We start from the raw sequence: 144179 nt of genomic DNA, 5'->3' as shown, positions 1-144179 counted from the left end.
TTCTCACAAAGACACATCCCAAAAGTTCCACTTACATCTCATTGGTCAAAATTCAGTCAAATGACCACCTGGATACAAAGAAAACTTTAAAAATAATTTTCATTCTAGTCCAGCCTTGGGCAAACTACGGCCCGCGGGCCGGATCCAGCTGTTCTATCCGGTTCTCTTGCTCTCCCCTCCGCTCCTTTACTTTGAATTTATATTAGTTCACACAAACACTCCATCCATGCTTTTGTTCCGGCCCTCCGGTCCAGTTTAAGAACCCATTGTGGCCCTCAAGTCAAAAAGTTTGCCCACCCCTGTCCAATCAAAATTTGGCAATTCCATTTCTGAGAAAGAAGGGGAAATCTAGGGTGACCATGAAGCTTATCTTCCAAACTGAAGCCCAAATGAGTTGCAAAAGGACACCATTAATAATTTTACCAGGATAGGACACAATAACAAGGACATCCCTAGGGTGATCAGATCTTGGGGAACAGCCAATAGTCTCTGTTATTGTAAATAATACTGGCTAGAATTTTTGAAGACCAAAATATGTATCAGACATGTAGTAGTCACTTAGCTTTTTACTTATTTATTAAATGTTTACATTGATATCGTATTAATCCTCAGCAATCCTAAGAAGTCAATAATGTTGCCCCTGTTTTGAGCCCAATGCTCAAAGTTAGTTAACTTGCCTATAGCTACATAGATAGCAAGTGTCAAATCTAGGAATTAACTTTCTGAGTCCAGAGCCCCTGTTCTTGCACAGCACTAGTCCCAGCTGCTACTGGTTTGTGTAAAAATTAGAGGCCTGATGCACGAAATTTGTGCAAGGGGTTCAGCCCTCGAAGCTGAGATGGCTTGCCTCAGCCCTCGCAGCCCCAGCTTTATCTGGAAGGTCATCTGGAAGGACGTCTGGAAGGTTGTTTGGCTGTCCAGTCTAATTAGCATACTATGCTTTTATTATTATAGATAGGTTCTCTGATCTCAAATGCATTATGCAAAGTTAAAGAAGCCCAACATTAAAGAATTTATATAACATGATTCTATTTATAGTTCTTAAAAAAGGCAAAACTAGAGTGACTGAATACAAATCACTGATTGTGGGGGAAGAGATTAGGGAGGGGATTATCTTCAAAGAAGGAGGTGGATAGTTTGGGGGATAATGGAAATGAATGGCTGGTAGTTGGTTGAGTTCATTTATTAAAACTTATTGAACTGTATACCTAATATTGATCACTTTATTGTATATAAATCATACTTTAATAAAACTGACAATAAATAGAGATGTTAGATAAGAAATAGGTCATTAAAAGATGATAGACAAATGATAGATATATGACAGATAGATAGATAGATGACAGATGATAGATAGATAGATAGGTAGATAGATGATAGATAGATAGATAGATAGATAGATAGATAGATGATAGATAGATAGATAGATAGATAGATAGATAGATAGATAGATAGATGATAGATAGATCCATCTTTGGCATGGCCAAAAAAAAATGATAGTCAAATCTATCAGCGGTATGGGGCATAACTTTGCACTTCTCTACTTACAAGCCAATATTCCCATCTGTATTACTAGAAGTGGAGACTGAACAGAATATCCTCCATTTCTCTAGCCCTTTGTGTGTTTCTGTGGCCTTTCAAATTAGCTAGAATTCTTGACTTGGACCTCTAAGAACCCCAAGAGACCTCCTCTCTAATAATATGATTCTTCTTCTGAGGTCACACTTGCTTCCACCTTACCTGATCACATGGTTATATTCTTCAGGTTTTTTTCTTCCTCAGCCAATTTATTTGGTTATCTATATGCCTATGATTACTGAATGATCAAAATGAGAGATCCTCTAGGAGCAAAGGAGAAGGACCCCAAGTAACTGTAAGACGTCCCAGGAAAGGAACACCGGGACTTCTGAAAACAGAGTTACTATGGTCTTGTGAAGCATTTTGCATGCTGGACAGGAGAGTTTTTACTCAGTTCAGTGGCCAAATAAGAGCCATTTGAAGAGATTTCCATAGATTTTGTGCAGGAGAGTGATGCAATGAAAACCATGCTTCAGTAAGATGAATCTGGCAAAGTTGTATAGGGTGGGTTAGAGGAGACAGAAACTGTAGAAGGTGAAATTAATTAGGAAGTCTTCACGATGGTTTAAGTAAGCACAAATGAGGGACTGAACAAAGTGAGACAGTGGGCGCAGACAGGCAAGGATAAAATGAGAGGCAGCTGAGAGCTGTGGAGGAGGGTGAAAATCGACTATTCTGCCTCCACCCACTGCCCTCCAGCCCAGAAGTGCAATGGGGAGGAAAATCGCTGCAGTCTGACAAATAAAGGTGTGGGAGGCCCAGAACAACCTATTGAGACACTGAAATTGTGATTCTCTCCCTATAATTTATATGTTTTCATCCTACTCACAGCATTTAGGTATTTGGTTTTGGAGGGAGGTGGTGTATAATTACATACATTTTTTAGCAGTGAGGGAACATTGACATTAAATGCTTTGCAAATTCTTCTTTGTTAGATTAGGTTATAATGCAATTGGCTACCACCAATCAGGTTATTAGTATCCTGTTGTCCTCAAACAGTAATTCCTTCTCTCCCTTTAATTTTTCTGGTTATTTTACATGTGCCTTTTCCATTGCCTATACAGTTGACATGTATTTTTTTTCTTTTTCTTTATTTTTATTTTTATTGATCATATTTTATAACAGGTTTATAAAATTTAACACCCACTATAACTCAGATGTAAAGAAAAAGTAAATGTTCTTTATATGTAGCTCTCTACTTAATCTTTCTGTTTTAACCTTCCCCCCCGCCCCCATCGGTTATCCAGAAAAGAAACTGAGTAAACTAAAACCTAATTTCATCCAATAGTGCTGGCTTCTCCTACAGAAATATTCAGTTAAAAACAAACAAACAAACAAACAAACAAACATAAAACACTTCGTCCCTGAGCTACTTCCACTCTCTGCACTTCTTAGGATGGCTGAGCTAGCCTTGCGTCCTGCATGACATATAATACATGATGGTGGGTGTGGGAATTAAGGATCTGGAGTCCTCTGGGAAAAGTACAGAGTCAGAGTCTTCAGTGCCATGTACTTTGCTTCCCTGGGTCTCCATGGCAACACCCCTGGCTCCTGGGTGCTGTTTTCCCTGCTGCTATGCAACACAGTTTCACTCTGTGTCAGTGGGATTCTGGTTCCGTTCTCCTGGCTTTGTCAGCACCTAGTACTATATGCTGGTAATTCTGTCTCCTCCCCCTCCTCCCCCTGGCCACAGATCTCTGCCTGATAGCCATAGTCTCCTTCTAGTCTTTGGCCTGATATATACCACCCCTCACTCCACAAGCAGAATCACCTGGGGGACCCACTGGCGCTCAGTTTAGCTTCTCACTATACATCCCTGAAGGCAGCTCAAGAAGGCCATTCTGTGAGATCTCCTTCTGTCCACACTGTGTAGCTGCATTTCTATGGCCATTCCTGATGAGGCTCAGAGGTGATTTCCTAGTCCTGATAGGTAGCAGGGAGCAAAGCTGCCTACCCTCTTTGCTCCCACATTATCCTGCCTACGCATCTCCTTTGGAGCTGGTTTGGAGGCCAGACAGCTCAGTGCTGCACTGTTATATAGTTATAACAGAGACTAATGCATAGGAAGTACTCAACACGATAACACTTTTCCATCTCACAAATGTCTTGGGAAAGAAAAGGAGGGAGGTTTTTAGTTCCTTCTTTAGTGATACCCTCTTCTGGACTTCAGCCAACACACCTCTTCAATGCCGCAAGAGAGCTTCACACTTGGAAGTGGATATGCTGGCGGAGGAGATAAAGAAAACTGGAAAAGTCTCTCTCAAGGCAAAAGGCTAGCCCTTGATTCTGCAGCAGCATCTTATGATGGAATAATGGAGGATAAGCCTGTTCTTGCTCTCTTTCGGCATTCTTTCCCTAACAAAGTAAAATCTCTGCCCGCTTCTCCTCTCCCATTCTCTACATAGTTAAACGCCCAGGCAAATTAGGTCAGAGGTCTTGGGAAAGAAAAGAAAGCAGCACATTAGAAACTTAAAATGTTACTCTCTCTCATTTATATTTCTAGTCTTTCCCTCTGAACCTTAAGAGTTGACCAAATAATTAAGATTATGTTCAAATGTTTCTGTTCTACCCAGTTTAACATTTGCATAACATACCTTCCAGTTTAAAATTCAATAAATGCAACTTCATCTGTTTCCAAATGTCAAAATATGCATATTTTATAAACTATCTCTTACTTTTTCCCCCAAGATATTGTCTCTGTATGATTAAATAAGTTTCATTAACAGTTATCTATTCTGGACAAATTATCAAAGAATAGCAAAAGATCTTAATAAATATTACATAATATGACTAATTTTTGCTAAAAGTAGTAAGGCTAATTACTTGTGATATTAAATAGAAGGAAAGCAGTAAACGAAATCCTCCAAACCTTAACATATCTCAAAACTCAAGAGTAAAATAGCACTGGGTGGACAACGTGACCACATATCGACCACCACGATAATTCACAGTGTTATGGTTGACCATATGTAACAACCGCTCCCTGAATTATGCTCATTTAGAGCACCAGAGGTTGAACAGTAGCTTGTGAGTGCTAAATGTGAAATTATTACCGAGTGCTCATTATTGCAGTAAAGCATGGCCAGCATCTCTTATGGAAGATACAGGCCATAAAGCGCAGTTGGCCTACTTAGGTGCAGCTTAACCACCCATGAACCCTCAGGGCGCATTAAGCTACATCGTAACAGCTTGTGCCTGCCCCTGCATCGGTCCCATGTTCCATTTATTCAGAGTGAGTAGGCCCAATCAGAATAGTGTAACATATGGTGACAGTAACTGTCACTAAGGAGCGAATTTGGATTTATTTATGTGACACTGCAGCATAGAAATAAGAGGTGTAATACAGAGTTTGGGAAGGAATAAGATTTAGTAACAGCTTGAATTTTATGAAAGGTTGGGAAAATAAGGATTTATAAAGAGATGTTATTCCATTTGAAGAAAAGAGCCCTGAGGTGATATTTATCAGCTATAATTTTCAGAGTAATTCTAAGCTTGAGCTTTGGAACCATAAAAACCTGAAATTATATTCTGGTACCTCTGCTTACCAGCTCCATGGGTTTGGATAAAGTAAATAAAGTTGATGAGCCTCAACTTTCTCATCTATAAAATGGAAATACCTATCTCAATGGAGAAAAATAAAATAATGTAGGTGTAACAGTACCATCCATCCCCCATTATCCCAACTCGGGGAGCTCCTTCCAGCCCCCAGCGAGGCATACTTGGGGGCTCTGTGGTGATTGACATCATGGCATAGCTGGTGGTGAAGCAACGAAGGTTAATGGCACTGACCAGGTAGGTGCAGCTCCCTCTTCCAGGGAGTTAGGTGCAAAGGGCTCTTAGTCACTAGGGGAATGAAACTAAAACCACAATGAGATACCACTTCATACCCACTAGATCGGTAAAAATTAAACTGACAGTACCAAGTGATACCAAGAATGCCGAGCAACTGGAATTCTCAACTTACTCTTACTGTATGATGCACAAATTCTGTTTATTGGTATTTTAATAGTATTACATAAAATATATGTCAACACATGACCTGTGTGCTAATGTTTACAGCAGCTTTATTCATAATAGCCCATCAATAGCCCATCAATCGGAGGAAGTATAAAAATATTTTGGTGTATCCATACAAGGCAATACCATTCAGCAATATAAAATAATGGATAAATCTTGAAAGCATTATGATAAATGAAGGAGGCCATAGACAAAAAGCTATGTACTGTATGACATTCGGAAAAGTGCAAAGTCATGAGGACAGAAGTCAAGTAAGAGCTGACACAGTCTGAAGGATTGGGGAAGGGATTGACTACAGTGAGGCACAAGGCATCTGTTGAGTATGGTGGAAATGCTCTATATCTTAATTGTGGTATTTGCATGAGTATATTCATTTGTCAAAAAACACCAAACTCTACATTTAAATTGTATGGTTTTGTACATACAACTTATGTCTCTATAAACCTGACTTTTAAAAAAATCTCATACCAAAAGAAGGCATGTAAAAGAAGTATGAGAGATAAGAAATTAAGTAGTGGATTGAAACCCAAATTTTTGTAAAAAAAAAAAAATCTTAGTTATGAAAGACATAGCTAAAAACATAATCTTATAGGAGCTTAAAAAGTAAAAGGATGGAAATATGTATATATCATGTAAACACTGAAAAGATCACAAATTTAAAAATAAAATAAAATAGGTTAGTATAGCCCAGTGGTCGGCAAACTGCGGCTCGCGAGCCACATGCGGCTCACAAGCCGCGGTTTGCTGCTCTGTTGACTAATGAGTTTGCCAACCACTGGTATAGCCGATAACTGATTCTTGGAAAAGGAGCATAAAACTCATTAACTTCTTATGAGGCTTATCAAGGAAAAATGAAAGAAGGCACAAACAACTAGTGTCAGAAATGAAAAAGTAGTTATTGCTACAGTTCTTGTAATCCATATCCAAAGAGGATGTTATAAATAGCTTTAGGCTCATAAACTTAAATATGCAGATAGAAAGGTCAAGTCTCTTGAAAAGTAGAGCTTACCAAAGCTGGCAAAAACAATTTAAAAATGTACTATTCCTTTAACTATTTTAAAGTTGAATTCACAAATCTTCTCACAAAAAAAATTTTTAAATTAAATTCTCACCCTGACCGGTTTGGCTCAGAGGACAGACCGTCGGCCTGCTGACTGAAAGGTCCCAGTTTCAATTCCAGTCAAGAGCATGTACCTTGGTTGCGGGCACATCCCCAGTAGGAGGTGTGCAGGAGGCAGCTGATCGATGTTTCTCTCTCATCGATGTTTCTAACTATCCCTCTCTCTTCCTCTCTGTAAAAAATCAATAAAATATATTTTTTAAAAAAATTAAATTCTCTTGATCCAGGTAACTTGAAATATATAGCACAAATCTTACACAAAGTTTTCCAGAGAATAGAGAAGTGTGCTGTGTTAGGAGGCTTCTGAAATGACTCTGAACTAGCACTGCCTTCTGGTATCAGGGCCTTAGGTAATCTCCTCCCCTGCAGTGTGGACTGGACCAAGTGACTTGCTTCTAATGAATAAAATACAGTAAAATGATGGGATATCGCTTCCGAGATTAGCTTACCAAAGACTGAACTTCTGTCTTGCTAGCAAGTTTTCTCTTGCTGGCACTCTCTCTCTCCTTACCTGCTCTGATGAAGCCAGCCGTCTTGTTGTGAACTGGCTTATGGAGAGGCTCACATAGCAAGGAACTGAGAGTGGCCTTGGGCCAACAGCTATGAGAAACTGAAGATTTCGCCCAACAACCAGCAAGGAATTGAACCTGCTAACAACCTTGTGTGTGAGACTGCAATGGACCTTTCCCAGTCGTGGCTTGAGATGGCAGCAGACTTGTGAAAGCCTCTCGTGATCCACAGAACCTGTGAGATAATAAATGGCGTTGTTTTAAAACACTATGTTTGGGGGCTTACTTGGTACATAGTAATAGGTGACTAATACAGAGAGAAACATCGGCAATTTTATTTGGGGGCCTACCAGGCTTTCAATCCCTTACACTAAGCAATCAGAATGAAGGTTGCCTCTGGAAGAGGGAGTGACCTTAGGCCAGTCAGCTGTCTTCAGCTGAGGGCAAGTTCCAGGGAGACTCAGCTAAGCACTGCCAACTGTGAACCCTCCCTGCACCAGCATCGAAGGAAGCAAAGTGCTCTGGTCCCAGGAAGGAGGAGCTGGATGGTGTACCATGGTACCCACCACAGATAATGTGTGCATTAACATCATAAATCTACAAAACTTATGAGAGCTCTCAATACAGAAAACTATAAAAGGTTATTGAAAAAAATCAAAAAAGGGCTCAATATCTGGGAAAAGCTATCATGGATATAAATTAAAGGCTCAAGATCATTAAGATGTCAAATCTCCCCAATTTTATCTATAGATTTAATACAATCCCAATAAAAACCCCAGTGTTTTGTGTGTGTGTGTGTGTGTGTGTGTGTGTGTGTGTGTTTCTGTGTAACAAGCCAGTATTAAAATATATATGGGAATATAAAAATATAAAGGGCTAAGTTTAGCCAAGACATTCTTAAGAAGAAGAAAAGGGTGGGAGGATTTGAATATTAAATATTAGGTGTTACTATAAAGGTATAGTAATTAAGATAGTAGGTATTGGCATAAAAATATGAACAGTAGCTCAAAAAATAATAGAAATTCTAGAAGCCAATTCATGCACAAATGAGCATATTATTTATTGCAAATAAGGCACTGAAGAAGAGTGGAGAAAGAATAGTTTTCTACAAAAATGGTGCTAGAACAATGAGATAGCTATATGGATAAATATAGGTACAAAAATGAAACTAGACCCTTACCTGATGTCAAACACAAAAGTCAATTACAGGTAGATTTTATAGCTAAATTTGAAAGACAAGACAGTCAAATCTGTAAAAAAATAATAAGAGAGAATATCTTTATGACCTTAAAATAGAAAAAGATTCCTTAAACAGGTCACAAACAGGCAAGACTAAACTGCAGTGTGTCAAAATGCATGCGTAGGTGGTAAAGCATAAATAAAAGCAAGGACGTGATAACCATAATCATCAGGAAAGTTTTTAACTTTGGAGCAGAGAGAACAAGTAGTAAGTAGGAGGGAGCACAGAGGGGATTCTCTGAATTTTTGTGGTTTTTGATCTAAGTGGTGGTCCCACACATGCTGGTTTGGGATTCATTTAATCTCTATTCCACGGTGTGTTCACTTTTATTTAACTACGTTATATTTTACAAGAAAAGACTTTAATGTACATAGCCATCCCATCTGCACCTACATGGTCTGCCTTCCCACCCCTTACTTCAGATGGAATGGCCCTGCTTTGGCTAAAGGCAATCCCGCTTGCGCCCGAGATCCCATTGTCTCACGCCATCAGTTCAGCAATTCCTCTATTTCTCTTTCTTCTGTCTCAGTTTTTTACTTTTCACTGTGGCATTCCCATTAGTGTACAAACAAAACTGTAATTTCTACCATCTAAAAACCATGAACAAAATCTTTCTTTGATTTCATATCCCCCTCCAGTTGTTCCCCATGCATGTGCTCCTCTTTATTACAAGGTTCTTTTAAAATATTACTATACCTGCTACCTCCACTTTATTCCCATTTTTCTTGAGCCCACTATAATGTAATAAGGCTTTTACCCTCTACCACCACTCCACTCAAAGTTCCTCTTATCAAAGACACCAAAAACTCCTTTTAACTAAATCATTTGTCTAGTCCTGGACCAATCAGCTCCGTTGGAAAACTATCCTTTGTTTTCTAGAATAAAACACTCTCCTGATTTCCCTCCAACTTCACTGGCCACTCCTTATCTTTCCCAGTGTATGCACACTCCTTAAATCTAAACATTGGAGTCAGGATTCTATATTTATCTATGCTCACTTTATAGGTTATATATATTTCTGGCTCCCAAACCTATATTAATAACCAAGATCTCGCTTCAGAACTCCAGAATCATATAGTATAATTGCCTACTGGACAGATCCACATGAATGTCCAATAGACTTAAACTTAACAGATTCGAACAGAACTTCCTTTTAACCTGCCTCTCCCACTGCCTGCCCCATTTCAGTGAAGAGCACCTGCATACTTCCAGTTACTCAAACAAAAATCCTGGATTCATCCCAAAGTTCTCTCTTTTTCTTAAAATCTCTGCAGTTGTATAAGTATCTAGCCAAGAAATAAGATTCCCTCTCCTACTTCTTAGAACCTCCAATCTCAAAAATACATTCTCTTAGAGACTCATTACTGGGCTTGAGGTAAGTGCCAGAATCCCACTTCCTTGGGAGGAGAGAGAAAATGTCATAATCCTCTTAATTAATTCAGTGATACACCTATTTTCATTACTCTTTCTTCAATCACTCTTTGAAGTTCCTGTTTTTCTCTAATAGTAATTGGTAGTTGGATTGATAGTTTCTAGAGAGGTTTTGCTATCTTTTAGTAATTAAGTTATGGATGTGTTTCATATCTCTCTTTAAAATATGAGTGTACTTATCTTACTCAGGTTTACAACCTCAGTTGAAATTCTAAAACAGAAAGTGTCCTAGTCAACATTCTATGTCACCTATTTCACCATTGCAGAGTCTGTCATTACGCCTTAAAGTCCAAGGTATTGTGAGGGTTGCCAGTGGGGAGAGGGGTTGAGGGATGAGTGAAAAAGATGAAGGGATTAATAAACTGGTTGTTACAGAATAGTCATGGGGATGTAAAGTACAGCATAGGGAATATAGTCAATAATATTCTAATAACTCTGTAGGATGTCAAATGGGTGTGAGATTTATTGGGATGATCACTTAGTAAGTTATGTGATATCCAACCACTGGGATGCATACTTGATACTAATATGATAATGTATGTCAACTGTAATTGAAAATTATTTAAAATGGAAAAAAAATAAACCATTTCACTTCGTGACCATTCACTGAGTTCCTCATATCAAACATTTCTTGGTAGGAATTTACTTATTATATGAATTCATGGCCCCACACCACCACCCACACCCAAGCACATGCAAGAAATTTAATAAATAAGTATGATCTCCTTGACCCTCACTCTCAACATACTCCCACTGGGCCTATGGACAAGTCTGACAAAAGGTATAACTCTAGTATAATTATAGTGCTCAGACCACTCCTCTTCTGTGACCCTAGTTGATTTTCTCTTTTCCTCCTGCATTGCCCACTCATTCTGACTTCCTACCAGAAAGATACTAGATCGTCTTTTTTTATATACCTCTGTAGTCAGTTAAATTAGGTACTCAGCATTCCAATGTTATAAAATATAAATTCCCAGTGTTACAAGCTCTTAAAGAATAATAAAATTTGCCTGGCCAGTGTATGGATTCATGCACCAGTGGGGTTCCTCAGCCTGGCTTGTGGGGATAGGGCCGAAACCTGCTCTCCGACATCCCCTGAGGGGTCCCTCCCTCCTCCCCTCTTTCCTCTGAGATTCATCAGTCTGTTCCATGTTTCCATGCCTGTGGTTTCCGCTCCTGCATTGAGCATCTGCCCCCTGGTGGTCAGTGCATGTCATAGTTACTGGCCAATTGGCCAGTCGCTTAGGCTTTCATATATAAAGATTAGTTTCAGGTGTTCAGCATAGTGGTTAAAGGATCATATATTTTACAAAGTGTTTCCCAGATATTTCCAGTACCCACCTGGCATTGTACATAGTTATGACTCTATTATTTTTTATTGATTTTAGAAAAAGAGGGAGAGAAAGAGAGAAAGAAACATCGATATGAGAGTGAAACATTAGTCACCTCCCTCACACACCCCATCAGGGATCAAACCAGAAATCTGGTTATGTGCCCCAACTGAATTAAATCGATGACCTTTCTGTGCACAGGACTATGTTCAGCCAAATGAGCTACACTGGCCAGGGCTTATTACACTATTATTGACTATATTTCCTATGCTGTATTTTACATCACCATAACTATTTTTTATTGATTTCTAGAGAGAGAGGAAAGGAGAAGGAGAGACTAACATTGATGTTAAAGAGAAACATCGATGGGCTGCCTTCTGCCTCTTACTGGGGATGGAGCCCACAACCTGGGGAATGTACCCTGACCCGGGAATCAAACTGGTGACCCTCTGGTGCATGAGACAATGCTCAACCATCTGAGCCCCACCGGCCAGGGTTCCATGACTATTTTTCAACTACTAATCTGTACTTCTCAATCCCTTCACCCTTTCACCCAGTCCCCTAGCCCCCTCCCATCTGACAACCATCAGTCTGTTCTGACTTGTCTGATTCTAGGGAAATAGTAGAACATAACAGAGTGTCCAGTACCCAATTTTCCCAGAGTTTGAAGATAAAATAGGACTATCACTGCCTTCTCTACTCTCTCAAATGCAATAATCTCTGACAACCACAGTGTTTCCTGTACATATTGAAAAGTCTATCTCCATGATCATTTTTAAAGATCCATGATTTTATTCAACAGCCTTAAAGCTGTACATACAATAACAACAATGCACAATCATAAAGAGAGTGGAGATAGGTTTATGCTCTCCTTTTTCAACATATAATGGAAAACCATGCCTGAAAAATGTACCCATGACAATAATTTGTGAAAAGGTCTGGCAGCTACCCTAGCTTTTGCAGAGAATTGCAAAATTGAATCAAGAGAAATGGTAAGGGCAAGAGAAAATTTAAATTTCAAGACAGTATGATCTGATTTGACATCTTTTAACATAAACTTTTGGGAGAACCTGCCTCAGCAGACCATAACACCAGCAAAGCTTCCTGAATAATTAAAAGGGGGTACTCAATGTGAGCATTGACTAATAGATTAGTTTTCTACTGTAAACAAATCTAGTTTGTTCAGGAAGCAGGGTCCTTTCATAACATTTATATCCTGCATTAGAAATATATTCTTAATTCAATTTCACTGTTCTTTTCTTCATTCTGCATTTTATAGAAAATGTTGATGTTGGAAGCCAGTTTTATTCTACTTACCACAGTTACAGATTTAAGGACGACTACAGTTGCTAAAGAGCATCAAAGTACCAGGAAGTACCAAGGTACCAGAAAGATACTCTGAGTTAGGACACATCTATGTACTACTACTATTTTACAAACGTGTGTAACGGTTTTATTTCCAGACATGCTGATCATCACCTCCACTGCCCCATTCTGAAAAGATTTTATCTCTTGGCTCATATTCTCTTTCTCTATCATTATTTTTATCCACATCTATCAGTGGTTTCTTAAATTGCATGAGGAACTTTTAAAAAGCGTGAATGCATAGGTCCCACTCCCAGAAATTCTCATTTAATTGTGCTGAGATGGAGTGCAGACTTTCCTATTTTTTAAAGCTCTCCAGGCGATTTTAATGTGCACTGAGGACTGATAATTGCTAAAGTAGACAATCCTTTCTACACTGGAGTCTCTATTCTTAATCTGCCCTCTTCCAAATATCATGTCCCCCACCTCACTTCACCCTCCCATTCCCATGGTTATTCAATAGAATTTATCAGTATCTTCAGTCCTCCATAATGTTAAGCATGCTACTCTCTTTACTATTTCTTTTTTCAAATATTCTCTGAGCCCACTTTGAACTTCACTCTATCAGCCACATTTAAACTGAAACTCGTCCATTTGTTTATTTTTTTAATTTCCCTACATCAAATTAAAAAGCTTCTGCACAGCAAAACAACCCATCAACAAAATGAAAAAGGAATCCACTGTATGGGAGAACATATTCACCAATGATACGTCAGATAAAGGGTTAATCTCCAAAAATATAAAGAACTTATACAACTCAACATCAGGAAGACAAACAATCCAATTTAAAAATGGTCCAACGACCTGAATAGACACTTCTCCAAAGAGGGCATACAGATGGTCGGTAGGCATATGAAAAAAATATCCAACATCACTAATCATCAGAGAGATGTGAATTAAAACCACAATGAGATGTCATCTCACACCTGTCAGAATGGCTACCATCAATAAATCAATAAACAAGTGCTGGGGAGGATGTGGATAAAAGGGAACCTTAGTGCACTGTTGTTGGGAATGCAGACTGGTGCAGCCACTGTGGAGAATAGTATGGAGTTTCCTTAAATAATGAAAAGTGGAACTGCCATTTGACCCAGCAATCTCACTTTTGGGAATATACCTTAATAATCCCGAAACACCAGTTCAAAAGAAGATATGCACCCCTATGTTCATAGCAGCATCATTTACAATAGCAAAGACTTGGAAGTAGCTCAACTGCCCACCAGTATATTAGTAGATAAAAAACTATGGTTCATTTACACAATGGAATACTACACGGCCATAAAAAAGGAGAAAATCTTCCCTTTTGCGACAGCATGGATGGACCTGAAAATTATTATGCTAAGTGAAATAAGCCAGTCAGAGAAAGACAAATACTATATGATCTCACTTATATGTGGAATCTAATGAAATAAACTGATGAACAAAAGAGAAACAGAGGCATGGATACCTGGAAAAGAATGACAACTATCAGGGGGAGGGGCGGGGACTGAATGAAATAAGGTGAAGGGATTATCCAAAGAACATATAGGCATAACCCATAGACACAGACAACAGTGTGGTGATGGTCAGAAGGAAGGGTGGAGGGAGGGGAAGGCTGGGTGCAGGTGGGCAAAGAGTGGGGGGAAATGGGGACATTTCAACAATAAAAAAAAAGAATTAGGTAGAATTTATATCAAAAAAATAAATAAATAAACTGAAACTCACCTCCTCATATCCTCACTAAGTTCCATTCCCATCTTAAATTTCATGGCCCATCATTATAATCACTCTTCTGTATAAGCCACACTCTCTTGTCCTCTCACATTTCTTCGTTTATGCCTGACAAAACCCCAACACTGGATAAATCCAATCCTGAATGCCTTATACCTTATTTGTATGGCTGTCAACAGCATTATATTTTATAACAAGCTCATAAGGTATCCAAGTTAGTAACAGGAGCACAAATTCAAAATAACATTATTTGCATTTTTGTTCGTTCCTAGCAATTAAAATCTCTAAGCTCTTAAACATCAATATTACATAATACACTTATTCAAAACAAACTTTGGAGTAAGTTTTGGACTTCAGAACTTACTCTTCCAGGTAAAAATACTGTGATTACTCTGCCAAAGTCTTAGTCATCTATTTCTGATTATCAGAGTTTCATCTCACCACACAATTTCAATATTGGTAAAAAATTTAGCAATCCAATAATCTTTGGAACTCTGGAGATTAATGGAGGTCACTTCCCTCAAAATGTCTTATTCTTTATTTAGAGTAGATAATCTGCTTAAACCTCTATTTAAAATTTGCATTGCTAAAATTTGATCCCCTTATTTCAATGATATTGGCCAACATTATTTGAGGGTACTAATTTAATTCTTTCAACAATCTTATAAGGCATGTGTTATTACTATTATTATTCCCATGTTATACCTAAGGAAACTGAAAAGCAGGGAAGCTATAATATGTCCAAGGTTACACAACCAGTAATTGGTGAGCCTGCAGATAGACTCAGATAATTTAGCTCCAGAGATAACACACTTAAATGTTTATATCGACCCCAGCGTCAACTACAGGAGTGATGTGTGCCAGAGACCAATTAAAAATTGCCCCTTTGGTACTTTAAGGATGGGTTGAGAGACTCTTTTAGAAATGCTACCTGCCACTTTACTCAGGTATCTAGGAAATTATTGTCACCTATTTTATGAAGATGTGAAATCTGTCTGAGCACTTGCTTTGTTTTTTATTCCAAGTAGGTCTCCAAAGATGCTCTTGAGTTAGAAAATTAGATCCCAAATGAAAAGGAAATATTGCAACCTGTGCTGCGTAAGCAGGATAGCACTGGGATACATACACTTAAGAGCAGAGATCATAATTCCTGCTTTCACGTGGGCCCAGCAGACCTATATTGCTTAATGTCTAGAGAATCCTAAATGGAGAAATAGTAATTAATGTGCCTAAAAAGAGTTATTTTTTGCTTTTTCTTACAATTGTCCTTTCAAATTCATCTTCCTATATATCAGGACCATCTGTACTTAAGTTTTATTTGTTTATTGTTGTTTATGATCCTAAAAGTTTTCTTAGCATCCTATTTCAGAGGGCTGGAGACATCTTCTTTCCCTGCTATGATGGATCTTTTTGTGAAAAAATAGTTTAGCAACATCATTGGGGACAAACAGTGCATTCTTATCAATTATTTTGAGAAACATTAGGGTTGATATGGAAAGTTCCAGTGTTTGAGCTTCCAAAGCAATTCTTTTTAAATATTTGTTTAAGACAACACCATACAGAAAGCTATGTAAAAAATAGCTAAAGAATAATTTTTGCTAGAATATTTATCTCAAACAAACATCCCCAGAAGGATGCAGTAAGGGGGAAGAAATTAATCAGAACCAGCAGCTAGAAATACAAACGTATTTAGTGGTAAAGTAACACTCAAGATACAGTTTAATGTAAGATCATCAAATTAATTGAAGCAAGAAGTTTGACATACTAGTAATCTCCAGCTGGGCTGCAAATTTCACCTTTCTCCTTTATCCTCCTGGGACATTAAATTAATAATGAAATCTAAAGCAGTCTTCTCTGTAATTAAAAATTATTTCAGTGTATTAAATTTAGCCAAATGCTATTACATACTCTGATCAGGAAGTATCCATATATTAAGGAGGTGTATAAAGGAGTACATAAAATATTGTGGGTTGATGCTGGCCTGCTGACATAATCAGGATCTAGTACTCTAAGTTTCTTATTCAAACCACTAGACATAAAGGTTAACATAGCTGAAGTAAGCATAACATAAATCCAAACATATCAGCATCTACCTTGACCAGAAACATATCCAGGGCATTTCTGAATTTGTGTAGTACAGGTGCAGCAAAGCAGTGGAAATTTTGCAGCTCCCCTGGATAAACATTCTTAGATAGCGGACAACATTGTGAAGAACCAGGGTGATGACCAATCTCAGTCAGTACTCTTTAGAATGGCTTTTGTTTCACCAGCTCCAAAAAACAGCATGTGCCCTCTGTATGACTTTACATTTTATCAATCACATACATTTTTGGAAGTAGGTGCGTTTTGTTACTGCAAATTAATAATTATTCTCCAATCATGTAGTGCCCATTGTGTGTTCTCATCCTTTCTTATGTGATTTTTAATCATAGAAACAGGGAAGTTTTCAGTTCCTGCCCTCTGAAGCAAAACTACATTATATTCAGGAGTATGTAACCTAATGACAAAACGTTAAGTAGAACAGAATCAAGCTCGTAGAAGAAATCGACCAGTACTTTCAATAAGCAGTCATGTAATAAAGGACTCATTGAATTATATAGTTTCTCTGTCATAATGAACTAGTCAACTTTTATGCAAAAGATGTGAGACTGTAAATTTCACACATTTTAATCATGCTTGTAAAATTTGATTCTCAGCAAGTTAATCAAAATTGCATTTCCAAAACTATGATATTTAGTTTTGTTTCATTAAGTTCTGTTCTGAGTAAGGAAAAAAATTTTCCATGTAAAAGACTCCTGAAAATTGTCTTAAGAGGTTTTTGGTTTGTTTCTTTTGTTTGTTTGTTTTTGGGTTTTTTTTCTTATCACTAAATCAGATTAAGACCTTATTACGCAGTCACTGTTGGAACAGACCCTTAATTGGAAGATAGAACCTTAGGTTGCCTATCTTTGACATCAGGATCTGAGATATTGCTTGGATTCTGAATAATTAATTCAATACAGGAAAAAAAAAAGTAGTAGGTATCACTTGACAACTATCATGTAGTGTCTACATTGCCATGGACATACAGACATTGGGTTTTCTTGCCTAACAATTGCCATTTTAAAATATAATCTGAGCATCTATGTCTTTTGGAGCAATCAGTGTATGCATTTATATTTATTACTAGAGGCCCGATGCACGAAATTCGTGCAAGAGTAGGCCTTCCTTCCCCCAACTGCTGGCACCGACTTCCCTCTGGCACCCGGGACCCAGGCTTCCCTCCAGCCCCAGCTTTGTTTGAAGGACATCCGGAATGACATCCAGAATGACGTCCAGTCTAATTAGCATATTACTCTTTTATTATTATAGATAATTGCTGTTACATTTGGATTTATTTCTGGCAGACAACTTTACATTTCTATTCATCATGTTTTCTTATATCCCCTCCTCTTCTATTTTCCATTGAATGGATAGACTAATCTGCTGGTCTATTTCTATACTTCTGGTAGTTACTACTAATTTTTTTGATAGCACACAGGTGTTTGCTTCCCCAATCATTTTAAGCCTGTCCATAGATAGCTAAATTTTTTCCTCTGAAAACATCAGCTTCTAGCTCAGAGAGAAAATGTTTGTGAATTAGAGAAAGGCAACGTTTCCTCCACAAGAAAATCATTTTAAATTAGTCTGGGTGTTTTTCCAGAGCCCTGGCAGGCAGTAGCCCTACCCAGCTATATGCCCACATGTGCTCTCCCTTCAAAAGCCCAGGCATCAAATTGGGGCAGCACACACAACTTCAGGCCTCACCTCTACCTCACCCTTTACAAGTAAGGCAATGATGTAAAGGTCAGAACTCAGGATCTAATTATCTCTCTAAGTTGTTCTATAATGTGAATGATACCTCGTTAGATATGACATCTTTAGTCAGGGCAAACCTGAAGACCCCTATGCCACAGGGCTGCCTGAAAAGCCAAATACTTTAGCATAAACTTATCTCCAAATGACCCTTCTCTGACTCGTGTGGTCATCACTTAGAACACTTCAGTTCTGGGTTGCATTGGATATATTTTAGCTTGTTTTTGTCCTTTATTATTTAAACAGTAAACCTTACCAAGGTAGTTACTCATCCTCACTTCCCTAATCTCCAAGTACCCCCAATTTGTTTTTCTTCTTGCTTGAGTGCTTTGTCCTAGAGCAGGAGTTGGCAAACTTTTTCTGTGAGGGACCTAACAGCAAATATTTTATGTTTGTGTACCAAACAGTCTCTGTCACAACTATCCAACTCTGCCATTATAGCAGGAAAGGTCATAGACAATAAGCAAATGACTGGAACTGTGTTCTAATAAGACATTATTTACAAAAATGTATGATAAGTGGTTTTGGCACAGAGCCCATAGATTTCTGACTTTTGTCATGGGGTGTTTTCAAAAAGGATCATTGTGTGGGAAATCTTCAGGAGCATTGTACATGTGGCAATTTTTTTCATGCATGTAAATAATGATCCAGCTGGGAAACATTCTAGATTCAAATATCTTTTTATTCAAAACTCTAAAAATTATATTCTGCTTTCCACCATTGCTATTGCAATCTAATAGCAAGAAAATTCTTGTTCAATTAAGATTTGCTTTTAATCCCTGGAAGCTATTGGAATTTTTCTCCTAGACTTAGATCTTCCTACATTTCATCATACCTAAGTATAAGTATCATTGAACTGTTCTGTTATATACTGCATAAAATATGTCAATTAATTGCATAAATATCTTTCCTTAGTTTGAGGGAAATTTACTCATTATTTTTTTCAGTTATTTCCCTCTCTCTCTGTTTATCTTTCCATCTGAAATATCTCTTATTTAGATACTAGAGGCCCAGTGCACGAAATTCATGCATGGAGGGGGGTTCCGTCAGCCCAGCCTGCACCCACTCCAATCAGGAACCTCTCGGGGGATGTCCAACTGTCAGACACCCCTCTCACAATCTGGGACCACTGGCTCCTAACCACTCACCTGCCTGCCTGCCTGATTGCCCCTAACCTCTCTGCCTGTCTGCCTGATCTTGCCCCTAACTGCTCTCCCCTGCCTGCCTGATCGCCCCTAACTGCCTCTGCCTGCCTGATCACCCCTAACTGCCCTCCCCTGCCAGCCAATTTGGTTCTGATTGGTGAGTTTCTATGCCAGTCTGCATCAAAAGCTCCGCCTCCTAGGCAGCCATTGGCTCCTTACATTCACCCATATTTGGTTCTGATTGGTCAGTTTCTATGCCAGTCAGTGTCTCTGGGCTTATCAATGGGGCCTGATCAGAAAGGCGGGGCTGATCAGCAGCCCCAGTGGAGGCCTGGAGAGAAATGAGGAGGGTGCCGCAGGCCTGGTGGGACTGATGGAAGTGGCGGGGGGTGGCATGGAGGTGGTACCTGCACTTCTGATCACTTGCAAAATGTGTTTTATACCACAGCATGTGGCAGCAGCTGTGAAGGGTGCCAGGGCAACCCAGCGCTGACTTCCGGTTGGTCAGCCTTCCGTCGTGTTTGGTCTTTACAACCCTGGGTTTTTATTATTAGGATTAATGCTATATTTTATAACTCATAATCTGTGTTATATGATCCTCCTCTTAATCTCTTTCCAATGCCTTCTTAGAAAGGATCTGGACTTCATCTTTCACCTTTATAATTTAGCTTCCATTGTATCCATTTAGCTACTTAGCCCCTCTATTGAGTTCTTTATTTAACCTATCACATTTTTCATACTAAGTATTTCTCGTTGAATTGTTTAAATGGCTGTTTTCTGCTTCATATATCCAACTTCCTATCTGCATCAGTTAGGAACTACTTATACTCATGAGTAACAGAAAATCTGATTAAGTAGTGGCTTAAACAAATTAAGCTCTTCACTTTTCACAAATAAGAGGTTTGGTTGTAAAAGGATGCTGGCAGTTTCAAGTGTTAGAGTCAAGGTTTCTCTTTCCCATGGTCTTACCTTCTATCCATATTGCAGCAGGTGCAAGAAGAAATGAGAACAAGGAGAAGAAAGAAGAGAAGAAGCCATACCTTTATCAGGCAAACAAAGACTTTCCCAAAAATCCTCAGCAGACTTCTTTTACCTCATTGTCTTCATGTAAGTATTATCTTCATGATTCAAAAATAGTAAGATGAAATAAATTATATTCAGTAGTAAGCATAAAAGGAAAGCAAACAAGAAAAACCACATAAATACTGCATAATCTAGAGTGCAATAGCCATCTTTTGATTTTTGTTTTCTTAGACCTTTCACTTTGGTTTTACTATATACATGTGATTTTAGAATTATTCATATTTTATTTAAAAGTATCACATCATGAGGCAAAAAGAAATTTTATATTATATCTTAAATACTTAGTAACATATATATATATAATTTTTTTTAAAAAAACTCTACTTTTCTTCTAAAAAATATGGAGTTTTTCTAAAATATTACAAAATAGACATACTTTATTAGTATTTACTATATTTGTCTGAGTCCAAGTTTTATTCAATTGTTAAAATATTTTATACATGTAAAAGTGAGCAGACTATAAAAGAAAAAAATCTGATGAATTTTCATTTTTAATACATGAAACAGAAAACTACAAACAAAGCAAAGAACTAATATCCAATATTTTTTAAGAATAAGATAGAGTAAAAAATTAATCAGAGCCCTAACTGGTTTGGCTCAGTGGATAGAGCATTGGCCTGTGGACTGAAAGGTCCCAGGTTCGATTCCCATCAAGGGCATGTACCTTGGTTCTGGGCATGTACCAGTGGGAGGTGTGCAGGAGGCAGCTGATCGATGTTTCTCTCCCATCGATGTTTCTGACTCTCTATCCCTCTCCCTTCCTCTCTGTAAAAAATCAATAAAATATATTAAATAAATAAATAATAATAATAAATTAATCAGAAAGGGAAACCTCATTATAAGGGAAGAGGGAAGGTATCAACTTTACCTAGAAGGAACAGAATAAGGTAAGTTAGCAAAGTCAGGGGAGCCACTCTGGCCAGCCATAATTTGGACTGGGAGGGAATCACAATGGAGAGAGAACCTGTAGAACTGTGCAAGGGTTTGTATGTCCGTGTTCATTTAACACTGAGAATGAGAAAAGACAAGAACACAGGAGGAGTCTGACCAAGTGCAGTTGATGGTCTCAGTCAGTACCGCATTCTACAGACTCCACTTCTACTTGTTTAACAACTGGAAACTCAAACTTCTTACAATGGCATTATGATGAGAAAAGCCACAAGAAAATATAGCAAGCAATACTAAATATTATGGTCTACTTAGTGACAAATCTGGGGAAGAAGTAGAGGGTTTGTGACCCAGGCATGGAATGACATTATAAAGAGAAACAAGGTGATTCGTTTGTAAGGATGGTGTATTCTGGTTTGCCTGGGATGGTTTAAGCCTATTGTTTTGGCTTAATCATTAATAGTTCATTAATAGTTTTCTCCGTTAGAAGTCAAAACCAAAAAAAAAGGTCATATTCAAGCTAAAGGAAGTATTTAAACTCATTTCAACAAATATCTATAGTACACTTATGTGTAAGACTCCAGGCATCACTAGGAGTAAAAATATGTGTGATGGATGACATTGCTTCCAGAAATCCTTGTGTGAGATAAATAAGTCAGGTATAAAAACTCCATTGAATATGCAAAATGTTGACAAAATATTATGAGTATAAGAAAGAAAAAAAATTTCTTTTGAGATCTATAAAAGATTCTTGGAATTGGTAGTATTGAAAATGAATCTTAAAGGATAAGCCAAACTTTAGCAGTCTATTGTGTGACTCCTGACATCCAAATAAAACACAGGTCTGACACACAGAGGTTACAAAAAGTAGTAAGCCTAAGACACATTGGTGTTTCCAAGCATAAGCTGATACAGGCAGGATTATTTTTCTCTCAACTAGCCCAATACTATACATAAATATGAACTTAAGATATTACTTTGAGGATAATCATTTTCTATCATTTTGATTAAATAATCCCACTTCCTAACTTAAACTTTCAAGTAGTGGGTCGGAAAAATGGTAAATATTTAAAGTATGAATCCCAAGGATGAAGTCATCTTGTCTAATGACTAAATCCATAGGATTTGGAGTTAAAATTGAGTTCAAATCCTTCCCATAGCACCAGCTATCTGACCTTAGGAAGATGACTAATTAGCACGTCTGTCCTAATTTTCTCTTCTATTAAAAAAAAAGGGAAAATATCTGCTTCAAAGCCTTGTTGTAAATATAAAAGAAATAATATGTGCAATAATTTCATCCTACTAAATGATTAAAAATTTGCTACACTTCTCCAAGAACAATTTTAACTTAGTTACCTGTGTTTATGTCTTTATACTGATAATATTTGCCATTTCCCTTTTAGCTTATAGTTTCCTAACATAAGAAAATTATACATACGACATTCTGCAGAACGTAGTAAAGGGCATTCCTGGGAGATGGGTCATGAAAAAGGGAAACCAATCAAGAGCTGCTTTTATAAGAAGTTCATTTGTGCAACAGAAGTAAAAATTAAAACCAGACCCTACACAGTGGACAAAGAACGCAGTGGTGGCCTTCAACCTCATGAAGAGGCGCAAGGAAGTGGTGGGACTGCCTGGCCTCAGTGACTCCACAGAAATCTGCAGGTGATGGGTAAAACCCCCACACAAAGCCAGGCCCTGTGCTTGTCTCCTTTCCCATAGCCCCACCATAGCCCCGGTCCTCCCACCTCAATCACAAACTCCTCAGCCTTCTCCCTACTGTCTTCCCCACAAAAGAGATAGTTTGGTGTGTGAGATTTTAACAGGGGAATGACACCCGAATTTGAGATGAGGTGTCCTAGGCATCCAGTCTGAAAACCTCGACTATTACAAAGCTCCTTGGCCAGCCAGTACCCCTGTTCTCTTTTGTTTGGCTTCAGGCAGAGCTTCTGTTACAGTTCATTTGTTCTCCAAGGACATTTTGCAATCTCTTTCATCGGAGCTGAGAGGGGTTAAGAGACTATCATCAGTGATTGCTACCTCCAGAGAGAAACTTTGATTGGGGAATAAAGGAAGAATTCATAAGTTTGCTTTTCTTTGCTCTTCTAGGTATCTCCAGCTAACACTCTGAGTCTGAGTATTTCTTATGCAGCATAGGTGATTGAGGTGATGGAGGGAAGAGGTGTCATAGGTTGTTACAGACTCCAAAACCCATGGTCTCCTCTTCTCCCTAGACATGCAGACTAGATTCCCCACCGTCTCCCAGTTAGGTGAGACCACTGAATGTGAATGCATGTGATTCAAGCCTGGCCAAGCAAAACCAGCCAGGTCTTTCTCTGCTCTTCTCTTCTGGCTCAATGAAGCAAAGACACCCTCGGAGTGAACTTGAAAGCTACTCCTTAAAGGAGGTAGAGCCTTCCAGCAGTCAAACTGGTTTCTGAATTTACTAAGCACAGAAACTCAGCAAGACCACAGCAAGCCAGGGAGCTTCTGGTGCCACTAACATTATGTTTACTTGCTCCTAAACATTCTGAACACACCAAAACCAAGCAAACAACAACAGTAACAATCACAACTCTAGGGTAGTGGGTGTTGCAAGTCATCATACATCTAATCACTTGTGTTCAACACTTTCATTAATTGGGGAAACACAAAGGGCTTACAACATAATTTTACAACTTTTGTCTTTACTGAAGGTATAAGCTAGTTAATGAAGCAAGATTCTCATGCATGAAATAGTACAAAAAATGGTTAAGCACCATAAGGGTTATTCTGAAAATAAATTGTGTGGGGATCCAAAAAAGATAGATATATGTAGGTATATGTTAACTTCAGAAATGTTACATGGAAGAAAAAGAATTTGAAGTTTAGGTAAGGTCAAATAAGGAGGACAGGACAAGCCTGAGCTCCCAATGACACCATCAGGATTTCTGGCAGGTTCCAGAGAAATTGACACCCAAGTCATTTATTCTCCTCCAGCATGTCTCTAGGACCTGAGTTTGCTGACCACTGGATAGGGGCTTAATCATAAGGAACAACAACAGCCTGTAATTATTGGAATCGAGAGTCTAGGTCAGTGGTTGGCAAACTCATTAGTCAACAGAGCGGCAAACCGCGGCTCGCAAGCCGCATGTGGCTCGCAAGCCACAGTTTGCCGATCACTGCTCTAGGCCATGCCTTAGCAGAAAGGTAAAAGTTGCAAAAACAAGAGTTCAGGATCCCCATTTTAATTGTTATTTGTATGACCCTGACCAAATGTGCCTGCTCCTTAATGTTCTTCTCTGTGATACTAGGATAGTAAGATCAAAGCTGCCTGTCTTACAGGATTCAAGTGAATGAATGAACATAAAGTCCCTTAGAAATGTGGGAAGAGCTATACACATGTTAAGTCATTATTATTGCCACTTCCACTGTCTTTCCTGCTATTCATAACAGCAGATGAGGGAGCTGCAGTATAAATGATTTCTATCATCTTCAGTGTTGTATAGCTTTGTGTACAAAATAAGCTTTTTTTACCCTTACCTAGATGTTGGGTTACACAGTGGGCACAGAGCACCAGCTGTGGTTATACAGTTCACTTATTCAGCCAGATGGCCTTTGGGGGCAATTTGAAGACTTCTTGGATGAACATCTATCTCCTCACTGATTGGTTCCACCTCCTGTTTCCATGGCAACTCTAGATCCATTCCACACTCACCCACTTTCTGTTCCCATTCACTGTAACATCTCTTTAACAGCAAGAGACAGAAAGTCTAATAATGTAGAAGCATTTTAATAAATGGAGGTATAATTTAAATAGAAGCTTTTGACATTTTTTGAGTCCTCATAGTTCTCTATATGTTGCAATAGACTCATAATTATTTCCTCTAAAGTGTACGGAGAAAAGCAGACACTGTTTATAAAATTCCTTGCAAGCATATTCAGAAAACATTGCCCCACAAATCCTCTGCTATATTTTATGAACAGAGATCTTTAACCAGCATGTAGTTTACCTTATTCTTGCAGGAGAAAAAAATGCAGGTTCTGAGTTCTCATTTGACACATATACATTTTCATGACTATCTCACACTCCTCTGGCTATGGTGGGGAGGGGGCAGAGATCACAGCCACATCAAACTGATATGTCAGGGTTTTGAGTAAATTCACAACAATCCTGGAAGGCAGAAGTATTTTTCCCATTTTTTTTTCTTTGAGGTTATTGAGGCTCAGAATGTTTGATTAGCGGGCAGAGTTGTAATAAGTGTTGTATGTAAGTATACTGTATGAGTGAGAGAGCCAGGATCCAAACACACAGGGCAAGTGTGTCTTGATCAAACCTTGGTTATTGTTCTTTCAGCGCAGTATAAATATCACAGTTTTGAATGTTGATCAATGACTCTGGCTCTTAGTTTGGATTCCCCCAGAAATCAGGACCTTAGAAAAAGACTTGGGTGCAGGCGATTTACTTAGGAACTGATCCCAGGAAGCAGGAACAAGTAAGTGGGGAGAAGAAAAGAAGAGAGAGAGGAAAAACCACTGTAAGTTGTCTTTCTGGTGGGTCATAGATGGATTCTTCTAGGATAGATTCTTAATTCTACCAGAACCTCTGAGAAGAATAAAGAATGCCTTCTAGAACCATCCAGCTGACAATGGGAGTTTGAATATGTATGCACTAGTTCCCTACTCCCACCCCCATTGGCTGAGAGTTTCCATATGCATGTTAACTCCCCCTCACTTCCTGGCTGCTTTTATGCATGGAATAAGGAGCACCCAGGGCATCAGAAAAGACCTGAGGTAAAGCATAGAAAGACCCATACAGGCTCCAAGTGGGGTTGGCTGTGTTAGCTAAGACTGAACTATCAGAGAACTGCCTACTACGGGTGCTACTGAAATTGGAGCTTGACCCTGTGTTGTGAGCACCAGGGCTGTCAGCTGCCCCCAAATTCTAAGATATTTTACAACTTGCTGAAGTAACTATTAATTCAGCCTATGATTTGCACATTTCACATTCGGCATCGACGTCACCTTAATTGTGGTTATAGGATAGCACTGTCGCAACGCCCACAGTGGAGTCAGCAGTAGCTTCTCTAGAGGGTGATCATAGTCCAAGTGCGGGCTGTGGATGGCCAGCTCTACTCCTAGTTTTGTCACTAGAAGTCTGGATGCACAAGTCACTTAAACTCAATGTGTTTCTGTTTGCTCACTGGTAAAATGGGCATGCTAGAATCTACCTCATAGTTTGATGTGGGGCTAAATGAAAAAATGCATGTAAAGTACTTAGCAGGGTGCCTGGATATAGTAAGTACTCAAAGGAGTGGCTAGGATTTTATCAAATAATTTGCAATTACCAACCTATCAATTTCCTTCTCTCCTAGCAGGAGGCAAGTGCATTAAAAGCACTCCAGGTCTTCCCACTCGTGTTTATAATATGCTAATCAAAAGCTTTAAACAAAATAACTACTATTCCAGAAACCAAACACCATGGTGACAGGAAATTTCACCACCCCAAACCCAACATTTTCTTGGCACTTTGTCTCAGAATAATAAAAAGTGTTTCATGGCATTCCTCCCTCACAGAAGCTAGAGCTAAAGAGAAAGGTTTCAAAAGCTCCTATTTCCACTTGGTAGAAATCCTCTACTCTGATGGAATAGCAGTTGGTTAGAGCAGGGGAGAAAACCTGCCCAGGAGCTGAGTAGCTTCTGGTCTCCATGGCAACCGTGTGTCATATTCTGACCTCTTTAATCACTTGATCCCCTTAAGATCAAGCAGGGAGCAAGAAGACAAAGATCCTAAAACAAACCAACAAAAATATCCATTTGGGGAGGGACTGGTGATAAATCCACAAACATGGCCCTGAGGAGATTATAACCACCTACAGTTATGTGACATTTTCTTAGAATTATTTTTTGAGGAAGGATACGTTAATATTGATCAACCAGAGTTTAATTGACATTACTGGTTCCCCCCCCACCCCCCTCCCCAGCTGTAAGCCACAGCACACATGCAAGATGGCTCCCTGGGAAGAGGAGACAATTTGCAGCCAGACCACAATGGGTAGCCATATAATTGGTCTCCACAGGAATGAAATGTATGATACTTTTCTTCTTACCATAAGCTTTTTTTGCTTGATTTCTAGGGAAAATACTGAACATATTTTGAATGATCAGAGCAACATATCTCAAAGACAGGTCGTGGAGCTCCTATAGCAGAATCCTGGGGGCCTCATTAAAGCACAGATTCCCAGGTGGACCATGGGACATCCCGCAGAGCAGCCTGGAGGGGAGCCAGGGCAGGTGTACTGAACAAGCAGTTCCAGAGGGTTCTTCTGCACCCTACCATTTGAAACCACTCATTTAGAGCCTGTGATTTACTAAAAAGTCTAACTTTAGTTAACTTTCTTCTCTGTTTGTGTTGGCATTCAAAAGATCATTTTATATAAATATGACTGATCTCGATTTTCTACAGATGACCTACAGAGATAATCCATTTTTGAATCAAAAAACATGGGGAAACATTCAAAACCACTTATGTGAAAAGGAATAATTTATTTTTTGAAAAATAGCTGTAAATTAATAATAAAAAGTGAAATCTAGGCTTGACTAATTGCACGTAATTCCCTATATTGTCTCTCTAGTTCTGATAATGTCCATCTAATTAGCATAAAGCACACCCTTTACTTTTTCTAAGATAGCAATTTTATGTTAAAAGGGAGAAACCTAATGTAATAAATCACTAATGTATTTCATACCTCCTAAAAGTTGTACAAGTTGCATTTAGATGCCTATCTGATTTTATTCAGACATTCACATATTCAAATGTTTACAAAGGGCCTATTCACTGTAAGGCAATGCTCTATATGCTGGAGTTATGAAGTCAAAAACCCCTAAAAAGTGTTACAGAAAAATATAAAGCAAGGAGTGAGGTGTTCGTAGTTTTTAATAACTGATATGAAAAGGCCTTAAGAATGAAGATGACATTTGAGTAAAAACCCAAACATGATGAGGGAACAAGTCTTACAAATAGTGGGGGGAAGAATGTTCAAGGCAAGTTCAAAAACCCTGAGACAGAAGCATACTTGGCCTGTCAGAGGAACATCCCCAGAGTGTAGCTGGAAGGTTGTGATTGGGGGAAGCTGAGGTGAGACATAATATTTTCGGCACAGGAGGCCTTGACTTCTATTCCAAATGCATCTTGAAGAAGCCATAGGAATGTCTTGAACAGATAAATTATATCAATTGACATGTTTGAATAGATCATCCTGGCATTTGAATAGAGAATAGACTGTAGGAGGGACAAAGACAGAAAAAAAGAGACAAGGAGAAGGTATTCCAGCACTTCGGGGGTAACAAAATGTTGAATAAGATTAGACTGGAAGTTGTGATGGTAGTAAAGATTGATAAGCTTCTGGAAAAAAAAAAATTTAATGAAAACAGAGCCAAAAGGATTTATGGAAGAATCAGATGTAATTCAAGAAAGAGAAGAGTCATGTATATATATTTTATCTGAGGAATTGAAAAAAACGGAGCTGCCTTTACTAGATGTGCAAGATTGGGAGAAGGAGGTTTTGGGACATGTTAATATTAAGTCATCTATTAGACATCCAGGTAGCAATGGCAAGTAGACACTTGGATTAAAAAGTCTGAAGTTTAGAAGAGATCATTTTGACTGGAGGTATCAATGTGTAAATAACCAGCCTGAGTGATATTTCTAAGGAAGTGAGCGTAAATAGAAAAGACAAGTTCAATGTCAAAATACCGAGACACTTCAACATTTAAAGATCAGAGAGATGAGTAGAAACCATCAAAAGAACTGAGAAAGAATGACTAGTGAGCTAGTAGAAAAGGACAGAAAAGTGGAGTATCCTTGAAGCCAACAGATGAACACATTTCAAAGAGGCAGGAATGATCAAAGATGTCTAATGCTTGGAGGTCAGTAACAGAGGTCTAGGAATGACCATTAGATTTACCAACTCAGAGGTGAATTTTGATCTTCACTAGTGTGTTAGATATACTAGTACTTCTGTGGTGCAAATCCTGATTTTATTAAATTCAAGAGAAATGGGAAAGAACCAGTATAAAAATTTTATTTCAAGACCTTAGCTCTAGAGAGGAGGTGAGAAATGTGAGGTCAAAAGAACCAACTTTTTCTTTTTTTCCCATTCTTTCTTTTAAAAAATCCACATAAATATTTAAAGAATATTTCTCATCTAAAAGAATATTCAAGTAGAAAAGGCCAATTTAATTACAAAGGACAGAAGGAAAGAATTGTTGAGCAATGTCCTTGAATAGATGAGAGAGGATAAAATCTAGTAGGCAAATGGAGTTGTTTTTTTCTTTAGTAACAAATTGTTCATCTACTAGTATAATATCAACAGAGAAAGCAGATACATATGGCCATGTGGAAGTGTTTGTGCCAACTTATGGAAGTCCTCTGCTATTTGCTTTTTTTTTTCTAGGTGAAACAGGAAACAAGTTCATCTCTAAGAAGGGGAGATAAAAAGTTTTGGAGGTTTGAGGAGAAAGGTAAGGATGAAAACTATGCTGGGCTTCAGGAGACTGGGAACAAATGACTTGGGAAATGTGGTATGACTCAGCAGTATAAAGGATCATCTTGATGAATGTAAAGTGAGACTAGTCAGCCATTGTAATCTAAATGTCTAGCGTCAAATAGAAAAATTTGAATTAACGATCATAACAAGTTTTCCATAAAGTTTAAAAAATGTCTCCTTTTGATCAACCAATGAACTTGTATGCATATATTGCATATATGCATAACTCGTGGACACAGACAAATAAGGTGGTGAGGGCCTTGGGGCAGGGTGGGGGAGAGGGATGGGAGTGGGTTGGAAGAGGTTAATGGGGAAAGAGGGTGACCTATGTAATACTTTCAACAATAATGATTAAATATATACATATTGGATCGTGTCAAATATTAAATTTGAGTATTTCTCATTATTCCTTAGAAGTGCTGTGTCATGGTTATTACCCCTGCCTGCTAGAGATAAATTTTGGAAGTTTAGTTGTTGAATCATTTGGTCTTTCAATTTATAAGAAAGTGAAGTATATTTTTTAAATATCCCACTCGTTCCAATCCCCACCTTTTACGCTATGGCTCATAACTTTCTATGCCATGATTCAGTCTGACATAATTTCTAAGTTTATTCCTACCAATACTATGCTAAATGCAACTCAAAGGAAATCACTCTCAATCTGAGCTTTTGAAGTCTTAGATTATTTATACCAAAAGATAATACAAAATTCCTCAACACTATATGGCATACTAATATAATTTACTAATTTCAAGAGAGGTAATGCTCAATTTAACAACAAAAAAGGGTGGAGATTTTGCAGCTCAAAATTTTAGTATATTTTATATAAATGACAGAATTTCTACAGTCAGTCCTGCTTCTGAGTTATTCGAAAATCATGAGTTTTCACTCACTGCTACTAATTAACATGCTGCTTCATGTCTTGCTATATCCATTGGTTTCTGGGTAGTAAGTTGTGTAAGAGAGGTATAACTGGCTTTTAGGAAAAACAATCGGGACTTACAGCTGCATTGTGATTTCATTAACACCACCTGCTCTCACCAGGGATGACTGATTCTCCCTCATCTTTTTCATGGTTACACATCAGAGTCCTGTTATCACTTTTTTGAAACTTCAGAATGCCTTAAAGTAGTTAAGAGAGGGGATGCCCATTTTATGGTACTTGGATATTTTTTTTTCATTTTAAGATATCTTACAAGTTTATATTCAAGCAAATACGCCTCTGTTTGTGGCACATTTTGGTCACATGTGTGAGTTATTTGATAATGGGTAGTTGTTGTTAGAGCCTAATTATAGCATGTTCCTATGGAAAAGTAGAATTCGAATTCACCTTGCCACTCGTAATATGATGCCTGTGTCTCTTTTGCTGATTCTTTTATTGACTGATTAAAAGACTGGTCTATGCATTATAATGGTAAATAAACATTTTCAAGCATATCCTAGTTTCATAAGAAATATTATTTCATATTTGCTTTTTAAAAATCTCTTCAAAGTTCCATTCACCAATTAACATATTAAATTTACATTTCTTCTCTACTATGGATGCTCTGTGTCATTTTTGACCTAATCTTTATAGTCATAAGTCTTTCCTTCGGATGAGCCATTCAGAATAGAAAGTAGTTTAGATGATGGATCACAGAATATGCTTTAGAGTCAGATAATCCAAACTTCATGCAGATTCCAGCATTTGGTTCCAGTGTGACCTTGGGAAATTGATTTAATTTGTAAGCCTTATCTGTAATATGGAATAATCCTATCTAATAAAGAGGGAATATGCTAATTGACCCTCACACTGTCACAAAGATGGCGGCTCCCAAAGCCAATAAGGAGGGAATATACTAATTGACTGCCACACCCTCAAAGATGGTGGAGCCCACAGCCACAAGATGGCGGTGCCCAGTCCCCTCAGCCCCGCTGGGGCAGCAAGCATGCAGCTCGGCCAGACCTGCCAACCAGGTCGGTCCTGCCGCTCCACACGCCTGCCTCCAGAATCCCCCCAGTCCCTTCAGCCCCCCACCCTCCCAGGGCCAACCCAAGGCACAGGCAACCCCTCAGATGGCGGATGCCCAGCCACCCAGGGCTGGCCTGAGGCACAAGTAAGCCTCAGATGGTGGTTGCCCAGCCACCTGAGGCTCAGGTAACCAGGGCCAGTCAAGGCTTGCGCTGCTGGCAGTGGCAACAGCAGAGGTGTGATGGGGCGTCACCTTCCCCTGATTGCCAGTTGCCTCCCACCCCTGAGGGCTCCCGGACTGTGAGAGGGGGCAGGCCGGGCTGAGGGACCCCCACTCCAGTGCATGAATTTTCATGCACCGGGCCTCTAGTAATAGTATATTTGTCATAATATCATGGTGAGGATTAAACATCCTAATTCATGTAGCATGCTTAACACACAAAGCCTGGCAGAATTCAACAAGGTTAGTTTGTACTAAATTTATAATGTATTTTAAATGTACTTTATCCAGGCTGTGTAGTATATAGGATGTATTTAGAGTGGGTTGAATCCCAATTCTTTCAGTTATAAGTTATTTAAACTCTCTGAGACTCAATTTCTTAATTGTTTAAATGGGATAGTTCTAAACCTCAAGTGGGTGTTCATATAGGACTCCTAATATCGTCCCTAACACTTAGTAGATATTCATTAAAAGGTAGAACTACAGTCAATAATATTGCAATAACTGTTTGGTGTCAGATGGGTACTAGGTCATCAGAGTGATCACTCCGTAAGTTATATAAATGTCTAATCACTATGCTGTACACCTGAAACTAATATAATAATATATGTCAATTGTTGATTAAAAAAATTTTTTTAACTTTTAAGGTGGAATTAACTTCTGTCTATATTAGTTTGCTGGGCATCCGTAACAAAATACCACAGACTGGGTGGCTTACACGAGAGAAATTTATTTTCTCACAGTTCTGTAAGTTAGAAGTCCAAGATCAAGATGTCAGCAGGTTTGCTTTCTTCTGAGGCCTCTCTCCTTGGCTTGCAGATGGCTGATGGCTGCCTTCTCACTGTGCCTCACATGGCCTTTCCTCCGTGCATTGCTGTCCCTGGTGTCCCTTATTGTGTTCTAATCTCTTCTGATAAACACACTAGTTAGGTGGGATAAGGACCCACCTCAATGGCCTCATTTTAACTTAATTACCTCTTTAAAGGCTCTATCTCCAAATACAGCCCCACTCTGAAGTACTAGGGGTTAGGGCTTCAATACATGAATTAGGGATGAGGGGTACAATTCAGGTATAACATGATCCCCTCAGCTTTCTCATCCCTGTTCTCCTCACATAACCTAACTACCTTGATAGACACACTGAAAGAAATAGGGATTTCAATGTTCCAGACACCACAGTCTGAAGAAATAGAGAAGTTTGTATATAATAACTTTATTTTCCTTTCATTTAACTGCAAACATTTTCCTCTTCCCCTGCTTCATTTCTAGGTCTTGAAATTTTAGGTAGTAATTCTAAAAATGCATCCACTTTAATAAAATGTATTACAACAAAACATTGTATTTGAGTCATTTATTTTTTAAAAAACATTTTTCTTGTATCTGTAAACAATGACTGATAAGAAAATTGATAATGTGAAAAAGCAGAATACTGTGAAGTGAGAAAAATTTTTAACAGATATAAGCGGAAAAACTTTTTTTAAAAACAGAATTGACAACATTAAACTGATAAAAACAACTTTGGCAAACACCACAAGGTGCCTACCCAATAGTCATTCGCTCTCTTTGTGCCAATTGAAACCAAATTGTGTCCATTCTTTTCAAGAAGCCATTGCCACAGGGGAAGCAGAACTCTCCAGACCCCTGGGATGAACCATGATTGGCCTACAAGCCAATCAGTCATTCCTCCATTTGCAGGGATTGGCCTACCTTAAGCCAATCAACCTGAGAGGAGTCTGCAAAGAGCTCTGGAAAATGGACTATAGGAAAGGAGTACATCCAGAGACATAGAAGCATGGAACAGACCATCAAACCTCAGAGGGAAGAGCGGGGGAGGGGTAAGAGATCAACCAAAAGACTTGTATTCATGCATATGAGCATACTCAATGGACACAGACAGTAGGGGGCTGAGGGCATGTGCTGGGGGGTGGGAGCGGCCGGGGAGAGGTCAATGGGGGAAAAAGGAGACATATGCAATACCTTAAACAATAAAGAATTTAAATTTTTTTTAAAAGTAAGTTATGTGAAGATATATTTTTTTGGAGCTTCTGCAGCCCTCTTGTTCTCCAGAATAATTTTTTTTTTCTGTTTCCTCTGACACCATGCACAAAATAAGATAACAAAGTCTCTGAAATAAAAGATTAATTGTTCTTAATACAAAAATTAATCTAAAAGAACTGCTAAGAGGCAAACAAAATGGGTCACTTTGACACTCAGCTAGAAAAAGATCAAGAACAAATTACTAGGGAAAATTTATAATTCCAGGCCAGGAATTATAAGTTTTAAAAAGTGGTTTTTAAAAGAAATGTTATTAGTGGGAAAGGTAACAAAGATAAAAAAATTGGGAAAAAAATGTTCTTAATTTTTAATTTTAAAAGCATTATCTTTGAAAAGTATTCTTCTGTTTAATGCTATTTTATAATAAAATAAATACACTGAATTTTTAAAATTCTCTGCTTAAACAAAGAGAACTCAAGTAGAAAGCCACTATCTATGATCCCTGGCAAAACCAGCAGAAAGGGTAGCCCTCTGCTGTCAACAACACCTGCCATCATTTAGTACCACTTCTTAGAACTAAAACTCCAGTTCAAAAATATTATAAAAAGGCAACAATTTCCAGAGTGGTCTTACCCCTCTGGTTTGAACACTGGAATATTTTTAAATATGAGTCAATCTAAATTCTATACAGCTAGGAAACTCTTTCCACTGCCCTCTCCCTTTCATTTGCAAGGTCCCCATTTTATGTGTCTGTGTAGGTGCGGGGTGGGAGAGTGATATATCCTCATGATTTATTAAAGATTCTAAGTCATATGAGCTACAAGATACTTAGCATCCATCTGGGAAATTCTCAGTTCTCTGAAAACAGAGAATGGGTTTGTCCCTCTAAGTTCCGTGTCTTCATTGGTTAGAGAGCTCAATAAATACTTGTTAAATGAATGGATGATTGAATTGGAAATCAAAGGCTATCAGAGCCACCATATACTAGTATCCTTTATCCCCACCTCATTCCCAATTACTATACTTAACTATTTATTAGCCTTTACTGCACAACCTGACTTTTGTCTACTCCAAAATGATTTAGTCAGTGATGATCATTAAATTCCCAATTCAATACCAGATTTATACTTAAAATCACTTTTAACTTAACAGTGCTTCATGATTTTTCATGTGACTCCCGTAACATCTTTACATGACCCTACCTGTGTATCTGTGATCTGGTATCATTTCACAAACGGCCATTTTAACTGCATTCAGTAAATAAAACTATGGTTCTTCACAGTTCCTAAGAAAGATAAATTTGCCCATCATTCTGTTTTCAAGAAATTGGGAACAAAAGATGTGACTCAACAGTTAGGAAAAAAATTGACCAGGTTCACCGAGCTCTGTAACCCAGTAATCACACAAACCAAAGGGGGAAGATGATCACAGACCTTTGGTGACAGTTCTGATTGCCTTAAAGAACAATTTAGCAGGAAAGAAGACTTCATCTTGTTCCGTGAATGGAACATGTCAGAGTTCAATAGCCATCATTTTTACAGCATCTGTATCCTAACATACAGGGAAAAAGTCATGAAGTCTGAATCCAGGTGATCATTTATTTCTGGTAGACACATTATTAAGTAAACAATAAGATTTTAATTTGAATAAGTTAACTCTCCTTTCCTGGACTAATACTATCCCTATTTACTTTTGAGAGAATTTGGTAAGGAAAAGGGGTATAGTGAGGAAGTGAGAGGAAGTTTCTTGATTACCAGTTGACAACTACTCATTTCTTGCACTGATTCTAAAAAGCTCTTAAAATCAGATAGTCTCTCAGAACAAAGGAATTTACCTTAAAAATATGGAAGATTTTTCTTAATCTTTGAGAAAAATATTTCTTGGCTAGGTAATAGACTTACAGGCCCCCATTCTTTGCAGTAGACTAGAGTCATGACTTCTGCCCTTCCAAGTTTTCATGGAAGACCCCTGGGCCAGTAGAAGGGACAGGCAGATGGGAGTCCCCAGAATCAGCAGTAATGGAACAAAAAATAGTTAAACTTCCTAAATGGCAATTCAGTGTTTCTAATGTAATTATACCAAATAATTTCATTTTCAACTTTCTTAAAATATCCACTAATACAGCAGAGCAAGATTAGAATTGCAAATTAGCATAAAGAAAACAATAGAGTCAGTATGGAATGTGGGATGGCAATACAAAATCTGGAATCATAGACTTTTGAGTATAAATTTCAGCCCCCACCCCCATTTCTAGCTGCATCAACTGGGGAAGCTATTGTACTTATATAAGCCTCCATGTCATCAGATATTAGAGGAGATAAGCATGCTTATTTCATAGCATTGATTTAAAGATTACATAAGATTATGTACGTAAAGCATTTCCCAGAGTGCCTGTAGCTGCTCAGCACTCAAGACATTGTACTTAGTGTCATGCTGCTACTAATAATGAATGGTCCATCTTTTGTTTCACATATAAGCACTGCTAACACTTTAGCATGTAGTCTTTCATTTTGTTTTCTATATGTATGCTTCACATTTTTTGTACAATAATGGGATCATAATGTCTGTATGCATAATGTCTGTAGCTTGCTTTATTAAATAAATCTTTCCATGTCAAGAAAGTTCACAATATAATTTGCAACGGCTGTACAATAACCTTTTTTATCTCTACAATAATTTATTTCACTGATCCCCTTATGGCTAAGCACTTGGGAGATGATTCCAAATTTTCACTGTGATAAACAATGCTGTGATAAATTACCTTGTACCTAAATATTTCCTCCCGGGGTTAAATTCCTAGCAGTGAAGTCACTGGGTCAAACAAAGTGCATGTGCACTTTTTTAGGTTTTCGGCATATTTTGACAAAGTCCCTTCTAGATAAGGCTCCCACTGAGAATATGTGAGATTCTCTTTTTCTGAAACTATCCACAACACTGGGATGTGTCATTTCACCTTCAAAAGAGAAAAACATTGCCAATATAATAGCAGTGAGGGGTGTTTTGTTGCTGTCACTACAAAATAAAAGCACTTTAATGGCTAATTGAAATTTCCTGATTGCTATCTTCCAGTTGAAGTTTATTCTAGAGGAGTCTATGGCCCACACACCAAATCTCACCTGCTGTCTATTTTGGTACATCCCACAAGCTAAGAATTGTTTTTAGAGATGAACATTTGCAATCACTTTGTTAATAGGGAACAGTGACTTGAACTCCAATTAAGCAAAATAGTTTTTTTAATTCAATTCTTCTCATTAGTCAACCAATATTACAAAAAAAACACACTCTATCTTTATTATTATATTTTGAATTTTGTCATAAGTTTTGTAGAAATGTGCTTTCTCTCCTGTTATGTAAGTATCTACATAATATCCTCACTTTTGCATCTTGGCCCACATTGCCTAAAAGATTCACTATCTGGCTGTTTATAGAAAAAGTCTGTCAACCCCTCTTCCAGAGTGTCCATTAAAAATATAAAAGTTTAAATATATTTTTAAGTATTTCACCTAACATAATAGAGTGACAAATTTAACAGGGATATTGGTTTATTCTGCACATCAGTGATTTTCAAACTTGGAGTTCTCAAGTTTCCCAGAGATAACCTTAGGAGAGAAATAAGGACAAAGAAAAGCCAGCAAGTCTTCATACTTCAACCATTTTTATTGCCTCTTATTTCATATATGGGTCCCAAATAAGATTCCACATAAACAATTTCACCATAAAAATGTGTCTAAAAACTGCTTCCTAATATGGAACAGGGCTTCCTTCAAGCCAGAGGCTTTTGTTCTACCTTCTTCCGGTGACTGTTGACAGTGGACAGTTATTCCCATGGGGCCCCAGGCCACCTGCTTTCAAATCCAACTGGCTCCCTTCTTAAAAGGTTATGACTCTAATTGATTAAAATGGCCAATACAAATAAATCTGAATTGGTATTTGTAACTTTTTCTCTTTTGGAGAGGAAACTAATCTTAATGCATGCAAACTATTTCACATTTACAACGGTGGAGCCACTCTTTGCACAGTAAGGGAGGCAAGAGAGAATGTAAGAGGAAAAAATAGGCATAGAACAGAAAACGCAGGCCTACCTTTTCTTTATTTTTCTGAGCCATTTATTTAGGCAGTGAGAGTAAACTTACACTGAAGCTATGACTTCACTTTGTGGCAAACTGTAAAGAAATGGTTAGGAGCGGAAAAAAACAACAACACAGGAATAAATCTGGGTTGTTTTTCCATTAACTGTGACTTTCTTGATGACTGTGCATTTCCAGCAGGTTTAACTAAGTGCCTCTTCTCCCTTCCTGAAGCTTGTTTAGATACATCCTGACACATTCCCACACATACAGCTCTTCTACCCTTGGGTTTAGTTTGGCAGGGAAATTCTTTCAAATAAGCAAGAAAGAAAATAGTCTGTTTTTTTACAGGGCATATGCTATTAAAAATCAACAACAAAATAAATATCAATTCTATAACAGGAGCAATGGGCACTAGCACTAAAATTTCTATAGAGTTTATATCAGAGTTATCTCCATTCTGGAATCACATAAGTCAAGACCATGAGAACATAGTCAACAGAATTATCAGAAGAGTAACAATAACAATGGCAATAATACCCAACATTTGGGTGCTTTCTGTGTAGCAGCCATGATCAGGTCACAAGAACCAGATTCAATTGACTTTCAAGGTACTAGCAAACACTCACTTATGATGACCAGGCCTGTCCTTATGTGTATTAACTGCTTCAAGGCGATGGCACTAGTGAGGCAGGCACCGTTATTGCCACCATGTTACACCTGTGGTTCGGCAGGACTGCCTGCTCACAGAGCTGGCACACACTGGGCCTGGAATTGGAGCCCAAGCCTCTTGGTCCCAGAGCTACTCATGAAGGTGCTCACCCATGACATCCTGCTGCCTCTCCAATCCGCCTGCTGATGGAAGGTGAGGAGATTATAGTAGGATAAGCTCTAGACTAAACCGCCACTGAAATATTGAATAGAACAGTTCTGTTCTCTTTTGAAAGGATTATAAACTGCTGAGAATGAACAAGGAGGGAACTATTACAAATCTTCATTTAACCCCGATTATCTTCAAAACTTTCAGCCCTAACTGGTTTGGCTCAGTGGATAGAGCATTGGCCTGTGGGCTGAAAGGTCCCAGGTTCAATTCTGGTTAAGGGTATGTACCTTGGTTGTGGGTACATCCCCAGTAGGAGGTGTGCAGGAGGCAGCTGATTGATGTTTTTCTCTCATTGATGTTTCTAACTCTCTATCCTTCTCCCTCCCTCTCTGTAAAAAAAAAAATCAATAAAATATATATTTTTTTAAACTTTCAAAATAAAGACCAGAAAAAATGAGCTCCACACCAATCACAATCCATTAGACCATTTTAGACTGACAAAGGCCTGGGCCTCAAATCTTGCCCAGATGAAAGTGATACCACAAGAAGGGCAAACATGTGGGGACCCAATAAATGCTGATGCAATCACAACATTTTTGATGGGTACCAGACTAAGTGGTAGTTGTTATAGGAATCACAAAAATTGAATGAGAGTAGAATAGTCACCATTTCCTGAAGGAATTAAGAAGTACAAATTGTTAGTCACAAAACACATATGGGGAATATAGCCAATAATAACCATGTACAGTGCTAGGTGGTTATTCTGGAAATATTGAGGGGAACACTTTGTAAAGTATATGATTGTCTAACCACTATGCTATATATCTGAAACTAGCACAAAATAATACTGAAGTAAACTGCAATTAAAAAATAAAAATTTAAAAATAAACCTCCCTCTATCCTCACCCTAGCCCCACACCCCTGAAAAAAAAAGTAGCCACCATTTCCAAAAGTGTATTCTAGGTAATGCTGATAAGAATTATCTATACTAATGAAAGGGTAATATGCTAATTAGACCAGACCTTTTGGGAGACCTTCAGACATCCTTCCGGACAAAGCCTTGGTGGCGGGGCTGAGGCAGAGGTGGTTATGGGCAATCAGGCCAGGAGGAAAGGGCAGCTGGGGGTGATCAGGCTGGTGGGGGGGGGGGGGAAGGCAGTTGGGGGCAAGCAGGCCTGCAGTGGGGGGCAGTTGGGAGCGAGCAGGTCGGCAGTGGAGGGCAGTTGGGGGCAAGCAGGCCGGCAGTGGGGGGCAGTTGGGGGTGAGCAGGCCAGCAAGAGGGGGCAGTTGGGGGTGAGCAGGCCAGCAAGAGGGGGCAGTTGGGGGCAATTAGGCCAGCAAAGGGAGGGCAGTTGGGGGCAATTAGGCCAGCAAAGGGGGGGACAGTTGGGGGCGAGAAGGCTGGCAGGGGGGCAGTTGGGGGCGAGCAGGCTGGCAGGCAGAGTGGTTAGGGGCAATCAGGCAGGCAGGCAGGTGAGCAGTTAGGAGCCAGCGGTCCCCGATTGTCAGAGGGATGTCCCAGATTAGAGAGGGTGCAGGCCAGGCTGAGGGACACCCCCCCCCCCGTGCACAAATTTCGTGCACTGGGCCACTAGTTCTCTATAATAAAACCTTAATATGCAAATCAACCAAACGGCAGAATGACCAATCGCTATGACACACACTGACCACCAGGGGGCAGATGCTCAATACAGGAGTTGACCCTTGGTGGTCAGTGTGCTCCCACAGGAGGAGCACCACTCAGCCAGAAGTCAGGCTCATGGCTGGCAAGCGCAGTGGCGGTGGCGGGGAGCAGGTCTAAGCCAGAAGGCAGACATCCCTTGAGGGGTCCCAGAGTGCGAGAGGGTGCAGGTCAGGCTGAGGGACTCCCCCCCAGTGCACAAATGTCGTGCACCAGGCCTCTAGTCCAAATATAAAGAAAAATGCTATGTGGTTTGATAATATGAGGAGAAAATCTAGGTGACACATGTTTCTTTACTGCAAGACTTAGAATCTTGCTAAACTAATGTGAATCTCCATGAACCAACTCTAATATGCCACATTTCCTAAGCTTTTTTGAACACAGCATTTTTTTTCTTGGAAAAAGATGTTAACATTTTGTAGATTACCCACTTTCCATGAAACACGGTTTGAATGAATTAATCAACCTTTATTCTTTCCTTGTGATAAAAATGTCAGAGTGCATTGCTAGGGGAGAAATTTGTGCTGTGTGTCTCAGGTGTTCTCATCCATATACACTTACATGTAAAATAGTCTCATAAATCAGCAAAAACAGGTTGCTCTATCAGGTTCATTTCCATGTGACTCAAACGCAGGACTATTAAAAGCAGAGGTCCACTTGCCTTGGCCAGGTGGCTCGGGAAGTTGGAGCGTTATCCTGTAAACCAAAGGGTTGCAGGTTCAATTCCCAATCAGAGCACATACCTAGGTTACAGGTTCAATGCCCAGTTGGGGCATATACAAAAGGCAACCAACTGATGTTTCTCTCACGTTGCTGTTTCCCTCTCTTTCTCCCTTCCTCTCTCGGTTAAGTCAATAAAAATATATCCTTGGGTGAGGATTAAAAAATAAAGTGGAGTCGGAGAGGGGAGAGGAACTGCAGAAATGTGTGAATGCATGATTATTACTGCTGTATACAGAGAGAGGCACCATTACGTTAATCAGAGATTAAAAGAATCCAAGACCCAAAAGAGTTTAAGAACCAATTGTACTCTACACAGTAAAAATAACCTTTACAAAGTTATATTAACACTGAATTCCAGATCATCCTTAAAATGTCAGACAAATCAGTTTCTTTGGGGTTTAGTTTCCCTAAGTGCTATGCAGAGAATAAAGGGACTTACAAAATAAAATGAATTGAGTGTCTACCACTTACCAGACATGTTTTAGGCATGGTCACATTTTGACCTGGAAGATAGAAATTATTACCCCTGATTTATTGATAAGGAAACTGAGGTCCAGAGAGATGTACCCAAATTCACATAGCAAGTAGATGTCACAGGTAGGATTAAAGTCTGGTCTCTGATTCCAAAATTCTTTCCCTTCAAATACAACTGTTGTTTCTATAATAAAAAAATATATAAAAAAACACTAAATAATGAAAAGTTAACCAACTAAAAACAACTGCAGAGAAATGTTTTTGGTGATAAGAGTTCATACATAAAATTTTAGGTACCTGAAATAAGCTTATACAGTAAAATTTTAATCAGAAAATACTTCTAGAGTTATCCCAGAAACTTATTTTTATAATTACTTATATAGGAGACATTTCAAAAGAAACATTACTTGTAACAGAAGTAATCCTTAGCAAGTGGCAGTGTAAGTGGTAAATGGAAGAAATAACATAGCATAATTAAAAATAGGAGAAGTATTTAATGGTTAATACTTATTGATTGATTGACAATAGACCAGCACTAAAAAAATACAAGTGTTATATTTAATAAAATGTTCCCTGCTCAATATTTCCTATTTTTATACTGATCTTGAAATAGCAATGGCAAGTTCTGTATTTTAAAACCAGGTTGAAGGATGATCTAGTTTCTTTGCACCCTCTGAGCCCTTTTTAAGAAAGTTTCTTACCTTCACAATTTCTGTGAGGACACCTCACAAAACATTCATTTTAGCTCTGATAAACAGGGCATTCAAGGAAGACACTTCCCATTCTTCATTCATCAACAACAAAAATCATCTTCAAAAACACCTTTCCCTGAATATCCATCCATTCACCACTAATCCTTCAATAAACAACGACATAAAATGAGAGCCCATACCAGCATCCCTGCATAGAAAGCCCACAGTTTTCTCAGATCACTCAAGCCATGACCCACAATACAAATGGAAGCAAAGACAGCCCATTAGTAATTCCACCTGGAAGTCAGGGGCTAAGTTCCAGGATAAAGGATAAAGAACCATCCTTTCCCTCCAAATCTCCACCCCATTCCCCTGTGAAACTGTTAGTGTAGCAGCTTAAAGACACGGGGAGGCCAGTAGAAGATGAGGAGGTGGTAGGAATCTTAACCCTGTCAGCCAAGGGCAGAGGGTGTGCAGTGTCTCGCCCTGCAGCCTTTGTGCCTGCGCAGGGACAGCCAGCACTGGCTACTGGTGCACAGGAGCAGGGAGTGCCACAGGGCCAGCGTCCAGCCGCACTGCCCCCCCTCCACGCCTGGGACATCACCCTCTGTGCTTTCCCAGGCCTACTGTCCTCAAGCATCTTTCTCTTGGAGATCACATCAAACTTCCCGACCACCCCGAAGCGTCTTTCCACCGAAGCAGGGAGTATGGGAATGACAACCTTTCCTGGGTCCTAGAGATTCCAAGCTCAAAAGCCAACCCTCAAAGGTGAGGAGTCAGAGCCTAGGCCTGAAACTGCTTCTTTTCCTTCTACCCTGCAATGGCCAACCGCTCCATAAAGCACAGGTAAGCAAAGAATGCAGACTAACGGAAACGTAACAGAAAAGTCTGTTGGGGCTCATCTCAGAAAACGTGGTTCTCTAAATGCTCTAACGGGCCCTGGCTGGGCTTACCTCGCAGTGGTGATGAGTTAGTGCCTTCCTCTGGTTTTCACAGAAGCAGGGAATCTTTGGAGGGGTGGGGGGCGGGAATTTATCTTCTTTGCCTCTTGGGTTGTGATTTTTTTTTTTAATTTTTTTTGTTGTGGTAAGAACAGTTACCGTGAGATCTACCCTCTAAACTATTTTAGTGCACGATGTGTGCAGCAGATCTCTAAAGCGTATCTTGCTTAATTGAAACTTTATGCTCATGGATTAGCAACTTCCATTCTCCCCCTCTCCTACTCCCCCCCACCTCCCTGCCAACTGCCATTTCACTGTCTTGATATGATTGTGACTACTTTACATACTTCTAAATAAGATCGTTTTAGAAGAATGGCATCATGCAGAAACAAAAGACCTGCGGGGAGAGAATGTGGAGAAATTTGGATCCCGGGTCCCTGTTGGTGGGAAGGCAAATGGTGCAGCCACTATGAATAAAAGTACGGCACGTCCTCAAGAAATTCTAAATAGAACTACTAGATGGCCCAGCAGCAATTCTTTTTGGTAAACACTTTTAGGTGTTTACCAAAAAGAATTGAAATCAGGATTTTTTAAAAATATTAGCATTCTCATGTTCATAGCAGCGTTTATTCATAGTAGCATCTATTCAATAGCCAAGACATGAAAAAAAAAGTAAATGTCCACTGATGGTTGAATGGATAAAGAAAATGTGCTACATACATACAATGGAATATTATTCAGAGTTTGAAAATGAAGGAAATCCTGAAATATGTGGCAACATGGATGAACCTGGAGGACATTATACTAAGTGAAATAATTCAGTCACTGAAAGACAAATACTGTGTGATTTCTCTTGAGTTTAGACATATAGAGAAACTTCTGGGAGACGAGTGGGTGAGGTGGCCAGGTGGGCCGAGTTGGACACCAGAATTTGGGTTACATAAGAGAACAGGGAGGAAGGCTGAATCAGTTTGCTTTAATTTCTGGCCATCTAAAGCAATTCAAAAGGGTTTTCACAACTAAGAAAAGTGGTTATTACACGCATCAAGAAGTCCCAAGGAATTGGGACTCTAAGGAGAAGTCTTGTTAACTCCGCTGCTAAGGATAGCAAGTGGGAGCTCATTTCCACTTTCTACTTTGCATTCTCAGCACATTATCTATGTTCTCGTGTTAGCTCCTCTCCATGTACTATTTTAATTTGCTTGGGCTGCCATAACAAAGTACCAATGGCTAGGGACTGGGAGCTTTAAAAAAAAAAAAACACACAGAAAAATGTATTGTCTCACAGTTCTTGAGGCTAGAAGTCCAATAACAAGTTGTGCTTATGGTGAAATAGAATCTGCTCCGTGCCTCTCTCCTAACTTCTGGTAGTTTGCTGGTAATCTTTGGCATCCCTTGGCTTATAGAAGCATCCCCCCAATCTCTGCCTTTAACTTTTCATGGCATTCCTCCTGGGTGTATATCTGTGCCCAAATTTCTCCTTTTTACAAGAACACCAATTATACTGGAAAATGAACCCACTCCACTCCAGGATAGCCTCATTTTAACTGATTATGTAACTGCAATGATCTTATTCCAAATAAGGTCACAGTTTGAGGTACTAGGGCTTAGGACTCCAACATATCCTTTGGGGGTGGGGTACAATTTGACCCAGAGGAGTAGCAAACAGCTGCTGCAGACATCACATCTAGATACAATGGCTCCAGGAAGTAGGGGTATCTCTTCCTCACTCCTGCTAAGAAATTTCTTGGCACACAGACTGTCTTGTCTTAGTGGTCAGAACTGTGTCATATGCCTACTCCTAACCAAATAAAACATATTTCCATCTGTATATATTACACACATACATCTAGAGGCAATATCATTAACAAAATAATTAGGGAAAGATGTTTAGCATGTTTCAAAGATTTAAAACAGTAACAGGACACTTTACAAAAAGTTGTGTGGGAAATAAAGTTTTTAAACTGTACATAGGAATGTAACATTACAGAGTATCTTATAAAATACAATGACAGAAATATAAGAGGACTGTGTGTGAACGAGTTGGAATTACACAGATTTGGAGGTGAAATGTTTCAGAGAATGCAATTACTGCTTACACTGATGGATAAGGGGAAGGAACATATCAAGATATTATGCAGGTCAGTTACTGCGCTCCCCTAAATTCTTCAGTCCTTTAAGTTGTCTCCTTTTTTCCAATAGCATTCATTAGCTTTTTAGGATAAATGTTCACTGAAGAAAATTGAGAAAATAAAAAAAAAATTGAATGATTTAAATCCCACCAATTGCAATTTCTTCTTTTAAACCATGGATACAGACATGTTTATTGAAGAAAGTTGGAAAGAAGTTAATATTTTACACAGAACCAATTGAAACAATTCATAATCCCACAAAAAAAAGTGAAGTTACAGAGTGCATCCTTCTGAGTACCCTGCTTTTTTCAGTTAATATTAATTTAACTGATTACATTTCCTTTAATGTTGTAATATTAATAGTAATTATATTATCTGGAACACCTCACCTCAAATATAGTCACACTCTACAGCGTAAATGATACCAAAAGGTATACATTTGGTATCAATGGATATTCATCAGGTAGATACAGAATGCGTTATACCAGTGTAATGATACCAAAAGTAACATTCTGGTGATACCAAAAGTACCATTTGTTATCATTAGTTGTAAAAGTGTTCCATCTCCGTTAAGTCACAGAATGAGTTCTTGTTTGCATCCATGGGAAGGAGAAAAGGTCTAGTCAGAAAGGAATTAAAAATTATTCACTAAAACCGATGTTAATAGTCAGATGCTACCTTCTCTGTGAAGTATTGCTTGACTTGCTCTCACTCCAGCCTAAGGAGAATTCTCCTACTTGTGCCCAATTGCTATTTGTGTGTCTGTCTATCTATCTGACTGACTGACTGACTGCCCCTGTCCTCTAACACCTGGGTCAGTGGTATCATTGGTTTTTACATGACTAGATCCCCATGAGCTTCCTGAGGGCAGACATGGACTCTGATTTGTTTTGTATCCTCTGGGCCTGGCTTCAGTAGACATCAAATATGTATTTTACTGAGCTAATTAATGAATTCATGCATTCACAGGACAACAAGCTCAGATTTTTTTTCTCATCCCATGCAATGATTCCCTGCAAAGGTTTATCTTATTTTTTTAAATAGGTAAATTTTTAATGGTTAATTTTTAAATTGTCATTTGAAAGAAAGTAAAATGTAATTATTCCAACACTAACCTGAATATTATGCTTAAGCATTAGTGAGTCTGTGCCTAAAAAAGCCAGGTGTCTATAAAAATCAAATAATAACTTGACAACCAGATGATAGTTGCTAAGAGACTGAATTTTTCTGCAAATACATGGTGTATGAAGTATGGCCTAGATTCCTATCCCACATAAAACATCTTCCTTGAAGTTATCTAAAAAGTCTGACTTTGTATGGTTTGTCAAGTCATATAAGTTACTCCCTTCGGTACCTTGCTCCTGCTATTAAAAATCACCAGTCTTGCCCTAGCAGGTTTGACTCAGTGGCTTGTCAGCCCGCGCACTGAAGGGTCCTGGGTTCAATTTCCGGTCAGAGCACATGCCTGGGTTAGGGGCTTGATCCTCAGTAGGGGGCGTGCAGGAGGCAGCCCATCAATGATTCTCTCTCATCATTGATGTTTCTATCTCTCTCTCCCTCTCCCTTCCTTTCTGAAATCAACAAAAATATTTTTTTAAACCAGGAGTCTATACATAGAATATTATCCCAACACCATCATCTGTTCTGAACCCCAAGTTGTTTAGATTACAGACTGAGGCTCCTTTAGCTCCAAAGTATTTCAGTGGTGTTGAATGTTACCCTCTCCTTAAGTCACCAGTTGGAAACAACCATCACTCATGATGTACTAACAGAGCTAATTTAAAAATATATATATCTACAATGTTTCTGTGTTCCAGAGTGAAATAAAAATGAACTGAGGTTATCTGCAGGTTTTGAAAGACTTGTTCACCATTAGTGGAACATAATGGAGATTTTGCTCTATCTGCCCAAAGCTAGAAATTGTGTTTGAAATAAATATGTCAATACTTAACTACTGTATTAGTTAGAAACTTTTATTGCAAAAACTTTTCTCACCTTAAAACATGAAGGGATTACTATGACATTGATTATTCTCACATGTGTTCTGTACAGTGCTTGCGCAAGATTCTGAGCTTTAGTGTTTACAAATTAAAAGAAGTGTGTCGAAAGACAGAAAGCAAAGGTGGAGAAAGGATTCTAAGATTTCTACAATCAGCATTTCCCAGTCCATAGCAATCCCTCATTTAATTCAAGAACAACATTAAGACCAACGAATATAAAAACCCCAAAGGAAAAGCCTTGTCCGTCCACAGGTGTCTACTGCAAACAGGCTCTCACTCTGCAGCTACAAGCTGGAGCCCCTGATTTCCTCACTCAGAGATGCCTCATAGTGAGTCAAAGTGCATTTTAATTGAAGGACGATGATACCTCTACGTGGAAAAATTATCATAAGACACAAACTGTTTATTCAGCAGCATTTACAGAAATATATTCACTCTGCCCCACCTAGAAATCCATGTCTTTATTTTAAAAGTGTGATGTTTAAGAAGTGCTGCCTCACAGATAGTTGGAATATTTTATCTGCTCCAAAGATGCTTGTCTGCCAGAGTATAAGTACACTTGATATGTAGTCTCTCAAAACATCCTAGATATTCTTCTCTGTTTGAATTGTTACTCATACAAATTAATCTACCCCAGTGATTTTCAACCTATTTTGTCTCATGGCACACATAAAATAATTACTAAAATTCTGCAGCACACCAACAATATATATATTTTGCCTTTCTGGCAAAAAAAAAAATAGTGTAATTTTGATTCATTCACACCTACAACTATTGTTGTATTGGCTGTTGTCATTTTTTATTTGACAATCTAAGGGAAAAGAGGTCCGTGCCCCTGACTAAAAAGTCAGGTATTACATGTTTTAAAATCACTGATCACTGATCTAACCAATCACTGATTGAAAATCACTGATCTAACCAATTTCCATCTTAAGAACACCTTCTAATCATCTTCAGCCCCCGGCAACTTTCAGTTTGCTTTCAAATCACACTAATTCCACTTGCCTTTACCCACATTAGTGTCTAACTCTCTCCCCAATATTCACATATAGTCACCTTCTCTTCCAGGATAAACATTTACTGCTGATCAGCCACAGTCACAACTGGAAACAAACGGCCCACTCAAACTAGGATAAATGAGTCGGGTTGATTTATTTACAAAGGGTCTACAGTCATGTGCAGCATAACAATGTTTTGGTCAATGATGGACCGAATATATGACAGTGGTCCCATAGGTTATAATGGAGCTGAAAAATTCCTTTCTCCAAGTGATGTCGTAGCCATGGCAACGTGGTAGTGCACTGCCTTTCTGTTTGGTGAAGGTGTCAGTCTATGGATAGAAATACCTGGGCCCAGGTAAGCTTCCCACAGACCTCTTGCCTTTCTGAACCAAGGTTACAATTGAACACGATGCCCTTTAGCAATAACCATTAGGAACTTTGAAGGAAAAAAAAGATTTTATTTCTTTCAAACCCTGGACCCTACCAGAGGGCACACAGCAAGGTCACAGGTAAAGAGAGAGAGAGCAGGTGTATAGGGCCCGGGGTTCTGCTTTTACTGGGGTTGAGGGTGGGGGGCCTAGGGTTTCATGGGATTCCTCTTTTTTGGTGAATGGAGAACATACAAGTGAGCATTTAAAGTGTGGGAGTGGCCATCCAGAAAAACCCCAAAAACAATAAAGTGTGGGAGTGGTAAAATGCAAGCAGCCCAAAAGGTCAATTATCAAGACCAACCAAAAGTCTCTTTTAAAAAGGAGCCTCCGTGAGGGGAGGGTCCTGGCTCTTCATCTAGTGTGTAGCTGGCAATGTGTTTATCTGAGACAGCCGGCTTTAAAGTGGAAGCCTCTCAGTAATGGATGCCATTGCAATCAAAGCTTAAGCCAAGCCTTGTATTGCCTGCCCACTCCCTCACGGCCACCCCCCCCCAAAAAAAAATGAAGGGGGAAAAAAGCTAACTGTTCTGACATACACTATGATTACTCATATGTTTGTGGTGATCCTGGTGTAAACAAACATACTGTGCTGCTAGTCCTAGAAAAGTAGAGTGCACACAATTACAGCAGTAGGCTACCCCATCTAGGCTTGTGTAAATGAACTCTGTGATGTTCCCACAACCATCACCTCATGTCGCATTTCTCTGAACACATCCTGGAGGTTAAGTGGCACATGACTGTAACTACAGATGTGCAAGAGGGACGTAGGGAAACCACAGCGTGAACCTAGGGCTAACGGCAGCTGAACGGTCACTACCCCTATGCCGGGGGTCAGAGACAGTCATTGCCAAAAGCAAAGGTGAGCCGAAACCGGTTTGGCTCAGTGGATAGAGCGTCGGCCTGCGGACTGAAGGGTCCCGGGTTCGATTCCGGTCAAGGGCATGTACCTTGGTTGCGGGCACATCCCCAGTGGGACATGTGCAGGAGGCAGCTGATCGATGTTTCTCTCTCATCGATGTTTCTAGCTCTCTATCCCTCTCCCTTCCTCTCTGTGAAATATCAATAAAATATATTTAAAAAAAAAAAAAAAGCAAAGGTGAGGAATCCACAGACCTTTGCTGGTCTAGTGTTTGTTAAGTGAGCTCCGTACAGCAATTGAGAGGAAGCATTTACAAATTTCAATAGCAATTGGACAGAATAGGTGTGTGTCTTGTATCTAATAATAAAAAATGGTTTGGATTATCTATGTCTTATTTTAATTTTCACTTCATTTTTCTAGTAATTCCTGTGCCTCCTATCTACCAACCAGCGACAGACTAGAAATCAGAGAAACAAAGCGGCCCTTCACTGGCGGTAATGCAGGCGCTCTGCCTGGAAAAGGCTTCTGAAGAGGAGCTGCCTTCACTTGGGCAACAGGCAGCCCAGGGGGCCCCATGGAAGACAGTCCCCCCTCTCCAATCTCCTGTTGACGTTCTCCATTAGCTAACCCCTTTGATATCCGCACAGGTCAGTTCTCCGGGACAAAGAGCAGGAAACAGAAGGGTGGAGAGTGGGTCCCCTTTTGTACAAGCGAAAAAGCTCATGTTCCCAACATCGCAAATGCACAAAGTCCCATCATCACAGCCATGTCACTGTGGTCCTACTCCCTGTGCCACCTGTCACTTCACTGCCTCTCAGCTCCAGATTCACCCTTCAGCACATGCTCTGCCTAACCAACAGAGGTTCTTCAAGCATCTCTCCTGTACAGCCAGCGCCTGTTGAGCTTTCTCAGTAGAGGGCTTTGGGGGACACTGCAAAAGGAAGGGGCTCTCCTGCAGTTCACAGCTGCTGCCTGGGGTCAGCGGTTTCACAGGGATGACTTCCGTCACCCTCTGCCCCAGACACACACCCAGAGTATGTGGCCCATTGGGAGCTCTCAGCTCCAGCCTAGCCTGGTATTAAAGATAGAACCCACTGCACAGGTCGCGTTGAGTACTGATTTTAAAGTGCACATGGAATCAGCACATGGACATGCAGTTCTTACTAGATGAGCCCAAAGCAACTTTGGTTACCTCCTCACCTGCTTGGGGCATGGGGACCGGGCAAGCCTTCACCCCTGGATAAAGCTTGGGCTGACACAATGACTGTTCTGACTCAGACTCCAGGAGCTGGGGGGGGCGGGGTGGGTGGTGGGGGGGACTTAAGGTCTTACAATCACTAGAAAACATAGTCTCAGGTCAATTATTGAGAGTATCCAGTCCAGTATATATAGATCAGTACTTCAATCTTTATTCAAATGTAAGACTTCTGGGAAGGAATCTTTCTCTTTGATCCCTCTACCTCCCCCTGTTTGTTAACTGTGACCACGGGACCCTCCAGGGTTAAGTGCTGGCAGGGAGGAGGTAACGGAGACAGAGAAAAGCTCTTACATGGCTCTTTTAGTCAAAATATGGCTTCATGCTGTCTGCACTGACAGGTACCGAAAGCAAACCCTTTCTCTTCAGAGGGTGTATAAATGTCTAATCACTCTATGTTGTACACCTGAAACTAATATAATATTGTATATCAACTATAATTGGAAAATAAGTTAATTTTTAAAGAGCTAATCCTTTCTGTTACCGACACCTGTAGGATTCTTCAGAGGGGTTCCTCCCCAGTGGCATATTCTAGTTCTCCACGGATCCCGCCTGACTCAGTCCTTGGTTTCCCAGAAGCTCTCTTGGTGCTGACCTTCTCTGTCTTCAAGATGGATCCCTCCTACACATGATTTTAAATTGTTCCAGCCCAGCTCTCTCACCCCTCCAAGTGACTCACACTAGGCCAAAAGAATAATCATGTAGCCTTTGTCCCAAGAAATCTAGGACTGAAGGTCAAGCCAAAGGCAGCAACAACTCTCCTCATTCACCTTCCAAAGCCACCTGCCAGCATCCCCTCAGCCCCTCTAGACTTTTCTGGAAGAGAGTCAGACACCATTCCACTGTGTCCACCCTAACTCTAGTGAGGCCCCTACTGAGCGCTCTGCAGGTCCACTAGTGCACACCACAAAATCAAAATGAGACAGGTTTTATGAACTTGCTCAGCTTTTTGAGGGAGGGAAGCATTTCTGATTTCAATTCTCCCCGAGAGACTCCCCTATAATTTATAATTTTACGTCTTTATTTTTCTTTCCCATAACCCTTGATCAGACATCCCTTTGGTGCCCACAAGCATGCTAATAAATTATCCACATGTGACCTTACTGGGGTTTTACCACAGATTGCTCTATATAGTTGTGGGGATAACATGCACAATCACTTAATAGGAATTCGACTATTATGTTCAACAATAATGTTTAAAACATGCAAGCCCTACCTATTGAAATCATTCTTTGGCAATCTTGCTGTGTACATCCAAACAAAAGGATGTTGAGATTTTTATGACACCAGTAGTCACCATTTTAATTATATGCAAAAACCAGATAACAAATAACATTTCTGATCCAACTTTGCTTATGCTAAATAGCTGTAATGACATATCAGAGGGGGTGTCCTATATAATAAAAGCCTAATATGCTAAGTGTCTGGTTGTCTGTTCAACCAATCAAAGGGTAATATGCTAATGATATGCTAAGACCGCTCAACTGCTTGCTATGATGTGCACTGACCACCAGGGGCAGACGCTCCAACCAATAGGTTAGCTTGCTGCTGGGGTCTGGCTGATCAGGACTAAGCGAGATGAGCCAGACAAGCCCTGGATCCCTCCTATGGTCCCTCCCCAGCTAGCCAACCTCCTGCATCCCTCCCCAGCTGTGCTCATTAATCAGTGGGGTCCCTTGGCCTGGCCTGAGCCCTCTCGCAATCTGAGACCCCTTGGGGGATGTCAGAGAGCCAGTTTTGGCCTGATGGTAGAACAACCGGTTGCTATGACATGCACTGACCACCAGGGGGCAGACGTTCAATGCAGGAGCTGCCCCCTGGTGGTCAGTGCACTCCCACAGGGGGAGCACCACTCAGCCAGAAGCCAGGTTCACAGCCAGTGAGCGCAGCAGCAGTGGCAGGAGCCACTCCTGCCTTCACGGCAGCACTAAGGATGTCCAACTGACAGCTTAGGGAGCAGGCCTAAGCCATCAGTAGGACATCCCTGAGGCCTCCCGGACTGTGAGAGGGTGCAGGCCAGGCTGAGGGACCACCTGCCCCCATCCCCCGAATGCACAAAGTTCATGCACTGGGCCTCTAGTAAATAAATAATTTTTAAATTTTCTTTTTGCCATTTTTTGCTGCTAGTTTTATAGTTTTGCATATGAAGAATTTTAAACAGAAAGATCAAAGTCCATTAAAAAGGAGGTTTGGGGTTTTGGGTGGGTTTTTGTATTTGTTTTCTTAAATTTTAGACCATCCTTTGAAAACCACAGGATATCTAAAAATACAAGTCGTACTCACAACAGGCTGAGACAGAAAGTACAAAGATGAGTACAACTTGTATGTAAGACTGGTTATGTGGGCCAATATAATTAAAATGGTCAAGGTGACATGGAATTACTCTGAAAGAAGTCATGAGAATTCCTAAAAGAAGAAGCAGTTTCCTGAACTGGTTATGTCAGAACCATCTAGAACAATAATTCCCCCAGTAAACCAGACACAAACCTGTCTATACCTGAGATGGCCACTAGTCTACACAATGTCCATTCTTTGCTGCTTCTTAGAACCCTGATTTTATTGGTGCTGTGTATTCAAAAAAAAAAAAAGCAACATTTTCCCACCTTTTGCAAATTGGTATGACCATGTGACTAATTCTGGTTGGTGAATAGAGCTAGAAATATTGTATAACATTTCTGAGAAAGCTCCTTTAAGAGGGGTGAAGAACTGGGTGTGAATTCTTTTACACAATCCTCCTTAACTATGTAGAATTTGGACTCTACAGCTGGATCCCTCCAGCAAACATCTTAGAACATGAAGTAATCTTGAAGTCAGAAGCCCTAGATGACAGATCAAAGGAGACCGGGTTCCAGTGCCTCCAGCCCTGCACTGTTTCTGCCACACTTTTTCTAAGGAAGGAAAGGAAACCCGACATGTTTAAGTGCCTGCTATTACACACCATCAAATCCCAAACACAGTGATCCTGGCATTTTCTTGGCCTTCCCAGATTCCAACAAATTCTTTTCATTTTCACACAACTATAACAACCTCAACAATGCCACCTGGTTGCTAGTGATTGTAACATGTCCCTTGGAAATGTTAAAACCTGGGGGAAATGCCTGTCTTAGAATGAATAGAGCAGGTATTTGGAGTTTTTGGTTTATCGTGTTGCCGTGGCTTCCCTGAAATGTTACTAGTAACTTCACTGATTATGAGACACGTAGAAGCTGGGGACCTCCAGTATAGGAAGTTATATGACCATGAGAGGATGCTTTGTGCATACTCAGCCCAGGAAGGAAGCTAAGGGAAATGTGATCTAACACAGGTGTTGCCACCCACAGCTGGGGGAAGGCAGCATGTCAGTGAGACAGTAGCTATAGCAACATCAGTGTCAGGGAATTTATGTATTATTGAGTTAAGAATCTCTTGCACTGTAATGGACCTTAACCAAACAAAGCATCTGAAAATCATGATAGCCTACTGATAAACATCAAAGAAAGGCCCAAAGGAAGACACCTCCAATCAGAGGATGGAGGAGAGATGGGCAGGTAACGTTCTGCTGGCACAGGCCATCAGAGGTTAGCCCTGTTAAAATACCTATGTTAACTATCCACACATAACTTACGCTGGTAAAGGAAATAATGTTCTAATAAAAGGGAATCTGAATAAATATTTGCATTAGAACAAGGAAATTGTTCTGGAAGCTTCTAATGAGTTATTATTGATATTATATATTTTCTACCAGGTAAAATGAAATACTAAATAGCCCATAGAAACCAGGTAAGGTAGATTGAATCCTTTTGTTCTCACTCTCCCCCTGTACTAGAATTATGCACCTATGCCCTTTGCCACATGACTTTGCATCTCTTTTTACAGCAGCCTAGCCTGGAAGACCCCCAGCCTGAAGCTGAGCCACCCAGCAATAGCCCAGGCTAGATCAGCTGACCTCCAATCCACAAACCTGTGAGCATGAGAATAGCGTGGTGTGAACTTCCAATTCTTTAGGTAATAAAGGGTCTTCTTTGTTATGAATGTTTGTATTCCCCCCAATCCATATGTTGAACTCCTAACCCCAAAGACGATGGTATTAGGTGGAGGCTTTGGGAAGTGCTTAGGTAATTAAGGCGGTGCCCTCATGAGTAGGATTGGTGCTCTTATAAAAAGGTTCCAGAGAGATCCCTTACCCCTTCCACTACATGAGGATACATTGAAAAGGCACCATTTATGAATCAGAAAACAGACTCTCATCAGACACCAAATGTGCTGGTGCCTTGATCTTGAACTTCCACCCTTCACAGCTGTGAGAAATGAATATCTGTTGTTTATAAGCTACTCAGTCTGTATAGCAGCCTGAACAGACTAAGACAGGATATGATACAATACTCAAAAAATGCCAGCGATTTCTGGGCATTTTGAAAAATTTAACAATACAAAACTAAAAGTATGTAACCCAATATATAATGCACTGGAATCATTTTTACTTTGTCATAGCATCATTAAAGTCTAAAGATTAGAGAATGTTCAACTGAATGCTTCAGTATACGATATGTTGACTGATAGGGTTATACTTTGTCAAGTAGTTATCTAGAATAATATGAATTTAATCATGGCTATCCATTTCCTACCTATTGGAGACAACACACATAGTTTCCAATAAGTAGCAATTTTCTTTTTGCTTTTTGTCCCTTCATGCTGTATTGCCTGTGTTCAACTCATAGTTGAGGAAAATGGTCAGAAGGTCAACACATGGAGAAAATACATGAAGCACCCAGACAGTCCATATACACAATGATCTATACCAACTGAGAGTTGTTTTAATATCATGTTGTAAATAGTTTCTTAACCCAGACATTCAATCTGTGCTTTAAAAAGGTAAGATTATGTCTTAAAATTTTGTAAACAGATGACATGATAAAAATAGATTCTATGTTTACTGGTTTGAATGAACAGTTACTAATCTTTGTCACTTTTATTTGCTGAATGTCCTTGAAAGAAACACATCACCAACTTCCTACTTATCTATCTCTCCCATAATACCCAGTATATGAAAGTCACTCAAAAAGACACATAATAAAATTCATAATGAATGACACAATACATGGTTCCAAAGATGTTTACTATTTGGTCAAACAATATTTTCAATTGTCAGTCATAAAGTGAAATGTACATTCACATACATGTTAAACACCCATCAGACCTGCATTATTGCTATGAGACACCATTTTATACTCCGTGGGAAAATGCAATTCCTGAGGTCATTATTGGCTTTTATAAATCATTTTCTTCCCTGTTAAATCATCTTTCCTTAAGTGACTTGGGAGTGTGAATTGGGGTCAGGATGTCAATTTCAGACCAACTTTCTATGCCTACTAAATGAGAAAACAGGCTCTATATTTTATAAAAGGTAGAAAAATGACCATGATGTGCAGAATTTTTTTCCAATGTATACCATACAGGAAAAATGTAGACCGAACACAAAAGAAGTCTTTTCTGAAAGATCTCAATCCCATAAGGAACGTATGTTTTCCAGATAATCAGTCCTCGACGTACAGCAGTCCAGCTGTTGTTTTGCATTTATTTAAAATATCCTTTGCTAAATAATTGTGTTCATCTTTAAAAGAAAATTACTTAAAATTACATTCAACTTTTTTTTCTTAAAACCAGGACATTATACATGAAAACTGAGCCACCAGTTACCACCTTTGCAGTCTCTTTTTGTTTGGTGCAACCACAACCTAAGTCATACAAAGCAATTCCTACTTATTGTGAAATCTGGGAGAGTTTACACTTAGAGATAAGTATCATATACAGCCTAAATTTACTAAGGCTAGCAAAGCTTTATTGATTTCATAATTTATATTGGATGGTTTTCAAAACAATCCTATGAATGCCTAACTAAAGTATGACACAAAAAATGCTGTGAGCAATACTTCATTCCTGGGTGCATGAAGGCCTTGGAATCATTTGTGTCTGTGTTGTATATGTTCTGATATCCTCCCATATTTTTATGCACTTGCTCATGAAAGTACTAGAACAAATTAATTTAAAAGAATACCACTCTGAAATTTCTTGAACTGTTGATCCTACTCAGAGGTTTAAAAGCTTCTACCACCTAGCTTGCATTCTCCTTTGGGCTTTTGGTGTCTAAGTGACTACATACTGCATGTTTCTTGCTTTGTGATGATTTTCTAATCTGTATGTACATGAAAAGGTGGGTATTTACCAAAAATCTTGCATACAAGGCTTTTCAGATTGGAACTGTAATCTTTTGATACATTTCTAATAACAAATAATGGCCTATTTCACAGATCTGAAAGCAATAACTAGTTATCTTGACCTACAGTTGAAAAAAAATTATCTTTGAACTAAACAGGATCAGCTTAAAATCCCTCTGGAGATGTTTTTATTTAATAAATGCCTTCATTAACAACACCATCTTTCATCTCCTGTTACCCCAACTCAATTTCTCCTGCATACAAAGTAATGAGCAGGATGGCTGTGAACCCAGTTAACATTCCAGCGTTCTGAATCATGAAGAAGGTGAAGTCGGTCTTTCTGCCAGTTACCTTTTCTCTCAGCATGTCATTCATCTCTGGAAACTAGAAGAGAGATATATTGTTAGATAACTGTCGCCATCTTGTGGTGAAACATAAACTAGTCATTAATATACTTCTGAAATAACCATTTATTTCAGATGTTTTGATGTTTTGGGAATATCTAGCTCTATTAAATATTTAAAAAAAGTACTAAAATAGCATTCCCCAGTGAATTAATCAGTTAATCAGTGAAATGGGATTTACCTCATTTTATTCCCTCTCTCTCTCTCTCTCTCCCATCACAGCATTCTTTCAGAGCCTCAAATACATGGAGCCTCTTTCCTCCCTCAGATCTTCACAAGTGCTAAAATTTTTACTGAACTTTTCCACCTCCAGTTTTCCAATGAGCTAAATCCTTCAGGTTTCAACTTAAATCATACTTTCTTAGAAAGGTTTCTCTTAGCCCCTTCTAACTTACATTAGGTTCCTTTACTTTCATCTCTCATACATATATCGCTTTACCTTTTATTTCACAGATTTTTTATTTGTAATCACTTAGTCATGTGTGTGGTTTTTGTTTCTTTGTTGAACTTTAGGTTCTCCTCATTTGTAAACAGAAAGCCCCATGAGTGAGGGGACAGTGCCTCTTGTCCATACCAGCATGCCCAGTAGCTTATCAATTTCCAGGCCTAGTGGCTGAATAAATCATTTTTTAGTAATCACTATACATTTAATTACTGTTCTTTTCAATTTATGTACTTTTGCTTGCTCTGCCCCTCACAAAATTACAAGGTTTTTAAATAAATTATGCACTGCTCTAGGATTGAAGACTATAACGTTCTCATTACAGTGAAAGCAATTAAATCCCCAAGTTCTGTACCTAAGATCTACTCTTTCTCAGCAGGTAGCTTCTACTGAAAAGGCTCCATGTGGAGATCAGCGAATGCCACTCCTAAGAACATATTCCAAAATGCTTGCTGTGTGTGCAATGGTGCATTGTACCAGCATCCAAGAGGTCCCCACAGTCAATCATGTGCCTGATTTAAGAAAATTGGTACAAGAATACAATGGATGAAACCATTCTGGAAAGAATGAAACTGCTGTAAGTATATACAGCATCATTTATCAGTATTATTTCTGCAAACTAAACACTCTAATAGAGTCTGTTCTTATATCAGAGAAAGGAGAAGTGATGACCTAGCATAAATAGAGTGGGAAACACTAATTCTGTGAAGAAAAATATAAATGCAGTGAGGGCTCGAAAGGATGGAATCCTTGCTCTTTTAAGGGGCTGAACAGCACAGCCAACAGAGCTTGGCAGTGAACATTTGGAGCTAAGAATGCAGATGGAGGAGCTTAAATTATTAAATTATGTCTGTAATTTAAAACATTCAGTTCTAAATGCAAAGGAAATAATCCTTGATTTGCATACACTTAGCACCTCTTCATTTTCTAAAAAGCTGTACATGATTCATATAAAAATGCACAGGACTATTTATATTCTCTCTCTTACATACACAAACACACATATACACACACATATAAATACACAAGACACAGCCATAGGCATAAATATAGATATAAATATAGACTGATCCAAGTGCATATTGTCTAATTTTAATTTACCAGTTTTAGTTTCACCCAAAAGGCTCTCACTGTTTAAAACTTTGAAATAACAAAATTCTATTTACAAAACAAGTCAGTCCTCTTCCAATGTGAGATCCTCACAACAGAGAAGGAAAAAAAAAAAACCCTAAGGGACATACACTAATAGAGTACAAGGTTTATCCACCCCAAGACAAAAACCTAGGGAAAATATCTCTACTTCAGCAAAAATAATTCATCTCCTCTTCTATCAATAAGATCATAACTTAAAGAATCACCCTGCCAACATGGCTCAATGGTTATACATCGACCCATGAACCAGGAGGTCACAGTTCGATTCCCAGTCAGGGCACATGCCCGGGATGTGGGCTCGATCCCTGGTGTGGGGCGTGCAAGAGGCAGCCAATCAATGATTCTCTCTCATCATTGATGTTTCTATCTCCCTCTCCCTCTCTCTTCCTCTCTGAAATCAATAAAAATACATTTTTAAAAAAGAATCAATGAGAATCCCTTTTAAATTACTATTCAAAGAGTTATCTGCTAAACCAGGAATATCTTAAATTGCAACAAAAAGAATTTCCTTTCACCCTTAGTCAAATTGTAGCCTAGATATTTATTCATAAATTTTAAACTAAAACAAGATAAAAATTTAAAATTTCTTACCATGTCTGCCAGAGAAATATACAGGAACATGCCTCCAGCAAGTGCGAATATAATATTTGGAGCAAAGTTGTTGCCCACCAAGATGCCAAAAGCTAGCCCAACATAACAGGAACACGCAGAAAGGAAATTGAATAACAAGGCTTGTCGAGTGCTCATTCCTGCATTGAGTAGGATCACAAAGTCCCCTAGAAGAAGAACAACATATCAAGAGTTTTTTTCAATTTGGGGATGAGATGAAAGATAATGTCTAACAAGGGCTTCTTTACTTGGATGCCATCGGCAGGGTGTTTAAGTGTGTCATGTGAAATGTCTCATTCCACTGAGAAACCAAGAAGTAACTGACTTTCCCAGCGTGCACAGAGCCCTTACCTAGCTCGTGAGGAAACTCCTCGCACAGGATTGCTATAGAGGTGCTGAGTCCCTGGAGAAGGGACAAGGTGCAGGAAGCCCCAATCGCCAAGCCGTCGATGAAATTGTGGAGGGCATCACTGAGCGTCACCATCCAGGCGATTGTCCCTATCTCTGACAGTTTGGGCCCCTTCAAGCAGGTACATGAGCTTGCCTCCTTTTTCTCATCCTGGAAAAGGGCAGAAAAATCAATCCACAGAAAAGACATTTCTTGAAAGTGTAAGAAATATAGAGAAGTAGGAGATGTGTTATGTCTTGAGGGAGACAAAAGGTTACAACAGAAAGTCTTTCACCGTGGAGGGGAACCCCTCATCACTTGTAACAGAGAAAAGAAAACATGGTAGGGAAAAGGGAAATGAATAGATTGGCAGGCCTGGAACAAGCCACTGAAAAGACATTTTATTTTACTTTCCCCTTAAAACAATCCTTTGATTTACATGAACAAATTCCTACCACTGCCTTCCTGAAATGTAACAGTTCTTAATCTATGAATTTGATTTATTCACATACTTTGAAATAAAAAAACATTTTTAAAGGCTAAATTTAAAGTCTTTTGCATGTTACTATTTAAATGTTAAATCCATGTTTAAAGCATGATGTCATCCAAGAACGTTTATTCTAGTCACTCCTACACCACTATGTGACTGTGAGCAAGTTATCTGGGCCTCAGTTTCTTCAACTGTAAAGTGAGGAGAATGTATTAGATGATTCATTTATTTTTCCATGACTTATTAAATTTCCACAGTCTTCTAGGTGCCATGCGGGGTGTCTAGGCTAAAACAACGTGGTCCTACCAGCTCTAATTTCAATTATTCCCTTAACAAATTTCACAAAGTGTGATTGGAACAGGCTTGCCTTTACACTAACACTTCTTTCCATTTTGAAATTATTATAAAAATAGAAAATCTTACAATGGACACTTTTTAAGAATTTAAATTTTCATGAAATTTACAAAAATGTATAAAATCAAATGTCAAATGCCAACTAAAGCATTTCCCAGAAATTGTTAAAAAAAAAAAAAAGATAATGACATGTAAATACATTTTTAAGTAGGGAAGCAATTTACAATTAACTCGAGAACATTTTGTTCCTAATTCCCCTCCCCTCAACTCTACTTCAGCAGCTAATCAACATATTTATTGAACATCTGCAATTTGGAAAACAGTGTGCTGGATGCTACAGGAAATGCACGGAAGCATAAACGTCAGCTTCTATCTTCAACGAGTGCAGTTACCTTGGAGAAACACGACGTAAAGTAGCTGACTGGCTTTTTAAAATGTACACTGTACATCCGGCTGAGAGAGACTTCCTTCAGAGCAATCATCTGAGAGATTTTACATTTACACCAACATCACTTCATTACACAAAACACTTTGGGGACTGTGCTTTCAGAATTGACTTTGGATCTTGCAATATATCTTTTCACTGTTTGCTTAGTGGCAAATATTCATCTTTGCAGGATGATTCTTGTTTGTAGACACAACCAAAGTCATTTGGAGCCTATAAATTCTTACATTTATATGAAGGAGGGAGGATTGTTACTACTAGTAATAGTAGAGGTAGTAGTAGTAGTAGTAGTAGTAGTAGTAGTAGTAGTCATAACAGCATTGGAAATAGTCATAGCAAAGCCCTATAGTTTTTTATTTTGTGTCAGGTACTATTCTAAGCACTTAGATATTTAATTCCTTTAGAACAATTCTATGAATTAAGCACAACTGTTATCATCATTTTATAGTTGAGGAAACTAAAGCACAGAAAGGTTAGTTAGCTTACCCAAGGATACAAAGGAAGTGAGTGGGTGTTTTTTTTTGTTTGTTTGTTTTTGGGGGGTTTTTTTGTTTGTTTGTTTTTTGTTTTTTTGTTTTTTAGTAACTATTTCACTACTCCAAAGGCCTGGTGGGCAGAGGGGCAGGGACTTCTTGTTTGTAATAGGATCTGGAGGCAGTTCCTCAGAGAACACACCCTCCTCTCAAACACCTCTTCTAAACACTTGAAGCAGTGTTGGGATAAGTGCTCAGTCTCCTTTGATTTTAAAAAGCAAAATCTCCTCAGCATAAAAAATTTTCATCTGGTCTTAAAACACACTCTTTTTACTTTATAGTGTTAAAAGACAAACTGAAGCAAATTAAAAATGTTAAAAAGAGGTGTTTTGGGTTTTGTTTTTTTTTTTTTGAGCAAAAATCCATTCAAATATGGCCCCGCCAAACAGGAAGTGTGGGGAACGCTCCACTGACAGGAGACGAGGCAAAGCAAAGCAAGGAAACTGTTGATTGGCTGTAGCTTCCACCCAGTTGGCTGTTTGCGACTGATTGCCCTTGGGTTCCATTTTGTACCTTTCAGGCATTTACAGGCTTGGATTTGAGTTTGCTTCCAGAGGCCACCGTAGCATTAGAGCCACCTTAGTCAAATGGCCTCCTGGTTTAATTAATTTAACCACTGATATATCTTAAATGCACGAAAATATACACAATCATGTTTTAGTACATGGCTTGGAATAAATGCCCTAGCGCAGGAAGCAATTACTGCCAACAGAGAAACAAAGGTGGTCGTGAGAAAAACCATAGAGGAAGACACCTTGGCTTTGCAAAAACTTACTGCCAAGATGCACTTGCTAAGAACAGTTGTTTTAATCTTCCAGCTTGGTTTACCTAATCAAATACTTATGATTTTTTTTTAAGTTTTATTTCTTTTTCTTTTTTTATTTTTCAATTACAGTTTTAAATTTCTTTATTTACTTATAATGGTTTAGGGAAAAGAATACAAGACCAAGTCTTGAATGCCTGATATTACATAATATATACAATCTCTGTGTACAAACTCCTTTAATTCTGAAAAAGAAATTAAATTAATATATTAGACATGATAATTTTACCTCTAAGTACAGTTATTATTGAATCTATTTATTATACTCCCTTTTAGCTCTATAAGCTCAGGTCTCCAATGGCACTATTAGGTAGGCTAACAGTTATACATTTTTAATAGCTTTGGAATAAACAAAAGTAGGCAAACATTCACAAAAAGTCTTTTTTAATTTGCCTATTACTGTTACTGAGCAGAGAGAACACTAAATTCCAGTCCTTCCAATTAAGTTAGTGCCTATTCTTCTCTTTCTCTTTCTTCTTTATTTCTGTTCGCGGTTGTTATTGTTTGCTTGCTTGCTTCTTTGTTTAACTTGTACACTAAATGTAAGGCTGTGTTTATCCTCAGCCACGATGAGACAACTCAATCTAATGAAAAAAACAGCCGAAACCGGTTTGGCTCAGTGGATAGAGCGTCGGCCTGCGGACTGAAGGGTCCCGGGTTCGATTCCGGTCAGGGGCATGTACCTTGGTTGCGGGCACATCCCCAGTGGGAGGTGTGCAGGAGGCAGCTGATCGATGTTTCTCTCTCATTGATGTTTCTAGCTCTCTATCCCTCTCCCTTCCTCTCTGTAAAATATCAATAAAATATATTTTTAAAAAAAAGAAAAGAAAAAAACAGAGATCTGAAATCCAGAACTGAATTCTCGCTTGGTTCTGGTGAGAATTACTGTGTAATCATCAGCAAAGCTCTTAACATCCCTTAGTTATTAATGGAAATGAAAGTCAAGGCACATTATAGAATAATCAGAATGGGGAGGGAAATAATATTATGGACCAAAATTATAAAAGTAGAGAAGAGACTAAGTAGAAACCCAACATAAATATGGAGGAAGAAGCAAAAAGTAAAAGAAAGAAAAACTACAAAGAAATCAAAATGAAGAAAACAAGTGGGCTTACTGCAGAACAGTTAAAGTTGAAGCAAGGAGGAGGAAGATCTAAAAGAGAAAGCAGCATGAGGTGGGGGAGGAGGAGGAAGAGAAATGGAAGGAGGAGGAAGATAAAAAGGAGAAAGAAAATAAGAATAAAAAGAAGGAGGTAGAAAAGAATGAGAATGAGTCAAGGAGGGGGAGAAAAATGAGGAAAGAAAAAGAAAGCACATGGCTACCCTCCAGTAGAATCTCTATTAATAAAAGGCCCGTGGCAGTGACGCCATAATGCCGTCATGACCGACCAAATGCCGGGGGGAGGGGCGGGATGGAGCATGAGCTACTAGCGACAGAAGGCGAGGCAGCCAGCTGAGGCAAGTGGAAGCGAACTACTCACGCTGGGCCTCTAGTATAGATTATAAAAATGTGACTTATACCAACAGTGAAATAGTATGCAGAGTAATAGAGATGATGAATGTCTATATATTTCCACATGTAAAGATGCCCAAAACATAGTGCCAAGGTAAAATAAAATTATAAAACAGCATGTCTATTGGGCACCTTTTTGTAAAAATAATAATTATTATCCTATATAATAAAACCCCAATATGCAAATCGACCAAACAGCAGAATGACTGGTGGCTATGATGTTCACTGACCACCAGGGGGCAGATGCTCAACGCAGGAGCTACCCCCTGGTGGTCAGTGCACTCCCACAGGGGAAGCGCTGCTCTGCCAGAAGCTGGGCTCATGGACTGCAACTGGGCACAGGCACCCCCAGTGCACGAATGTCATGCACTGGGCCTCTAGTAATTTTATAATGGTCTCAGGGAAAATATACTTGGAATGAAGCATACAAAAGTGCTAAGCATGGTTCTCCCTGGGAGATAGTACTGTGAATAATCCTTGTTTGTGTGTGGTTTTATATTTTATGGGTGTCCTGGATTTATTTTTTGCGCTTATTGTATATTATATTAATAGTCAGAACACAAAACATTAAAGCCATAGGGTGAGAATCAGCAAGAGGAAAAATGAATTTGTGATGACTCAGGAGTTATTATCAGCAACAAACAAGGTAAAGCTGGAGAAGCAGGCTGCCTCTGGGTTTGATCTGAATTGAAAAGAGGGTGTATTATGTAACTTTTTTGTAGGGTTAATGGTTGCAAGTTCAGCACGATCACAATCAGACCTCATCTGCATTGGGGGAGGCAAGATGAGTCATTATTAATGAAAATGCTTTTATGATTTACTGTCTATATGTTTTATCAGTAATAAGATAAAAGCAAACAAACATTATAGGTAAATATTAAATTCCAAATCCCATATTCCATATTCCATGTTGAAAGAATTTTGCAGAATAAGAGCTCTGAAAAAAAAAAAAAAAGAGAGAGAAACAAGCCAAAAATGAAAGTAGCAACCCACCAAAAAATGCAATCAAGATGGCAAAAAGAAGTATAAATGACAACAAAAGATGGAAGTTTTATGCCAAAAAAATAAACACAAAAAAATGTATGCCTATAAAGGATAACTTAATGAAACACAAACACAAATAATCTAATACCATTTTAAGAATCTGCAAATAAAGGTATATAGGTGAGATTTAAGGAAAGGAGCACTGAATGCAAGATAGCTTAATGATTAAAGGGTATGTACGTGCCTTGGTATCAAATGGGTGTGAGTTTGAGTAGTGGCCCTGCTAGTTAACAGTGCTGTGTCTTTCAGAAAGTTACTTGGGTCCTAGCTAATGCACTAAGACAAGCAAAGGCAATAAAAGGTATATACACATTGAGAAGGAAGAAATACAACTGCCTTTGTTGGCAGATGACTGCCTATGTAGAAAGTGCAAAAGAATTGACAAAAAAGATCTGGGAACTAATAAGCCATTACAGCAAGGTTGTAGAATACAAAATATACAGAAGTCAATTGCTTTCTTATATCCCAACAATTAACAAGTGGAATTTGAAAATACCATTTATATTAGCTCCCCCAAAAAACAAAATATGTAGATGTAAATCCAACAAAATATGTACAAAATCTATATAAGGAACAGCATAAAACTATGATAAAAGAAAAACTAAATAAATGGAGAGATATTTCATTCTTATGGATTGGAAGACTCGATATTGTTATTTTGTGGATATTTTGTGATTCTAAAGTGTATATGGAAAGACAAAAAAATCTAGAATAGCCAACATAACATTGAGGGAAAGGAACAAAGTTAGAGAATTGACACTACCTGATGTCGATTTACTATACAACTACAGAAATCAAGGCAGTGTGGAATTGAAGAAAGAATAGACAAATAGATCAATAGAACCAAACAGAGACCCCAGTGCTATAACTAGTGGAGATCACACATTCAACACACACACACACACACACACACACACACACACACACACACACACACACAATCTAGACACAGACCTCCACCCTTCACAAAAATAAATTCAAAATGGATCAGAGACCTAGAAGCAATGCAAAACCATAAAACTCTTGGATGATAACACAGGAGCAAACCTAGATGACCTTGAGTATGGCTACAACTTTTTAGATACAATGCCAAAGGCACAATCCATGAAATAAATAATTGATAACCTGGGCTTCATTAAAATTAAATAACTTCTGCTTTGTAAATACAATGTCAATATAATGAGAAGACAAGCCACAGACTGAGAGAAAATATTTGCAAAATGCACATCTGATAAAGGACTGTTAAAGATAATATATACTAAGAGCGCATAAAGCTAAACAATAAGAAAACAAACAGCCTGGTTTAAAAATGGGCCAAAGACATTAACAGGCACCCCACCAAATAAGATATACAGATGGCAAATAAACACATGAAAATATTCTCCACCTTATATGTCATCAGGGAATGCAAATTAAAACATGATAACACAATATACCTATTAGAATGGCCAAAATCGGGAACAATGACAACATCAAATACTGGTGAGGAGGTAGAGCAAGAGGAACTTTTATTCATTGCTGGTGGAAATGCAAAATGGCACAGTCACTCTGGAAGGCAGTTTGGCAATTTCTTACAAAACTAAATGCACTCTTGCCGTATGACTCAACAATTGTGCTCTTTGGTGTTTAGCCAACGAAGTTGAAAACTTTTATGCTCATAGATGTTGCAGTAGCTTTATTCTTGTTTGCCAAAACTTGGAAGTAACCAAGATGCCCTTCAGGAGGTAAGTGGGTAAATAAATTGTGGTACAGCCAGGTAATGGAGTATTATTAATACCCCCCCCCAAAAAAAATGAGCTATCAAGCCATGAAAATACATGGCGGAATCTTACATGCATATTTCTAAGTGAAAGAAACCAATTGGAAAAGGCAACAAACTGAGTGATTCTAACCACAAGACATTCTGAAAAAGGCAAAACTAAGGAGACAGTGAAAAGATCATTGGTTGCCAAGGCTTAGGGGAGGAAAATGGATGGATAGGTAGAGCACAGAGAATTTTTAGAGTAGTGAAAATACTCTAGATTGTACTATAATGATGTATACAAATCATTACAAATTTCTGCAAACCCACCGAATTTACAACACTGAGTGAACTCTAAGCTATGGACTTGGGGTAATTATAATGTGTCACTGTAGGTTTATCAATTGTAACAAATGTACTGACCTGGAGGGACATTGATAATGGGGGAGGCTATACCTGGGTGAGAGCAGAGGTATATGAGAAATCTTTCTTCTCAATTTTGCTGTGAACCTAAAACTGCTCTTCAAAAAATTAAAGCTCTTTAAAAAAAAGTTGCTTGGGCCCTGACCGATTTGGCTCAGTGGATAGAGCGTCGGCCTGTGGACTGAAAGGTCCCAGGTTCGATTCCGGTCAAGGGCATGTACCTTGGTTGCGGGCACAACCCCATTAGGGGGTGTTCAGGAGGCAGCTGATCGATGTTTCTCTTTCTTCGATGTTTCTAACTCTCTATCCCTCTCCCTTCCTCTCTGTAAAAAATCAATAAAATATTTTTTTTAAAAGTTGCTTGGAATCTGACTTCAGATTCCTTATCTGTAGAATGGTGAAAAGAATACTACCAACTTCATAGAATTGCTGTGATGATTAAATGAGATGTTTATAAACCACTAAGAGTTCTATGAATAATTACTGTATCATATAGCTCATTTTATCTAACAAAATGCAGATGAACACAGGATTATTATAAGGAAGAAAAACAAAACAAAATTGTCTAAAAGAAAAGTGTGCAAAACAAAACATTTCTCATGTATGATCCTTGAATATATTCAAGAGCATGGTGATCAAGAAAGAAAAAGAAAAAGACAATTTTTAACAAGGTCTCTTAATCTTGAGTATAAATCTTCTCTTAAAGAAAGCTATTGATTTTCAACTACTGAAGTTCAAGGTGTGTGAAAAAGTCAAGCGATTAATTAGCCAGCAAGTAAAAAGTATGACATCTGAGTTAATAGGTTTATATGAATGATATAGTAGACTGGGTATAGGAGGAATAAAAAACGTAAAGATGTTAAGTAATATCATGCATCCTCAGCACTTCACAGTGTACAAAGCACTTCCACATGCTAGTGTCTTCATTTTCTTTTTGACTTACAATATATTCTTAGTAAAACAGAACAGATACTGGTGTTCTAATTTTAGAGAAGAGAAAGATGACAATCCAAGAAAATAAATGATTTGCTCAAAGTCACATAGAAGGTGTTGGGATTAGGCTACTCGATTATTCACTGAGCACCTATTTTACAGCAGGCAGGAACTGTGGGAAGAACTGAGGACAGAAATATAAATAAAGGAATATCTTATTGGAAGTATAAATAAAGGAATATCACAGTCCAGAAAGGAACATCCAGGATTCAGATGTCAAGCCTGTGAGAAGCAGCTTTCATCTGCCCTTCCAGCGTGACTCTCCTCCTCCCGCCCTGCTCTCTGTCCTGAGACTGTCCTGAATGGGCCACCACTACAGGCTCCTTGTCCTCTGGTTTCCATTTGGGATTGACCACTGGAGAGCCCTAGAGGGAGTTCAGGGGTAAAAAGAAGGGAGAAATCATGGTATGTACTCTCCTGATACCCCTTTGTACGGTCACCTCAGCTGTTCAAGACCCTCAATTGAAGGCCATAGCTCTTCTCAAAATAATTTCCTTCCCAGTTTCTAGTAAATGCTCCTTCTAGTCCACCCTTTGTGTCCAGGCATGGTCACTAATTTTCCATTTCTGGTGCCTGGTTTATGCCCTACCCCTGGGTCCTCTAACACCTCACTCACACCCATAAATAAGTCTTCCTGAAATTATTCTAATTTAAGAGTCTCATCTGTTCCCTATCAGGATGCTCACAGATATATTCACCAGTGCTGGAAATGGCCATAAGGAACAGATCCCCCCCTCCAATGGTATTTAATTGATTTCTTCATATATTCAAAGTAGAGACAACTAGGAAATTGGTTACCCATAGGTAGGCTGAATTTTTCAGTGAAGCTCAGAATTGTAAAAGGCTCTGCACGGTCTAGGCTGCATCACAAGCTTTCCTGCCTTTTGGTCTTCATGGCCCAGCAGACCCAGTAGAATTGGAAGGATCTGTGGCTGGAAGGAGCCTTCTTGCAAACCTCAAACAGAGACTCACAGCGAAGGTCCCTCATACATTAGGGTAAAGCCATGTTCTCTGTTGCCACTAACTGATATTTTTCTAGAAAGTGGTCCCTCACTTGCTTCTGGGACCTTGTAGAGACTTACCTTGGGTCCATGAGACATTAAGTGGCCACGAGATCATGTTCAATGCAAACTAGAAGGTATCGGACCCAGCGAGCCATAAACTGACCGTTCACATCCGCATCCCATTGTTAAATTGTATAGACAAGATTAGGGCCACACCAGTCTTAGTGACACCAACTGCAATGGCAGGTGATTCAGACTCTCATGATAGCTAAACTTAATGCTTTACCTCTTGCCCTGAAAACAGCAAGGCTTCGGGAGGGGTTCCCTACAGCCATTTATCTGTGGGTGGATCTGTAACTGTGCCGGCACCAGCCAGCTACACAATCTTACTCACGCTCAACTTAAAATATACTGATATAGAGAAAGCCATTAACAGGAAAATAATAACTTGTAGTCACCATGAAATTTCTGTGGGTTATACGTAAATTGTTTTGTTCTTTAGGAGTTGAAATAACTGCCTTTCATTTTCAGTTTGGGAGCATTATCATTTTACTGCCTTGATTAAAAAAAAAATAATTTAGGAGAAATCTGAAGGGTTTCAAGAAATATGCTACTATTCCATCAATGGAATTTAAAGTATATACTAATTATTTGCAGTTATCTCAATGAACTATTTATATCACTCTAAATAAAAGATTGCCTATTATTACTTCAGATGAGGATACCATTAATGTTCTGGTACATATGGGAAGTAAGATATCATTTCTTATGAGAAGCCTGTATAATGTTCTCTCCAACCCATACAACTCTCGTTGTTAAAGAAGTCTTAAAGGGAGTCAGGAGGCACCAGAAATTTGGTTAAGTTTTAAGGTAAGTTACAGATATTTTTGGCTAGGCTCCTGGAAAGTAGTGTTCCCCAAATTCAGCCTACATTGCTCAGCATGAAGGCTTCCAGGATGATTCAGACGAGGAAACAGGAGTAGGGCAGGGTGTGAAAGAGGGCCCAGGCAGCTGCTGCCTGCAGTGTACCTACCCTTTGACAAGAACTGTAGACGCTCCCACCCAATGCACTACAAACAACTGGTTAACTAGCCTTGCAAGAGATAAGGGAGGGCATGCTCTCTGGTTGGCAGAGAAGATCTAGAAATGCAAGTCTTTTAGGGAAAAAAACTTGGGAAAAGTGATAAAAGCAAGGAATGACAGATGACAAGAGGGATGAGATAAACTGTTAACTGCGGTCCTGGTGACAGAACAGGAGATTAGGATCATAGTGGGATGTTAAGAAACAGGCAGTCTGCCAGCAGAGAAGAAAATGAGCAACAGAGAGTTAGAAATTAAAAAGCTCTTCTCTGTAAGAGGGCACCCTGGTCTATAGTTTAATGGTTGAGAAAAGCAGAGGCCATCTCTACTTTGTATGTGGAGGGTTGGGGGTGGAACCTCATAGGGGATAAGGGCACCAGGACCTCACTGCCTCTTACAGATGTCACTGTGATGCTCTGGAGATTTGATGACCAGCTTGAGAAAGGAAGTTCTACAGTGAGTGGCCAGATTATTATGATCTCTGAATGCATAATAATCTGGCCATCTCTGAACGCATAATATATATATATATTAGAGGCCTGGTGCATGAATTCGTGCATGGGTGGGGTCCAACCAGCCTGGCCAGGGGGAGGGGACATGAGCAGTTGGCCGGCCTGCATGCTGGTCAAACTCCTGGTAGATGGGACAATTTGCATATTAGCCTTTTATTATATAGGATATACACTGAGTGGCCAGATTATTATGTATTCATAGATATAATAATCTGGCCACTCAGTGTATAGTGAGGAACTGAGTGTCAGAGACATAAGGTACACTCATTGAGTACAGAACAGTAATGATGATAGTATTAGGAGTACAACTCATTAGTTGTACAAGTCATTTAATCTTCACAACAACCCAATGTGGTTATTATCCCCATTTTACAGATGAGGGAACTGAGACAGAAAAAGTTTAAGTAACTTTCCCAAAGTCATACCTCTAGAAAGCAGCAGAACCAGGATTTGAACCTCTATGCCAAAAAAACCTATGCCTGTGATCTCTAGAAGATGTGAAATTTAATTTTTCTTCTTCACTCCTGTTCACCCAGTGTCTAGCATTGCAGGCCCACTGAAGATTTGTTGTCTGAATAAATGAGTGTGTAGTAATAGTAAAAGTACATTTTTCTCTCATGACAGGTTCACAGATTATTGCCACATGAAGCATTTATTCTAATCTTTTCGAAGAGCATTTACACACAATGTAAGAGGGGTGAGCATAGAAAAGTGATCATTGATCAGTTCCAAATCAGTTGTTCTACATTAAAAACACCCCAAAAGTGCTGAAGTGTTTTTGTTGTTCTTTGTTTTCTTGACAATTCTTTGTGACTAAAAGTTGTGAAGCCAAATCAAATGTTCCTGGAACACAAGAATTTTTTTTAATTTCAGCCCAGAGCTTAACATTAGTAGGTGTTCAATAAAAAAAATATATATATATAATGAGTAATGAGGAGAGGAGCTTTTTTTGCTGAACTGAATGGAGAAATGGAATGCCAAAATAACATGCCAATCAACAGACCTCAGGATGCATCCACCCCAGTGACGACTAGAGAGCAGAAGATTTTTGTCAGCAGCCATCTTGCATCTAACTTTATGAGGTTGACACATTTTTCAGAAGATTGTTGGAGGAAGAGGGCATAAACATAAGAATAGAAGCAACCAAGGCAATGTTGAGTGCTTACTGTTTGCAAAGTATTCTCCTAAATGCCACGAGATGAGTCCTTGCAATCTCCGATGAAGTAATGAGGACACCAGAGGTAAGGACTTGACCAAAACCACAGCTAGAAATGGGAAAGCCAGAACCTGAACCCAGACAATGTGCCTCCTAAGCCCTGTGCAAGAATAAAAAGCAGAGAGACTGCACAGAAGAACTGAGTGTTTTAGGTAAGGAATTCTGAGCTCAGAAGTTTATTGCTATAATAATGGATTCTTTTATTGCTGTTGCCAGCCTCCATCCTGGAAGGCGCCAGTAAATTGAAGCACCCCTGTTTTGAGTAGAATACACTAAGTTGATATTCTGAGGTTTGCCAAAAGCAGGAAATCTTACCCTTGGTGACAGCATGGGGGTACCTAGAGAGTAGTATGCTAAATGAAATAAGCCAGTCAGACAGAGACAAGTACCATAGGATTGCACTCATATGTGAAAACTAATGAACAACATGAACTAACAGAACAGAAACAGACTCATAAAGGCAGAAAACAAACTGACAGCTGTCAGAGGGGAGTGGGTTAGGGTCTCGGTGAAAAAGCTGAAAGGATTAAGAGAAAATAAAAATAAAACCACACACACACAAACTCATAGACACAGACAACAGTATGGTGATTGCCAGAGGGAAGAGGAGGTGGGGATGGTAGAAGACAGTAAAGAGGGGGATAAATGGTGATGGAAGGAGACTTGACTCGGGGTGGTGAACACATAATTCAATATACAGATGATGTATTATAGAACTGTACACCTGAAACTTATATAACTTTATTAACCGATGTCACCTCTAATAAATTAAATTAAAAAATAAATTAATCCCTCCAACTATTGAGGAGGGAAAAAACACCATTTTGGAGCTTTCAAATCTATTCCATATAATCTGTTGTTTACAGACCACAGTATGGATAGAAAATACAGTTGCTTTCTTGACCGTCCCTTTCTGAGTTTGTAACACTAAAGAAAATGTAACCTTAGAAGCAGAGAATTCCTTGAGATTATTGATACTATTTAAATGTTAGAACACAGCAACACTACCATGGAAGAGTTTTATCTACCATTTTCTCCAATGTCACTTTATACCAGCATCCATTATGCCCAACCTATGCTGAGCTTCTTCTATCCTAAAGCCCACCGCACTCTTTCTCTCCCTCGAGACTCTGCGCTGGCCCTTCCCTCAGCAGTGACCTTCTTCTCCCTGATCTTTGCATGGATAGCTGCTTCTTCCAGTTCAGATTTTAGGTTAAATGTGTCCCTGACAACCCCCCAAACTAAAGTAGCCACCCAGACATCATCACATCACATTTTCATTCCCTGCACGGTTATGTAACTCTATAATGTTGAACTGTGTGTCCCACTGGAATGAAAAAAGTTCCAGAGAGCAGAAACAACTTCTGTCTAATTTGCCACAATATCTCCAGGGTGTAGAACAAGATAAATGACAAGTGAATGAATGACAGGATGAAAAACTACCTACCATCCTCCTGCCCTTTAATACAGCTTCACTGATCGAACCTATAGACCAAGACGTCATTCAGAAAGTGAAATGTTACCACAAATGAAGGCTCAATTTAAGATTGCCGTTACTGTTTTACTATAAAAGTTGCATGACTTTGAAATGTTGGTCAAAGTCACAAAAGCTGCAAAAAAATCCAAAGATAATGTGAAGTATTTCTGCAAAAGTGGTGCCTCCCCAGGAAAGAATTCTTGCAATTTTATTTTCCAAGTATGAAACAACCTCTAGATTTGGGTGCTTGTTTTGCAGCCTAGAAAACAATGATCTCTCACTTCAGTTTTTCCAATATGTATTTCATAACCTAGTAATAAAATTAGATGAATTAGAAAGCATCAGACCCGAGATCTGCATGGTTTATTGAATCTTTATTGGTGCCTTCTCAGCTATTGAATTTTTTTTTACTTTAATACACCTTCACTGCATTGCAATAAAGGTTTAATAAAGTCATGTTCATTAAGCAACTTGATATTACTAAGTAGAAATTCAATAAAATGAAATTTGTTCTTTTTTTACTTTTAATGCTCTGATAGCTGATAACAGAAAAAAAGTACAATAATAATATCCCACCACTTTAAAAATAATTGGGCTCACACATTGGGCTCTCTCTTTTCTGGTAAGAATTCAAAACTTACAATACATTTAAATAAATTGGGCCACTGATTAGCATGGTGAACAAAGTTGAGACAGGAAAAATTCACCAGTTAATTAAAATAAATGAAGTGTCATCAACTTAATTAGGTTGAGATCCTCAGAAAGGACCTGAAATCCCCTATCTAGAGAGGAGGCAGATAGTAAAATCCAATTTCACCATGCAATCAAGGACCTGACTCTAACCTGATAGTACATCTACTAAGGGTGAGCAATTAATTTGGCCTTCAAACACCTTCAACTACTTTTTTTATTCACTAAGATTATCAGTAACGTGTTAATAATTATAAAAGTGATATATTTTATCTGGGCATTTGCCTCAGACATAAAGCTGAATAGACATGAATATAGAGACAGTTGAATAGCTATAAGGGTTTGTGTCTGTGTGTGTGTATGTCAATCAGTTAAAACTCTAATATATAGTACAGTAATGTGAAACTCAAAAAAAACATTTGGCAAGACCATACTTCATTTGCCAGATTCTTTAGCTTTGTGATCTTTCTAATTTAGGATCCTTATTTTGAAATGTACAGAATAAATAGAACATGGAATAATAGAATATATTATAAATTCTGTCTCCTCCAGGGCTTCTCTTGGGGACATACGATTCATTTATTATAATAAAACACTTCATCCTTTGGCCAATGTTCCATCATGCAATACACTGAGTAAAAATTACTCACCAGGCCTTGATCCAGTATCCCAAAGCTGCAAGATGTAGCATGTAAAAAATATAGCACCATATAAATACTTTGAAATGAGCAAATGACAGAGATCAAAATAAAAAGGCTTATTTTGGCAAGTCCAATCTTTATGACATAGTCATCTTTTACAATGCAACCTTAAAGGAAAAACTTTGAAAAAAAACTGATGTTAAAGACACACCAACAATAGAAAATGTATTTAAATTTCACTATTGCTTATGCTGATTTGCAACTGGGCTTTCTACACAATAGAGTTAAACAACTCTTTCTGATGCCCGAAATAATTTGCTTGAACCTCTTAAATTTTTCCTCATTTATCAAAGAAAAATATGTAGGCGTTCATTATCCTTCCCCCGACCCCCCATCCATCAGCATGCACGACAGAGCAACACAAAAATTCTTCATTACATTAATGGGGGGAAATTAACTTGACATCAAACCTAATTGAGTAAAATCTCACTAATTCTTCTAAATAGAGATAAGTCCTGCTTGATTAGTGAAAGCAATTTAGCATAGAACAAGTTTAGATAAATACTCTGTTATTGCTTTTCCTAACTCACACTAACAAAGGGCTCCCACAGCCAGCTCGGGCTATGGTAAAGGTCCTTAAGAAAACCTGCCACAGTCCATAGATAAGATTAATGCAGCATCTCAATTATATAATAGCAACTTGGTGTTTCTTTAGAAGACTTCAAAACTTTAGGCATATCTTACCACAATTTGCTTCAAAAGCAAATTTTATAGATGCTGCCAAGATACTCTATGGCCTCTAAGCAAAATATAAAAAAATTGTAAATTTATCAGTTATGACTGATTAGTAGAGTCAAAATTAACAAGGTCTCATTATGTAGGCAATCCTCAACTCAGTACAAATTACATTTCAAAAATTCATCTGTAATGTAATTGTTAGAAATCAGAACTGATTAGAGCAATGTTCCCATTAGGGAGCGAGGGTTCTGTACAGGAAGGAACATGGGCTTGGAACTCAAGACCCCAGAAGGGATCTCATCATAGCTTTGCCATTTATTATCTGTGTGGAGTCGAGTGAGTTGCTCAACCTAATGGAGTCTTAATTTACTCGTCTGTAAATAGATTTAATGCCTACGCCACAGGCTGCTGTAGGAATTAAACATAATAATACTGGTAAGTCACCTATTGCAGTGCTCTCTACTCTTGCCCCTGGGCATTTATTTTCTTTCTCCAGAACGCTCTCTACATCAGAGAGCATTAGCTGGGAGACCGTAGAGGTGCTTCAGTGGGTTCGTGCATCCCTTTAAATTGTATACAAAAATTGATGGGCCTGTATATTCTGTTGCAAAAGCCAATGAGCTTTATCAAACAACTTCCTAAGGGGAGTGTTGAAGAACCAGTGCTCTACAGGGAAACGTCCCAAAATTTTTCAAAATTAGAAAAGGCCCAATGTTTATAAATAATAATTAGAAATATCCTCTGCACCTAGTCACCATTCATCCAGTCCCACTTACCCAGCAATCCTTCAAGATGGGCACAGGTGTCATCTTCCCAGGAGAGCATCCATGTCCACTTCACTGACATCTCTTCCCAACCCTAGAGTGTGCCACATCTTTCTCAACCCAGCAACTGTGCCTACCTCCACTAGAGGTATTCTTCACATGAACTATACTACTTTTACCTTCCTGTAAGTACCTTTAAGGAATACCAAGTACTTGGTTGATGCCTGTCAAGTAGATAAGAATTTTTTCTCACAAAAAAAAATCTATGTTTGGATTTCATTCAAAGTTGCCATATGAATTGATGAGAAGCATACAAATCAGGAAGCAACTTAGCTTTATTTAAAAATAAAACAACTTTGAGTGGATTGATCTAAGTTTAAGTAAATCCTAACATCTCACTTTCCTCATCTGTGAAATGGAGATAATCACAGCTACAATCAAGGTTGAACATGAATAATATTGACAAGGACTGAGTACATTCCCTGCACATGACAGGTACCATCACCATCACAACACCAACTATCACCATGACTATCATGGCTCTTAATTATTCAGAAGTGACAGATAATAGAAATCTGACATGCATATAAATGGGTTCCTGTACCTGGCACTAAGTATGGTTCAGAGACCAGAGAAAAGAAAATCTGCGCAGAGACAGCCTTCCCGGTGGTGTAGCACAAAATTATGTTTCTGGAACTTTGTACTCAGGAGCCAGCCCCTTCCATATATGACCGCCTGGCTCCCTGAACCCTCCCAGGTTTGCAGGCAGGACATTCTCCCTGTCTGCAGTAGTGTGGGACTCTGCCCAGATGGACTATTGCTCTCTGTGCCTCACATCTGTGCAGAGCAGTGCTCAAATTCATGGGCTCCAGGCTGCTAAGGTCAACCTTTCCACCCTGAAAGTATGGGCCTGGGCTTAGGGCTGAGACATCTGCCTTTCTAATAAGCTGATCTATCATTCTCATTCATTCCTCTGTGTGGGGGCAATGTGAACAAAGACATCCAATCAAGGAAAGTCCACTCTGTACTAGGCTCCTCGGGGTTTCTTCTATTCACAGCTCGAAACATGGCACCACCCCATCCTACCCCATTCCCTGGTCGTTTTCTTCTGCTTTTCCTCTCTAATGATCCTGAAGATGGCATTGCATGGGACTTGGTCTCCAAAAATCTCTTCTAATGAACTGACACTGGGAAATTTGTTCCGAAGGGAAAGCAAATCAATATAAAAATTCAGTCCAACGGCCTTCATATCCTGTATTCAAACCTTCTATTTGGTTTTGTTCTCTGCAGACTGCCATGAAAGCCCTGTTCTCATCTAGTCTGGAAACCTTCAATATAACTCTTTACTATAAATTGCTACTGCGCTGAAGTAATCCATCTATTTTTTTAATATATCATTATTGTTGAAAGTATTACAGATGTCCCCCTTTTCCCCCATTGACTCCCTTCACCCTATTCCTGCCCCCTCCCTAAGCCTTCACTGCACTATTGTCTGCGTAATCCATCTATTTTTGAATCTTCAAAATATTCCCCACTATATCTTCATAGAAAACCCACTGCATAAAATGCTTCCCTCCTTCTAGTTGGCATGTGCTTATAAACCTGACATACAATCCCACAGCGTGGTATTAGCCCCTGACTCTTCCATGAGCTCCTCAATGTGCTGCCACTGAAATAAGGAACTTTGTGGCTTTGTGTCCAAACAATGTTGGCCACTGTTACTCTCACTTGATCCCCACTGCTTCTCAGTACCATGGTGATGCTCGGTAGTGTGGTGGAAGTAAGAATAAGATTTAATTTACTATTTACTGCATACCTATGCTTGTTCATTACTTTTGAAAGAATTTATTTAATCCTAGTAATAATTCTGACTGCTATACATTTTTGCCAATTTACAAATACAAAAAAAAAAAAAAGAGTTTTAGGAAAGTGAAGTTACCTGATTAGTCCTCAGAGTCAGAATTTAAACTAAGACCTATTTCTCAAGTTCTTTTGTCAAAGCAAAGTCGCTCTAATTTTCATGTTACTAACCAATTAGCACACCTAATAAATAACACTGTCATTCAGAAATGATGCAATTTTTATGAGAACATGTACTTATTTATTTATTTCGTCTTTCACTCTGCTCTAAGACTCCCAATTCTGAAAGTAGACAAATTAACTCGGTATAGATTATCCATACTTGGTAATAGTATATAAAACATTTCTAATAAAATTTAAAACTGAGAAAAACACTTAGTAAATTCTGAATAATGACGGAACTTTCTTAATCTAATTAAGGGTATTAATTTTTTTTTTTAAAAAAAAAAGACAATTGAAGCAAGCAACCTACTGAACTTAGAAGCATTCCCATCAAAGTCAGAAATAAGACAAATTGCCAGCTATCACTACTCCTACTCAGTATTATTTCATAAGCCCTTGTCAATTTAATGAGACAGGAAAAATAAGACTTATAACAACTGGAGAAGGAGAAGAAGTGTGTTGATTTGTCCTTTGATGTCTATATAGAAAATCCAAAAGACTAAGCAAATAAAACACAAGAAATAGTAGGAGAGTTTGGCGATACCACAGGATACAAAATCATTATATTAAAATGTGTGCACTCCTACGTATCAGTAATAACTAATTAGAAAATATAGTAGGAAAAATATATATATAATTTAGAATACCTGCAAAGCTACAAAGTAATTAGGAATAAATCCAACAGAACAATTTACATGGGAAATTACAAAACAAAGAAAATCTAAAATATTATAAACATGTCAGTTGTCTCTCAATTGATCTGTAAGTTCAATATAATTTCAATAAAAGTCCCCAAAATTAAACAGATATGAAAAAACAAAGACAAATTTTCAATTAAAAAAAAAGTTAGGAACCTAGTCTTAGGAGCTCAATGCTAACTAAAAGGATAATGAAGGCAGTGTTGTCTAGAACAAGAATTTTTGTGGTATAGGGCAAGAAGAGAATAAAAAGCTCTCATGCAGCCCTAGCCAGTTTGGCTCAGTGGATAGAGCATCAGCCTGCAGGCTGAAGGGTCCTGGGTTTGATTCTGGTCAAGGGTACATGCCTTGGTTGTGGCTCACTTCCCCGTAGGGGGCGTGCAGGAGGCAGCCAATCAATGACTCTCTGTCATCATTGATGTTTCTATCTCTCTCTCTCTTTCCTCTCTGAAATCAATAAAAATATATTTTTTAAAAAGTCCTAATGTAGACACATGGATATATAGAAACTTGATATATGGCCCATCAAATAAAAGAACTGGGATAACTGCTTATCGATACAGAAAAAAAAAAAAAAAACACCTGGATCTCCTTTTTATATTGTATCCTATATAATAAAAGCCTAATATAGAAATTGTTCCCTTGGGTGGTCGTTTAACCAGGAGTTCGACCGCTTGCTATGATGTGCAATGACCACCAGGGGGCAGCGTAGAACATGGCAGGTGTCAGAGACACAGTGCTGGCAGCAGGTGGCAGTGGAGGTGCTGCTGGCCCCGATGGGCCCCAATAAGAGCGGGACCGTGGTGGGATGGTGGAGCAGGTGAGTGGGCGGCACCAGGCCAAGGTGGGTGCAAGCAAGGGCCCGATTGCCCCGCCAATCACCCCGCAGACAGTGACCAGCGGCAGTGGTGGGGAGCGGGACGGCCACCTGGCTCCCAGGCACTGAGGGAGCCGGGCAGCACCCCCCCCCATCCCCAATCAATCGCCCCGCAGGAGGGATGGTAGAGCAGGTGAGGGGGCCACTCCAGCCAAGGCGGGGTGCCAGGCAGGGCTGTGGTGTGTGAGCTGGGGCCCGATCTCCACAGGCCACCCCAAGGGACCCCACCCATGCACGAATTTGTGCACCAAGCCTCTAGTACAAAATAAAATTCCACTTGGGAAATTAAACTTTAATTTTTTTTTTAATGGAAGAATATTATCTTTACTTTGGCAAAGGAAAGATTTCTTAAACAGCTCTCAGAGAGTAGAGAAGAAAAGTACTAATATGCTGCCTATGTCAAAATTAAAACTTTTAAAATATATATATTATAAACTATGTGAAAAGAGAAGTCACAGACTCCAAGAACATATTTTAATCCATTTAATAAGTAAAGATTCACATCTAGAGTATATGAAAAACTCTTTCCAATGACTAAGGCACTCCTTGATTGGACTTCAGTCAGGCTCCTCTGAGCCCTCTTCTCCACTAGGTCTCTGTCCATCTTTGCAGAGTCCAGTTATAGCAAGAATCCTGCTAAGGCAGCTTAACAAGAATCTCCTTATACTTGATATCTGACCATCCTGGCCTGCCTGCAGCAATAATCCTATTAAGTTGATTTAGGAAGAGTCCTCCCTGGCCTTGATGTCTCCGCTTAGTAATTTTCTATCCACTGACCTCCTCACTCGCCTATTAGCTATAAATCCTCAACAGTCATTGCTGTATTCTGATGGAGCCCAATCTCTGTCTTCTATAGTGTCAACCCATATTGTTACAGTCTTGGTGAAAGTCTGCCTTACCATTTTAACGAATGTTTCTTTAACACAAATCAAGTAAAAAAGACAACTAAAAACATGTGAAATAGGTGAACAGGAAACACAAAAGTAAACTTTTGACCATTAAGCACATAAAGAGATGTTAAAGTTTGCTAGTAATCAGAAATATGCAAAGACAAATCACAAAAAGATACCATTTCAAACTCATTAAATTGGCAATAAATTTTTGAAAGTCTGAAATTTTCAAGTATTGCCCAAGATGTAGAGAAAATGTGAATTCTCTTCTGCTGTTGATGAAAGTGTGACTAAACATAGCAGGTGGAGAGCAATTTGTTGTCGTTCAGTAAAAGCACATATGTGCAGACTCGACTCATTTCTTACAGGCCTCGCTCTGTAGCCCAACCTTTCTCACAGAGATTCTGCAGGACAATTAAGTTTAATGCCTTAAGGTATCCATTGTACATAGTAAATTAATTTATCTTTTGTACATGTAGAATGCACTAAGCATTTTGTGCCATCCTTACAAGGAAAGAGAAAATAGTCACAAATTGTCTTCTATGGGGCTTACTTGTCTCACAACAACCCAGTTGAGAAAAGATCAATGGTTCTGAATCTGAAACTACCTAAATGCCACCCTAGGGCATTTAGAAGTGTGAAGGTAATGGTGACTATTTTTCGGTTGTCATTAATGACTGTAGCGCTGCTACTGACAAATAGTACCCTGGGAACCAGAAATGCTTAACAGACTACAATGTACAGGAAATTTTCACACACAAAAAATGGTTTACTCGAACTGCCTTCAGCACCCACCTCAGCCCTAGACAAGCTCTCATACACAGACACAATGAGATGTGGGTAAGAATGGTACATAGCAGCATTACTACAGCAAAAAGCTGGAAAGAAAGGAATCATCATTATCAGAGGAAATGGAAAACAAGTAGTAGTAAAATCACACAGTTAAAATGAATGTGTGGTGATTGCGGGGACAGGAGACAGGTAGAAGAGGGCATAGAGGCGAAAAATGGTGATGGAAATAAAAATAAAATAAAAATAAAAATAAGTGTTATATCAGAAAAAAATGAAATGAAATAAATAAAGACGACATAACACAAAAAATGAAAATAAAAATGCATACTTAAAGCGTTAAAAGCATAATAAAATTACAAAAATTGCTAATGGCCAGAAATGAATGAATGGATGAATGGATGAATGAATAAGTAAATAAATAAATGAAATGAAATAGAAATACTAATACTTAAATCAAGTTAGAAACCAAGAAGGTTTTGGTATCTTATCCTGATAATTCACAAAAGGTCTCTGTCCACTGTGAGTAGGACTCTTTGAGTGGATTTTTAAAGGTTCTTTGGCAAGCAACGTGTAGGATAGGAATTAGTCAAGATTTCTCTCCAATGTCTAGGGAGTTGAGAGGATGTCTTTTGGAAAGTCTTTGAACGGCTTTTCTTTCTTTTCAGTTTTACTTCAAAATATTCCTTCATTCAACAGAAATTAGAGTGGAGGAGAGGACTAAATACAGAGGGAAAAGAAATCCCTCAAAGTCTAGAAGTTATGGCCAGAAGTCAAATTTAATAACATTTTAATTACATTCCCATGGACCTGAAAGCACATATCAACAAATTGAAATGATAAACTCCACAAAAATACTAACCATTTAAATGTTGATCAGACAATTAACTAAAATGTTCCCTTTTCACTTAGATATCCTAGCAGTCCCTTAAGCAACCCTTAATAGATTAAATAGTACAGATTTACGTACCTTTCAAAGCACTTTTATATACATTATCTTATTCTCCCAGCTAGCCTAGTAGTTGGTAGTAAAAACATTCTTTCTTTATAAAATTTCCTTGTCAATGGTGAAGCAACCAACCTCCCTGTGTGAGATCAGAAATGTCCTAGCTGGCCAAGTGATTGGCTAATTAAAGAAGTTACAAGAGATGGCCCCAAGTCCCTCCTCACTTAGCCTATCAATAATACTTTTGCCAAATTTACATGCCTGGCACATGATTCTATCTGAGAAAACAGAAGTAGTTCTTAATGACTGATTCCCTTTTTAGCAAGTTGCTCTGACTACTTCAAACCTTTCCATTTGAGTTCTGATTTAATTTAGATCGCAATACTATCTCTAGCAGTGTGATTTTACTCACTAGTGCTCTGTCTCATCTTTTAAAAAATTACAATTTTTTACCCTTGTATCACTAAATTTTTCATCTTTGTAATTAATCTATATAAAATTTTATATCCAGATTTAAAAATTAACAGCATAAACTACAACCCTTAATTCAATTTTAAGAGATTTTATGCACTCCAATTATTTCAATAATATGACAATCACATAACTTTCATACATAATGAAAGTGTCATTATTTTAATGCCCTTTCAAACGCACCAAATGTATGAGTGTGACGGAGTGCACAGCTGAACAACTCTGATAGAGAATCTGTGGGGCGAAAACTGATGATATCATTCAAATGGCAGGTTAAATTGGACTTTAAAGTTTTATTCCATTAAGTGGGAGTAAATGTTTCAAGTTCTCTTAGACTGTCTGACAGAGGTCAATGGCAGGCCTGCAAGCATTTACATTCAGAAGGTTATCTTTATTACCAAATGGCCTTCACGTTTTAAACATCAAACCTAGGAAAAGTACTCAAATTGTAAAAAAAGATAAATAATAGAGATGAGAATGCATGAAATTCTTCTGTATGTCTTATCCTCTGTTTGTGTTTTTCTGTTCCAGAAGAAAAATACAAATAGAGTCAAAGCCTTTATGATTTAGTACAAAAAGTCCTCTTCTAAATGATGATCTGTAAGTAATTAAGTATATAGATTTAGAAGTTATTCCCAGAGTAATGCAAGTTAGTGACAGGATTTGATGAATTACTATGATTAAAAAGTAAGAAAAGAGAAGAAAAAAGTTGGTGAACAGAAGAAGAGAAATGTATAGTTATCATACGCATACAATGTATCAGACACATTGTTACAAAGTTGACCCATAATAAATTATTTAATTTTCACAGAAAAAATCATTAATTTAAAGATGTTTCCTTATTATTTAACAGATGAGCAAACAAAGGTGCACAGATTTTAATTTTCCACAAGTCACACAACAAACGTTTTATTGCTAAAATGCAAAGTGCGAACCCCTTGCTTTCTCCTCTAAACCTACTGGGTCTGCAAAAAAAATAATAATAATAATAAGTAAGAGAGAGAGAGAGATTCAAAAGCTAAAATAGCAGCAGAAGGATAGTACTACATCACAAAAAACGACTAACTAATGAGCAATTCCAAAAGGTAGGGAATGGCTTTCAGTGAAAAATCTGCCTTTATAGTCAATAGTATTTAGTCAATAATAGACACTCAAGTATCTACAGGAATATCTGGGGTGGGGGGGGGGAGGCTGGGGGGAGATGAATGTTAAGATTATAGCATGCTGCCTAGGAAAATCACTGGTTATCATTCAAAATAGAAATTTCAGAGAATAGGTAGATTTTTTTTTTAATGTACACAATTTGATATTTGAGGATATGATGAAGAGGAGGGGGCATGTAAAGACTGCTCAGCAGGTGGAAATAGCAGGCAGTGCATTGCAGGGTAATGGTTAACCACATGGACCTTGGAACCAGGATGACCGAGTTTAAATCTTAACTCGGTGCCTGTGTGACCCTGGCTCAGTTACTTAGTTTCTCTATACATCAGTTCCCATGTCTTTAACAGTTGTACTTACCTCGGAGGGTTGTTAGTTAGGCGTCAATGAGTTAATAACGTAAAGCAATGAAGACAATGTTTGACACATAGTCATTTCAGGATTAGCTGGTCTTCCAAGAAGTTGAACAGTGACCAGCGTAAGGAAGTAGAAAGTTTGAGAAATCTTGGACAGTAACAGAGTCAAGAAAAAAAAAAAAGAGAGAGAGAGTAAGGTAGAAAAGATGAGAGCATGTTTGCAGACATGGGGAGAAGGAGAGATTCAGGAAAGGTAAATGACAACAGGAAGATGAGCACATTGGGAAGAACTGGCCTTAAAAAGAGGAAGGATGCAAGTTCTGACACAAAAGGGAAGGTAGAGAACAGATAAGGAGACAGCACTTTTCCAGGAAGTAACAGATGAGATGACACGCAAAGTCCAAGTAATGATCCCAGTCTCTCCACTAGAGGAGGAAAAGGAGAAGTGAGAATTTTAGGGAGTAATGAAAAAAAATTTTTTTAGAAAAATTATTCTTGAAAATATGAAGAGGTAGTCACTAATGATCAATAAAAGTGCTGTTAATATCAGTGAAGTGTGGGCTAATTCAAGTGGGGTCAGGCACCAATTTTTATGACTTTCGCAACACATAGACTACCGCCAGATAAAATGGCCTGGTGCAGGCAACAAGGCACAGAGATGGATCTGGTGAGAGCTAATTTCACCACTAACCAAGCGCACCCAGAATTCCTTCTCCTGGTTGTCTAGGCGGGACTCATCCCCCTCTAATTAAACCAGCTTTTCTGTAAGCAGCAGGCAATGAAAACCACTTCTTACATAATTTTATTACCTATATTGTTTTCACTTCTAACTAGTTGTTAATATAAGCACAGACAGAAAAGTAACTGATTTCTGTTTTTAAATCTTTTGACATGAACAATCTATGTGGCCCTAGCCAGTTGGGCTCAGTGGATAAAGCGTCGGCCCATGGACTGAAGGGTCCTGAGTTCAACTCTATCAAGAGCACACTCAGTTGCAGGCTCGATCCCTGGCCTTGGTTGGGGTGCATGCGGGAGGCATCCAGTCAGTGTCTCTCTCATATCTATACTTCTCTCTCTCTCTCTCTGTATTCCCCCCTCCCTTCCACTCTCTCTAAAAATCAGTGGAAAAATATCCTCAGGTGAGGATTAACAACAACAAAAATCTATGTGATTTAAAATAGAAAATAGGTTTTTGGTGAAATATGGCAAACTGGACATACATATTTTTCTCTAGTCCCTCCTGAGACTCCCTGAAATAAAAGAATAAGAAAGCCATAAAGTCACAGGGACAGAAAGAATGAAAGATGACATGATAGCACTGGAGCCAAAAAGAGGAAGGTGAGTTCTAACTGATCTCACAGAGAAGAAAATTCAACAAAAACCAAAATGAAGCCAGGCCCAGAACCTCAGACACATTGAGGGACTGAAGGCGCCAAGTACCTCTGAACATGGCAGGTAAAGAGTGAAACTAAAAATAAGGGAATTAGTTGTAAGTTCATTTAGGAAGCAATTAGAACCCCAGATCCTGCTCCCAAGCCAATGCAGCAAGGCAGCCACCCCAAATAACTAGAGATTTATCCTTTGGGTAAATTCAGAACAGAAAGCACAAAAGAAGCTTGGAGTGAAGTAAAGTCCTTAAATCAGATATTCACCGCATTCCGGACCTCTTCTCCTCCCCCACTTCATCCCCACATGGGCAGTCATGAACATCTACAGTCCTTCCCATCTCCAGGCAAGAATAAAAGAAAAGCACCCACCCAGGAAAGAAGACTCATAAGCAAGCCTCACACATATACCCAGGGTGTCTAATCAGTTTTTGTAACTGATACTTTAAAAAAAAAGTGCTTTCCACTTTCAGTATAATATTATGTGACATTTCAGTTATATTATGAAAGGGCGGAAAGTTTTTTCTGTTCCATTAATGCATTCCCAGTTCTTAGAATAGCACCAAGTACACATTAGGTACTCAGTTAATATTTGATGAATGAATTGAGTGTTTTTAAAATCTGTTATATTCTCATAGAGACCCAAGGGCATCAAATAGGTTATCTTTATATTTGTACAGTATCATTTCCTGCCAGTATTGACAAAGTATGTCCTCCGAACATCACCTTACTTTGCAGCTAGAGTCCTCTTCATTGCACCTCAATTTTAAACATAAAATTTACAATAGTCAATTTCTAAAAATTGATATTAATTTTCTTCTATAAGGGAAAATAGGTGGTTCTTGTCACTTTATATTTATTAGCATCTATTCTTAAATGAAAGCACAAGAAGTTTTCATTTAGAAAATGAAACTGATTACAGTCCAGAAGAAATGCGCTTAGATGGGCCCTCTAGTGGCCTTGAAGAGCTAACACTTTCCAAAATACCTGGCATTCCTAAGGAATCCACAATTGATAAATACTTATATGTGCAATATAAAGAACAAAATTAATGAACAAACAAAATAGAAGCAGACTCATAGATACAGTTGGGGAGCTTGGTGAAAAAGGAGAAGGGATTAAGAAGTACAGATTGGTAATTAGAAAATAGTCAGGGTTGTAAAGTACAGCACAGGAAATATAGTCAATAATATTGTAATAACTGCCCTAACTGGTTTGGCTCAGTGGATAGAGCATCGGCCTGCAGACTGAAGGATCCCAGGTTTGATTTCAGTCAAGGGCATGTACCTTGGTTGCGGGCACATTCCCAGTAGGGGGTGTGCAGGAGGCAGCTGATCGATGTTTCTCTCTCATTGATGTTTCTAACTCTCTATCCCTCTCTCTTCCTCTCTGTAAACAAATCAATGAAATATATATTAAAAAAATATATTGTAATAACTATGTTTGGTGCCAGGTGGGTACTTGAAATATCAAGGGACTTTATAAAGTATGTAACTGTAACCACTATGCTGAACACCTGAAACTAATACAAAATAATATTGAATGTCAACTGCAATTGAAAAAAATGTTTTTTTAAACAACTAGTAAACACAGTCCTTCCAAAGCTGTAGATTCCGGGAAAAACACACCTGGCTGCACAGATGCTTAAATGACTTCTCCACAAGATTATACAGTAACTAGAGAGAAAAGGACAAAGCAGCAAGTGTCGCAGGGTGAGATGTGAAATATTACCTAGTGGCAATAACTGAGGAACTGGAGAAATGGAATCCTGTGCTCCCTTCTTCCCTCATAACTGCCTTTTTATGACCCCCTATTACCCCCACTTTTCCTGAAAATGCACATGTTCCTGTGTGTGAGCACCATATCCCACAGGGACTGCAGAGCCTCATATGCACTGGGTCTGGAGCAAGGGTACTAAGGAAGTTCCACATCATTGGTATAAATATTTAGACATTACAATCAAGCTAACAAACTGTTAAGTAAAATATCTTCTACCCTCCTAGTGTGATAAATATGCTTCTATGGCAATACAGTTTTTAAAACTTTGTGTAAAGCAATAATTTTTATATGACCAGATATAAACAAAATTCCACAAGCAACTAAACATCAATATTATTGCACATCTGAGTATTCTGTGATGGACCAGAATTGTCCGGGTGAATCTCAACAGAGACATCCCTAAGTCATGCATTTTAATTATTCTGTAACAATTCGTTGTTCTTCCTACACTCTAGCAAAATCATGAATCGTGCTGATGTCATCTAGTCACACAACTTGTGTTCCATTGATAGTAATGTCAAATTAAATGACTTTTCATAACTCACTCTTAAATAGGTTCTTACTCTTTGCAATTTGGAAAAATCTTCCTTGTGTGGAAGCAGTAGCTACAGGAATCATCAACGAAAATATTAAGGCAATAGGTGGACTCAGAAATGATCCATAAATTTTACATCCCATGTTTGATCATTGTAATGGGGTCACCTGGGTTAAATTATTTATATAAGCAAAAGTATTTAAAAAAATGTTTTAATTTTTTTATTAAAATCACTTATAGCTCAATCCCTACTGTCTCTTAAAGTTATATTTAGACCCTTGTGGTATTTCTTAATTTCTAGTCTTTTGAATTTTTTAATGCAATATAATGAGAAAACGGAAAATAATTGTATTTTGCTCAATTTGTTTAAATCTCTCTTCATTTAAGACTATATCTTCAACCAAAATGGCCGCAAAATAATCCCCATAGGAAATTAGTGTCAGGACTATTTATATGGCTCATCTCAGGGCCTGGTACATGGTCGTCATTCTGGTACCCACCTTCTCTGCCTTCAGTTTGACTTCTTATTCCTGGAAGTATATTTCCAGAACCCAAGCTTCATTCCACCTTCTCACTAGATTGTTAGTTTACCTATGTATACAATTCCACAGTTGTTTCTATTCAGAATATTAAAGAAATTGTGTCACTGGCCTCTCGCATTGATGTCAGGAAGTACAATGTAGCTTCCAGATTCCTCATATGTGACCTGTTTGATTATTCTCAAAACTTTTAGAACATTCTTTTCCCATATATTTACATGGCTGGCTCTTTTTCATTATCCAGTTTTCCGTGACCTCTTAAGGGTCCTTTCTTTCTTTTTTAATATGTTTTTATTGATTTCAGAGAGGAAGGGAGAGGGAGAAACATCAATAATGAGAGAGAATCATTGATTTGCTGCCTCCTGCATGCCCTACACTGGGAATCAAACCTGCAACCTGGGCACATGCCCTGATGGGTATAGAACTGATTGCCAGGTTCATAGGTCGATGCTCTAGCACTGAGCCACACTGACTGGACTCGAGACCTTTCTTGATCAGGCAGTCAAACAAGCTCCCCCATCACCAAGTTTTGTTTTCATCCAATTATTTATTGCTAACTGATATATTCTTGTTTTGCACTATTTTTTTTTCAGCTGAGTAGCCTATAAGCTCCACAAGAATTTGTTCACTTCTGAACCCCCAATGCCTAGGATAGTAAGAAGCTATCAATAAATGTTTATTGAATCAATAAATGAAAGCCTGTAAACTAGCACTACAAACAGAAGTAGAATAAGAATGGCCTTTTGATTGACATTCCTAAACTATGTAAAACAGCATCATGTCTAGGACCCAAACTTTGTCACATTTACTGCAAACATGTCTTCTGGCCATAGTGAATTATAAACCAGGAGCCCTGAAACTTAAAACTAAAATCATACTGAAAATATCAAGGGAACACTACATAAAGTATATGATTGTCTAACACATAAGCAATAGACCTGAAACCAATACAAAATAAAATTGGGAAGGGGGGGGGAGGAATTTTTTTTAAAAAAGGTAAAAAAATTCAAATCAAACTCTTGAACAATTCAATTTTTTTGGCCTTAGACAGCAATTCTCTGGGGCCAAATTATTTTCTTTCCCCTACAAAAAATTAATATTTATTAAGTTAAGAGTCAATGTCATCTTGATTCCAGTAGAGCAGTGACATGAGGAATACAATTCGGCATGGTATGTAAGAGTACAGCCTGCAACATCAGAGGACCTCAGTCCTAATCCAAACTTGGCCATTTAGGATCTGTGTGTCCTTGCATTTGTTATAGTCTCCTAATTATAACACTACTTGTCTCCTTGGCTATTATGAAGATCAAATGATATCATTCACCTAAAATTCAGGTGTGGTCCTTGAGCACTTAATAAATGTTAGTTGTGATTATTATAAGAAATCATCTATTTAAACATTTCCATATTCTTTGCAATATCTTGGCTGAAAGCATCCTTCATTACATTGAATGAAATTATTTTCTCTCTCAGCTTAGTGCAAACACAAACTGCCTCTTCAAATGCACTTGAGATTTTCCTTAAGCAGTTGGAGGAGTATATGACTAACCATGTTTTCTTTCCAGAAGGAAATTCAGGTCATTTTCCATAATGACCTTTTCAGATATCTTTTCTCTACCTTTTTCTCCCTTGGCTGGCTTTCCTTTTGATCTTTTATATTTTTTAATTGTGATTTTTTGTATTGCTTTTAACTTTGTAGCTTGTGAATCTGTCATTTACAAGCTGAATGACTCTGGAGAGGTTATTTAACATCTAGAGCTCCACTTTCTTAGTCTGTCGAATGAGAATTGTTGTGGACACCAATGACACTATCACCCCAGCATCCTTTTTAATACTCACTCCTCTACAGCATCCATATTCCCTGGGGACCATATAAGGGTCTCAACTCTCTAAGCACTTGGATTAGTCTAGAAGTAGACATCTAATTCAAATGGATCAAGAAGACCCTTGCCAGGAATTCTGTATTTAAGACTGAAAGAATCAGGTCAATTTCCTTTTGTAGCTGAAATTATAAGGCATCAATCTCAGGAGTTGCTAGTGTCTGCGTTTCACACTTATTTAGGAGTTGGTACATAATGAAGAAGAGCATGCAAAGAGGAGAAGAAGAGGGGGTTCTGATGGTTCTCATGGTCCCTAGGTTCTTGCTTTTCCTATAGTTGGGCTATTCCATTAGACATCCCACTATCTTTCCAATAATTTCTCCTTTTGGCATACATAATTAGAATTTGATTCCCATCACTTGAAACTGAAATATTCCTAATATAAAGAAAACAAACCCTATTTTGAATAGGTATTATAGAAAGTAAATGAGATAAAATATATTTAAGTGCCTAGCATGCAACCTGGCATATAATATTTGTTCAAGCAATGATACCTATTGACGTTATTTAGAAGATAGGAATACAAATTCTAAGTCAATTTAATTACTGAAAATAATTTTAATAGTTTACACATCTTCTTTCTTCTTAGAGTTTCAAAATCTCTCAAAGGGATTATTTGGTTTCAGATACAGAAAGAATTGCAAAATAAGAGAAATGCTTTGATTCATGTTGCTACATATCATTGTATAAATCTAAGTGATTTTTGCATAGTTAAACAATCTTAGAGAATAGTGAAGCCTCAGGTACAGTAACCCACAATGTCTTGCTTAATTTACTTGCTTAGAGTAAACATAGGGAGGGAAAGGGGAAAATACCTTTTACTTGTCCCACATATACAGGAGTAAGTCTGACCCATTTAAATGTACAAAATACTGACATGGCTGTATCACAACAATCATCACATCGTGTAAAGGATCAGTGAGTAAAAAGAAAATGGAATTACCATACCTGTAGAGATACCACACTGACATTATCAAAATGGATGTGTCCATTAGGCTCTGTGACAGCAGGGTTCGCATAGCATGTCACACCATTGATGGCAGGTAATGTTTTAGGTTGATGATTTTTTTCTGGAGAAGGGCCAAAGTCATCATTTCTAAAGTGGGCATGATCATTCTACATGGAAAAATTAAAAAAGTAAAAAGGGGTTATAAGAAAAAAAAGGATGACTCATATAAACAAGAAAATAAAGGTCAGTGCTTTTTATCCACAAGAGAGCATTGTTATGTCTATTCTGTGTGTACCCTAACCTTTTTAGATTTTTAAGATCTCTACCTTTAAATGTATCCTCATTTATTAGGGTCTGTTGTGTCTATTTTCTCATGTCAGAGTATATATGCCTTTTTATTCTGTTGACTATGAATAGACTACATCTGTTATTCAACATTAAATTATTAGTAGAACTCCAAATTCTACAATATAAACCAAGCATGTGTCTTATACTTATCAATATATTGACTCTTTTCTTTGTCCTCACATTCACAAATCTAATACATAAACAGTTCATGAAATTCTAAAAATAAAATTCCTTCCTTTATTCACCTTTATAAAGTAGCTTTGGCAGGGAAAATAGCAAAAGTTTTAAATAAAGTCCATTTACCTGACCATATGTCTTTAATAACATCTTAAGCATTCTTTCAAAAAAGAAAAGTAAATAAAAGCCACCAAATACAGCAACAGCCTTCTCAACATAGTTGTCAGTTTTAGGATTGAATCCAAATGCCTGGGGAGAAAAAAAAAGGCAATTCAGGTAAAACCAAGTAATACTACTTGATTTCTAGCAAATAATACCAAAATTTCTCAGTTTTCAATTTTCACTGGAGTTCTATGCCCATCTTCACATCCAGGTAATATTGAGAACTTACCTGCCAAAATCACAAAACAAAAGTTCAAGTAAGCAAACTGTTAGAGATGTTTTAGAAATCTCCTGACCAGAGGATGCTCCGGTAAACAAAACCCGAGTATCTTGTTTCCTAGCTCCAACACCTGCAGCAATATGTGCCTTGAAAGAGGAAACTTTAGTGGTAAAGAAGCAGCACTGAATCCCACATCTGTAAGACAGCATTAGATCTAGGTAATAAAGATACCAGCAAATGAAACATTATTTGCTTTCTCTAAAAGAAATATATTTGTCTAACATATCCAGAATCAAATATTTTTTTATTGATTTCAGAGAGGAAGAGAGAGGGAGATAAAGGTAGAAACATCAATGATGAGAGAAATCATTGATTGGCTGCCTCCTGCATGCCCCCCCCCCCCCCCATTGGGGATCAAGCCCACAACCCAGGCATGTGCCCTTGACCAGAATGGAACCTGGGATCCTTCAGTCTGCAGGCTGAGCCAAACCAGCTAGGGCCAGAGTCAAATTTTTAAAGCAATATGGCAAGCCACTTGGATTACTGTTTTCCCACAGGAGATCCTCTTGAACCTAGAGGATCCTAATAAGACCTAATGAAATTCAATAAATTAAGAACTGGGCCCAAGAATAAAGAAGAAAATATCTAAGATTCCAGGCAGGCACGTGCACGTGCGAACGAACACACACACACACACACACACACACACACACAAGGATGAGTATGAGAATTAATTGTTTAAAGGACATAGGACAAGAATTGGAGTTTGAAATTATAAAGAGTAAAGATATTTCTAACAGACAAGAAGCACAAGCTTAAAATAAATAAAATAAGAGGAGAAAGCTTTACACCATTCCAGACATTGTAAATCTTCCCTTTGAAGAGCAACCAGAATAGAGGATGCCTTGGTTCTTGTTCTATGCCTGCCTCTGGGAAGAGCTCACAGCCACATCTTCATCTGATTGGCTTCTCTATGCTTATTAATACAGCACAAAAACTGGCACAAAGACACCTACTCTACATATGTAACACAGAGGTTATGAAAATTAAATGAAGTAAAAAAAAGGGAAAGAATTTTGCCAAAAGAAGAAATAACTATCTATGGAAATTTGAGGTAATATTACAAAGACAGATTATCTAATGTTTATATAATTTTCTTCTTATGGCCATAATTACTTAATTATCACCTACAGGCAAAAGGACATCCAACAAATGCTGTTGAAGGAGTTTCTTATTTTTCTAAGACATTTCTTATGTATTACTATATTTTCAACAAAATAGAAAACCTCAAAAATCATAAATGTGGAATCCCCAGTTCATACACAATATCAGTTTTTAAATTTAATTTGATCCAAATTTCAGATAAGTTAATACATACACATATAACATTATATTAAATATATTGCATGTATATTATATATAAAATTATTAATTAGAAAATCTGTATTGTCATACTAGTTTTGTTGCTAGCTGATTGTTTCTCTAGTTGAGATGACCTTTCTAGTTCCTTTCTAGATATAATGATAACAATAACAACAATCATAAGTCTATGATTCTAAGAAAATCCCCAATTTCATATATAGCTGTGAAAATTAAAAGAAGCTTTAGTTATAATTTTCTAAAAATTATGAGATGAGAATAATACCCTGAACTACTATTATTCTCTTTGCTCAGGACTCATTGAGGGTGGAGGAGATACAGTCCATCTATATATATAAAACCCTAAGCGATGGGTCCACCGTTTGACCAGTCGACAATTTAACTGGTTGCTATGACACGCATTGACCACCAGGGGAAAGACGCTCAATGCAGGAGCTGCCCCCTGGTGGTCAGTACGTTCCCACAGTGGGAGCGCCGCTCAGCTGACTGACGGGCAACGCCAGGCTCACAGCTGGCGAGCGCAGCTGTGGCTGTGCAAGCCTCTCTCGCCTCTGTGGCATGGCTATGGGGCAGCGGGGCCAGAAAGAGCAGGAGCAGCAGGCGCCCATCCCGGGCTCAGGCTCCTCCCCGGCTGCCTGCTGCTTCACGCACTACTACATCCCTCGGGGGATATCAGACTGCTGGTTTTGGCCTGATCCCCGCAGGCTGAAACCAGCAGTCCAGCATCCCCCGAGAGATCCTGGATTGTGAGAGGGCACAGGCCAGGCTGAGGGACCCCACCAATGCACAAATCCGTGCACCAGACCTTTAGTGTGTATATATTTCCATAGCTCCCCTTCTTCCTACTAATGTCTCTTTCTATTTCCCCTCTCTTCCCTCTCAATTATTTTCCTTCCTTTTTTTTCCTTATACCGGCTGGCCACCATATAGATCTAAAATAAAACATATATGTTATGTGTTGATTAACTGAATAGTGCACTATTGTCAATGTCAGATCAATAATTCATCTTATGAAAAGGAAAAAATAAGCTGCTGTTTATTCATTGACCTCAATTGATTTTTTTCCACAGTCAAAAGAAAATTAAAAGGTCTGTCAACCACACTCTTATTGATCCTCTGGGCTTCAGTAGCTGTAGGAAATATATAAGAGAATTTTGTGTTATATCTTCAGTAAATTTGACATTGCATGCTCTTTAAAAAAATAAATAAATAAATAATGGAAGTATGCTGAGAAATTAAATTTTCCAAATGCAGGATAGAATAAAATATTAAGGCCCTATCTAAGCACATCCTGGTGGCTGTTCTCCAGGAATATTAATTTTATCTCTGCCACTGACATTCCCTGAAGCTTGAGACAAGCTTTTTTCATTTGCTGTGATTCTGCTCTTTTATTCAAAACACCATAAACTAGACCATAAAATTCTGTGAGAATCATGGAGGTTTAAAATGTACAAAGTGCTAAAACATTTTGAAGAAATAATTATTCACGGAAACAGGTAGCTAACACCCTTACCTCTGGAATAAGTTGGAAGATTGCATTTGAAAATAGAGTCCCAATAGCCAGCCCCACAAAATAGGTCAAAATCTTGGGGAAATAAGATTTCTTTATCAACGGAGTCAAAACCAATCCGAGGAGAGATGCCAGATTAATGATTGTCACTGACAGGAATCCATATCCCCATACTGTGAATAAGAGGGAAAGAGGAGAAATTAATCAGAGCAAAGGAGCCAAATGAAGTCTTACTCTCCATTAAACCTGAAACACATTTCCCCTTTAAAAGCTTTAAACCAATTTCTTCTTGTAAAGAACAAAATCATCGCAATGAAAATTATACAGAAAATTGAGACCACATAGCATAATAAATATTAACAGAAACACTGCCTATGCTTTCATCACTCTTAAGTCATCATTACAGGATCAAAGAATTGTATAGCTTACAGAGAAACACATAAGACCTAGAATAGTGACAATCTGAGGTCCCCAGGCTTCAAGACACCTACTTTTATCTATTGATTCATGGCCTAGTTAAAACTCAGCCTTTCAGAGGAATATAGAGGTCATATGAGTTTCAGGGGAAAGGTATGGTAGCTTTGCCTGTGGCCCACATACACTGTGAACAGAGACAATGTGAAAGATTAGAAAGCTGCCTCTACATTGCCACTTCTTTGTCGAGAATACATTTTTAAATGGTGGGCCACTTTTCTCATGGACACTATCAGTTGAGTAGCATACTAATACTTAATGCTTAGTGCGTGTTCACCATGTGTCAGGCACTGTGCTGAGCGACTAACATGTATTAATTCATTTGATCCTCACAAAACCCTATGAGGCAACTACTATTATCTCTTTCATACAGTTGAAACCAAAGCATATGGAGTTCAAATGAGCTGCCCAAGTCATGCAGATAGAAAATCCTGCAGATTTCAAACCCAGACAGTTTGTCTCCAGGGCTCACATTTTTCTGCAATATGTTTCATTATTCCTGTGGAGCTAATTTAATTTTCAAGGAGCCCATGGGGCTCAACAAAACTAAACATTTTATAATATACTTTATGATTATAAGACTTTTCACCATTATTCTGGTTCAAATGAGTCTATCTATAAATAAGCAATCTTAGCAAATGTTTATGGAGCCTAGGATGTGGACCATGATTCCTGCCAACAAGCAGCTTGGATCTTTTGCTTGGGGAGCTGAGAAATGTGAAGAAACACCCATGCACAAAGCAATATAAGGTAGCCTGTGCTGAGTACCAAATGAAAAGAACAGGTAATAAATGTTACTATGTCATCACAAGAATCATCACAGCACTAACCATGACTTTATCTTCTCCACTTTCCTATCAGTTCAAGACTCCTGACCATGTCCATCTCATTGGAACTACAAAGGTCCACCTCATTCCCATTTATTATCTTAGCACCTCAAACAGCAAAACCTACTCTCCTCAGACTTTCCACATAGAGAAAGTTCTCAATCCCACATCCTTCTCCATGATATGTCTATGTGTAGTTTCCCTTCATATGAATAGCTTTCTATCTCATCACTAGCCTACATTCATTCACTCATCCAATCAATATTTATCATCTCATTGGGCAGACAAGATGCATACCTGCTGAAACTAAAATTAAAATGCAAAGATGTTTTTGAGTACCAAATAGAGGCAAAGCCACATATACATATTAAACCCATCACCTGCCCCTGAGAAATCCTGCTCCCCTACCCTTGTTCACTATCTCCTTAAATAGCAGAAATGTTGGGATCAGTTTCAATTGCTCACTCTCTACCAGTCAATTCCATAGATGATTGGTGACCAAACTCTATCAATTCTGCTTGATATCTCTCACTCCAGCTTCTCCATCCTCATTACCGATACCTTGAGTTCAGGCCCTCACCATCTCTAACTCCTTCATTATGACAGTTTTCTGTCTGCCCTTCCTCCCCTACTTGGCATGACCACCAGACTCATTATTCTAAAACACAACTCTGATCACCTCATACCCCTGTTTGACACTGCCCTTCATCAGCTGAGTCCCATAGAGCCTCACTGGTGCTATTTACACCCTCTATGCAGACACAATGTTTTCCAAATACAGAATTACCTTTACTTGTGGTTCTCTATCTGGAAATATGTTTCTATCTTCATTGCCTGAGAAACTCACACATGGTTCTCCAAGCCAACTCAAAGACCTCCTCTATAAAGCTTCCCTAGCTCCTCCAGGCATCCGTGCCTTGCTTGTCAAGCTTCCTATAGTTCTTTGAAGGTGATTGGGCCACTTACCATTTCTTGTGTGCAATAGTGATTTTTATCACTTACATATTTGTCTATATCATATAAATTACAAGATTTTCAAGGAGGGGGCTATGTTATATTCACCATCAGTGCCTAGAATGTTGCTTCGCAAAAAACACACATTCCTTGAAAAATGAATTAATGAAGCCCATACTTCAAAATGCAGCCCAGAACTCTGTCAAAAAATATCAATTCATCTGCTTATCCAATCTTTCTAACTTTCCTTAATACTGTGCACGTTTATCAGAACCACTTGGGGAACTCTGGGAGTGTGAATCACCACTCTTCTAGGCACACTACTTAGTTTCCCCTCCTTTCATTGTTAGGACATCATTGGGGCACAGGGGAAGGGAAATCCATCATCCACTCAACTAGGGCATCAAAGAGTGAATTAGTATAAAAATATTCTTTGGACCTCTCCATATACAAATAGGACTCCCTCTAATGATCTGTTTCAGACTTTCTTAGTGAATGTGGAAATTTTTTAATGCATTTCCAGGGAATATTTGTAACAATAGTTAACATTTATCGAATGCCAATATGTGTGAAAATTCTTCTAAAAACCTCACCTATTTTTTTAATTTTTCTATTTCATAGATTTTTTTTTTTACAGGAATAACATAAAGCCAGTTACACATAGCCCCTGGAATAAAGTCAAGTCTTCAATAAATGTTATCATTCTTTTTAAAAAAAAATAGTAAGTAGACCAGCATATTTTAGTTCCTTTAGCTCACTGTTGTACAGTGAAAGAACAACAGACTTAGGAGTTAGGAGCCCTGGACTTGCATCCTTCCTCAGGTACTGTACCTAAAGAAAGCCTGTAATCTCTCTGGAGCTTGAGACTTAAGTCATCAGGTTGTACTATGGAGTTCTGGACTATGTGATCTCCGGGGATGCTACAAGTAAAATTCTATTATTATTATCTATTACTTAAATTAAATAGCGTTATATAACTTCATCAAAAAAATTAGACAATTATGGACCATTAAAAATGATTGTTAAAATTTATATCACCTAGAGAATTTAATTTACCATCCATTTGTTGCACTCATCCATTTTATGGCTTTGAAGTGTTGTCCCTAGAATTCTCTCACTTCGTGTCCCCACTGCCTATTCCTAACTCCTGGTTCCTGAGATAGAGTAAACCTGAGAATTGGAGTTACAAACACGTTTGAACATCAGAAATTAACCTTCACAGAGTAGAGAATTTGCTTTTACTAAAGCCTCACCTCCTGTACTCATAATTATGTTTGTTATACATATTTTATTTAGCAGACATATATATAGTGCCTAACCACATGCCAGAAAGCATTCTAAATGCTTTGCCAATATTAAGTTAGAAAATTATAGAGCTGGGATTTGACCTCAGATGGGCTGACTTCAGAATCTATGCCTTTACTATGCTGTACAATCTGTTCTGAAATCAAACAGATTTATGGGAATACAAACATACTCCCATTTATATATTCTATTAAAAATATGTGTTTGAACAATTAGCTCTAAAATTATTGTTATTCACAAAAATGATAATTGTATTGACAAAGTACACTTAGTGATTTCTATTCCTTATATATGTAAACATAGAATATAAAAGACAATGTGGACCCAGCCGGTGTGACTCAGTGAGCATCACCTATGAACCAGGAGGTCACAGTTCAATTCCTGGTCAGGGTACATGCCTGGATTATGAGCTCAATCCCCAGTAGGACTTGTGCAGGAGGCAGCCGATCAATGATTTTTCTCTCATCATTGATGTTTCTATCTCTCTTTCCTTCTCCCTTCCTCTCTGAAATCAATAAAAATATTTTTAAATAAATAAATAAATAAATAAAAAGACATATCTCCAGCCTCAACCTATTCTCTGAGCTCTAAATGTTTGTATGCCACTGCCTACTGGATATCTCTCCTTGTTGGTCGACATCAATGCCTTAAACTGACCATGTCTAAAGCCATACTCTTGATTCTCACTGCTGGCTTCCTTTATAACAAACTACTCCCCTCCAGTCTTCATTCCGGAAAATGGCACAGCCATCTATCCACTTTCAAGGACTTAAACTTTGATTTATCATTCCCTCCTCCACATCCAAACCATTTTAGCAAAGTCTCTGAAATCCACCCTGAATCTCATCACTCCTCCTCACTCCTACTTCTCCCACCTTAGCCCCAGACCCCATCTTCCTGAATATCAACCTTTGGCAACAACCTCCTGACCAATCAGTCTCCATGCTTCTACTCTTCCCCCATGACCAGCTCTCCCTCAAAATGCAGGTAGAACCATCTTTTACAAATCCAAATAAAATCATGTCCCTCTCTTGTTTAGAACCCTACAATGTCTTCATAGCACATTCAGAATAAAATCCAACCAACTTACTGTACACAGCAAGACCCCTGGGTCCCCCTCCTTCTGTCCTCCCTCCTGATCACTATGCTCCAGACACACAGACATTCTTGCTGATCCTTACACATGCCAAGCACATTCCCAAGCTTATGCTGACTGTTCTCTTGACCTTGCACGCTCTTTCCCCAAAGATCTTGCCATGGCCCTCTCCTCCATCCTTAGTCAGGATTCAGTTCAAATGTAATCTCATCAGAAATGCCTCCCTTTTTTTCATCTAAATTCACACGCACCCACTATCTCCTTCTGTTGTGACCTACTTTATTTTCTTCAAAGCACTTATCCCTCTGAAATCATATTATTTATTTGCTTGTTTGTGTAAATGTTTATTATGTTACTTCTCTACTACATTATAAGCCCTAAGAGGGCAGGGTTTTTTTCTTCTTGCTTATGACTGAATCCTCAATACACAGAACAGTGCCTGCCATGTCAATCAATAAACACTTACTGAATGAACAAATAAACAAAACAATGAGAATTAAAATATCATGCGGGGTAGGGCAACAATTTGGGAATACCAAGAAATGACACACAGCTAGTAAATAGACCCCCTGAACAATTGGTTTATCTCATTTGTGAAAGAACCCTTCATATTTAAGTATGTGAACTATATTATATAGTAAACAAGCACTTGTTTTCTTATATTTTAAAATTTCTTTGCAGCAGATTATTCCTTTAAAATACTTTCTTTGTGACAATACCATTATAGGCACTTAAAACAGTCGGTATTTTCTTTCATTTATGAAAATTATCTATACTAATAAAAGCCTAGGTGATCCTCGCACCCTCACACATGCCCTCACATCATCACAAGGTGGCCGCCACAAGATGGCCACCACAAGATGGCCGGCAGGGGAGGGCAGTTGTGGGCCATCAGGCCAGCAGGGGAGGGCAGTTGTGGGTGACCAGGCTGGTGGGGGAGGGCAGTTGGGGGCAACCAGGCCTGCAGGGGAGGGCAGTTGCAGGTGATCTGGCTGGTAGGTGAGGGCAGTTGGGGGCGACCAGGCCAGCAAGTGAGGGCATTTGGAAGCAATCAGGCCAGCAGGGGAGGACAGTTGGGGGTGATCAGGCAGGCAGGGGAGCAGTCAGGGAGAGATCAGGCTGGCAGGCAAAAGTGGTTAGGGGCAGGCAGGCGAGCAGTTAGGAGCCAGTGGTCTCAGATTGTGAGAGGAATGTCTGAGGGGTCCCAGAATGGAGGAGGTGCAGGCCGGGCTGAGGGACACCCCCCCATGCACAAATTTCATGCACCAGGCCTCTAGTCTATATATATAAAAGCCTAAGCGACCGGTCGACCGTTCAACCATTCAACCGGTAGCTATGACGCGCACTGACCACAGGGGGAAGACGTTCAATGCACAAGCATGGAAACATGGAACAGACTGATGAATCTCAGAGGGAAGGGGAAAGTGGAGGGGGGGGGGGGCAGGAAAAGATTAACCAAAGATTTTATATGCATACTAGAAGCCTGGTGCATGGATTCATGAACCAGTGGGGGTCCCTTGGCCTGGCCTGCGGGTACTAGTCTGAAACTGGCAGTCTGACAACCCCCAAGGGGTCCCAGATTACGAAAGGGTGCAGGCCAGGTCAAGAGACCCCACCAGTGCACAAATCTGTGCACCAGACCTCTCATAGTGGTAATAATGCAGTACTTTAAGATTTAATCTAAAGACACACTAGTTCTCTAGTGGCTCTCTATAACATTTCCTGTACTGACACTTACAGATAAATAGACAGGGTTGTTAATACTTGTTAAAAGCACAATTTGATGGAAATTAACTAATCAATTTTGAGCAAGGTAGTTAATATGTAATCCAATATGTACAGCATAAGACATATGTTTAAAATCAAACATTGGATTTTATAAAGTTTTTACATGGTATCAAGTATAATTTTCACTCCACAAATAGAAGAGTATAACTTATGAAGTTTAAATGTGCTCTAATTATTCTTATTCTACATACTTCCAGAATATACATACTTTACCAGGGGATTCTATGTAGATTAATAAAAGCAGAAAAGGAAGCATGTTAATGTCATTTAAGACAACCCCATAAACCTTTCAAACAAATGGGAGGACAAGCTTCCAACATACCTTCGGAAAGACTTGGTTTTGAATCGTGTTTGGGCCGCTCATCACAGGGATGAAAATTCAGTTGCTGTAGGACTGCTGGACAGATGACAGAGAAGTTCGAGCTGGTGATCTGGGTAGCATTTGAAAAGCCATGAAGGGAAAAGATCTCTTCAGCTGACAAACACTGAAATAGAAGAAACAAAGTAAACATATACATGTTAATACAGTAAAAGCACTCAAGCAAAGACACTACGAAGAGACAGAATGTTTCTTCTAGACACACAGCACTAACTCTTCATACAAAAGCCCACTACAGAAATGTACAAACCCCTATTGTAAAATAGCCCACACCTCTTTTAACCTAGAAACCATAAAAATAGCAAAAACCTTCTTGATCGGAGAAACCAAGATGGCGGCATAGGTAAACACCTAAACTGCTGCCTCACACAACAATTTCAAAACTACAACTAAAAGACAGAATGGACACCATCCAGAACCACAGGAAAGCTGGCTGAGTGAAAATTCTACAACTAGAAGGAAAGAGAAAAGCTCACAGAGAATTGGAGGTACGGCAAAGGGTCTTTGTGCGCGCAGAGAGGAAGGGTGGCTGAGAGCCTAGCTGACTTTCTCTGGCGGAAGGGGGAAGGAAGCCCCCGACCGCACTGAACCCCAGTTCTGACTGCACTGAACCCCAGTCCCGGGCGAGCCCCTGGGGACCCACGCTCTTACGGGGGGAGTCTGGACTCTTGGGCGGAGACTCGAGCTAGGAAAGGCAGAAGTCTGAAGGCGCGCGCGTGCCAGTGCACACAAAGGCTGCAGAGGTTGCCACAGGCTTTCCCTAGTGGAAGGGAGTCAGAGGCTCCTGACTGCACTGGGCCCCAGTTCTGACTGCACTGAACCTCGGTTCCAGGCGAGCCCCTGGGGACCCACACTCTTGTGGGGGGAGTCTGGACTCTCGGGCGGAGACTCGGGAGCCGGGAAGGCGGAGGACTGAAAGCGCGCGCATGCCAGTGCGCACAAAGGCTGCGGAGGTTGCCACAGGCTTTCCCTAGTGGAAGGGAGTCAGAGGCTCCTGACTGCACTGGGCCCCAGTTCTGACTGCAGTGAACCCCAGTTCCAGGCGAGCCCCTGAGGACCCACGCTCTTGTGGGGGGAGTCTGGACTCTCGGGCGGAGACTCGGGAGCTGGGGAAGGCAGAGGACTGAAAGCGCGCGCGTGCCAGTGCGCACAAAGGCTGCGGAGGTTTCCACAGGCTTTCCCTAGTGGAAGAGAGTCAGAGGCTCCTGACTGCACTGAGCCCCAGTTCTGACTGCAGTAAACTCCAGTTCCAGGCGAGCCCCTGGGGACCCACGCTCTTGTGGGGGGAGTCTGGACTCTCGGGCGGAGACTCGGGAACCGGGAAGGCAGAGGTCTGAAGGCGCGCACGTGCGCGCAAGGGCAAGGCTGACGGGAAGCCAAGACTGAGACTCCACCCCATCCAAGCTGAGCACAGAGGCTATTGCAATTTGGCAAGTCTAATCCTATAAGGCTGTCTCCAGCACCGAACTTCTCCCAGCATAGACACAGCTGATCCTTACAGCCAACTGGCCTGGAGGTCAATTCTTCCCAGTGATACCAACAACAATAAAGACTTAATTACAACAAGGCTGTACACACAGTCCACAAAGGGATGCACCAAGAGTGTCCACCTCAGGTTAACTGGGGAGGCAGACCCACTGGGCCATATTGGAAACCTAGCACACAAATCTACCTTACCAACTCAGGGAAGCGGTGAAAATGCGGCGTCAAAGAATCAGATCACAAACGAAAGTAATGGAGGAAAACAAACGACTGGATATAGAATTCAAAACCACGGTTATAAGGCTTTTTAAGAATATCCTAGAAAAGGCCGATAAATATAACGAGACATTCGAAGATATGAAAAAGGACCAACTAGAAATTAAACATACACTGACTGAAATAAAAAATATTATACAGAGACCCAAAAACAGACAAGAGGAACACAAAAATCAAGTCAAAGAATTGAAATACAAAGAAGCAAAAAACACTCAACCAAAAAAGCAAAAAAAAAATCCAAAAAGTTGAAGATAATGTAAGAAGACTCTGGGACAACTTCAAGCATACCAACATCAGAATTATGGGGGTGCCAGAATAAGAGAGAGAGCAAGATACTGAAAACCTATTTGAAGAAATAATGACCGAAAACTTCCCCCACCTGGTGAAAGAAATAGACTTACAAGTCCAGGAAGCCCACAGAACCCCAAACAAAAGGAATCCAAAGAGGACCACACCAAGACACATCATAATTAAAATGCCAAGAGCAAAAGACAAAGAGAGAATATTAAAAGCAGCAAGAGAAAAACAGTTAGTTACCTACAAGGGAGCACCCATACAACTGTCAGCTGACTTCTCAACAGAAACTATGCAGGCCAGACGGGAGTGGCAAGAAATTTTCAATGTGATGAATAGCAAGAACCTACAACCAAGATTACTCTACCCAGCAAAGCTATCATTCAGAATTGAAGGCCAGATAAAGAGCTTCACAGATAAGAAAAAGCTGAAGGAGTTCATCACCACCAAACTAGTATTATATGAAATGCTGAAAGGTATTCTTAAAGAAGAGGAAGAAGAAAAAAGTAAAGAGAAAAATTATGAACAACAAATACATATCTATCAACAAGTGAACCTAAAAATCAAGTGAATTAAAAACCTGAGGAACAGAATAATCTGGTGAATATAATAGAATCAGGGACATAGAAAGGGTGTGGACTGATAATTCTCAGGGGGAAAGGCGTATGGGGGGTTCATGAAGAGACTGGACAAAAATCATACACCTATGGATGAGGACAGTGCGGGGAGGTAAGGGCAGAAGGTGGGGTGGGAAATGGGTGGAGGGGAGCTATGGGGGGAAAAAGGAGAAATAATTGTAATAATCTGAATAAAGATTTATTTAAAAAAAAAAAAAAAACAAAACAAAAAAACCTTCTTGATCAACAGCCTACCTATAGCAGCCAAAAAGGTAAGAACTGGTTTGGAGGTTTCCAAGTACTTTAAAACAAAAGTGCTTTAAGGTGATTCAATATTCTCAGTGTTCCCTCTCTGTTTATCTTCAGTTTGAATGAGTATTTTGTGTGAGCTATTGGAGTGGCTCTTTATAACATTTCCTGTAGACAAACACCAGGCTCACTTACAGTTTCACAATTAAAAAAGTATCCATCTTCCTAAACAGCAATAATAGTCCCATTATATAAAAGTTGTTTTAAAATATGTCTTTAGCACAAATGGTTGTTTGCTAAAACATGCATTTTGCTCAATGATGGTGGATAGCTTTTCCATTTTATATAAAGTTTTGAAATAGCGATGTGCTGTTTAGAAATTCATTAACTATTAATGAGAAGTAGAATCTTCATTAGAAAAGAATTCTCTGCAAAAATAATAATAACTTTTTAAAGGTATCATTTTACTCTTGGGAAAAATTTAACTGTAAACTATTTTCCATATACTCACATTATTAAGAAGAATATAAAAGAAATTAAATGTGTTATATTGCTAATAAGTGTTATAAGAATTATAGAGTGTGAAAACATCTATTCACTCAAATAGAAGTCTGTTTTTAATAAGTGCAACTGAGAGCATTTCTTTGCATACTTCAGCCAATATTTAAACCCTGCTGAGATCTTAACTTTGTAAAATGGACTGGATAGAATCCTCCTAGATTTCATGTAATGAAGCCCTACCCTCCAATGTGGTGATTTTTGGAGGTAATTAGGGTTAGATAAAGTCATGAGGGTGAGGCCCTGCTCCAATCAGATTAGTAGACTTACTAGTATATAAAGCCACAGAGAGAGGATGTAGCAAGAAAGTAGTCATCTACAATCCAAGGAGAGAGCTCTAAACAGAAACCAAACCTCTGTCACCTCTAACAGTTTCCAGAACTGTGAGAAAATGAACTTCTGTTGTTTAAGCCACCCAGTTGATAGTATTTTGTTATAGCAACCTATGCTGACTAATACACTATGATTAGTATTAAGAACTCAAACGTTTTTGTTCCATAAGTGCTGTAACTTTATTCACAAAAGGAACAGTGAAACTAAAACTGTAAAATTTTTATGCAAGGAGATCACTACTGATTTTGAAGGAAAGATGAAAAAACATCAAATACACCAAGATGTTTGGAGTTGTACAATTGCCTTAAAGAAAATACACATTTAAAATGCTCTTTTTTTAATGTCTAAGTATATGCCTAAGCTGTTCCTTATTCAACTGGTGCTCTCCTTTGGGTTCATGACAATGACAGCTGTGTGACATCCCTAGAAGAGGAGACAGTACACTCAATGCTTTGTTAACAGTCTTCCCTTTGGTGAGAATAGGGGACAATAAACTAATGAAGGGAGAAAATAGCTTGTTAGCCAACTGGGGGAGAAAAAGTGAGTATAGTCTATTCATTACCATGAAACTACAGAGAAGTATAATTGCTAGGCTCAAAAATTACAGAGTCCCTGAGTTCCATCTGCCCACTGCATGATTCCAGGAATAAATAGGTGTGGTAGTACAAACACCAAGCAGCACTGTGTCCCTGCAAGGAAGTCTTCACCTACCTGGACGTCAAGTTCCTCCAACTATAAAACAAGAGGAAACGGGGAAGCTGCCAATAGGTAATTTCCAAAGCCTTCTCGAAATTAATATTCTAAGGGGTCCTAAAACTTAATGACTGTTAAGCAGTTCTTTTCAGACTCCTATTGTGACCTGTTAGTGGGTCAGGAAGTTCACTTACAGTCAGCATCTTGAAGGAGTAAAAAACAACATAATAGAAACTATAGAGTGGACCACACACAACTAGGATAAGTGTTGCTGGATCAAATTTTACTTCAGCTACACATTATATATACCATGCACACGTACATGGGAGCACAATGCCAAATTTATTTTCTACCAGCTGTGTGAAAAGGGTAAAGGGATTAAGAAGTACAAATTGGCAGTTACAAAATAGTCATAAGGGTGTGAAGTACAACACAGGGAGTATCCTATCTAATAAAAGAGTAATATGCAAATTGACCATACCTCCGCTACACCCACAAGCCACGCCCACCAGCCACGCCCACCAGCCAATCAGGAGGGAATATACAAATAAACCCAACCAAGATGGCTGCAGCCACAGAGAGCAAGAGGGAGGCTTGGGCATCCCTGGCAATGGAGGAAGCCAAGTTTTCCGCCTGCCCTTGCTGGCCCAGGCCTCCACTCAATGGTACAAAGTTTCAATTATAGAAGATAAATAAATCCCAACAAAAATGGCAGCAGCCACGGAGCTGGAGAGAGCAGGAGGCTAGGGTTGCCTGTGATGATAGAGGAAGCCAAGCTTCTGCAGCCCTGGCCTGCTTTGGCCTCCACTTAAGGCTACAAAGTTTCAATTATAGAAGATACATAAATCCCAACAGAAATGGCTGCCATCACGGAGCAAGCAGAAGGCTTGACTCCACTCCAGGCTACAAAGTTTCAATTGTAGAAGGTAAATAAATCCCAGATACTAGGGCCTCTGCTTGGGTCACCGGGGGCGTGGCCAGCCTGCAAACCACCACAGGCCCCTCGCCCAGGCCGCCCCATGCCCCAAGGGAACCCCCACCCTGATCCAGGACACCCTTCAGGGCAAACCAGATGGCCCCCACCCGTGCACCAGGCCTCTATCCTATCTAATAAAAGAGTAATATGCAGATTGACCATCACTCCAACACAAGATGGCTGCCCCCATGTGGTCAAAGATCCTGCCCCCATGTGGACACAAGATGGCCACCACAAGATGGCCAGCAGGGGAGGGCAGTTGGGAGGGACCAGGCCTGCAAGGGAGGGCAGTTGTGGGCGATCAGGCCAGCAGGGGAGGACAGTTGGGAGGGACCAGGCCTGGAAGGGAGGGCAGTTAATGGTTACCCAGCTGGCAGAGGAGGGAAGTTAGGGGTGACTGGGTCTGCAGGGAAGGGCATTTAGGGGGGACCCATGCCTGCAGGGGAGAGCAGTTGGGGGTGACCAAGCCTGTAGGGGAGCGCAGTTAGGAGTGACCAGGCCTGCAGGGGAGGGCAGTTAGGGGCAAACAGGCTGGCAGGGGAGCAGTTAGGCATAATCAGGCTGGCAGGGGAGTGGTTAGGGGTTGATCAGGCTGGCAGGCAGAAGCAGTTAGGGGCAAGCAGGCCAGCAGTTGGAAGCCAGCAGTCCTGGATTGTGAGAGGGATGTCCGACTGCCTGTTTAGGCCCAATCCCACTGAGATTGAGCTTAAACGGGCAGTCAGACATCCTTCAAGGGATCCCCGATTGGAGAGGGTGAGGGACACCCCCTGCTGTGCACGAATTTTGTGCACCGGGCCTCTAATGGTCAATAATTTGTCATAGCTACATACTGTGTTAGGGGAGTACTAGACTTATTAGGGGGATCACTTTGTAAGTTATGTAAATGTCTAACCACTTTACTGTACACCTGAAACTAATATACTATTGAATGTCAACTATAAGTGAAAAATCTTTGTAATTCTTTTAATTCCAAAAAAAAAATCATTTTTTACTATAAGTGGCAGTCAAATATTTGAAAAGCACTTCCCTTAAGGATTCTCAAATTGCCTGTTGTACATCCTTAAACACATTCTCCTATATACAGTTAGAATAAAAGATAATCAAAGGAATAAATAATCAATACTGTAAGTTAGCTTAGCGTCTTGATGATCTGTGTAGCATCTGTGTGGAGATTTTGGTTGGTAGGCACTCATGGATAATAATACTGACAGTGCCAAATGCCCAATCTCAAAAAAGAGTAAGCAGGTGGAGAGATGACAGAACTTTAGATCTTGCCTTATGTTATGAGAATGGGGATAGAATATTAAGGGATACTATCAGTATGACAAAACAAAAATAATGGCAGCCCTGATTTATTTAAAATAGCTATCTGCCAGCAAGTAAAACGCAAATAATTTTATATAGCAGCCTAATTTGGCTTTAAATAACTTTGATTTTATTTCATTTTTATTTATTTTTATCTTTTGACTCCCTTCACCTATTTCTCCCACTCTCTACCTCCCACCTCTGGCAACACAAATCTGCTCTCTATATCTATGAGCTTGGTTTTGTTTTGTTTTATATTCTACATGTAAGAGGGATCATATGGTATTTGTCTTTTCCTGTATTATTTCACTTAGCATAATGTAGTCAAGATCTACCCATGTTATCACAAATGGTATGATTTCTGTCTCTTTATGGCTGAGTAATATTCCAGTGTATATATGTACCACCTCTTCTGTCTCCATTCATCCATCAGTGGACACTTAGATTGCTTCCCTATCTTAGCAATTGTAAGTAATACTACAATGAACATGAGGGCGCATATACCTTTCTGAGTTAGTGTTTTTGTTTTCTTCAGATAAATACCCAGAAATAGAATTGCTGAATATATGGTAGTTTAATTTTTTTATTTTTTGAGGAAACTTCATACTCTTTCCATAGTGACTGCACCAATTTACATTCCCACCAACAGTGCACAGGGTTCCCTTTACTCCACATCCTCACCAACATTTGCTATTTCTTGTCTTTCTGATAATAGCCACTGTGTGAGGTGATATCTCACTATGGTTTTGATTTGGATTTCCTGATGATTAATGATTTGAACAACTTTTCATGTGCCTGTTAGCCATCTGTGTGTCTTCTTAAGAAAATGTCTAGTCACATCTTCTGCCCATTTGCTGTGCAGAAGCTTTTGGGTTTGATGTGTCCCCTTTTTTCTATTGTTACTTTTGCTTTTAGTGTCAGATTCAAAAATTACTGCCAAGACCTATGTCAAGGAGCTTACTACCTAGGTTTTCTTCTAGGAATTTTATGGTTTCCGCTCTTAACATTCAAATATTTAATCCATTCTGAGTTAATTTGGGGGTATGGTGTAAGATAGTGGTCAAGTTTCATTCTTTTGCATGTAGCTGAGCAGTTTTCCAAACACCATTTATTAAAGAGAGTGTCCTTTCCCCATTGTATATTTTTGGCTCCTTTATTATAAATTAATTGACCATATATGCATGGTTTCATTTCTGGGCTTTCTATTCTGTTCCATTGACCTCTGTGTCTGTCTTTATGCCAATGCCACACTGTATTTAATTACTACAGCTTTGTAATATAGTCTAAAGACAGGAACGTGATGCCTCTGGCTTTGTTCTTTCTCAAAATTGTTTTGACTATTCAGGGGTGGGTTTTGTGGTTCTCTACAAATTTTAGGATTAGATTTATATTTCTGTAAAAATGACATTGAAATTTTAATAGGCAGTGTATTGAATCTATAGATTGCTTTGGGTAGGAAGAACATTTTAACAATATTGATTCTTCCAATCCATAAGCACAGAATATCTTGCATTTATTTGTGTTTTCTTCAATTTCTTTTATTAATGTCTTGTAGTTTTAAATATATAGGTCTTTCCCCTCCTTTATTAAATTTATCCCTAGGTACTTTATTCTTTTTAATGCAATTGTAAGTAGAATTATTATCTTAATTTCTCTCTCTGATAGTTTGTTATTAGTGTGCAGAAATGCAACAGATTTTGTGTACTGATTTTTATTATGCTTTGATTTAACAAAGTTGAACTTGAAACAAAGAAAGCAGTTGTCTAAGAAAGAGCAGTGTTGCCCTGACCAGTTTGGCTCAGTGGTCGGCCTGTGGTCTGAAAAGTCGTTGGTTCAATTCCTGGTCAAGAGTACATACCTCGGTTGCATGCTCCACCCCAGCCCCTGTCGGGGTGTGAACAGGAGGTAATCAATCCATATATCTTTCTCTCTCCCCATCTTCTCCTTCCCCTCCATTCTCTCACTAAAAAAAAAATGGGGGCAGTGTTCCCCAGAGCAGGTACAAACAGGGTGACAGCCAGAGTTGTGAGAGCAATAAAACCAGTAGAACCACTAAGGAAGTTCAAACATCCTCTCAAACACACCCCATTCACCTCCAAAACAAACAATGAATATATTTTTAAACTAGTGGGATTCACAGTACTCAGGAAACAACTCAGGGTGATTAGCCTGAATAGTATGTGCCTTAAAAGAAACTTCATAAGCTTTCAACATCTTCCAATTTACATACTGAGCTTTTCTTCTATCTATGTGTTTTTACAACACTGCTATTCTCAAGAGTGTGCTTGATGTTTGCTCTAGCCTCTTGAATTTTGTGCTATCAGAGGCAAACTCCCTTGATCCCCTAATGTTCAGTGGGTTGACTTTTTCCTAAAGACATTCATTAGTCTCTTGTCACAGTAAGGTGATCTCAAATGGGCCTTATATAAACAACAAACCAAAGGAAAGTAGTAGAAGCCTATCATAAATGAGATCTCAAGTTATATTCAAAATCATTTTCCCAAATAGCTCCACACCTTTCTTCTGCTGCTTTCCCCACTCCTTCTTCCTCACCTGTTCTAACTAGTCAACAGTTTGGGGGGTTGGGGTTTTGTTTGTTTTTCTTCTTTCCAGACATATTTTAGTGGGAATGAAGGAGGCTGGTACAAGGAAGGGAGGGAAAGGTGATAGCTGGATGATTACAACAAGTTCCTCACTCAACATTTTTACACAGTTTAAATTTGCTTATCATAATAAATGCCAAGGAGTTAGGCAAGATTTAAAATTACATAGCTTAGATAATGACACAGACTCTCTACCTAACTAAACTTCAATCAGGCTCTCTAAGCTTCAGCCTCGTATCTGTCCCTGTGGGGCCTGCATTGCCCAATTTTAGCAAGAATCCTGCTAAGTCAGTTTAGAGAGCATCCCCCATCTCTGCTATCTGATCAGGCCTGCCTTCAGCAAATATCCTGTTGGGTCTGTTTAACCAAATTCCCCCACCTCTGTTGCTCTGTCTCAGGAGTATTCCATGCACTCGCCCACCCTGCTTTGTGTCGTATCCAGAATTGAGAGCAGCTCTATACTGAGGCCCCTTCCCCCTGACTGCAATAAAATTTGTTTTTATGGCCCTCACTACTGTTAGGCTCTGGTTTTCCTCAACAATACCAAGTACAATAACCATGTAATTATATTATATATCACATAAATTCTTCCCTTTTCTCAACAAGTATTTATTGAATCATGAAAGTCTGGGTAGAATATTGATGGGAGAAGTGGGAAGTAGGGGGAGCTGGAGGTTGACCCCCAAGAAAGAAATACAGTGGTCCTCCCTTTTCCACAGGGGATACATTCCAAGACCTCAGTGGATGCCTGAAACCTCAGGTACTACCAAACCTTATAGATATACTATGATTTTTCCATACATACCCACCTATGACAAAGCTTAATTTATAAATTAGGCACAGTAAGAGATTAACAACAGCTGATAATAAAACAGAACAATTTATAACAGTACACTGCAATAAAAGTTATGGGAATGTGATCTCTCTCAGCAAACTAGCACAATTTCTTTTTCCTTCTTCACAATTTCACAGACAAAAGATTCATTCTTACCAGACATGTTAGCAAACCTCAGCATACAGTTCTTATGTAAGTTGAAAACTTTTACTTTTTCATTTAAACAAATCTAGTTTGCAGCTTCTCTTAGCATATCTGTCCTGCCAGCATCACAACTCTTGCACTTCGGGGGCATTAAATAAAATAGAAGTTCTGTGAATACAGGCACTTTGATACCAGGGCAGTTGATCTGATGACTGAGAAGGCTGCTAAGTAACTACTGGACAGGGAGCATAGACAGCATAGACATGCCGGACAAAACGAAGGAAACCAAAGTTTTGCCACCCCCAAAACTGTGCCTTTTGGCACATTGATTTTAAGCTGGTTATTAAGAAACAAAAGACTTAGAATCTTTGACCTTCCCCTTTCCCTACCAAAGAGAGTCAGGTAGAAAGGCCTGCTCCGGTAAGAAAATCTTAGGATGTTCGCCTTAGCCTAACTTGAGTTGAGTATGGTGCTTGGGAGGGCTTCGGGTAAGGGCCTGATGGCCGGATCAGCCCCTGTATCCACTGCTTCTGGGTTGCCTGGCAGGAATTTGCCTACCATGTGTGTTCCATTCTTCCTCAATTACCTGTCAATCAATAACTTTCATTTTTCTTTTTGTCCAAAATGACATATATATACTCAGTTTTTCCTCACTATCTTTGCAATTTTATGCTATATGAATTCCCCATGTGTATGTATTAAAAATTTATTTTCTTCTGTTAATCTGCTAATGTTGTTTGAATTAGCCCAGCAAGAGAAGCTTAGAAGGTGGAAGTAAAAGCACTTCTTTTAGTCCTCACAAATGGGATGATTCATTTCCTGGACAGGACAGAGATTTCACCATGCTACTCAAGATGGTACACAATATAAAACTTACAAATTGTTTATTTCTGGACTTTTCCACTTAATATTTTTGGACCGCAGTTGCCCATGGGTAACTGACACTGTGGATAAGGTGGGGACTACTGCAGTACAAAGGTAATTGAATTATAACACTTGCCACCAAGAAACCTAAATAATTGTGGCAGAAATAAATCATATACAACAATACCTATAAAACTGGAGAGAAGGTGATAAATTCACAAGAAGCCTAATGGTAAAGAACTATGAGGGATAATAAAAAGAAGAAATAACATGCAGAGGAAACAGTCAAAAACTACTCCGAGGTTAAAACTCTGAGGAAATGGCAAGAGGATGTTGTTACTGGTGTGCTTAAGGAGCCCAGACAGAGAAACATGAAGGATGGTGGTCAGTTTGGTTTTAGACATTTTAAGTTGCAATACCTGTGGTACACCAGATGGAAATGATAACTGAGCTTTCTCTGAGAAAGGTAGAGGCCAGACATAAGGATATGAGCAGACAACAGCTGAGTAGGAGTGAAGATACCATCAAGAGAGAGTGTAGAAAGAAGAGAGAAGCTTTAGGAATACATATATAGTGTGGGGCCTCCTGTGTGATCTAAGTGGGGCAGACCAGGGAACAAATGACCCAGATCTATCTATTCTGGTAGAGCTAGTGAAGAAGCCTTTTTCTACTAGGATTGCTATGAGTCCGGGATCTCCTTAGTCCACTTTTTTCTACCATGTGAAAGAAGGTTAACTATAAGTACAGGAGAGACAGGTTTCCAATACCATCACTCATCCTCCGGATTCAGTTGTGCCTAAAGCTGATTCTGCCCTTAAGTCTTCTGTTAGTTATTGAAACAATGAAATCCCTTTCTGACTTACGCTAATTAGGTTGTTTCACATTCAAATGAAAGAGTCCTGAATGATATATAAAGTAATTATTTAAAATACTTTTAAAAAATTGTTAATGATTTCAGAGAGGAAGGGAGAGGAAGAAAGAGATCAAAACATAAATGATAAGAGAGAATCATTGATTGGCTGCCTCCTGCACACCCTACACTGAGGATCGAGCCCACCACCCTGGCATGTGCCCTGACCAGGAACCTCCTGGTTTATAGGTCTACGCTCAACCACTGAGCCATGCGGCTGGGCTAAAAGACATTTAAAAACTAACAAATGAATACAACATCCAGAACCTATGGAAAAACAAAAAGGTAAGTTTTTCTAATGTTTAAACCTTCTCCATTTGTCTTCCTTTTCTCAACACATGGGTTGTTTTCTCTATTTGGCTGTCTTGTCAAATAGCACCCATTAAATAACACAAACCAATAGGGCCCTCTGATCCTGAGCCCATTATGCCAACTCCTTCACACCATAAATGAAATATCACCCCATTCAAAAGTCACCCCAGAGGTGGTTTCAGATTTTGTTTTGCCATGTACTGTTATTCTGCGGAAGCTCGTTCACATTCCCAATAAGGACCCTGCTGGTGTGGCTGTGTTTTCCTTTGTGAAAGTAAAGGTGAGAAGGGAATGTACGTCATAAGGCAATCAAAACTGGAATAAAACACCAAGTCCAGTCAGCTTTCTAGACTGTCAAGGAACAGAACCACACACTTTAAATTGTATTACAAAGCTTCTAGCCAGAGGCAGAATGGGGTTAGAATCCAAGTCTGAAAGAGCCCCATCTATCCTCTTTTCTTTACTGAATTCTCTACCCAGCTCTGTCACAGCTGTTACTTTCTGGAACTTGCCTTCTGGAATTTGCCATCCTTCTCCATACCCCAATGAATGTTGGGCCTTCCATTCTTTAAAGGAGAATTCATCCAAAGTCTTCATTTATTTTGCTGTTATAGAAGCCAGTTCCTATCTCCCTCACTCTCATTCATCTATTCACTCATCAAACACAGATTGCTCACATAATCTCTGGGATAGGTATTAGTCTCTGGTAGGTGCTGAGACTAAGATATGGTTCCATCTTCAATTAGCTCATCAGTCAGTAGATAAAACATAAAGACATAAAACAGATAACTATAATACAATACGATAAATAAAATAATAAAGAGATGTGCAAAGTGTTGTGAGAGGGAAAGGTCAGGGAAGCCTTCCTGGAGAGGAGATATGTGTGCTGAGTTTAAAATGTTAGTTCAGTGCTTCTGATGGCTAGAGAGATAAGACATGAACCACAAAAACCTAAGGCAGAAATCAGTAATGCAATAAATATATGATTAATTGACAAATGAAGTTTAGAAACAATAGTTATTATAAGAGTCTGGAAAGCACATAAAAATTATACGCTAAACACATATAGTATCTTTTAATCCCTACATCAACTACCAAAATAGATTTTAGGAAATATCTGGGATGAAGAAATCATGCATTAGAAAGATAAATTGTTCAAAGACTCAACAACTTACTAAAGACAGAATTCAAATCAGTACATTCATATGTCATCTGACTTCTAAGCCAATACTCTTGCTGCTGTACTCTCATATGTTGATGGGTTGAACAATGAGAAGAACACAAATAGTGAAAGAGAGAACCATTTAGACCCTGGCAAGGAATGTATTTGTTGCCCCTGATAGTGACTTGAGTCATACAGTTAAATTACTCTTAGGCCATATTTAGTATCCCACCCAAAGAGAAACTGCAAAAACAATCAAACATCAGCCAACTCAAACCATTCAAATTATCAGCCAAGTTTTCTCATCATGGTGAGAATTAAAGAAATGAAAGATGGTTCTGATTTTTTGCCCCAATAAGCCTTTCTGTCCATCACCCACACAGAATGTTGGGCAGACACAGTAACCACAGTCAAGCAGCAGACAGCCTGGCACAACCTTGCACACGCCCTCTGCCACGCGCCCTAGGCGCTGACATTGCTGTGAGGTACCCCTGGAACAGGGTCATCAAACCTAGAATGTCTGGGGGTGTGACATATTGTGAATGTTTTGCTTCCCTATTACTGTTTTAAACCCAGTATTTTTGCTTAAGCAGAAAAGTCAGATTGCTGATTCATCCACCTGAGCAGCCATCACATAACCATACGACTATGAGACCAGTACAACGAGCCATAGATTGCTAGGAATGTATTAAGAGGATGAAAAGGTAAAGATCCAAAATAATTAATGTGGAAGAAACCTCTAGAATCCTGGAGATCATACCTACCTAAGAATTTATGAATGCTCATACTAATAATACCATGTGCCTGGCACACAGTAACTCAGTAAATACTTGTTAACTGAATGAATAAGTGCATGAGTGAATCCCTCACTTGTCTTGAAAGTATTTTTCAAAATCAATTGCAAAACCAGTTTAAGTTCATAGTAGTAACTTAAAAAAAACTAGGAAAAAGCCAAAGAAGTTAAGCGCAAAAAGTAAATTACTTACACATAAGAGTGATTTAAATATGGAACTGGACAAAGATCACAACAGAACAATTTAAATATTCCCATTTTAAAAGGGTGATTTGAGTTTAACAATTGGGAGGCCACTTCTGACCTTGAAACAAGTGAATAGTCCCTTTATCTCTTCAGAGGTGAGTGAACAATCTCATGAACCTGGTAATTTAAATGCTTCCCACTGGACCTTAGCTGGTTTGGCTCAGCAGATATAGGGTTCGCCTGTGAACTGAAGGGTCCCAGGTTCGGTTTTGGTCAAGGGCACATGTCCCGGTTGTAGGCTCAATCTCCAGGTGTGAAGGAGTTGGCATAATGGACTCAGGGTGTGCAGGAGGTAGGAGATCAATGATTCTCTCTCATCATTGATGTTTCTATCTCTCTCTCACTCTCCCTTCCTCTCTGAGTCACTGGCAACAGGAGTACGCAAACCAGGAGTGACTGAGGACATCACTTCTAGGTTTGTTACTGATACAAAATGAAACCACCTGACCTCAGTAACAGGGAACTAGAGTACCACTCCCAAATCGCCTTGATATTGCTCAGCATATCTACGTACTGAATTACCCTCTACCAAACTTCTCTTGAACTTTTTCCCTCTTAATCAAGTGATCCCACCTCTGTTTCCCAAGATGCATTTTTCCATTTTTCCTTCAGGTTTCTAACACTGCTTACTGAAGCCACTATAGTGTGGGTGCATTCTTACCCACAGTATATACACGCACACATATTTGCACACTCACATTCACTCTCAAAACTCTTCCTTACGAGGAAGCAAAAAGTACCTTTCCTAAATATACTATTCAAAAGAGAAAGACGTTGTGTTTTAGGATTCATTGTTAAAGGAAAAAGAATTATTCTGAAACAATATGTATAGAATGACACCATACCATAAACAAGTTTAACTAAAATCTAGAGATACATTCTTCAAAATGTTAACAGTTTAATCTCTGGGTGGTGAAACTATGGGTGATTTTTATTTTTTCCTTTCTGCTCCTCTGGATTTGCCAAAGTTTTAGATAATATGCATGTGTTCCTATTTTAATTAGAAAAATTAAGTTAAAGCATGGAGGGAGGAGGGTTAAAACTCTTATCGTCTTCCTCCAAACACAATTAAGACAGGTTAGAATTATTTTTTTTAATTTTACTAAAGAAAACAAAAATGTAAAAGCTATTACACACTTTTTTAAAAAGGTTTACAAAGTTTTCTGAGTTTACCACAGCTATTGACAAGTTCCTCAGCCTTATTCCATTCCACAGTCAGTTCCTCAAGGCCCCCTCACCGTAAACCATGGCCTAGCGTCAGAGCACAGATCCTCAGTCTGCATTCTTGACTTCCTGCCCCTGCCCTGCCCCGGGGACAAGGGCCACCCTACTGACTGTCAGCTGTGATACAGCTTTACAGGCCTTCTGTTGGTTGCCAAGACCAACGGCCTTTCTGGCCTAGCCACTCACCAAGGGCCTTCCACTCAGTGCCCCTGAGGATAGGGTGTGGAAGGCATGCCTCTTCAACTCAGGGCTGGGGCGGATGCCATAAGGAGTGAGCTCATCCTCTGCTATCCATCTCTGCAGGGAAAGGCCTTGTCCATCACAGGCCCAACTATGTAACAATCCTTTAACACAGTGGTTCTCAAAGTGTGTTCCCTAGAAAATATGCAAGGTCAAAATTGTTTTCATAATAACACTAAGACTGCATTTTCCTTTTTCCAAAGGCCACATGACATATGTCACAATAGATTGAATGCAGAAGCATATATGAGACTCTGTTTTCTACTTAGCCAGATATTAAAGATTTGCAAAAATGTAAAGCAATGCCATTCTTCTCACTAATTATTGTGTCATGGGAAATACTTATTTTTCATTTTTAAAATGTTAACATGGTATGGGTTTATTAATGCTGTTTGGTGTGTTCCATAATTTTTAAGAGTAAGTACACAAGGGTCCTGAATCCCAAAGGTTTGATAAGACACATAAGAATGACACACATACAGCCCCTTATATACCATCTAACTGGCAAGTCAGGAGCTTCCAGTCAATGTTATCTAATACACGTCTCATTCAGTTTACTCTACATGCCCACAAGATTGTTTCTACAGAAACACTGCCATTGTCACTCTTCTTCTCACATTGCATTCCCGACACACACACACACAACACACACACACACACACACAGCTTTCTTTCTACCAAGAGTATAAGGTCCTAACACTGAAGAACCTTAACTATCTGTCTTCAGTCTTCCACTCCTTTTACTGTCCTCCAAAGCACACTTGAACTCTACCTTAACCAAACAGTTCCAATAAGTCTTGTATTTTACAGTCATTGTGACTTTGCACGGCCCATGTCCCCCACCTAGCGTTCTGATATGCCTCCTCTCAAAGTTTCCAGCTGATATCTGCCCTACATGGGCCCACATCTCCTCTCTTCCCTCTCCAGACTCCTACACCAACATATTTATTTGTTTAGCACTTATTCTATACTTTCATGCATTATCATCTGCTCATAAAAATGGTAAGATCATGAACAGCTAGAGAGGATAGACATATTCCTTTTTATTTCTTCCTGAACCTTTAACAAAGCCTCAGACAAGAGTACCAGAAGGTTTTGATGGAAAAAGCATGGAGTTGATGAGTTCCATTTGGGGCAGGTTTAGACCCATTGAGTTGGGGAAAAGAGAACGTTGGACATCAATAGTCAATAGGATGGGCAAAGTGAACTTCATGAGAGAAATCTGAACCAAGTCAACCTATTTAGAAAACATCTACAGAGAGGTGATAACTGTAGGCACAGGGGTGACCAGGGTTGTACAGAGAGTGTACAAGAGAGTTTGAGATAGAACCCTAAAACACACCAATATTTGAATGATGGGCAAAGGTAAGAAAAATGAGGTAGACACAGTTACAGGCAAGAAAAGGGTGTGTTTCAAGTTAGTGTGTTCAACACTATCAAAATTTAGCAATAAGAAGGTTTAGGGTGAAGTCCTGTAGAATAATTTCAAGGAAGTGTTGGGGACAGAGCCACACCATAATATGTTTAAGAGTGCCTGGAAGGTGAGGAAATGGAATCGGAATTCAAACCTGTTAGGGCAGGACCTGCTTCCTCTGCTAGCCTAAGGGCCCTACCCAGACACTTACTTAAATGCCATTCATCCCAAGATTAGAAATAGAGTCAGTGTCTAACTTTTCTCATGAATATGTATGTGTAGAATATACCTAGGTTCTGAGATGCCTACTCCTAAAGAAAACTGCAGTGCAACATGATTTGATATACAAACTCAGTTGCCTGGTATCCGTTACAGGCACCCATTCACAAATAGGTCTGTGTGTTTTCTAGCACATGTGTTCAATATACACATATAGCAGGATCTGTTACCCAACTCAGAATCAGCCTATTGACTTTACCGCCCCCTTTCATCTAACACGCGGGCTAATTTTCTCTTTCCCTGAAGAGACACATCTCACTTCTCCCAGGGAGACCAAAGTGGCTCCTGTTCTCTTATCTGCTTTACCAACTCACAAGGTCGGCTGAACATAGAGTGCTCTGGATTCTTTCAGCTTGCAAAACCCATACAGAGGTCCTAGTGTAAATCTAAATTCAAAACCACCATGATACCGATTTCTAGAACTACAATATGGACTCTCAGCCATTCACATTTCAATAGTGATATAAATTTTGGAGCCAATTCCTAAACACAACTTCAGAAGTCCTGCTGGAAGAGAGAGAATGTTCATAATTTCAACACATATTGAAATACTCAAATTATTTCATTGGTTTCTAATCTGAGGTTTACATTTTCAAAAATTCATTACTATTATTTAATGAAAGGGAAGTAGAGGCAAATCGTAAAAGCCTTTCTCAAGGTGAGAATCGTCATGGAAACTAACACTGAAAACAAAGTCACTGAACTGATATATTTCTCACTGAACTTTTTATTTCATTAACCTCAGCTGTCTTTCTATAGCAGTGCTTTCCTCTATAAGTTGACTGACCCTAAAGTGCTCAAATCTTAGACAATTTTGCTAAGGGTAGTATAGCTATATCAAGGAACACAGTATTATAATGATAATGAAAATGCATTGAGCATATAACATGAGCCAGGCATGAAGCTAAGAACTTTATATATATTGTCTTTTTTATTTATTATTTATTACTTGAATTAATATGGTTAATGAAAAAAATATGTCTTATTTGTTTGAGTTACTATATGTAATGCACTAACTTTATAAGTGCCTAAAATATAGTAAATACTCAGTACATGTTATTATTGTTCTCACTTTTAATTTAAACAAGCATCCTATGAGTAAGGTTTATTTCAATTCACAGATGTAAAAATTAAGGATCAAGGGGGTTGTCACTGGCCTGTGATTCCCCAGCTATAAGTGACAGGATTGGAATTTCTAACCAGATCTCTTTGATTCCAGAAGCCAAATTGCTAACCATTATGTTGTATTCTCTATAGTTAGAGATTAAGAAGCTCGCCAAATAAATTGATGATAACTGGGTTATTTTTTAATTAGATTCATAGAACTAAACCCTTAGGGTTCACGGTATGTGTGTTTTTGTTATTTTCTTTTATTGAGTCCATTATGAAGAAGTCAAGATATTAAATATTTGGACTTGGAAGACATAATGCTACTTTTTAGGCTAACACCATTGATCTGGATTCACAGATTTTTGTTTTTGTTCTCCTTAAACTTCAGACCAAAAAAGACAACAAAGGATCTTTGGAAGGAGACAGAATCCAATTCCACAAGGCTCCATTCTGAAGATTATCTATACTTCTAAATCCCATCATCACAAAAATAATTCAATGATAGTTTCATCTCTTGATGAAAAAAATGTCAAGACTCAATGAACTCATTTGGCTCCAGAAACAGACAACTGGGAATAGTTTGAGAATAAATTAATTAGTTTCAATTACAAACAAAAACCTACCATTATCTGGAGTTTAAAATGGGAAAACTCTGAAAACAACATAGTTTCTGCTATTGTCTAGAGTTTAGTAACATTCTTTTTTTTTTTAATAAGTTGCATTGTAAATGATCCTAATATTAACTGTTTGCACTTAGTAAGAAATATGGACAGTCCCTTGAGGTAATGCCACTTTTTATACAAGTAACTCACAAACTCTTACTCCCAACAACATCAAGCTGCCTTCATTAGGGGCTGCTTTTCTGTTCCTTTCCCTGAGGAATGTCAGTCCTTCTCAACTTCAAGCCTTATTTTCTGTTCCTATTTATATCCCTGTTTTTGCCCCCAACTCCTACTGATATTGATAAGAAATTGATAACAGGGGATTTAAATGTACATTAAATTTAAAGAAAAAATACCTTAAACTACAGCATAGTTGAAGAGTAATGGGTTTTAGGACAGGGGAATGTAGCCCCAGCTCCTCACCATCTCCCAATGGGTATCATCAGGAAATAGGAGTAGGGGGTAAACCATGGAAAGCAAAAACACTGCAAGTCTCCCACCCAGCTACTCTACTTTGGACATCCCTAGGGAGCACAAAGACCTAACCCAATTAAGGAGAAAAAATTACCTCTCCCTTTACAGTAATTGTGAGAGAGCTCAGACTAGCAGCAATGACTTGCCTACAGCTAGTTAGTAACTCCATTAGAGTCCTCTGCTCACCTACTCTTCCCTCATTGCTACCACTCACTCCCTGTCACCCAGGCACAGGCCACTTTCTCCAGTGTTACCCCGTCAGCGATGCAGTTGCTTCTCAGCATGAAAAAGGAGGCTTTACACTCTATGCTGCAGAAGAGAGAGTGAATTCATTGGCAGAATCCTTCTAGAATAAGAGTGAGAACAGAACTGAATCATTTTTTTTTCTTTGCTTTTTATTTTAAAAATATGGTTTTATTGATTTTTAGAGAAAGAGGAAGGGAGAGAGAGAGAAACATCAATGAGAGAGGAACATCATCTATCAGCTGCCTCCTGCAAGCCCCCCACTGGGGATCGAGCCCACAACCCCTGCATGTGTCCTAACTGGGAATCAAACCAGTGACCACTTGGTTCCTGGGTCGACACTCAACTGCTAAACCACACCGGCGGGCAACACTGAATGTTTTAACACTAGACATAAGTGTTTCTCTCATATCTGAAGTCTATCCATAGAAGAAATCTAGTTAATATGGCTTTCTCTAGGAAAACTTGAAGAATTCAGAATTAGGAAAACTACTGCTGCCAATATATTTTCTCTGGAAAAAAAAATTCCTCATATAAGAAAGAATAAAAGAAAATGTCATTCTATAAAAAAAGAGTTCATGTAACTTACAGGAAAATCCATCTTGTGATTAATAGTAGAAATACATTTGGTACAGGCAGATATTCAATAAGTGAATATATTACAAATCAAACCAGATAAGCAGAATTCTCCAAAAGGATAACTGACTGATTTGTAACTCTTCCGTGAGACATCTCCCAAAAGACATTGCCCTTCTAAACTAGTAACACCTGCTGCAACATTGGACAATTAATCACATACAGCCTTGTGAGAAGTCTTATATCTGTTTCAGTGATCACCACTTACCTACTGCAGTTTCGCCTGGTATATTTTTTTCAAGTTTCTATCCTATTTCTCAATTAGGTTATAAGCTCTCTGAGCACAAGGACCCATCATCATTAGTGGAGTTTCTGTAGTCAGCACTGTTCTCTTAATGTGACTGAGCAGTAGAGTTAGATAAGCGGTTGATGATTAGTAACTTCTACCCGTAGTTCAAAATCTGAGGTCACAGTTGTCCCAGCTACAGAGGGTGTAATTTTCTAGCCTATAATTCAAAAAATCCACTACAGCACATGTTTAGGATTGCTTGAGGTTGTACCACTTGTTGTGTAACATTGGTCCAGTTACTGAACCTCTCTACACATCATTTTTCTCATGTATAAAATGAAGATAATAATGGTACATTTGTCATAGGATTGTTATACGGTAAGTATGAAATATAATAATACAAATAAACTGGTTAAAAAAGTTATGTCACATAGAAAAAGACTGATAATTCCTTGTATGTTACGTAGAAAGAGTCAATGTGACGCCTAGGTATTGGGCAAAGGTGCAAGCTTGGGAGTTAGGTATGGAAAGAATGAAGGACATTTTCCCATACAGATTCCAATCATACCTGACCTGGAGGCAAACTGAGCTCCTGAGATCTGTATAGATGTAGATTGAAACAAAACCAACTCCATCTCTGGGTCCCGGGTTTTATTTCATTTTTAAGTTCCATGCTGTGACCTGACCTTTGACCAACCTCACCATCCTTAGCAAGTACATCAAAGATTTCTAGTTGATGTTGTATGTTCCTTAAAATGTAACTATAAATATTTTTGTTAGTATAGCTGGACTGGCATGACAACTGAGATAAGTATCAAGTCAGTAATAGTATCCATTATATGAAATCATCTATCATAAGACCCCAGGAGGTACGGCCCCTGGAGCTACAGCATTCTTTGTCCCTTTACCTTGTCAATCATTAGAACCTGAGTTATATTATAAAAACTAAAGTACTATAGCAGGGGTCTGTAGGTGAAGAATAATCTGTGCAGACTGTTGGGTCGTCTTTTCCATTCTAACCCAATCTTCCCCTAAGTAAACTGCTGTCTAATAAATTCTGTTATAGTCTATCAAGTATGCCTGCTTCATTTTTTTTTTGGTCCAAAGATTCTGTCTCCTTACAACTGGCCATTACACCTTTGCCCCACCACAAACGATTTATGAATATCCCTCATTTTCCCCAAACCTCTTGAAAACAATGATTGCACTGTACACAGTCAATTTCAATGAGAGGATATAACAGATCAGAATAGGTCCATTGTCTTGAAGAAAAAATGACCAGAGACCCAAGTGTAACCTTGCCCTCATGCCCCACCTTTCTGTCCCACCCTTCCAGTTTCTCATCTAAACAAGTGGTCTGGAAGGCATCCCTAAAAGGTTTACCCCCACCATTTCTCAGAATATAGACTACAAAAGACTAGATGCTCTTTCTCTGCTTTGTCCATGGTCAGTGCTTCCCAGAACGCCCTTCATCTAATCCACCATTACCCCACCCCAGGAAAATCCACAGTAGATGACAACCTCTGTTTGCTACATGCCATTAGCCTGGCCATCCATTGAAATAAACCAAGAGTGGAGGATTAAAAATGGCGGCAGAGTAAGTGGATACTGCACGGACATGCTCCCAGGAACAAAATGAAATTACAACTAAAATATGGAAAGGCTTCCTGAATAATCAACAGAAAACTCACAGGAAAGAACCCTGATACCCAAGGACCAAAAGTGGAGACTGCATAGAGACTGGTAGGAGAAGCAGAGGTGAGAAAGGGCTGGCCAGGCACCTACAGATGGCAACTGAAGTCTCAGAGAGATATCTCAGCTGTGGGGGATTGCCACTGAGAACTCTGGGATCTAATCCCCAAGCTGGGCCCCCCAGCAGAGAGCTCCACAACTGAGAAGGGCACCCACATAACATCTGGCTGTGAAAAACAGTGGGGTGCTATCTGCCAGGGAGTGACTGCTGAAAGTTCAAGCTCCCTCTTAAAGGGCCAATGCACAAAATTCCTTGTGGATCCACCCACCTTGTGCTCTGGCAGAGTAAAGGTGAAGTGGACTGGAGCTGTGAGAGCAGAAGCCAGGACTGGGGACCCGGGGGATAGAGCTCAGAAGGCAGACACCCCATGTTTCCTGAGCTGAGTCATTCCCTCAGGCAGTGGAGGACATCTTTCCCACATAGACATCTGCCTTGCCTGGGGGGAAGACAGTTGACACATCCTATTGAAAAACACCTTGCCCTGAAGCCACTTAAGAGATTAAAAATAACAATTAGCCTCCAGGCAGAAGCAACTGTCCCACCCTGTTGAAAAAAACTCTGGCCACACCTAAGGATGATTGCCTGGGGTCTGTAAGCAAGCCTATCAGTCTGTAGGCAGAGGTGGTCTCTGAAGGCTTTGAGTCTTTGCCTGGTCTAATTAGTCATAAATAGCCTTTACCACTGTCCTGCACTACAGATTAAGAGGTGTAGAGGATCTACCTAATACATAGTCACAAACCCAGACAGTCAAAATGAGGAGACAAAGAAACAACCCCCAAATGAAAGAACTAGAGAATTCTCCAGAAGAAGAGATAAATAAGCAGAGATAAGAAATTTATCTGAAACAGAGTTCAGAGTAATGATGGTAAAGATGCTCAACAGCATGGAAAAAGACATAGTAACTATGAAAAAAGAACAGTCTGAGATAAAGAATGACATAACACAAATAAAGAACACATTGGAAGGAATACATAGCAGATTAGGGGAAGCTGAGGATCAAATCAGTGAATCAGAAGACAGAGTTGAAAATATCACTCAATCAAAGAACCAAAAAGAAACAACAATTAAAAAACAGGAGGACAGCTTAAGGGAGTTGTGGGACAAGGTGAAATGTAACAATATTAGAATAGTAGGTGTGCCAGAAGAAGCACAAAGAGAGAAAGGAATAGAGAATGAGTTTGAAGAAATAATGGCAGAAAACTTCCCTAACCTGGTAAAGGAAAAAGTCATACAAGTTCAGGAGGCAGAGAGAACCCCAAGCAAAAAGAACCCAAACAGGCCCACACCCAGACACATCATAATTAAAATGCCAAAAATTAAAGACAAAGAGAGAATCTTAAAGGCAGCAAGAGAAAAGAAAACTGTTACCTACAAAGGAGTTCCCCATAAGGCTGACACCTGATTTCTCATCAAAAACTCTACAGGCCGGAAGGGAAAGCAAGGATCTGAGACCAAGATTACTATATCCATGTGTAAGAACTCGTGTTCTTCTGGACAGGAGCCTCATAACTCAGGTTAGCTTGTTTGTTTCCTTAACAACTCAACAGCCACCCCCCACTTTTAAAAAAGCTCTTAAGATCATTTTTACCATCTTTACGTTCAGCAACACTGAACAAATAGTTCTCTGAAGCTACCTACTGCTTAAAGCCTCTGGATCTTGGCTCATGCTGTTCCAGGCTGTTCCCTCTGCATAGAATGCATCACTTCTCAAAGAAAGCCTTCCCTTACCCCGCCCCTCTCAGCAGAGCTAAATGCCCTTCCTCTCTGTTCCCTCTATATATCTCATCTTGCATTTCTCCCATACCTAGCACAAGCCCTTCATCAGCCACATTACAAGGTAAAAGCCACCATCAGCTAATCACAGCTGGCTTAAAGATGGACAAAAAAGGCAACAGTGATTAAGAAGAGCACTTGAAGTATGGTTTTACAGCCTCTAGCCTTAATGATGAACTCCTCCAAAGGTATACAGCAGGCCTTTAAAAAGTAGCCTCAAATAGTTTGAGGCCACTATGATTTATATGACATTTAAAACTCTCGCTTCCAGACCATGTTCGTTGTAATATTATGTTAACAGATACAAAAATAGCTTTTGAATTATTGATAAATAAATCATTTAAAAAAGAATAACAAGAAGGAAGGAAGGAAGGAAGGAAGGAAGGAAGGAAGGAAGGGAGGGAGGGAGGGAGGGAGGGAGGGAGGGAGGGAGGGAGGGAGGGAGGAAGGAAGGGAGGAAGGAAGGAAGGAAGAAACCAAGAGTTACCTCGCTGCCTCTCCCCCTTGAAGTCCTCAAGCCAGAAGCTAATGAAGAAAAAGATCTAATAACAGTTAAATGACCACTGCAGGCAAAAGACTGAAGCAGCAAGTATTTATCTTGGGGCTTTTTTGCCTAATCTTCAGCCATGCCGGCTCTTCCAGGAAAAGGCAGAGCCTTTATGCTTCCTACTGGCTGTCTTCAGGTTCAAACAATCATTACATCTCATGAAAACCACTGCAGTGTCCTCCTTAGCTCCCATCCTGACCCACTCCAGCACTTTCCACTCACTCATGCAAATGAATCTTCTGAAAACACAAGTCTGATCCCATTCCACTTTCTTTTGTAATTCTTTAATTAGACATATCATCCCATCATGCATTATAGTTAAGTGTGCATGCAGCATACCTCCCCCAGTGAACTGTCAAGTCATGTGAGGGCCCAAATAATCTTACTCATATTAAGCAATCTTCACATGTTCATTCAAAAAATACATAATGAATACATGTTATGTACCAGGTACTACACTAACCTCTATACAAAAAAGTTAGGTCATTCCGTTCGATTTGTTTAAAACTGTGGGGTGGAGCCCTGACTGGTTTGGCTCAGTGGATAGAGCGTCGGCCTGCAGACTGAAGGGTCCCGGGTTTGATTCCAGTCAAGGGCATGTACCTTGGTTGCGGGCACATCCCCAGTAGGAGGTGTGCAGGAGGCAGCTGATTGATGTTTCTCTCTCATCGATGTTTCTAACTCTCTATCCCTCTCCCTTCCTCTCTGTAAAAAATCAATAAAAATGTATTTTTAAAAAAATAAAAAAATAAAACTGTGGGGTGGTAAGGAAGTTGGAAGGGTGTAGCCATATAAACAGAAAATTATAATACTTACTAAATTATTTACATATCTATAATAATAAAAGGGTAATATGCTAATTAGACTGGAAGTCCTTCAGGATGAAGCCAGGGCCAGAGGGAAGCCCATTGCCGGGTGCCAGAGGGAAGCCGGTGCTGGCAGCGGGGGGGAAGGAAGGCCTACTCTTGCACAATTTTGTGCATCAAGCCTCTAGTCCTATCTAATAAAGAGGGAATATGCTAATTGACCATCACTCCATCACAAAGATGGCTGCACCCACAGCTGAAGCCAAGTTCCCATAAGGAGCCTTACAGAGCAATCGGCAGGGACCTGAGGCTACACCCTCCCCCACCCCCATAGGGCTTGACAGGGGACCTCAGGCCGTGCCCCCCACCCAGCGGGGTTTGATGGGGGACCTGAGGCTGCACCCTCCTGCCAGTGGGTCTTGACAGGGGACCTGAGACTAATACCCCCTCCCAGTACTGGGCCAGGGGACCTGAGGCTGCGCCCCCCTGCCTGGCGGGGCTTGACAGGGGACCTCAGGCCATGCCCACCACCCAGCGGGGCTTGACACGAAATCTCAGGCTGTGTCCTCCACCTGGTGGGGCTTGACAGGGGACCTCAAGGCACACCCCCCACCCTGGTCTGGGCTGGGGGACCTCAGGCCACACACCCCATTCTGGCACTGGGCCAGGGGACCTGAGGCTACCCCCCTGCCCAGCAGGGCTTGACAAAGGTGGGACTGGCCAGGTCTGGATCTAGCCCAATGGGGGGGTGGGCGGCCGGGTCTGGGTCTCATGCGATTTTGAGGCGCATGTGGGTGGGCGGGGACTTGACTCTGGGTCCCGTGGTGAGCCCCAGACTCTGACAGGAGGAAGGTTTTCATATACATTTTACTAATTTTCTTTCATCTCTGACACTTCTATTACAGAGGAAGGGCAAATAGCAATATTAAATTATTTCCTCTAATTAATCCCCTTTTAATGTGCATGAATTTCGTGCACCGGGCCACTAGTTATGATATAATTGCAACTATATCTTTCTTGAGTAGGCCAAGAAAGGCTTCTCAGATAAACCAATACCTGAAGCAGAAGCAGATGTATATGGGAAACCAGGAGCTATAGGCAGTCCACTAAGACTGCAGTACTGGCAAAGGATAAGGCTTGAGAAATATACAAGGACTAGATCATACCAGGGCTTAAGCCCCATTAAAGTGTTTGAAGTTTATCTTGAAGGAATTTAATTGTTTTATTAAGATGAGTGATATGATCAGATTTGTACTTTAAAATGACCACTCTAATTAGAGTATAGTAGTCATTCAAAATATTTGTTGAACACATGACTAGTTAAGTGTCATCACCATAATAAAAAACATTTCAGTTATTCAAAAAGAGAGAGAAAACAGCATATCAATGCTGGCTATTATACCCTGGGAAGGTTTTAATACCCTGGAAACAGAAAGGGTGTAAGGAAGAGAATAAGCTAGAAAGTGTTTGAGCAAAATATAAGGTGAATTCACAGAAGAGTAAATAGTTTTTTAGTGAGGTCTAGGTCTGGAGAGACAGGTAGACTTTTCAGCGTCAACCTTGAGGTGCAGGGCCTTGAATGCCAGGCTCAAGATGAAAGAAAATAGGCGTACTCCAAGTATTGCCTTAGGAGGATGGAATGAGAATTGAAATAAGTTTTTACAAACAATGTTCAGACAAGCAGGTGACAGGAATGTCAAAAGGGGAAAAAGATGCAGGAGATATGCTGTAAATTATGTATCAAAAGAAAAAAGAGAGTTAAGAGAGAGAAGCAAAGGATGAGGTTGAGTGATGGTGTGAAACAGTTTGCCTCACAGGCCAACCTACCACACCCAGTCCCACTTCTCCAGCACCCCAATAACCCTTGCTGGGAGACTGATTTATTAAAATCAGTTTAGTGTGATAATTTGGAGAATGAGGATCTTCGTTTTTATCAGTCTATTTAATCAGTGTCTACAACAAGAACTTGGAGGTGAGGTGTTTGGAAGAGGAAATGAAGAGAAAAGAACAGTTGGAGAGTGAGAGAGGAACATCTGCATAAACAAGCCCTGAGGCCATTTTAATCCCCTAAATTCATCACCCAAAGAATGCATTCAGTTGGGGCTTCTCTGTGTATTCTAGGAAATCCCTGACTTAGATGATTTATGCCCCATCCCCACCCACTGAACTAAGAGCTACCTCCTCTCACTGTTGGGGCCCTCTCTTCTACCTGATCTTTGGACCCTCTGTGGCCATGAAGCAAAACAATAACCTCAATAGTTCTATTGTCACCAGTTTGAACTTAAATCACTTTGATCTCCCAAAGCAACAAGTCACTTTAATAGTACTAAGGAATACTGAAAAAAAAAATATTAGAAAACCTTCCAAATTGTCTAACAAATCTCCAGAGTACAAGGGTCTATAATCTGAGTTAAGCTCACCTAAGAAATATCACAACCCTCATCGGAAGGAACAAGGTCATTTGTGAACAGATCCCATAGAAGAGTCAATAAGTCCCTGACCCAAAGAAATAAATTCTATTTTTTCAAAGTTTTTTCAAAATCAGAAAATCAAGCTTCTCACAATAGGCCCATAGATTATCTATTCTACTTTGTTACAGGTGAGGAGACTCCAGTTGCATTCTTTCGGGTATGCAGGTACTAATGAGTCTAAATTTTGCTCCAAATTGGATGGTTTCCTGCTGGAACAAATATGAATGTGAACAAATTAATAGATTCTTCTGGAATCTATTTCATTTGTCAGCATTTTGTTTGATGATTGTTGTTTTCATCAGGACTTTTTAGAACATCAAATTGTTATTTGTTAGGCCTGAGTAAGTGATAAACTTTCTTTGGCTTCCCTTTGTTTCCAAATTACAGGCTTCTTCCTGTTCCTTGCTGATGCCCACAGAGGCCATAATGATGGTAAAGGTGCAAATGTGAGAATGAGAAACAAGGTGTCAGCATGCATATAACTTATCTATTGAGGTATCTTACTAATTCACAAACTGGGAATCATACTACTATCAAACTTAACTAATTTTTAAAAATAATTTAGACATATTTTCCAGTCTTTGCCAAGAGGTGGCTCAGAGGTCTTTTGTCTCTTTAAAATTCGTCAACACCTCCACACACGGCAAAATAAGGAGATAATTTAAGTCAAAACAATGTGTGGGCTACAGATAGGCAGCTGCAAGTCCCCAAGCTTCTTTCCAAGCATATGACCCCTCCTACTGCTACCCAGAAATCCTTCAGTCAGCTCAGTGTCTCCCCTACTTGAAGAGACTGCAGCTAGGCAGAAAATACTTAGGAAGTTGTTTGCTTTGTTTTCTTTTCCAAATATTAAAATAATATGTGGGAATTTCAGTTTTGCTAACATATGTCTTAGACATTAAAGCAAATGTTTAATTAAACCATGCCGGAGCCAGAACTATAGTTTATTCGAGAACATGCATAAGTGAACCACAAAACCCTTCTAGTTCAAAGGGAGGTCACCCTCTGATACACATGGCATCACAAGGTTCTTCTTGAGCGGCGTGTGTTTTAATTGGGGCAAGGTATTTCCAACAAAAAAAAAGAACGTCTTCCTATCTATAATGTTCTTAGCAAGGAGCTCATCTGATTAAAGTTTCCCTAACGGTGATCTAAGGTCAGGTACATTAGGAAATGTTAAATTTCCAAGAGTGCAGTATAGTGTGCGGCATTCCCCAAACATCTTGAACCACAACCGTTTTTGTAGCACACACATGAGCTAGAAGTGACAAATAATATGGAAAAGACTGCATACTACTGTTCCTCATCCATTCTCCCAGGAACAAGAGCAGAAGGAGAAGGGGGGAAAAAAAATCAAGGCACTGAGTTAACACTTTTAAAAAGTGGGGAGGATGCAGAAACCACACTGTGCTTACTTCACAATTTTAAGAAATAATCACAGAACATGTATTCTGTAAATAACTAACAATCTATACTATCATCGTGTTGAAATTGATTAAAACTATAACCTTAATTGCTCTCTGTACAGTTAGTCTCCTCAGGTAAACTTAATGCCTCGTGTAAACCTACATAGACAAAGCAGAACTGCATTATATCTCCTTGGCAGTGGTTACCTGCCAAGCAACTGTTAAGGAGGGCAGCATCTGAGCCCCTATTTTTGCTGGGAGGATTTAAGTACGCAGTTTCTGTGAAAAGAAAAGAAAAGAAAAGAAAAGAAAGAAAGAAAGAAAGAAAGAAAGAAAGAAAGAAAGAAAGAAAGAAAGAAAGAAAGAAAGAAAGAAAGAAAGAAAGAAAGAGCATCTGTTAAGGTGCTTCCCGCCTTAAACTACTTTATAAACTTTTCTATAAAATCTTACATTCACAAGCGTCTGGTTACTCAGCTCATCGACTGCAATTTCTGGCTCCCTCCACCCCGCCAGCCCTTGACCCCTGGCTAAGGAGCCTGGTCTGGTGGAAATCAAGGACCACCAGTCGCCGCTTCCCACTTGAAACAGGCACGCAACTCGTCCTCCCGCACTTTCCCACAGGAATGGCTGGTGTACCAGGGACGCCCAGGGACCGCACGGAGAGCCTGGCGGCGCCCTACCTGGTTGAAGTGCAGCGGCGCGGGCTGCGGGGCGCCCTCCGCGGGGCCGGCTCCCAGCCGCTGCAGCAGGCCCCCGAGCTGCGCCGCCGACAGAGTCCCGTTCGCGCCGAACACGCTCAGCACATCCTCGCTGAAGGCGAGCCCGGGCCCCGCCGCCGCCCCTCCGAGGCCGGCTGCAGCCAGGAGCAGGAGCCCGGCCACGGCCCGGCCTGGGGCCATCCTGGACGGCACTGCTCCTCGCAGACCCGAAGCGGGCGGGGGCGCACGGGGACGCGCGGGGCGCACCGGCATCGATGCCCAAGGGCGTGCGGGTCAGGCGTCGGCGCCGATCCGAGTCAGCGGTGGCACCGGGCGCCCCTCGTCCTCCGCCGCCTTCGGAAGAAGAGCAGCCGGCGACCTGCGGGGCATTGAAGTGGCGGTGCGGCGAGCGGCGGTGCGGCGGGGGGTGGGGAGCGATAGGCAGAGCGGGCCCCGGTCCTCCTGGAGAGCCTGAGATAAAGAGGACAAAGGGGGAACAGAGATAAAGGCCACCGGCCACCCGCCGGCCGGCCCCGGCAGGACTGTGCGGCTGGAGCCCTCGGACGCCCGGCCGGGCACGGGGCCAACTGCCCCGTAGCCAGGTTTGCAGACGTCCCGGGATTTGCTTACAGTGAGGTGACACAGGCTCCTCCCGGAGATCAAGCCCACACCACCGACAGCTCTTAAAAACTAAACCCGCACTCGCTGTGGAACCCCACCTCCTCTTCCTGGCTTTCGGCCCAAGTCCCTCCGAGCAAACTCAAAAGGGATGGGACGTGCAGTCCCTTTCGGCGTCCTGGGGTTTGAGCGTCTCAGCGGGACCCTCCCTCTCCCAGATCTCTGCCCTTGGCAAGCTAGTAGGAAGGACTGGGTTAACCTGCTAACCTCTCGCCTCGCCTATCCGCCTGTTTGTTGCTGTCGCGCCCTGCACCCTTTCAGATAAGAGGCGGATGACCCTGTCCCCGCCTCTGCAGCACGTGGTGGCACACTCCCCCCAGGGCGAACTCCCGCGCGCGACCACGCGAGGGCGCCGCGCCACTGGTCTGGCCTCTGGTTTTGCGGGTCCCCAGCCTCAGCCCAGCCGGATCCCCCGTCTCCCCGCCCGAGGTTACCTAATGACACCTCCGTGTCGGTGTTCCCTGGCTTTCTTTCTGCTCTCCGTGGTCTCTTTGTTACCTTGAAACCAGCTTCCTGGAATAGAGTCTGGAGCCCCTTGCATTGTCTCCGATACTAGCAGGAATTACTTTTTTGTCTTAACTTCTTAAACCCAGAGGAGAAAAAGGAAGCGAAATCTGTAGCATGGTGGCAAACTCACTGAGCCAGCACTGCCCAAGCCGGCCCTTCCTGACGCCGCACGGGATATCCGCAGATTAAAATAAATGTTTGTTCAGATGAGGGTTCAAGAAAAGCTGACCTACGTATGAGGTCAACAAGTTTGTGCCAAGTGAATGCGGTGTTTGGGGACAAAGGTTGTGTCTGGTGGATATAATTGTCCAGAAATAAAGTGAAACCATGATGTAAGAACAATAAGAATTCAAAGTGTTCTCGCCTTTCATGGGTGAAATTCACAGCTTTCTAAAACAGCACATTTCAAGAAAAGATACTCAATCCACACAAGGCAAGGAGATGGGGCAGGAGAAAGAATCTCATCTCCTAGGAGAATTTAGGTATAACTCTGGAAGAAAGAGACAAGGAGAGAAGATGCTATCTAGAAGGATGAGGATCTAGGTGGACATAACTGAAGGGCTGTCATATGGAGAGGGTTTAATGGCATTCTAATTACAGAAAGCAGAAGGCAGCAGTAACAGAGCAAAGTAGCAAGATTGGAAAGTTTCTGCAGAGTGTCCCTCACAACTGCTTTGGAAAGTAGTTAGTGATTTCCCAAGACTGGAGGTGATTCAAATCTAGGGGTATGTGGTAGAAGGATTCCTGCCCCCAAGGAAGAACAGCAAAATGATCTTGATGATGTGCCCTTTCCAGTGATAAAATCTGTATATTTGTTAATTTACAGGATTCCATTGGTGCAAAAAGGGCAATTATTTCACTCAAGGGCCAGAAGTAAGTTCGTGTCACCATTAAGCTCTTAAATTACACAGCTGATAGGACTCTACAAGATTTTTATTGGAAATATTGTAATAAATATGTAGGTGCCAGGTGTGTACTTGAAATATTGGGGGGACCACTTTGTAAAGTATATAATCGTCTCTAACCACTATGCTGTACACCTAAAACTTATACAAAATAATCTTGAATGTAAACTGGAACTGGAAAATAATAATAAAGATGATTTTTCAAATAATTTTTTTTAAAAAAATAGAAAGTGGTGCATTGTATTACTCACTTAGCTATGCTCAAAGCACAAGTAGCATATTAAGAAACCTGAGTCATCCTTCAATAATAAAATCTCCTTTTCTTTCTTTAATCAGAATTTCAAATTTTTGTTTTCAGGAATCAAGCCAGAAAATCAGATGTTTGCTGAGCGAACTGGTGAGGGCAGAACTTCTTCGGCAACATGATGCTGGAGGCAGAGCCCTAAGAGAATGTTCAGTATCACCATGTGCAAAGAGAAATCACAAACTCAAAACAATAACAAGGGTAGTGAGGGCTTTGACCTGAGAAAATGCACCATTCAGTGCCTGTGTGTGGAACCAGAAGCATCCAAAAGAGGATTTGTGAAACATGAACAAAAGAAATGAAATTAGATTATGACTGAATATACAGTATTTTTTATCTGCTTCTCAGTGAGAAGGGTTTGATATTTATGTATTTACTAGACGCCCAGTGCATGAAAATTCATGCACTGGAGGGGAGGTCCCTCAGCCCCGCCTGCCCCCTCTCACAGTCTGGGAGTCCTCAGAGGTGGGAGGTGACCCAGTGATCAGGGGAAGGCAAGCCCCATCACACCTCTGCTGCTGCTGCTGCTGGCAGTGCAAGCCTCAGCCGGCCCTGCTTACCTGAGCCTTGGGCCGGCCCTAGGCGGCTGGGGGGCTGAGGGGAGGGGGACTCCGGAGGCAGGCACGCGGGGCGGGCCCGGTCTTGCCATGCGCCTGCTGCCCCGGCAGAGCTGAGGGGACTGGGCACTGCCATCTTGTGGCTGTGGGCACTGCCATCCTTGAGGGCAGGGCAGTCAATTAGCATATTCCCTCCTTATTGGCTGTGGTGCCACCATCTTTTGCAATGGCATGAGGGTCAATTAGCATATTCCCACTTTACTAGATAGATTAGTTTGTTTACCAAAAAATGAGTTTATATAACTGCATAGTAAACTGCTTATTGATTTTCAAAAAAATTTTTTTGCTGGATTCTTAAATACAGTTTGTTGTCTATTTTTTCTTTTGCTTTCAGTGACTCAATGTGTTTCTTGGAAATTAATGAAAACTCTAGATGATAAATCTACACCCAACAAGTTGTTACTTCCAAGCATGAACAGCAACATGGATAATGTGTTGAATTTTCCATAAATATAAATGGATTGTAAATAATACAAATTTTATATTATGGAGTTTTTAAAATAAAATTTTATTTATCAGTCATTTGCATCTATGTACTGTCTGTGTTACACATTTGCCAACCCACCAACCCCATAAGACAATAAACAGGAAAATAGATAATAATCAACTTAGTTGGATTCCTTATCAAATAGTTAACATAATGTAAGCATGCAATTAAGAGGGAGTATTCAAAACCTTAACTACTAATGTGAGGTAAGAAATCTCAAATCAATAATGTTTATAGTAAGTTCCTTTTTTTGGTGGGGGGGGGGCGGGTTGGGGGGGCGGGTTTGAGCCAAAACTGACAATTCTCAGGAAGCAAGGTATCAATTGTTTGGAAAGTAACAGTTGGCAATTTCTTTTATGCATTTGAAATTAAGGAGGAATGTTAAGGAAGCTTACATGGAGGTGGGAGAAAGCAAGGTGGGAATGGGATTCCAGAATAATTAAGATTATGCCCCCCCTTGAGGGTGGTCATGCTTTAGAAGGAGGCATCTAAAAAAGAGGCATCTCAAAAGTGTGTTAATCTAGATACACAGAAACAATGAACAGGGCTTGCTTAAGGTAAATAAGCCTTTTATTAAAGACTAGAGGCCCGGTGCACGAAATTCATGCACTGGGTGGGGGATGGGAGGAGGGCGTCCCTCAGCTCAGCCTGGGCCCTCTCACAGTGCAGGGAGCGGGTCTAAGCCAGCAGTCGGACTTCCTTAGCACTGCCGCTGCACTCGCCAGCCATGAGCCAGGCTTCTGGCTGAGCGGCATTCCCCCTGTGGGAGTGCACTGACCACCTGCATTGAGCGTCTGCCCCCTGGTGGTCAGTGTGCATCATAGCAACCGGTCGTTCTGCCATTCAGTCGATTTGCATATTAGCCTTGTATTATATAGGACATTACAGGCCTATAATGTCCTGTAATTGACATTATAGTGAGTACATGAGTACGTGAGTACATGACTACACACCAACCTGCCCAGTTAGGAATTTATGATCTTCCATGGAACCCTTTTTTCATCCACACTAACTATGAAAATACTGTTGTTACTAACTACCAAATTGGGAAGGCTGATTTCTAGATAACCTACTCTAATGAAATATGATCACCAAAGAACTAGTCATATAATGTAGGGCCCAAAATATGGCATTCTATCAGCAATATCATTACTGAAGGAAAAGACTTCCAATTTAAAATATAAGGTGTAACTGTATATGCTACATATTTTCTCAGAAATTCATCTTAAAGATCAAATGGTTTTAAATGATAATAGTGAAGAGTTCACTGGCCAGGATGTTGAAAGATATCCATTTTTTCTGCTATGTCACCTGCGAAAGTCATTTGACCTAGCCAGAATGCCATTCCCTTATCTATTAAAGATGAAAACTGGGTGAGAAGAACAAATATCCATCCCAGCCTTTTTATTTCTAAATGTCTACCAGAAATAGACATTGGCAGTAATCTATCAGAACAAAACATGAAGCACCCAGAAAAGAAATGAAAATTCAATTCACCAATGTGAAACCAAAATGCAGCAGTCAGGTTCAAGTTCTTTGTCTCACAAAAGCTACGAATGGATTCAGGGACAAAAATGGTTGGCACACACATAGTTTTGGGGGGAGAGACAGACTTCCTGCCACAAAAGGCCAGCAGGAAGGTGGCCCAACGAGTTTACTGCTTAAGCTCTTCCTTTAGGGACTAGAGGCCCAGTACACGAAATTTGTGCACTGGGGGGGTGGTGTTCCTCTCTCAGCCCAGCCTGCACCCTCTCCAATCTGGGACCCCCTGAGGGATGTCCGACTGCGGTTTAGGCCCCATCCTGGATTGGGCCTAAACCAGCAGTCAGACATCCTTCTCACAATCCAGGACTGCTGGCTCCCAACTGCTCGCCTGCCTGCCTGCCTGATTGACCCTAACTGCTTCTGCCTGCCAGCCTGATCACCCCCTAACCACTTTCCTGCCGGCCCGGTCACCCCCAACTGCCTTCCCCTGCCAGCCTGGTCTCCCCCAATTGCCCTCCCTTGCAGGCCTGGTTCCCCCCCCCCAACTGCCCTCCCCTGCCGGCCATCTTGTGGCAGCCATCTTTGACCACATGGGGGCAGCCATCTTGTGTGTTGGAGTGATGGTCAATTTGCATATTACCTCTTTATTATATAGGATATTCATATACCCTGCTAGCTTCTGATTGGTTTCTTCAAAGAATTCTGGCAATATCCAATTATTTCAGAGCTCAGGTTCCCACCTAGCTGGGTCTAGTTCTAGGTCCTCTGTTTGTCTCCACGTCTGCAAAGCTCTACTTCCCTTCTCCTCTGCCCCCCTCCCCTTGGTCCCTGCCCCTGACTGACTGGTCCTTGTCCCTGACTGACTGCCTGGCCCTCTTTTTCTATCTCCTCAAATAGAAAGGGCATTTAATCTCAAATGTTACTTTTTCTAATAGCTTCCAACGTTTCTCAGCCCAAATCTTTTGTTACTATTGCAAATATGAAGCAAATTGGCCTCTTAAACTTTCCCATGCATTCAATTCCTGTGGAAGGACTAATAAGTAAATCTACGAGATGGCATTCCCTTACCTTCTTCCCCTTCCTTTCCTTTTTCTCCCTTCCAGTCCTAAAGCCCTTAGATGGGGCATAGCACAACAAATATATCTGTGCAGAGGGCATCAGAGTGGCCCAATGAAGGGTGTTGGATTCTGAACCAGGGAAGAAGGCTAGCCAAGTAAGAGGGAAACTTAATCTGGGCAGTTATAGACCAAGCAGGGTGACAAAGGTGTCCAGATTGTGGGAGGGAACATGGAAAATCACCCCTACATTCCTAATGAGGTAAGACTGTGTGCATGCACTCCAGCACAGAATGTCAGCACCCACCTGTCACCAGGGGAGCCCACTTCCCCACCTGGTTTGTCAGAGCTCAAGCTGGAGGAAGAGGGAGTCCCTGCAAAGCAAAGCCTTGATGTGGAGCGAAGCCTGGAGGGCATCCATGAGTCCAGAGTGAAGAGAGACAGCCTGGTGTGAAGAGTCAGGCATCCCTGCTAGGTGGTGACTCTGCACAGAATAGACAAGGGTGAGGAGGAAGACCCTGCTGAGGTACCAGAGTCTGGTCAGTGCACATCATAGCGACCGGTACAGGGAGGAGGGCATCTGTCCAGGAGGCGGATGTGATAGCGAGATTTATATAGGAAATAGACATTTGGTCTTCATGCAGTTGCTGGCATACAGCTAACACCCTTGGAATTTCGTAAGTGAAAAAAGAGTTAAAAGGTGTCTCTTGTCATGTTAATGAGGTGATTTTTGGACAGATCAGAGGATGGGAGCAGGAAAACCAACCATGCAATTAGAGGGTTAGAAAGGTCAGTCCCATTCTCCCACCCCCAGCCCTCCAGCCTGGCCTCCGAACGAAAGAGGGGCTGGAGGTTAACTTACTCGCCAATGGCAAATGTTTCAACCAGCCAGGCCCGTGTAACAAAGCCTCCGTGAAAACCCAAAGGAGAGGTGCGGAGATTCACGGAGAGCAGTCAGAGAAACCATGGAACTCCATGCCTTTCCCCATTCCTTGTCCTGGGCACCTCCTCCATCTGGCTATTCCTCAGTCACATCCTTTTATAATAAACCAGAGATCTAGTATAAGTAAAGTGTTTCTCTTGGTTCTGTGCATCGTTGGAATCTCCCATCTATAATCAACCAGTCAGAAGCATAAGTGACAACCTGGACCTTGTGACTGGTGTTTGAAGGGACAGGCAGCCTTTCTTGTGGGACTGAACCCTTAAACTGGGATCTGATGCTACCCCCAGATGGGCAGTTTCAGAACCGAGTTCAACTGGAGGACACCCAGCTGGTGTGTGAGACTTGCCCTATGCATGTAGAAACCTTCCCACATATTGAAATCTGGGCAGAAAAAAATTGAGTATCAGCAGCCAAGGAGGAGAAAGGGGGAATCAAGGCAGAAGGAGATGGGATCAAACTAGAAGATGTGCTTTACACAGGGGATTCATTAAATATGTAAATATATTCTAGATAATAGTAGTCAGTTTTCTCACAGTCTGGGAAGGTTATCACAAATATGGAGAGGGAGAAAACTAGAAACGAACTAGAAAACTAGAATGAACTCATGGTGTTAGGTTGGAATTGATGATATCAGTGTAAGTTCGTGGTTTTCTGTATATATACTGATAAAAATAGATATAGCTATAAATAACCCCAGCACTGTCCACTGGGGGGGGGGGGGGGGGCCTAGGAACAGCGAGACCCTAACAACAATGAGCATACGAAGGGCCCTGAGTTTGGCTTCCAAAAACTATTCTCCACTAAGAACCAGGGCTCCTTAAAGAAAGGGTTGATCCCAGGACTGGGCAGACAAAGAACAAGATGAACCCGGAAACTCTTGTGCCTGAAAGCAAGAAAGTGATCAAAGAATGAAGGGAATACATATTAAAATATTCTAAGATAATGGGGCATCAGAGCAGCAACTTACCCTCAAACGGTTCAAAGGAAAGGTCTTTGTTCTGTGCAAAGGTCTTCTGTAAGCTTGTAATTGTTTCGAATTAAAAAAAAATAATAATAAAACACTGAGTTTTAATAAAAGAGAAAGTTCTGGCAACAAATTACATGGAAATTAAAAATAAAATTTTGCTAAAATTTCAACCTATTTTTAACTTTTGGATCACAGACCATGCTGTCAGGGAATATTCATGTGAGAAGATGGATTTCATTTTACCATTAAGAAGCTTGTAGTTGAGGTTAGAAGTGGGATGGTTGCTATAATGAAGATTTTAAAGGTTGCAGTGAGAGAGATTAGGAGCACCTATGTCTGCAGAAGATGCTGAGATATTAATCGATAGAGCAGGTAACCCTTGAGCTTGAAGGATAACTAGGAGTTTGACAGAAAGGTGGGGGAGTGGAAGCACATTCTAGGATAAAGAAATGAAAAAAGAAAAAAAAAATCCTGGGAGACCCAAAAGAGCAAGAACTACAGCAGGGTCTTTGGATCTGGAGGGTCTGGAGCAGATAGGCAGAATCTGACAGAATGAAAAACAACCTCAAAGTTCTGTAACTGGACAACCAAGGGGTCTGGGCTGCCTGTTACTACTTGAGCCAATTAAGCAGAGACAGGGTTGAATCATATATGAGTGCTCATTCCAATACTGCCGGCAGTATGGGAGAGCAGCAGGTCACCCACAAAAATCTGCTCTGCCTCTCCCCATAAGCCAGCTGCTTATATTGGGTAGAAGAGCAAAAATTATGTGGGAAAGTAGGAATTTCAGGCACGGGAAAGTAGGCAAGGTATAATGACTACAGGCAATAGGGGCTGGGGTTGCAAAGGGCAGATGCCTCCAGGGCTAGATTATTTCAGCCTTGAAGTTTTAAATCTTTCCATAATGATAGGCAGTTCTTGGGAAAGGAGGATGGTCTGCATTTCAATGTTAGCTCCCATGTCCCAGCCAGGTTAGAATGTGCTTTCTCTAAGAACAGAACCATCACAGTTAGCAGAGCATGATTAATATTTCTTATAATTGTAGCTGGTCCCCAGTATTCTATTTCTGCCCCTAACAGTTCCACTGGATCAAAAATATCTTTATCTAGTGATGTTCCAGAAGATTCTTTATGTTCATCTGCGGTAAAAATCTCCTTGGTGAATTTAAACCTCCTTTTTCCTGTATTACAAATACCAACTAATATTCATTCCTTATTATTACAAACATGCCACACATAAAACTCTCAAATAAGAGCAAGGTGGTGACTCTATCCAAATCATATATGTCTATTCAGCCATCAATGCTACAGATGATGCTGGTAGGAATCACATTTGTGCAAGTCTACACTGTACTTAATCCCTAATCTATAAAATGGGGATTAAAGTAATATCTGCTCAGTCGACATCACTGAAAAACTGAAAATCAGATGTGATAAGGTGTGTGAAAACTCTTTATAACCTGGAAAACAGAAGGGCAGTATTATAAGCTAAAATGGTAAGGTAATGTGACCTGTGTAATCAGCCTAGTGAACTGCCATTGAGCAATGACAAGAACAACCAAGAATGCCCTGGGACAAAGACTACCTTATGCCTAAGAACATTCTTGAGGTTGTTTTCCAGGAAATTAAAGCAGACATGGAAAGAACTGAAGATATCATCGAGTCTAATCTAGTCATTTTTGAGTAAGGAAAGGAAAGCTCAGGGGAGTTTAGTGAAGTACACACTTAGCACACATTAAAGTACACGGTAAAGTACACATTTAGACTGGAACATAGGACCAGATCTACCTCTTTCATTATACCACCAAAAACAATACCTGGTCAACGTTTTGAGAATAATAGTGTGTGACTTTAATTGGATTGAGTAAATCAAACTGGAAACTACATTAGCCCATGTTCTTCTGAGGGCATTTTCCTCCTTTCTCATTAGTGCTTTTCTAATGCACCCATATCCCCAGGTCTTTTGCTCCCATTCAGCTCAGCACACCCAGCATGACCTCACCATGGTTTCTGTGCTTCATAATTCCATACATTTTTTAACATATTCTTAGAATTTTTGTAAAATGTAGATGTCTGACATGGAAAGATCTACACTAATCTACACTTCTACACTAATAAAAGAGAAACATGCAAATTAACCATCACTCTGCTACACCAAGCCACGCCCACCAGCCAATCAGAGCGAGTATGCAAATTAACCCATCAAAGATGGCTGGTAAATTTGCATAAGCAGGCAGGGCAGGCTGCACCATGGCCCGCCCCTGGGGGTCCAGGTCCATTGGGGGTGGAAGAGGCCAGGCGGGCAGCGCCAGATGCTCTGGCAAGGTACCAGTCCATCAGGGCCCTGGGAGGTGAGGTCGGCAGCGCCAGATGCCACCAGCGGTCTGGGTCCATTGCATGCCCGGGAGGGGCAGCGGCCTGCCTAGCCACTCCCGTGGGGCCCCGGGAACATCGCAGGCATGGGGTTGCTGAGACCCAGACAGGGCCTCTGGCCACAGATTCACAGATTCACAGCTTCGCGGAGACCGAATCTACCAGGCCGCCTGGTGGCCATGTGGCTGGGCCACAGGGTGCCCGTTCAAGATGTGACACAGAGAGGAGGTGCGGGAGGAAATCCAGAGGGATGTGGGGGTTCAAGACTCACTTCCTTTGGGCTTTGTCCTTCTTGGTCTTGGTTCTTTTCTTTCGGGCCTGGAGCCCAAGCACTGCAGGAGAGAGGGATCCCTGCCCGCTGAGGGATCCCAGCGGGCAGGGATCTACCTCACCTGCAGAGCAAGAGGTTTTGCAGTGGCCCCAAGACACGGGTGGGCCTGGCCAGGGATCAAGGGGCATGGAAGGACACCCGGGCGGAGGGGCAAGGACCCGCAGCCCTGAGGCGGGGGTTGAGGGGCGGTGCCACTTCAGTGGAGGGGTGCCGCACTGCAGGGTACCTGACTGAGGATGCGATTCAGAGAAGCTCCAGTGCTAACCGGCCTGCCCAGGCGGCCTTCGCACTTCAGAGCAGCGACTCCTGCTCCCGCTTTGACC

The 144179-nt window shown here is 39.8% G+C and overlaps 1 protein-coding gene across 3 annotated transcripts; it reads right to left on the bottom strand.

Annotated features, from left to right (window-relative positions):
• Positions 1–55786: 55786 nt before the first annotated feature.
• On the bottom strand, positions 55787–134180 carry SLC39A8 (solute carrier family 39 member 8). 3 transcript variants are annotated; one of them, XM_080666584.1, is made up of 9 exons: positions 134091–134180; positions 133188–133676; positions 102532–102694; positions 95769–95938; positions 92620–92742; positions 91968–92135; positions 60177–60384; positions 59808–59992; positions 55787–57602 (listed from the first exon to the last, which is right to left on the bottom strand). In XM_080666584.1, the coding sequence occupies exons 2-9, from the start codon at positions 133476–133478 to the stop codon at positions 57453–57455; spliced, it is 1458 nt and encodes a 485-aa protein (XP_080522710.1). In that variant the 5' UTR covers positions 133479–133676; positions 134091–134180; the 3' UTR covers positions 55787–57452. The 3 variants fall into 3 exon arrangements, with proteins under 3 accessions (XP_080522710.1, XP_080522711.1, XP_080522712.1); XM_080666585.1 differs by having other exon boundaries at positions 56101–57602; positions 133925–134103; XM_080666586.1 differs by lacking the exon at positions 134091–134180 and adding an exon at positions 133836–133914 and having other exon boundaries at positions 56101–57602.
• Between the last annotated feature and the right edge of the window lie 9999 nt (positions 134181–144179).

This window comes from Plecotus auritus (assembly GCF_963455305.1).
Source record: "Plecotus auritus genome assembly, chromosome: 1".
Classification (NCBI taxonomy): Eukaryota; Metazoa; Chordata; class Mammalia; order Chiroptera; family Vespertilionidae; genus Plecotus; species Plecotus auritus.
Note: the sequence above shows the minus strand (reverse complement) of the source record. Positions and strands in the feature narration are given on the sequence as shown.

What these genes read in the sequence shown, in the direction of transcription:
- SLC39A8 (XM_080666584.1), bottom strand. Translation starts at nt 133,478, where the DNA reads ATGCCGGTGCGCCCCGCGCGTCCCCGTGCGCCCCCGCCCGCTTCGGGT. An exon ending in TCTTCCAACTTATTCCAGAG is followed by an intron (nt 92,743 to 95,768) that starts GTAAGGGTGTTA and finishes TTTTCTCCCCAG; the next exon opens with GCATTTGGATTCAATCCTAA. An exon ending in TCAGTGTGGTATCTCTACAG is followed by an intron (nt 60,385 to 91,967) that starts GTATGGTAATTC and finishes GCCCTTTTCCAG; the next exon opens with GATGAGAAAAAGGAGGCAAG.